The sequence below is a fragment of the Bos grunniens genome, chromosome 28 (assembly GCF_055505025.1).
Source record: "Bos grunniens cultivar Pamir isolate PY7600 chromosome 28, Bosgru_T2T1.0, whole genome shotgun sequence".
Lineage (NCBI taxonomy): Eukaryota > Metazoa > Chordata > Mammalia > Artiodactyla > Bovidae > Bos > Bos grunniens.
In genome coordinates this window covers 10759235-10903413 of record NC_141192.1, presented here as the reverse complement: position 1 = coordinate 10903413, position 144179 = coordinate 10759235, and the positions used below count along the sequence as shown (strand labels likewise).

The following is a 144179-nucleotide window of genomic DNA, read 5'->3' as shown; positions in this document are numbered from 1 at the left end:
ATCCCCCGTCCCTGGGATTCTCCAGGCAAGAACACTGGAGTGGGTTGCCATTTCCTTCTCCAATGCGTGAAAAGTGAAAGTCAAGTCTCTCAGTCGTGTCCGACTCTTAGTGACCCCATGGACTGCAGCCTATCAAGCTCCTCCATCCATGGGATTCTCCAGGCAAGAGTACTGGAGTGGGGTGCCATTGCCTTCTCTGGAGCAGCTTTAGCTGCATGCAACAAATTCTGTTAAAAACCTAATAAATAGGTGGGGGTGGGGTTCAGGATGGGGAACACGTGTACGCCCATGGCGGATTCATGTTGATGTGTGGCAGAACCAATACAATATTGTAAAGTAATTAGCCTCCAATTAAAATAAATAAATTTAAATAAAAAACAATAAAAATACAAATACACAGAAAAAATAATTTTAAAAACTAAAAAAAAAAAAGATTTTCAACTTCATTTTGGAAAGTCTTACTTTATTAAAAATTATTAATCAACAAAGATGCTACTGCAATCAACTTTAAAAGACAAAGACAAAATTGTATTGATGACTTTTTCATGGGCAGCTGATAGACATGTCCAAATAAAAATTTGGTGGAGAATGAAATAAAAAAACCTAATAAATGTAATAATGAAAGAAAAGAGTAACTTAAATAAAAAAGGAGCAAATGACCTGAATAAACATTTCTCCAAAGAAGACAAGAAGTAACCAAGAGTATGTGAAAAGATGTGCAACAGTGCGAATCATCAAGGAAATTCAAATCAAAACCACAATGAGATATTACCTCACAGGTGTTAGGATGGCTAGTATAAAAAACATACAGGAGATAATAAATCTTGATGAGTATGTGGAGAAAAGGGGACCTTTGTATGCAGAAGGTGGGAATGTAGGTTGGTATGGTCATAATAGAAAACAGTATGGAGGTTCTACAGAAAATTAAAAATTTGATCTGAACATTTTTGTGTATCTATCCTAAGGGGAGTGAAATCACTATCTCAGAGAGATATCTGCTCCCCGATTTTCATTACAGCATCAATAATAGCAAAGACATGGTAACAACCTAAGTGTCCATGAGTAAAGAAGATGTGATATTCCCTTTTGTGTATGTGTGTGTGTGTATAATTTATCTTTAAAATTTAAGGAAATCCCTCTATTGCAACAACATGGATGAAGCTGCAAGGCTGTATGCTTAAATCAGATAGAGGAAGGCAAATACGGTGTGATATCATGTATATATGGAACCTAAAAAGAAAAAAAATGTTAAATTTATGGAACTAGAAGAATGATGGTTGCCAGGGGCTCAGAGGATAGGGGAAATGAGATGCTGGTCAAAGGGTACACATTTTCAGTTATACATAAATAATTTCTGCTCTAATATACAACAGAATAACTATAGCTAATAAAACTGCATTGTATTTTTGAAATTTTCTAAGAGAAATCATAAGCGTCCTTACAGTACACACTCACAAAAATAACTGCAGCAATGGATGTGTTAATTATTTTGTGATGATCATTTCACAATATATACCTATGTGAAATTATCACATAAATGTATACAGTTTTGTCAATTATATCTTAATAAACATAAATAAAACAATAGAAAAATTTTCTTTTTAAAGATATTATTGAAGTATAGTTGATTTACAATGCTGTGTTTAATTTCTACCATACAGCAGTGACTCAGTTGTACATATATATTCTTTTTCATTATGGTTTATCACAGGATATTGAATGTGATTCTCTGTGCTATATAGTAGGACCTAGAAGAAAAATTTTCTTCATTTTTAAATTTGAATAATATTCCATTGTATGTTTATGCAACATTTCATTTATCCATTCATCCTTCAGTGGAAATGAGGGTTGCTCTGATCTGTTGGTTATTATGAATATTGCTGCTATAGTCATAGGTGTACAAATATTATTTCAAGTCCCTATTTTTAATCCTTTTGATATACTCAGACTTTCTGGATTGTATTTTAATTCTATATTTATTTTTTGATGAACTGCCACAGCATTTTCCAGAGTGGTTCCAACATGTTCTCTTCCCACCAACCATGCTTAAGTTTCCAATTTCTTCATATGCTCATCAACACTTGTCGTTTTCCCCCATATTCGTTATCTGAATGCATGGCAAGTGATAACTCGTTGTGGTTTTGATTTGCATTTCTGTAATGATGAGTAAGTGATGTTGGTCACTTTTTCATATTCTTTTTGTCACTTGTACATATTTAGAGAAAGTTCTACTAAAGTTCTTTGCCCACTTAAAAATAAGGTTGGTTTTTTTTTGGGTTGAGTTGTAGGTGTTTTTATTTTCCTTATCACACCTTCTCAGCATGCTACCCTCGGAGACAGCAGCCCAGTTTCTTCCTTCTAACCAGAGGGATTAGAGTAGATCACATTTTCAATGATATAAAACATCTGTGGGAAGTCCAGGGGGCTGGTCTAAGTTTCACCTGGTTAATACTCAGAGCCTATCTGAGTTGTAGTTGTTCTTTATATATTCTGGATATTAATACTTTGTCATTTATTTGATTTTGTAGTACTTTCTCCTATTGCCTTTGTACTCTGTTGGTAGTGTCGTTAATGCAAAAAAGTTTTTGATTTTAATGAAATCCAATGTATTGATTTTTTTCTTTTGCTGTTTGTGCTTTTGGCTTCATATCCATAAACCATTGCCAATTCAGTGTCCTGAATCTTTCACCCTATATTTTCATCTAATAACTTATGCTTTTAACTCTAAAATTTAAATCTGTGATCCATTTTGAGTGGATGTTTATACATGGTATACGTTAAGAGACCCAACTTCATTCTTTTGCCCAAATACACTGCTTTTCCAAAACCATTTCATAAGAAGTCTTTTGTTTCGTGCCAGTTGCAGGCTATCAGTCACCAGTGTTGTGTTTAGACCTGACCTTGTGATAGTTATTACAATTGCAAGATGTTTTTTCAGCAATATTCATTAGGAAACTTAGAAAAAAAGAAAAGCCTATTATCAACAGGACCTGGAAATGAACATAATGTCCAAACAGCAAGGTGTAGGTGGGGACAGTGAGGTGCATAGAGAGAGAGAGAATACGCATGCACAAGCCTAGGCCTGAGGTTCTGCTTTTACTGGAGTTCAGGGTGAGGGCCTAGGGTTTTGTAGGCTCATTGTTTCTTGTTGAATTCAAAGGATGGAAAGAAATATTAAAAAACAAACAAACCCAGGGGCTCCAATGGTCACTTATGGAACCCAACCAAGGTCTCTAGAAGAAGCCTGAGGGAAGAGTGCTAGTCTTTAGCTCGTCACAAGGTCAGCAATGTGTTTATTAGAACTCTCTCTGAAGTGTAAAATGGATGCCTCAGCAATCTAAGTGTAGACACCAAAATACTATGAAATTTCCTAACATTTTGAATGTGTTTTTTCTTTGATTGCATATTTGTTTGTTCGCTGGAGATCTTTGTTTTTGAGAGCTTTTATAAAGTTATTGAAGCAAGTTGGTTTTCTTTTCAATGTTGCTATGAGAGAACAGAAACCAAAGATTTCTAGTCTATCATCTTGCTAAATTTATCTCTGAATAAAAGTAAGAAGATTATCAGTTCAGTTCAGTCACTCAGTCATATCCAACTCCTTCTGACCCCATGGACTGCAGCACGCCAGGCTTCCCTGTCCATTACCAACTCCGGAAGCTTACTCAAACTCATGTCCATTGAATCGGTGATGCCATTCAACCATCTCATCCTCTGTCGTCCCCTTCTCCTTCTGCCTTCAATCTTTCCCAGCATCAGGGTCTCTTCTAATGAGTCAGTTCTTTGCATCAGGTGGCCAAAGTATTGGAGTTTCAGCTTCAACATCAATCCTTCCAGTGAATATTCAGGACTGATTTCCTTTAGGATGGAATGGACAGTCCTTGCTGTCCAAAGGACTCTCAAGAGTCTTCTCTAACACCACAGTTCAAAAGCATCAATTCTTTGGCGCTCAGCTTTCTTTATAGCCCAACTCTCACATCCATACATGGCTGCTGGAAAAACCATAGCTTTGACCAGACGGACCTTTGTTGGTAAAGTAATAGCTCTGCTTTTTAATATGCTGTCTAGGTTGGTCATAGCTTTTCTTCCAAGGAGCAAGCATCTTTTAATTTCATGGCTGCAGTCACCATCTGCAGTGATTTTGGAGCCCCCCAAAATAAAGTCTGTCACTGTTTCCATTGTTTCCCCATCTATTTGCCATGAAATGATGGGACCAGATGCCATGATCTTAGTTTTCTGAATGTTCAGTTTTAAGCCACCTTTTTCACTCTCCTCTTTCACTTTCACTAAGAGGCTCTTTAGCTCATCTTCACTTTCTGCTATAAGGGTGGTGTCATCTGCCTATCTGAGGTTATTGGTATTTCTCCTGGCAATCTTGATTCCAGTTTGTGCTTCATCCAGCCCGGCATTTCATATGATGTACTCTGCATATCAGTTAAATAAGCAGAGTGACAGTATACAGCCTTGATGTACTCCTTTCCTGATTTGGAACCAGTCTATTATTCCATGTGCAGTTCTAACTGTTGCTTCTTGACCTGCATACAGATTTCTCAGGAGGCAGGTCAGGTGGTCTGGTATTTCCATTTCTTGAAGACTTTTCCACTGTTTGTTGTGATCCACATAGTCAAAGGTTTTGGCATAGTCAATAAAGCAGAAATAGATGTTTTCCTGGAACTCTCTTGCTTTTTTAATTTACAATTAAAATTCACCACATAGTATTCTTTCTCACCATTAGTATTTATATTTGTGATTTCCTTTCCTTGCCTTGCTTCCACAAATATAAATTTATTCATTTACTTTTTCCTGTAATATATAGTTATTTCAAAATTATAATCTTTTAGAATTGCATTTTTTCTTAGAATAGCTAACAGCTTGTCAATTTTGTTGATCTTTAAACAAAACTTTAGTTTTGATTTTTTTTTTTCATATGTTTATGCTCTGTTTTACTTATTTCTGATGTAATCTTCATTCTTTTCTTCTGCAACTTTTGGCTTTGTATTTTTTCTTTTTTCTAGTTCCTTGAGATGTAATCTTAGGTTGCTTATTTGAGTTATTTTTCCTTTTTAATATGGGTGTTTATTATAAACTTCTCTCTTAACTATGCTGTATCCAATCAATTTTGGAATGTGGTGTTTTCATTTTCTTTGTATAAAGTGTTTTCCATTTCTTGATTTCTTCTTTGATGCATTGTTGTTCAAAATGTCTTGCTTGATTGGTAAACATCAGGAAAATGTAAGTCTAAACCACAATGAGGTATTAGCACCTGTCAGAATGTGCATGCTAAGTTGCTTCAGTTGTGTCTGACTCTGTGTGACCCTATGGACTGTAGTCCTCCAGGCTCCTCTGTCCATGGGATTCTCCAGGCGAGAATACTGGAGTGGGTTGCCATGTCCTTCTCCAGGGGATCTTCCTGACCAAAGGATCAAACCCAGATCTCCCATTTGCAGGTGGGTCCTTTACCACTAGCACCACCTGGAAGCCCACCTGTCAGAATGGCTATTATGAAAAAGTACACAAATGACAAATACTGGTGATAATGTATATGGTTGGTGGGAATGTCAATTGGTGCAGCCACTGTGAAAAACATTATGGAGGTTTCTGAAAAAAAACAAAACAAAACAAAACAAAAACAAAAACAAAACCCAAAAAACAAAAACTAAAAATTGAATTAGCATATGATCCATCAATTTCACTTCTGGAATATGTCCAGAAGAAAAATAAACACTAATTTGAAAAGATAAATGCATCCCAATGTTTGTAGCAGCATTATTTCAAATAGCCAATATATGGAAGCAACCTAAGTGTTTATGAACAGATGAATGAATATAGGAGATGTGGCATATATATGCAATGGAATACTGTTCAGTCATAAAAGAGAATGAAATTTAGTCATTTGCAGCAACATGAATGGATTTGGATGCTATTATGCTTAGTGAAATAAATCAGGCAGAGAAAGTTAAACTCTGCATGATATCACTTATATATGGAATCTAGAAAATACAACAAGCTAGTGAATATAATGAAAAACAGACTCATGGATATATAGAACAAATTAGTTGTTACCAATGGGGAGAGGCAAGGAAGGAGAGGTACAAACCATTATGAATAAAATAAACTACAAGGATATATTGTACAACATGGGATATAGCCAATATTTTATAACTATAAATGGAGCATAACCTTTAAAAATTGTGAATCACTCACTATATTGTATACCTGTAACTTATAGAACATTGTATATCAACTATGTCATTTAGCCTCCCTTTTGTGGATTTTCTACTTTCCTTTTCACTTTTGAATTCAAGTTTCATTCCATTTTGGTCTGAAAGGATATTAATACTTGGTATGATTTCAGTCTTCTTAAATTTGTATTTGTTTTGTAACCTAACATGTAATGTATCCTGGAGAATGTTCACTGTATATTTGAGATGAGGACAATTTTTCTGCTGTTAGGTGATGTTATATTTATTTGGTATATAGTGTTGTTCAAATCTTGTTTCCTTACTAATATTGTTTAATTTCTCTATCCACTGTTGAAAACACTGCACTAAATTCTCTAAGCATTATGTTTTGCTACAAATTTCTCCCTTTGTTGTTGTTTAGTCACTCAGTCATGTCTGACTCTTTGCAATCCCATGGACTGCAGTGTGCCAAGCTTCCCTGTCCTTCACTAACTTCATTAACTTTGCTCCTGGAGTTTGCTCAAACTCATGTCCATTGAGTTGATGATGCCATCCAATCATATCATCCTCTGTCACCCCCTTCTCCTCCTGCTCTCAATCTTTCCCAGCATCAGAGTCTTTTCCAATGAGTTGGCTCTTCACATCAGGTACTTCACGTATTTGGGTGCTTTGATGTTCAGGGCATATATACTTGTAATTGATATATTTTCCTAGTGAATATATCCTTTGTCTTTATATAATATCCTTATATGTTTCTTGTGACAGTTTTTCAGTTTATGTGTATTTTGTCTAACATACATATGGCTACTGTCTTAGGTTACCATCTTAGGCCAGTATTTTGAATACACTATATTACTGGAGCTTTTTTTTTTTTTTATTTAATCTGTTTGGTTACAGTATGTCTTTTGATGAGAAGTTTAATTCACTTACATTTAAAGTAACTATTGATACAGAAGAATTCACAGTTTTCTTGTAGCTTCCCCCCCACCTTTCTGCTGTTTTTCCTTTGTGTTTTGTAATTTTTTTTCTACGGACATGCTTTGACTCAGTTCTCATTTTCTTTTGAGTATCTTTCATAGTCATTTTCTTTATGGTTACTATGGGGTTTATGTGCAACATAATCTATTTTAAGCTGATAAAAACTTCAGTCTCATACAAAAACTTCTGTTTTATCTCTTCCTCCAACACCTCATGTTATTGAAGTCACAAGTTACATCCTTTTAGATTGTATATTCATCAACATATTTTACATTTTTTATGCTTTAGTCTCTTAAATTCTGTACCAGAACTAAAAGTAACTTATATAGTACCACTGAAGTATTTCAGTATTTTAGATTTGCCTATATATTTCCCCTTATCATTGAGCTTTATTGTTTCATGAGTTTCATGTTATATCTAGTAATTATTTCATTTCAATGAAAGAACTCCTTTTAGCATTTCTTATAAAAAGGTGGAGGAGTGTGAACTCCCTCAGCTTTTGTTTATCTGTGAAAATATTTCTCCTTCATTTTTAAAGGACAATGTGGCTGGGTATGGTATTCTTGGTTTGTTTTTTTGTTCGTTTTGTTTTACAGTCACTAAGCTGTGTCTGACTCTTTGACCCTGTGGACTGCAGCACAGCAGGGTCCTCTGTCTTCCATTATCTCCCAGAGTTTGCTCAAATTCATGTTCATTGAGTTGGTGATGCTATCTAAACATCTCATCCTCTGCCAACCCCTTTTCCTTTTGGCTTTAATCTTTTCAGCATCAGGGTCTTTTCCAATGAGTCGTCTCTTTGCATCAGGTGGCCAAAGTATTAGAGCTTCAGCAACAGTCCTTCAATGAATATTCAGGGTTGATTTCCTTTTGGGTTGATTGGCTTGACCTTGCTGTGTAAGGGATTCTCAAGAGTCTTCTCCAGCACATAATTAGAAAGCATCAATTCTTTGGTGCTAAGCCTTCTTTATGGTCCAACTCTTACATATGTACATGACTACTGGAAAAGCCATAGCTTTGACTCTGGGGACCTTTGTCAGCAAAATGATGTCTCTGCTTTTTAATACACTATCTAGGTTTGCCATAGTTTTCCTTCTAGGGAGCAAGTGTCTTTTAATTTCATGGCTGCAGTCACTGTCTGCAATGGTTTTGGAGCCCAAGAAAATAAAATCTGTCACTACTTCTACTTTTCCCCTCTCTATTTGCCATGTAGTGATGGGACCAGATGCTATAATCTTTGTTTTTTTAAATGTTGAGTTTCAAGCCAGCTTTTTCACTCTCCTATTTCATCCTTATCCACAGTCTCGTTAGTTCTTTTTCACTTCCTTCCATTATAGTGGTTATCATCTGCATATCTGATGTTGGTATTTCTCCTGGCAGTCTTGATTTCAGCTTTGTGATTCATCCAGCTCAGCATTTTGCATGATAGACTCTGCATAAAGTTAAATAAGCAGTGTGGCAATATACAGCCTTCTGTACTCCTTTCCCAGTTTGGAAGCAGTCAGTTGTTTCATGTCTGGTTCACTGAGTTATATAAGCCCCTCTGCCACGACAAGGCTGTGATCCATGAAGGGAATAGGCCAGACTCTTTCTAAACCAAGCTGATTTTGAAACTTTAATTATTCAGTGTTCTTGAGGTAGCAAATTTGAGATCTAGGAATTTTACATTCATTTCTTTTGGCACAATTCTACCAATATTTCAAGTCCCACAGATTTCACAAGCTGTTGCTTCTTGTCCTACATACAAGTTTCTCAGGGGGCAGGTTAGGTGGTCTGGTATTCCCATCCCTTTAAGAACTTTCCTCAGTTTGTTGTGATCCACATAGTCAAAGGCTTTAGCATAATCAATGAAGCAGAAGTAGATTTTTTTTTCTTCTGGAATTCTCTTGCTTTCTCTGCTATCTATAGAATGCTGGCAGTTTGATCTCTGGTTCCTCTGCCTCTTCAAAACCCAGCTTGTACATTTGGAAGTTCTTGGTTCAGAACTGAAGCCTAGCTTGTAGATTTTGAGCATTACTTTGCTAGCATGTGAAATGAGCACAATTGTCCATGGGGTTCTCCAAGCAAGACTACTGGAATGAGTTGCCATTTCCTACTCTAGTGCACCACATTTTGCCAGAACTATGACCCATCTTTCTTTCTTTCTTTTTTTGTTATTTATATAATTTAATATGCTACAAATGAGGAAAATAAACAGGGAACGGGGATGCAAACAGGAAAAGTCCTGTAAAGATTCTTCATTTTGATTGTATTGTTTTCTTGCCTTCAGGGGGGAAGATTTCTACTTCAAAATAAACAAAATATTTGAGAAGGCTATTTACATCTGGTGTTCTAGATGGTATTCTTCAGCTATTTTCTCAGCAGTCCACGTTTCTGGATAAAGTTTATGATTACTGAGAAGTGTCAATGCCTCTAACAATTAAAATTTTGCCTTTGGGAATGTTCTTAACTTTCATCATGTCAAACTGATGTTCTTTCAGCAACCTGAACTCCTTAGGCTTCTGATGTGTGCCGGCATCCTAAAGAAGACAAGGGATCTTGGGAATCAACATACACATCTTTTAGTAATGACAGCAGTTTTTCATCTTTTCTGTCAATTTGTCCCTTAATTTCTGGATGGTTGCTCATCTGCTTTCACAGGAGGTTCATGGTGGAGGGGTGCCTGGGAGCAGGGGAGGGCTTCATTCCTCCCTGTTCTGCTCGGTTCACTAGGTTGAAATTCCTGATGGCGTGAGCCACTCAGCCCCCATTTCTTCACAACATGCTGCCCTAAGTTATACCACACGTAGCTGAACACTGGCGCAGGCGAATTCGGGGACATACCGGAGGATGCACAGGTCTGGGGTCGACCCGCGAGGGAGCATGAAAACATGACCCATCTGTTTTGAGCGACCCTGTACTGCTTGGCTTATAGCTTCATTGAGTTACACAAGCTCCTTTGCTATGACAAGGCTGTGATCCATGAAGGTAATAGGCTAGACTCTTTCTAACCAAGTTGACTTTGAATCTTTTAGTTATTCACAGCGTTCTTCATGTAACAAGGTTGAGATCTAGAAATGTCACCTTCATTCCTTTTGGCACAATTCTACCAGTATTTCAAGTTCCACAAATTTCACAAGCATTCCTTATTCATGAAAAGTCACAGAATCCATTATCACAATGCCTGTTATGGCATTACAGTTATTTCCTCATATTGTTTCATTTTCTTACATAAGATTAAATTTTTCTAAAACATTGTAGGTTCCTTGAGAAAAGGGATTTTGTTTTCTACTTCTGTGCCTAGTGTTGACCAAGTCACCAAGGATTATAAACTTCTGTCCAATTGAACTGAATCCTCTTTCCCTTAAATCTGTCACTTATCATTCTGCTGACAAACAGCTTGTTACTAGATGAGACACTCTGCCGTTATTACAAATGGTTGGTAGTTCTTTTTTTACTTTCAGAATTTTGAATATATCAACTGACTTCTTTCTGACTGCAAGGTTTCTGCTTAGAAATCCACTAATAACCTTGTGGAGCCTCTCTTGGAGGTGATGAATCATTTTCTCTTGGTTCTTTCAGAGTTGTCGATGCCATTCAACCATCTCATCCTCTGTCGTCCCCTTCTTCTCATGCCTTCACTCTTTCCCAGCATCAGGGTCTCTTCTAATGAGTCAGTTCTTCACATCAGGTGGCCAAAGTATTGGAGCTTCAGCTTCAGCATCAGTCCTTCCAATGAATATTCAGGATTGATCTCCTTTTGGATTGACTGGTTTCATCTCCAGTCAAGGAGATCTCTTGGGACTCTCAAGAGTGTTCTCCAACACCACAGTTCAAAAGCCTCAATTCTTCAGTGCTCAGCTTTCTTTATAGTCCAGCTCTCACATCCATACGTGATTACTGGAAAAACCATAGCTTTGACCAGATGGACCTTTGTTGGCAAAGTAATGTCTTTGCTTTCTTGTCATAGCTTTTGTTTCAAGGAGCAAGTCTTTTAATTTCATGGCTGCAGTCTCCGTCCACAGTGATTTTGGAGCCCAAGAAAATAAAGTCTGTCACTGCTTCTACTTTCCCCCCTTCTATTTGCCATGAAGTGATGGGACTAAGATGCCACGATCTTAGTTTTTTGAATGTTGAGTTTTAAGCCAGCTATACTTCCATCTAAAAATTCAACTTCATCTTGCTTCATCTGATTGTCTGAAAGTCCTAAATATTTAATAAAGGGCTAAAATAGGAAAGTATTTAAGAATTAAGTGGGCAAGTCCTTTGCTTGCTTTGCTTGTTGCTAAGTCCTTTGCTTCCAGGAATTGCCCATGTGGTCACCAAGATCACTGGAAACCAGGAGCCTTTCTCCATTATGTACTTGACCAGCACTTCAAGCAGTGAATTTCCATCAGCCTTTTTGCTCTGTTTGTTTTTATAATCCAAATAAACATTTTTATTTTCCAGGCTTTGTGAGAGCTTAAGTTATAGCCATGATTGCAGGAATAAATGGCTGTGGGGCTGTTTTCAAGTGATAATTTGGTCAGCCATAAAAGGCTGGATCTTTGGAATGAAAGATGGCGTTCATGAGTCCTATCAATGGCTTCTCTCCTGAGAGGCTTAAAGTTGGCACTTTAGGGTACAGAGAAGAGTAGTTGGGGTATCAAACTGGAGTATCAGACATTTCATGCTTAATTTTGTGAAGATATATGTTTAATCTCAATAGACTGAATTTTACACTTAAGAAACTTGTGTTTCTTTTCATTAATGTCTTTTTTCCTATTGTTATTTTATTGCATGTGATTTTATGGACTATCTATTAGTTGTTGGTATGGCTAACTAGATTGTTAACTTTTATCCCTTCTGATACATATAGGTAGAAATACCTATGTCCAAATAAGCTTGGTATTCAGTATCTATGAAGTAAAAATAGAGAGTTTATTGGGCTTTGAGGCTTTTAACTGGGCAGTAATAAAAGGCATGTGCTTTCACCAAAGATTTTTTTTTTTTGTTCACATCTTTTTTGTCCTTTCTACATCTTTCATCATTTTCTCTAGATTGGGTTTACACCCATAAGAATCATAATGAAGAAAGATTGCTTTGAAGCTGAGTTAACAGGATGCCTCATTTGAACAGAATCCCTAACCTGGCATCACTGTCAGAGAACAAGTGGTCAGAACTCCATATTGAAATATTTTGAATGGAATGATCACTACAGAAGTGAAAAGAACTGTGTTTCTCCAGGTATTAAAGAGATAGCTGGAAAGAGCAGTTATAGCCGGAGAAGTTGTATTCAGATTGCTACAAGTTTCAGATTGCTACTGAAAGCAAGTTTCTAGAGGGAAATCCTGAGACCAGGGTTTTGTACCAAATGGTGTCATATTCAATAAGCATTTGGCTACTTGTTGTTCAGTCACAAAGCCATGTCTGACTTTGTGACCCCATGGACTTCAGCATACCAGGGTCTCCATGTCATTCACTATCTTGTGGAATTTGCTCAGATTCAGTGAGTCAGTAATGCTATCTAATTATCTCATACTTTGCTGCCCCTTTCTCCTGATGCCTTCAATCTTTCCCAGCATCCAGGTCTTTCCAATGAGTCGGCTCCTCATATCAGGTGACCAAAGTATTGGAGCTTTGGCATCAGTCCTTCCAATGAATATTCAGAGTTGGTTTTCTTTAGGATTGACTGGTTTGATCTTCTTGCAGTCCAAGGGACTCTCAACAGTATTCTCCAGCACCCCAATTTGAAAGCATCAATTCTTTCTGCCATTACCTGCATATCTGAGGCTGTTGACATTTCTCCTGGCAATCTTGATTCTAGCTTGTAATTCATCTAGCCCAGCATTTTACAAGGTGTACTCTGCATATAATTAAATAAACAGGGTGACAATATACAGCCTTGCTGTACTCCTTTCCTAATTTGGAACCAGTTGTTTCATGTCTGGTTCTAACTGTTGCTTCTTGACCGTCCTGAAGTTTCTCAGGAGACAGTTAAGGTGATCTGATATTCCCATCTCTTTAAGAGTTTTTCACAGTTTGCTGTGGTCCCCACAGTCAAAAGTTTTAGCATAGTCTATGAAGCAGATGTTTTTCTGGAATTTCTTTGCTTTCTCTATGATCCAGTGAATGTTGGCAATTTGATCTCTGGTTCCTCTATCTTTTCTAAACCCAGAGACCTCATTTTGAAGGCATGCTGGGGAGAAGACATATTTCTTTCTTGTCATGTTCTAATTTCAGGTGATGGAAGCAACATTTACTCAAATCCTAGTGGTGAAAGCGTGTCCTGTGGGAACATTTGGTTATTGGCTGTCTGAGTGGCACTGGGATAATTTGAATTGATGGTGAGGTAGAAATTTCCAACAAACTGTGTAGGATGAGGCTTTCTCCGCCATAGTGTTGGCTGATTTCATCATTATTTCCAAGTTTCTGTGTTTAAATTTTTTTTTTTTCTGATAATATTTGTAGTAACTATTTGAGAGAATGGATGTAACACTTGCACATCTTGAGACTATAAGAGCAGATCAACAGATATTGGTATCTTTTTCATATAAGTTTTATGAATTATCAAATTTTCACACATAACACTCAGAAATAATGAAAAAACACACCCCTCTACTGACTTTAGTAATGAAGAAGCAATCGTAGTGTTTAGTTGTTTATGAAGAATTATGGACAGTCATTTCAAAGTGGGGTATTAGCAACAACTAATGAGTATAACATAAAATAAGGAGGATATTTCACAGATAAAGAGAACTAACTAGTGGTTATCAGTGGGGAGGGGAGAGAGGGCAATATTGAGGTGTGGGAATGGGAGGTAGAAATTATTGGGCATAAGATAGGCTCAAGGATGTGTTGTACAACATGGGGAATATAGCCAGTATTTTGTAGTATCTGTAAGTGAAAAGTAAGCCTTAAATTTGTATAAAAGTGAAAAATTAAACCAAACAAAAGTGAAAGGTATTGGGATGGCCAAAAGTTTTGTTCATTTTAAGTATGTCTTGCCATTCCCTCCTGGCCTGAAGAGACCCACTTCAAAACAGGGGACACATACAGACTGAAAGTGAAGGGCTGGAAAAAGATATTCCATGCAAATAGAGATCAAAAGAAAGCAGGAGTAGCAATATTCATATCAGATAAAATAGACTTTAAAACAAAGGCTGTAAAAAGAGACAAAGAAGGACACTACATAATGATCTAAGGATCAATCCAAGAAGAAGATATAACAATTATAAACATATATGCACCCAACACGGGAGCACTGCAATATGTAAGACAAATGCTAACAAGTATGAAAGGGGAAATTAACAATAATACAACAACAGTGGGAGACTTTAATACCCCCACTCACACCTATGGATAGATCAACTAAACAGAAAATTAACAAAGAAACACAAACTTTAAATGATACAACAGACCAGTTAGACCTAATTGATATCTATAGGACATTTCACCCCAAAACAATGAATTTCACCTTTTTCTCAAGTGCACACAGAACCTTCTCCAGGATAGATCACATCCTGGGCCATAAATCTAGCCTTGGTAAATTCAAAAAAATTGAAGTCATTCCAAACGTCTTTTCTGACCACAATGCAGTAAGATTAGATCTCAATTACAGGAGAAAAACCATTAAAAATTCCAACATATGGAGGCTGAACAACACGCTGCTGAATAACCAACAAATCACAGAAGAAATCAAAGAAGAAATCAAAATATGCATAGAAATGAATGAAAATGAAAACACAAAAACCCAAAACCTATGGGACAGTGTAAAAGCAGTGCTAAGAGGAAAGTTCATAGCAATACAGGCATACCTCAAGAAACAAGAAAAAAGTCAAATAAATAACCTAACTCTACACCTAAGCAACTAGAAAACGAAGAATGAAGAACCCCAGGGTTAGTAGAAGGAAAGAAATCTTAAAAATTAGGGCAGAAATAAATGCAAAAGAAACAAGGGAGACCATAGCAAAAATCAACAAAGCCAAAAACTGGTTCTTTGAAAGGATAAATAATATTGAAAAATCATTAGCCAGACTCATCAAGAAACAAAGGGAGAAGAATCAAATCAACAAAATTAGAAATGAAAATGGAGAGATCACAACAGACAACACAGAAATATGAAGGACCGTAAGAGACTACTATCAGCAATTATATGCCAATAAAATGGACAACGTGGAAGAAATGGACAAATTCTTAGAAAAGTAAAACTTTCCAAAACTGAACCAGGAAGAAATAGAAAATCTTAACAGACCCATCACAAGCATGGAAATTGAAACTGTAATCAGAAATCTTCCAGCAAATAAAAGCCCAGGTCCAGATGGCTTCACAGCTGAATTCTACCAAAAATTTAAAGAAGAGCTGACACCTATCCTACTCAAACTCTTGCAGAAAATTGCAGAGGAAGGTAAACTTCCAAACTCATTCTATGAGGCCACCATCACCCTAATACAAAAACTTGACAAAGATGCCACAAAAAAAGAAAACTACAGGCCAATATCACTGATGCACATAGATGCAAAAATCCTTAATAAAATTCTAGCAATCAGAATCCAACAACACATTAAAAAGATCATATACCATGACCAAGTGGGCTTTATCCCAGGGATGCAAGGATTCTTCAATATCCACAAATCAATCAATGTAATACACCACATTAACAAATTGAAAAATAAAAGCCATATGATTATCTCAATAGATGAAGAGAAAGCCTTTGATAAAATTCAACATCCATTTATGATAAAAACTCCCCAGAAAGCAGGAATAGAAGGAACATACCTCAACATAATAAAAGCTATATATGACAAACCCACAGCAAACATTATCCTCAATGGTGAAAAATTGAAAGCATTTTCCCTAAAGTCAGGAACAAGACCAGGGTGTCCACTCTCATCACTACTATTCAATATAGTTTTGGAAGTTTGGGCCACAGCAATCAGAGCAGAAAAAGAAATAAAAGGAATCCAAATTGGAAAAGAAGTAAAACTCTCACTGTTTGCAGACGACATGATCCTCTACATAGAAAACCCTAAAGACTCCACCAGAAAATTACTAGAGCTAATCAATGAATATAGTAAAGTTGCAGGATATAAAATCAACACACAGAAATCCCTTGCATTCCTACACACATATTTAATAATGAGAAAATAGAAAGAGAAATCAAGGAAACAATTCCATTCACCATTGCAACAAAAAGAATAAAATACTTAGGGGTATATCTACCTAAAGAAACAAAACACCTATATATAGAAAACTATAAAACACTGCTGAAAGAAATAAAAAAGGACACTAATAGATGGGGAAATATACTGTGTTCTTGGATCAGAAGAATCAATATAGTGAAAATGAGTATACTACCCAAGGCAATCTATAGATTCAATGCAATTCCTATCAAGCTACCAACGGTATTCCTCCCAGAGCCAGAACAAATAATTTCACAATTTGTATGGAAATACAAAAAACCTCGAATAGCCAAAGCAATCTTGAGAAATAATGGAACTGGAGGAATCAACCTGCCTGACTTCAAGCTCTACTACAAGCCACAGTCATCAAGACAGTATGGTACTGGCACAAAGACAGAAATATAGATCAATGGAACAAAATAGAAAGCCCAGAGATAAACCCACACACCTATGGACACCTTATCTTTGACAAAGGAGGCAAGAATATACAATGGATTAAAGACAATCTCTTTAACAAGTGGTACTGGGAAAACTGGTCAACCACTTGTAAAAGAATGAAACTAGAACACTTTGTAACACCATACACAAAAATAAACTCAAAATGGATTAAAGATCTAAATGTAAGACCAGAAACTATAAAACTCCTGGAGGAGATCATAGGCAAAACACTCTCCGACATACATCACAGCAGGATCCTCTATGACCCACCTCCCAGAATATTGGAAATAAAAGCAAAAATAAACACATGGGACCTAATTAAAATTAAAAGCTTCTGCACAACAAAGGAAACTATAAGCAAGGTGAAAAGACAGCCTTCAGAATGGGAGAAAATAATAGCAAATGAAGCAACTGACAAAGAACTAATCTCAACCATATACAAGCAACTCCTGCCACTCAATTCCAGAAAAATAAATGACCCAATCAGAAAATTGGCCAAAGAACTAAATAGACATTTCTCCAAAGAAGACATGCAGATGGCTAACAAACACATGAAAGGATGCTCAACATCACTCATTATCAGAGAAATGCAAATCAAAACCACTATGAGGTACCATTTCACGCCAGTCAGAATGGTTGTGATCCAAAAGTCTACAAGCAATAAATGCTGGAGAGGGTGTGGAGAAAAGGGAACCCTCTGACACAGTTGTTGGGAATGCAAACTAGTACAGCCACTGTGGAGAACAGTGTGGAAATTCCTTAAAAAACTGGAAATAGAACTGCCTTATGATCCAGCAATCCCACTGCTGGGCATACACACTGAGGAAACCAGAAGGGAAAGAGACACGTGTACCCCAGTGTTCGTCGCAGCACTGTTTATAATAGGCAGGACATGGAAGCAACCTAGATGTCCATCAGCAGACGAATGGATAAGAAAGCTGTGGTAGATGTACACAATGGAGTATTACTCGGGCATTAAAAAGAATGCATTTGAATCAGTTCTAATGAGGTGGATGAAACTGGAGCCTATTATACAGAGTGAAGTAAGCCAGAAAGAAAAACACCAATACAGTATACTGACGCATATATATGGAATTTAGAAAGATGGTAATGACAACCTTGTATGCGAGACAGCAAAAGAGACACAGATGTATAGAACAGTCTTTTGGACTTTGTGGAGGGGGGGAGGGATGATTTGGGAGAATGGCATTAAAACATGTATAATATAAAAAAAAGTTTTGTTCCGTTTTTTGGGTAAGATGGTTGTAGTACTGCTTAGTTGTCTTTAACTTCATTCAAAACAATTTTAATTGTATTGTGACAGTTGTCATATTAGCATGCATTTAAATAAACTTAGCCAACTGGTGAATTTTTATGCAGTAATTTTAATATTGAAGATGGAAGAAACAAAGTAACATTTTCAACATATTATGCTTTATTATTTCAAAAAAGGTGAAAGATGTAAAAATGCAGCTGAAGCATGAAAGATTTTTGCAGTGTATGGAGAAGATGCTCTGACTGATTGAATGTGTCAAAAGTGTTTCACGAAATTTTGTGCTGGAGATTTCTTACTGGACATTGCTCCATGGTCAGGTACGCCAGTTGAAGTTGCTCAAATTGAGACATTGAAAACAATCAACATTATACCATTCAGGAAATAGCCAACATATTCAAAATATCCAAATCAAGTGCTGAAAATCATTTGCACAAGCTTGGTTATGTTAATCACTTTGATGTTTGGGGTCCATATAAGTTAATTAAAAAAAAAACCCTCTTGATCATATTTCCACATATGATTCTCCCCTGAAATGTAAGGGAAACATTCTGTTTTTAAAACAAATTGTGCCAGGAGAGGAAAAGTGGATACTGAACAATAATGTGGAACAGAAGAGATTGTGGGGCAAGTGAAATGAACCACCACCAACTACAACAAACTCTGGTCTTCATCTGGAGAAGGTGATGAAAAGGTTTCAGTTTCCTGGAAGACTGTAAAAGGCAACTGTTCTTTACTCAAAAAGTTAAAAAGTTTTGGGAAGATGGAATTACGAAGTTGCTTGAAAAATGTTAGAAGGTAGTGGAACAAAATGGTGAATATGTTGTTCAGTAAAGTTCTTGGTGAAAATGAAAAAAATGTGTCTTATATGTACCTAAGAACCAAAGGAACTTTTTGGTCAACCCAATATTTGGTTCCTAAGGTCTTTGGTTAGAGTTGACTCTAACCAAACTGGGATGTACATTCTACATCCCAGTAGAATGTACTGGTAATTGTGTCCTCCTGTTTCAATGAAATCTTATCAGATACCTCTTTGAAACTTCGTGTTTTGTATGCTCTTGCCTATGAAGAGATGACAGGCCAAGTGAAGACAGACACACGTTGATGCAACTGTAGATTATAGGCTGTACAAGGCAGAGGCTAAAGCCTCCAGGACACAAAGTAATAGATTAAAAAGTTGGGACGATGTGGTGGGTTGGATCAGAATGTTGATCAAAGACATTCTCTAACCTTTTCATTTCTGAAAGGCAAAACTTAGCTACATATTATGTGAATACAGATAAATGTTAAAAGTAGACAAGATTCTATTTGAGCATCACAATATTTTCTAATGGGAGCATGAGGTTTTGATGCCTTTGGTGAATAATTCTGTTGACAGTTTGTCATGGTAGTTTAATTTTGGTGGCGGGAGTACTGGGCTTAACAGCTTTGGTGAGGTCACACAGCTTGCAGTGACTAGTGAATGGAAGTAAACTCAGTTCATAGTTTTGGAGTTATTCATGTATGGTGAATAGTATAAACCTATCTTGAAAAGAAACTTTGCTCTTGTAAATTAAGACCTTGAAAAATGCTTTTTGGTCAGCTGAAGATTATTTTAAAATATGCTTATTCAATAATCACATCATCCTTGGATTTTTCTTTTTTTACATAAAAGAGTTTGATGTAACATTGTAACATTTCTGCTACAAATACTCTCTCATGAACTCAGAAAGGAGAAAAAAAGACTGGAAAATTCATGATACTTTTTTTTTTTTTTAAAGCAGTGGTGTTCTGGGGAATTTGCAAAAAATAGCTTTTAAGAACACATTCAAAAATTTTAAAAGCTGGTGGTTGGACCATTTGTGGAATTAAATACATGAAAATTAGCAAACACTATGAAGCAGTAGTTTTTACTTCGATGAGCTGGTTTGCCAGCAATCACTAGATAGAGGAATACGGTGGGTAAATACCCTAGTCCGTAAATGAACAAATCCTGGCATTCGAATTGTGACTTACATGCTGCTGCACTAGCAAAAACGAGGTTTAGAAATGTGTGGTCTTCTGTCATCCAAAACTATTCACCAAAAGCAACTGAAGGAGGCATATTCAAAATGTTTTTCATATGCCTTGTGCAAATTTTCATATAATAATTCTCTTCTACTGAATACAATATCAGTAAAATATTGGTCTTTTAAGTGAATGAATATGCTTCCTTCTATTAGGGATGATGAATTATCTACCCATGGTTTCTGCTTTAGTTTTGAAAGGAAATGTAATGCCAGTCAACTTAGTAGTTTCATGGTTGAAGATCTTTTTTTTTTTTTAAATTTTCTTTTATTTTTAAACTTTACAATATTGTATTGGTTTTGCCAAATATTGAAATGAATCTGCCACAGGTATACACGTGTTCCCCATCCTGAACCCTCCTCCCTCCTCCCTCCCCATACCATCCCTCTGGGTCTTCCCAGTGCACCAGCCCCAAGCATCCAGTATCCTGCATCGAACCTGGACTGGCGACTCGTTTCATACATGATATTACACATGTTTCAACGCTATTCTCCCAAATCTCCCCACCCTCTCCCTCTCCCACAGAGTCCATAAGACTGATCTATACATCAGTGTCTCTTTTGCTGTCTCGTACACAGGGTTATTGTTACCATCTTTCTAAATTCCATATATATGTGTTAGTATACTGTATTGGTGTTTTTCTTTCTGGCTTACTTCATTCTGTGTAATAGGTTCCAGTTTCATCCATCTCATTAGAACTGATTCAAATGTATTCTTTTTAATGCCTGAGTAATACTCCATTGTGTATATGTACCACAGTTTTCTTATCCATTCATCTGCTGATGGGCATCTAGGTTGCTTCCATGTCCTGGCTATTATAAACAGTGCTGTCATGAACATTGGGGTACACATGTCTCTTTCCCTTCTGGTTTCCTCAGTGTGTATGCCCAGCAGTGGGATTGCTGGATCATAAGGCAGTTCTATTTCCAGTTTTTTAAGGAATCTCCACACTGTTCTCCATAGTGGCTGTACTAGTTTGCATTCCCACCAACAGTGTAAGAGAGTTCCCTTTTCTCCACACCCTCTTCAGCATTTATTGCTTGTAGACTTATGGATCGCAGCCATTCTGACTGGCGTGAAATGGTACCTCATAGTGGTTTTGATTTGCATTTCTCTGATAATGAGTGATGTTGAGCATCCTTTCATGTGTTTGTTAGCCATCTGCATGTCTTCTTTGGAGAAATGTCTATTTAGTTCTTTGGCCCATTTTTTGATTGGGTCATTTATTTTTCTGGAGTTGAGCTGTAGGAGTTGCTTGTATATTTTTGAGATTAAAGATACCATTTTATTTCCCATTTGACTTTATTTATTTCCCATTTGGGCTTCCCTTGTGGCTCAGCTGATAAAGAATCCGCCTGCAATGCGGGAGACCTGGGTTTGACCCCTGGGTTGGGAAGATCCCCTGGAGAAGGGAAAGGCTACCCACTCCAGTATTCTGGCCTGGAGAATTCCATGGACTGCATAGTCCATGGGGTCACAAAGAGTCAGACACGACTGAGTGACTTTCACTTCACTTCACTTTCACTGAGTTCCTGCTATGTAACTTAAAGCACTTCTACTCATGTAATTTAGAAAGTAACACTGATCAAATCACAGAGGAAAATAATATTTTCCTTGGTAGAGGCATTTGGCAAGAATATAATTTCTTCCTTTCTATTATTATTTTTTATTTCGGAGAATATCACTTAAAGTTTTTTTTTTTTAAGTTGCTCTGTAGTTGATTTACAATGTTGTGTTAATTTCTGTTGTATAGCAGAGTGATTCAGTTATATATATATTCATATTTTTCATTAGTTTATCACAAGATATTGAATATAGTTCCCTGTGCTATACAGTAGGATCTTGTTATTTATTCATTCTATGTATAAGAGTTTGCATCTGTTAAGCCCAGACTACTCCTCCATTCCTTCCCATGACCCCTAAAGAAAGTTTCAAAGGAACAAATACAAGGATCACCTACTGTCAAAAATATTATACATTTTCCTTGGTCTCTAATAACTTGGATGCCTATTCTCTTAAATAATGGTAATTAACATTTAAATAAGACTTTAGAACCTGTTTTATGATTTGCTTTTAACACTGTCATTTATTTTCATATTTATATTCTTAACTCTTTATTTAAAATATTACACTGTAATATTGGTATGCCGAAACTTACTAGTTAACCTATTGTTTCACCAGAAGAACTTTAAATTCTCAGTACTTATTTCCATTCTTATTTCTTATCCCTGATTTTCTGTTAATGCCATGTTTATTTCTGGAAGTTTTGTCCCTAGAGGATGATTTTGCCTTGGAAGCTAATTGTTGCAATAAATCATTAGGGGAACAATTTGCTGCACCAAACTTGTGCATATGTGCTAAGTTGCTTCAGTCTCATCCGACTCTTCGTGACCCCATGAACTGCAGCCCCACTAGGCTCCTCTGTCCATGGGATTCTCCAAAAGTACAGGAGTGGGTTTCTATGCCCTCCTCCAAAGGATCTTCCCAACCCAGGGATCAAACTTGCATCTCTTATGTATCTGTATTGGTAGGTGGGTTCTTTACCTCTAGAGCCACCTGGCAATCAAATTTAATTTGTCCATTTTTTTTAACACCGCCTCAGAGTTTCACCCTAGCGCCTGTCATGGCCAGTGCAGATAACATAATAACTGCATCTCAAATGGGAAATGAGAACACCATTTGTTCCTTATAAGCATGAGGCTGATGTGCCCCACACTAGCCCCCCATTCACGTCCTACCTACACAGGTAAATCACTTCTGCTTCAGCTCCTGCAGGGAATGACAGAGACAGATTCTTCTGAAATTTTTCTCTTTTCTCCTCTGATACTCATTGTCATGTTTTCCTCATTTTTCCTACTGTTTTTTTTCTATGTATGTCATCAACTTTTTCTGTCAGTTATAATTGATCTGTCTTCTGTTTTTTCTCTTTTTCTCATCACCGTTTTCTTTTTTAATTTTGCCACATTGTATATCCTTTCCTAGTCTCTTTCATGCTCCCCTTTCTAGCCCATATCTTTCCATTATTTTAAAACTTTTCTGATTGTATTCCATTCTCTTTTCTTAAGGTGTCATAGCACAATATTAGAAGAGCTATCTAGAGTCAGGTTTTCTGGGTCAAATCTCAGCTCTCTCACTTACTAGATGTATGACCTTGGGCAAGATATTTGTACTCTCTGTGCTTCAGTGTTCTCATCTGTAAAATAGGAATAAAAACTAACTCTCCCATAAAGTTGTTGTGAAGATTAAATAAACTGTTATAGGTAAATTGTTTAGAAGTGTGCCTGGCCTATAAGGGTCTGTTATTAACATTCTCATTGTTTTATACCCTTTATTTGTAACTCATTTTAATTCTCTTTGGGATTTCTTGTTTTTTTTTTTTTTTTTCCCGCTATCTAGGATAGATTTTCTTTAAAATTTTTTTTATTTATTTCAGTTGAAGGGTAATTACTTTACAATATCGTGACAGTTTTTGCCATACATCAGCATGAATTTGCCACAGGTATACATGTGTCCCCCAAATCTTGAACCCCTCTCCCACCTCCCTCCCCACCCCATCCCTCTAAGTTGTCCTAGAGCACTGGCTTTGGGTGCTGTCCTGCTTTATGCATTGAACTCACACTGGTTATCTGTTTTACATATGGTAATGCACGTGTTTCAATGCTATTCTCTCAAATCATCACACCCTCGCCTTCTCCCACTGAGTCCAAAAGTCCGTTCTTTACATCTGTGTCCCCTTTGCTGCCCTGCTTGTAGGATCATTGGTACTGTCTTTCTAAATTCTCTATATATGCATTAATATATACTATTTGTCTTTCTCTTTGACTTACTTCACTCAGTATGATAGGCTCCAGGTTCATCCACCTCATTAGAGCTCACTCAAATGCATTCCTTTTTATAGTTAAGTAATATTCCACGTTGGCAATTTGATATCTGGTTCCTCTGCCTTTTCTAAAACCAGCTTGAACATCTGGAAATTCACGGTTTGCCTATTGCTGAAGTCTGGCTTGGAGAATTTTGAGCATTATTTTACTAGCGTGTGAGATGAGCGCAATTGTGTGGTAGTTTGAGCATTCTTTGGCATTGCCTTTCTTTGGGATTGGAATGAAAACTGACCTTTTCCAGTCCTGTGGCCACTGCTGAGTTTTCCAAATTTGCTGGCATATTGAGTGCAGCACTTTCACAGTATCATCTTTCAGGATTTGAAATAACTCAGCTGGAATTCCATCACCTCCACTAGCTTTGTTTGTAGTGATGCTTCCTAAGGCCCACTTGACTTTACATTCCAGGATGTCTGGCTCTAGGTGAGTGATCACACCATTGTGATTATCTGGGTCGTGAAGATCTTTTTTGTACAGTTCTTCTGTGTATTCTTGCCACCTCTTCTTAATATCTTCTGCTTCTGTTAGGTCCATACAATTTCTGTCCTTTATCAAGCCCATCTTTGCATGAAATATTCCCTTGGTATCTCTAATGTTTTATTATATATTATAAAATTATAATATTTAATTTTATTCTGCTTTATTGACTATGCCAAAGCCTTTGACTGTGTGGATCACAATAAACTGTGGAAAATTCTGAAAGAGATGGGAATATCAGACCACCTGACCTGCCTCTTGAGAAACTTATATGCAGGTCAGGAAGCAACAGTTAGAACTGGACATGGAACAACAGACTGTTCCAAGTAGGAAAAGGAGTACGTCAAGGCTGTATATTGTCACCCTGCTTATTCAACTTATACGCAGAGTACATCATGAGAAATGCTGGGCTGGAAGAAGCACAAGCTGGAATCAAGATTGCCGGGAGAAATATCAATAACCTTAGATATGCAGATGACACCACCCTTATGGCAGAAAGTGAAGAAGAACTAAAGATCCTCTTGATGAAAGTGAAAGAGGAGAGTGATAAAGTTGGCTTAAAGCTCAACATTCAGAAAACTAAGATCATGGCATCTGGTCCCATCACTTCATGGGAAATAGATGGGGAAATAGTGGAAACAGTGTCAGACTTAATTTTGGGGGGCTCCAAAATCACTGCAGATGGTGATTTGCAGCCATGAAATTAAAAGACGCTTACTCCTTGGAAGGAAAGTTATGACCAACCTAGATAGCATATTCAAAAGCAGAGACATTACTTTGCCAACAAAGGTCCGTCTAGTCAAGGCTATTGTTTTTCCAGTGGTCACATATGGATGTGAGAGCTGGACTGTGAAGAAAGCTGAGCACCGAAGAATTGATGCTTTTGAACTGTGGTGTTGGAGAAGACTCTTGAGAGTCCCTTGGACTGCAAGGAGATCCAACTAGTCCATTCTAAAGGAGATCAGTCCTGGGTGTTCTTTGGAAGGACTTATGCTAAAGCTGAAACTCCAATAATTTGGCCACCTCATGTGAAGAGTTGACTCATTGGAAAAGACCCTGATGCTGGGAGGGATTGGGGCAGAGGAGAAGGAGATGACAGAGGATGAGATGGCTGGATGGCATCACTGAGTCGATGCACATGAGTTTGGGTGAACTCTGAGAGTTGGTGATGGACAGGGAGGCCTGGCGTGCTGTGATTCATGGGGTCGCAACGAGTTGGACACGACTGAGCAACTGAACTGAGCCAATGTGTACCTGAAGTGTGGCTAATTCAAACCAATATGTGCTTTAAATATAAAACACTTGCTGAATTTTGAAAACTTGAAATTGAAAAAGAATCTAAAAATCTCAATATTTTTATATATTGAAATATTTGGATATATTGAGTCAAAATACATAGTTAAATTACTTCATTATCTTTCCATTTACTTTTTCCTATTTTTTTTAAATTGAAGGATAGTTGACTTACAATGTTGTTACTTTCATTTGTGCAGCAGAGTGATTTAGTTATACATGTGTATTAAAATCTAATCTTTTCACATTCTTTTCTATTTTAGGTTATTTGTTGTTTTTCAGTAACTCAATTGTGTCTGACTTTTTGTGATCCCATGGTCTGCAGCACACCAGACTTTCCTGTCCTTCACATTCTCCTGGAGCTTGCTCAAACTCACGTCCATTGAGTTGGTGATGCCATTCAACCATCTTGTCCTCTGTCTTGCCCTTCTCCTTCTGCCTTCAGTCTTTCCCAGCATCAGGGTCTTATTCTAATGAGTCAGCTCTTCACATCAGGTGGCCAAAGTATTGAGTTTTGGCATCAGTCCTTCCCATGAATATTCAGGATTCATTTCCTTTAGGATTGACTGGTTTGATCTCCTTGCGGTCCAAGGGACTCTCAAGAGTCTTCTCCAGCACCACAGTTCAAAATCATCAATTCTTCAGTGCTCAGCCTTCTTTATGGTCCAACTCTAATATCCATACATGACTACTGGAAAAACCATAGCTTTGATTAGACAGAGCTTTGTCAGGAAAATAATGTCTGCTTTTTAATATGCTGTCTAGACTGGTCATAGCTTTTCTTCCAGGGAGCAAGCACCTTTTAATTTCAAGGCTGCAGTCACCATCTGCAGTGGTTTTGGAGCCCTAGATAATAAGGTCTGTCACTGTTTCCATTGTTTCCTCATCTATTTGCCATGAAGTGATGGGACCGGATGCCCTAATCTTCATTTTTTGAATGTTGAATTTTAAGCCAGCTTTTTCACTCTCCTCTTTTACTTTCTTCAAGAGGCTCTTTAGTTCCTCTTTGCTTTCTGCCATAAGGGCGGGGTAATCTGCATATCTGAAGTTATTGATATTTTTCCTGGCAATCTTGATTCCAGCTTGTGCTTCCTTAAGCATGGCTTTTGCATGATGAACTCTGCATGTAAGTTAAATAAGCAGGGTGACAACATACAGCCTTGACGTTATTCCTTTCCCAATTTGGAACCAGTCTGTTGTTCTATGTCCAGTTCTAACTGTTGCTTCTTGACCTGCATACAGGTTTCTCAGGAGACAGGTAAGGTGGTCTGGTATTCCCATCTCTTTAAGAATTTGCCACAGTTTGTTGTGATCCACACAGTCAAAGGCTTTAGCATAGGGAATGAAGCAGGAGTAGATGTTTTTCTGGAACTCTCTTGCTTTTTCGATGATCCAGTGGATGTTGGCAATTTGATCTCTGGTGCTTCTACCTTTCTAAATCCAGCTTGAACATCTGAAAGTTCACATACTGTTGAAGCCTAGCTTGGCGAATATTGAGCATTACTTTGCTGGACTGCAAGGAGATCCAACCATTCCATTCCAAAGGAGATCAGCCCTGGGATTTCTTTGGAAGGAATGATGCTAAAGCTGAAACTCCAGTACTTTGGCCATCTCATGCGAAGAGTTGACTCATTGGAAAAGACTCTGATGCTGGGAGGGATTGGGGGCAGGAGGAGAAGGGGACGACAGAGGGTGAGATGGCTGGATGGCATCACTGACTCGATGGACATGAGTCTGGGTGAACTCCAGGAGTTAGTGATGGACAGGGAGGCCTGGCGTGCTGCGATTTATGGGGTCGCAAAGAGTCGGACATGACTGAGTGACAAATGAACTGAACTTGCTGGCATGTGAAATGAGTGTAATTGTGCGGTAGTTTGAACATTCTTGGCACTGCCTTTCTTTGGGATTGGAATGAAAACTGACCTTTCCCATCCTGTGGCCACTGCTGAGTTTTCCAAATGTGCTGGCATATTCAGTGCAGCACTTTCACAGCATCATTTTTTTAGGATTTGAAATAACTCAGCTGGAATTCCATCACCTCCACCAGCTTTGTTCATTGTGATCCTTCCTAAGGCCCATTGACTTCACACTCAAAGATCTGGCTTTAGATGTGTGATCACATCATTGTGGTTATCTGTGTCGTTAAGATCATTGTTTGTGTAGTTCTTCTCTGTATTGTTGCCACCTCTTCTTAATATCTTCTGCTTCTGTTTGGTCCATACCGTTTCTGTCCTTTATTGTGCCCATCTTTGCATGAAATGTTCCCTTGGTATCTCTGATTTTCTTGAAGTGATCTATAGTCTTTCTCATTCTATTTTGTTCCTCTATTTCTTTGTATTGTTGACTTAGGAAGGCTTTCTTATCTCTTCTTGCTGTTCTTTGGAACTCTGCATTCAGATGGGTTTATCTTTCCTTTTCTCCTTTGCCTTTTGCTTCTCTTCTTTTCTCAGCTACTTGTAAGGCCTCCTTGGACAACCATTTTGCATTTTTTTTCTTGGGTATGGTTTTGATAAGTGCCTCCTATACAATGTTACACAGCTCCATCCATAGTTCTTCAGGCGTTCTGTCTATCAGATCTAATCCCTTGACTCTATTTGTCACTTTCACTGTATATCATAAGGGAGTTGGTTTAGGTCATACCTGAATGGCCTAGTGGTTTTCCTGACTTTCTTCAACTGAAGTCTGAATTTGGCAATAAGAAGTTCATTGTCTTTTAGATGATTACAAGATGTTGAATTATAGTTCCCTGTGCTATATGTTAGGCCCTTGTTATCTATTTTATGTGGTAGTGTGTATGTATTAGTCCCAAACTTCTAATTTATCCCTCCATACCCTGTTGTAAAGAATCTGCCTGCTAATGCTGGAGATGTGGGTTCTATCCCTGGTTCAGGAAGATCCCTTGATGTAGAAAGTGGCAACCCAGTCCAGTATTCCTGCCTGGGAAATCCCATGGACAGAGGAGCCTGGTGGGCTACAGTCCATGGGGTCACAAAGAGTCAGACATGACCTATCATGAGTAACTTAAATATATATTATTGAATAGCGCCGTGCTGGACAGTTGTAGGTAAAGTGATGTATCTGTCTCCTTTGTATTGGGTTCACCATCGTATGTCCCACTTTTAAGGACACTACTTTAATCGGTCCAGAAGTGTGTGCAGACATCTACATATTAATACATAATCAGTTCCCTTAAACTCATTCCTCAAAATTTTCTCTTATATAGTCATTAAGATTTCTATTTAATATGCACAAATTTTTTGTGATATCCCTTGGTATGATTTTGACTGTTTATTCAGTTCTACGGAGAAGGCAATGGCACCCCAGTCCAGTACTCTTGCCTGGAAAATCCCATGGACGGAGGAGCCTGGTAGGCTGCAGCCCATGGGGTCGCTGAGGGTCGGACACGACTGAGCGCCTTCACTTTCACTTTTCTCTTTCATGCATTGGAGAAGGAAATGGCAACCCACTTCAGTGTTCTTGCCTGGAGAATCCCAGGGACGGGGGAGCCTGGTGGGCTGCCATCTATGGGGTCACACAGAGTCAGACACGACTGAAGTGACTCAGCAGCAGCAGCAGCATTCAGTTCTATCTTTTCAGATCTTTATATTTTAATGATTTAAATCTAAATCATTCTTAGTACCTTATGCATATTATTGTTTCATTTGCAGTCATCATATTTATATCCATCTGTATCTGAATTGGTGAGTAGTTGTATCATCTTATAAAGCTATTTATACTGAATATATACTCAGGCATGAAACTGATGTATCAAATGGTACATCATATTAAATTCACTAATATATTACAAGCATATTAAATTCACTAAACACTTCCAAACTGTACTCTAGAATTAGCATACTTGTTTACAGTACTGCTAATGGCATGTGACAGTTCTATTTTCCCACATCCTCACTAGCTTTTAAGATTATGAGACTGATGTTTTTGTCAGCGTGATGAAGTACAATAGTGTCTTGTTCTTCTAATATGCATTTTTGTAATTGCTACTGAAGTATATTTTCAAAGTCTGATCACTGGGTATCCCCTTCTGTGAATTATTTTTCCATAAATTGTCTAATTGTCTTTTGGGTACCCTGTCTTTTTCTTATAGGTTTTAAGGAGAAATTAGCATATGGAGGAGATAAGAATTAAGACATTTTCAGTTAGATGCATTGCAAATGTTGTCTATGTCTCCCGCTTTTTGATTTTCCATTGTACAACTATTGGTCTTGGTAGGGGATGTTATATGAACATACACACACATATGTACATATATATATATACATAAATATTTGTATCATTTATGTGTATATGTATACCTATATTTGTATACTAACATATATACACACTAATAATTCCAGATTAAAATCAAGTTAATTGTTACTAAATATTTGATAGAAATCTTAGAAATAAATCTCAGAAGTTAGCTGGTAACTTTCTTATTTTAAAATCAACAAATGCTGAAGGACAACTAATTTTGTGTACAGTAAATCAGATTCAATAAATTAGAAAAAATATATGAACAAAATTTAATGGCAAAATAAATACACAAAATATAATATTGGTTATACAAATATGCAAATCCTTTCAGATACTTTGAATTGACAAGATGCAAAGCAAATCATCAAGTTTGTTTTTAATAGTTCAAGCTAATACAAAATCAAATTACAACAGCAAAGCCATATTTTTCTCCAACAATGGCAAAGATTATCAAAGATAATTCTATGTCAGTTTGGTTATTAGATACTTTGTTGAAGATGAATTTATTCGGGTATAACTTTCTGGAAATAATTTGGCAATTATTGCCAGTTATACGGAGAAGGCAATGGCACCCCACTCCAGTACTCTTGCCTGGAAAATCCCATGGATGGAGGAGCCTGGTAGGCTGCAGTCCATGGGGTCGCTAAGAGTCGGACATGACTGAGTGACTTCACTTTCACCTTTCACTTTCATGCATTGGAGAAGGAAATGGCAACCCACTCCTGTGTTCTTGCCTGGAGAACCCCAGGGACGGGGGAGCCTGGTGGGCTGTCGTCTATGGGGTCGCATAGAGTCGGACACGACTGAAGCGACTTAGCAGCAGCAGCAGCAGCAGCCAGTTATACATAAAGCTTGGTAACTGAAGAATACAGCAGTATTTCTAGTTGAGGAAATTTGGAAATAAATTTGAAGATGTTTTTAGAAACCGGGAAATATATTTTAAAAAATATATTTAAAATCATGTTTACAAAGCATTCTATTTACATGGAAAATGCTTGTTATCAATTGTAAACATGATATAACATTCTATGTATGTTATCAGTTCTTTAAAAAATTAAAAAAGCTTTAAGTAAGTAAGTAAGTGTTAGTTGCCCAGTCGTGCCCGACTCTTTGCGAACTCATGGACTGCAGCCCACCAGGCTCTTCTGTCCATGAGATTTTCCAGGCAAGGATACTGGAGTGGGTTGCCATTTCCTTCTCCAATAAAATAGCTTTAGTAAAGTATTAAATGTGTTTATGTCTATATGAATAGGATTGTGTATATTTTAAAGTATCACATAATTATTTTCTCAAATTTATGCAATTTTAATAACTTAAGGAGAACATACTTAATACTATTTTTAATCATGCATTGATTACAAATGTTTCATTTTCTCTCTTCTGCTTTATTGAGGGAGCAAATAAAATTGTACAATATTTATAGATCTAGTTATTTCTTATTATCTTATTATCTATTCCTCTATCAATCTCATAAATGCCATAAAGGAATGTTACCTTATGTACCACGCAGTGTTTCAAGATCTAGGGTAGTTTTTTCTTTAACCTGATACAGTTTTCCACTATTTTCTGTATGTCAACTGATTTTGTCAACTTATAACCTGTATTCAATTCTACTTCCAGGTATTTGAGCATTGTTCTTAATCCTAAGAAAGACACCAAAAAATGTTTTCATACAATGTGATCCTTGGAAATTTGTTCCTCTCCCAAACCTTCATTGGAGTTTTAGGGAACTTGTTGCTCATGGCATATGCTTACATTCACTTTGAAATAAGTCAAAAGAAGGTCATAGGTAATACTCTCATCCATTTGACTTTTTGTATTATGGTTATCATAATTTGTACAGGCATTCCAGAAGTGATTTTTTATTTTGGAATTAAACATATTCTAGATGACGTTCAATGTCAAGTGGTAATAGTCATTTACAGAGTTGCACGTGGATTTTCACCATCAGTCCCAGCCTCTGTCTGTATCCTGCCATGGCTCAAACCCAAAGCATCCAGTTTAATTTTATCTTCTTTCCTCTTCTTTTAACCTCTTGCTCAACATCCAGATCATAAGAGGTAGTACACCATCAAAAAATGTTACTTTTATTGGGCATGGATTTCCTCTGAAATACTGTACAACATTTGGGTCTTGTGTTGCATTTATAAGTGTTATTCTTACTAATGACCTTCTCTTTGTGTTCCTTATGGTTTGGGCCAATATTTACATGTTGACTTTTTTACACCAACACCAGAAGGAAGTTCAGGTTTGACACAAAAACAAGAAAATGCAGAAAATCTGCCCAGAGTCACTCTAACAGTCCTTTATTTGGTAACATGTTTTGTCTTATTAATTCATTCCTCATCATGCATATTTCCTTTTCACATCACAAAGATTTTAATCAACAGGACATCAGTGTCTTTTTCTCATCCTCTAACTCAATGCTCTGCCCTTTGGTGCTTGCTGATCAATAGTGACAGTAAGATTTTCAGTGTTCTGCACTCTTTCAATGAGAAGAAAGTGGCTTCAAAAGTAGGCAATTGATGAAAGATATTCAGAATCTTTATGTTGCATTTAAGGAGTCCACGAGGAACAAAATTCTTCTTAATCATGGTAAGGGAAAATTCAGCACACAGAATTTTAATAGACACACCCATTCTCTAATGTCTCTATGTAATTACTGTAGAGATGTTTTCAGGAGGTTTTTCACTCCAACAGAATTGAAGGTAAAGTTTTGGAATGGTATAAGCGATATTATCTGGGTAGACTCTTTGAAGCCAATAAATGAGATAATTAAAGTTGGCATTATTTTATGTCAACGAACAACTACCTTAAACTGCTGAATCAATTGTTGGTTTTTGTGTTCAATTTAAAATGTAAAGTTTTTTAACCTTACCATATAGCATATTATAAGTAATTTAATTAACAGCTTAATTAACTTCTGTTAAATTAATAATTTAACAGAAAATAATGAAATATAGAAAGAGGTACAGGCCATATCAATAAAAATAGGCTGTTTGATAGCTTTCATAAACTTTCAACTATTGTCAATACTGAAAATTTCAATACTGAGTTATATTTATGGCTTACTTAAGTCTTCCTTAATCTCACTAAGTGATGTGAGCTAGTTTTCAGTATAGAGGATATCAGTTCTGGATTTATACCTAAATATTTTAGTTTTGTCATTGTACTTAACATCTTTTTTCAAAATAACTTTAGATTTGTCCACTTTACCTAGTCCCCTGTTAACTTTTTAAAACTTTTTTTTTTTTTAACTGAAGTATAGTTTACAATATTGTGTTAGTTTCAGGTGTACAGCAAAATGATAGTTATGACAAAAACTGTATCACGTCACAACTACATCATAATATCATATTATCAAAATGATACATACATATGTTCTTTTAAAAATTCTTTTCCATTATAGGTTATTACAAGATACTAAATATGGTTCCTGTACTATACAATAAGTCCTTATTTATCTATTTTATACATTAGTTCAGTTCACTCAGTCATAGTGTATATGTGTTAATCCCAAACTGCTAATTTATTCTCTCCTCCCTCTCTATCCCACCTCCTCTACTATCCCTCTTCCCCACTATCACCCTGGTAACCATAAATTTGTTTTCTAAATCAGTAGGTCTATTTTTGTTTTGTAAATAGCTTCATTTGCATCATTTTAAAAAGAGATTCCATATAAGTGATATCATTTGATGTTTGTCTTTGTCTGGCTTAGTATGATAATCTCTAGGTCCATTCATGTTGCTGCAAATGGCATTATTTAATTTTTTTATGGGCGTAGTATTCCATTGTATAAATACACCACCTCCTGTTTACCCATTCATCTGTTGATGTATATTTAGGTTACTTCCATGTCTTGGCTATTGTAAATAGTGCTGCAATGAGCATTGGGGTGCATGTATCTTTTTGAATTATAGTTTTCTCCAGGTAATATGCTCAGGAGTAGGATTGCAGGATCATATGGTAGCTCTACTTTTAGTTTTTTAAGGAACCTTCATACTGTTCTCCATAGTGGCTGTACCAATTTACATTCCCACCATCAGTATAGGAGGGTTCCTTTTTCTTCACATCCTTACCAGCGTTTATAATTTGTGGATTTTTTGATCATGGCCCTTTTGACTGGTGTGAAGCGATATCTCATTGTCATTTTGATTTGCATTTCTCTAATAATAAGCGATGTTGAGCATTTTTTCATGTGCCTCTTGGTTATCTGTATGTCTTCTTTGGAGAAATGTCAGTTTGGGTGTTCTGCCCCCCCACCCCTACCCCCTTTTTTTCCCTGGCTGCACTGGGTCTGTGTTACTGTGCACGGGTTTTCTCTAGTTGCGGTGTACAAGCTTCTCATTGCGGTGGCTTCTTTTCTTGCAGAGCGTGAATGGCTTTAGTAGTTGCAGCTCGCGGGCTGTAGAGTGCTGGATCCGGAGTTGCGGCACAGGGCATTTGGAATCTTCCTGGACCAGGAATCAAACCTATGTCCTCTGCATTGGCAGGCAGATTCTTAACCACCTGACCACCAGGAAAGCCCCTTCTGCCTATTTTTTGATTGGGTTGTTTGGGCTTTGATATGTACGAGCTGTTTTGTATATTTTGGAAATTAATGCCTTATGAGTTGAATCATTTGCAAATATTTTCTCCCTTTCTGTAGATTGTCTTTTTGTTTTGCTTATGGTTTCCTTTGCTGTGCAAAAGCTTTTGAGTTTAATTACGTCCCATTTTTTGGTTTTTATTTCTATTACTGTAGGAGACAGAACTTAAAAAAAAAAAATGTTGCTGCGATTTAAGTCAGAGAATATTCTGCCTATGGTTTCCTCTAGGAGCTTTGTAGCATCTGGTCTTACCTTTGGTCTTAAATCCATGTTGAATTTGTTTTTTTTTTTTTTTTTTGTATATTGTATTAGAGGATGTTCTATTTTCATTCTTTTACATACAGCCATACAGCTGTTTAGTTTTCTCAGCACTACTTATTGAATAGACTGTCTTTCCTCCATTATATGTTCTTGCCTCTCTTTTTGTAGATCAATTGACCATAAGCTTGTGGGTTTATTTCTGGGATTTATCTCCTTTTCCACTGATCTATGTATGTCTTTTTGAATCAGTACCATACTGTCGTTTGTACTCTAACTTTGTACTAGGTCTGAAGTCAGCATGATTCCTCCAGCTTTATTCTTGTTCCTCAAGATTGTTTTGGCTATTCAGGGTCTTTTGTGTTTCCAAACAAATTTTATTTTTTTATTTTTTGTTATTTATTTTTTTATGTCAATGGCTTTTCCTTTGCATCTCCATATACATTTTCTTTTTTTAATATAAATTTATTTATTTTAATTGGAGGCTAATTACTTTACAATATTGTATTGGTTTTGCTATACATTGACATGAATCTGCCACAGTGGTACCTGTGTTTCCCATCCTGAAACCCTCCCACCTCCTTCCCCATCCCATCCATCTGGGTCATCCCAGTGCACCAGCCCTGAGCACCCTGTATCATGCATCAAACCTGGACTGGCGATTCGTTTCACATATAATAATATACATATTTCCATGCCACGCTCCCAAATCATCCCACCCTCGCCCTCTCCCACAGAGTCCAAAATACTGTTCTATACATCTGTGTCTCTTTTGCTGTCTCGCATATAGGGTTATTGTTACCATCTTTCTAAAGTCCATATATATGCGTTAGTATACTGTATTGGTGTTTTTCTTTCTTACTTCACTCTGTACATAGGCTCCAGTTTCATCCACCTCATTAAAACTGATTCAAATGTATTCTTTTTAATGGCTGAGTAATATTCCATTGTGTATATGTACCACTGCTTTCTTACCCATTCATCCGCTGATGGACATCTAGGTTGCTTCCATGTCCTGGCTATTATAAACAGTGCTGTGATGAACACGGGTACATGTTTCTCTTTCAATTCTGGTTTCCTCGGTGTGTATGCCCAGCAATGGGATTGCTGGGTCATATGGCAGTTCTATTTCCAGTTTTTTAAGGAATCTCCACACTGTTCTCCATAGTGGCTGTACTAGTTTGCATTCCCACCAACAGTGTAAGAGGGTTCCCTTTTCTCCACACCCTCTCCAGCATTTATTGCTTGTAGACTTTTGGATCGCAGTCATTCTGACTGGCTTGAAATGATACCTCTTTGTGGTTTTGATTTGCATTTCTCTGATAATGAGTGATGTTGAGCATCTTTTCATGTGTTTGTTAGCCATTTGTATGTCTTCTTTGGAGAAATGTCTGTTTAGTTCTGGGCCCATTTTTTGATTGGGTCGTTTATTTTTCTGGAATTGAACTGCAGGAGTTGCTTGTGTGTTTTTGAGATTAATTCTTTGTCAGTTGCTTCGTTTGCTATTATTTTCTCCCAATCTGAAAGCTGTCTTTTCACCTTGCTTATAGTTTCCTTTGTTGTGCAAAAGCTTTTAATTTTAATTAGGTCCCATTTGTTTATTTTTGCTTTTATTTCCAATGTTCTGGGAGGTGGGTCATAGAGGATCCTGCTGTGCTTTATGTCAGAGAGTGTTTTGCCTATGTTTTCCTCTAGGAGTTTTATGTTTTCTGTTCTTACGTTTAGATCTTTAATCCATTTTGAGTTTATTTTTGTGTATGGTGTTACAAAGTGTTCTAGTTTCATTCTTTTACAAGTGGTTGACCAGTTTTCCCAGCATCAATTGTTAAAAAGCTTGTCTTTTCCCCATTGTATATTCTTACCTTCTTTGTCAAAGATAAGATGTCCTTAGATGTATTTATCTCTGGGCTTTCTGTTTTGTTCCATTGATCTGTATTTCTGTTTTTGTGCCAGTACCACACTGTCTTGATGACTGCGGTTTTGTAGTAGAGCCTGAAGTCAGGCAGGTTGATTCCTCCAGTTCCATTCTTCTTTCTCAAGATTGCTTTGGCTATTCGAGGTTTTTTGTATTTCCATACAAATTGTGAAATTATTTGTTCTAGCTCTGTGAGGAATATCATTGGTAGCTAGATAGGGATTGCATTGAATCTATAGATTGCTTTGGGTAGCATACTCATTTTCACTATATTGATTCTTCTGATCCATGAACATTGTATATTTCTCCATCTATTTGTATCTTCTTTGATTTCTTTCACCAGTGTTTTATAGTTTTCTATATATAGGTCTTTTGTTTCTTTAGGTAGATATATCCCTAAGTATTTTATTCTTTTCGTTGCAATGGTGAATGGAATTGTTTCCTTAATTTCTCTTTCTATTTTCTCATTATTAGTGTATAGGAATGCAAGGGATTTCTGTGTGTTGATTTTATATCCTGCAACTTAACTATATTCATTGATTAGCTCTAGTAATCTTCTGGTGGAGTCTTTAGGGTTTTCTATGTAGAGTATCATGTTATTTGCAATAAGTGAGAGTTTTACTTCTTCTTTTACAATTTGGATTCCCTTTATTTCTTTTTGTGCTCTGATTGCTGTGGCCAAAATTTCCAAAACTCTGTTGAATAGTAGTGGTGAAAGTGGGCACCCTTGTCTTGTTCCTGACTTTAGAGGAAATGCTTTCAATTTTTCACCATTGAGGATAATGTTTGCTGTGGGTTTGTCATATATAGCTTTTATTATGTTGAGGTATGTTCCTTCTATTCCTGCTTTCTGGAGAGTTTTTATCATAAATGGATGTTGAATTTTGTCAAAGACTTTCTCTGCATCTATTGAGATAATCATATGATTTTTATCTTTCAATTTGTTAGTGTGATGTATTACACACACTAGATATTGTAGATATTGAAGAATCCTTGCATCCCTCACATAAAGCCCACTTGGTCATGATGTATGATCTTTTTAATATGTTGTTGGATTCTGTTTGCTAGAATTTTGTTAAGGACTTTTGCATCTATGTTCATTAGTGATATTGGCCTGTAGTTTTCTTTTTTTGTGTGTCATTTTTGTCGGGTTTTGGTATTAGGGTGATGGTGGCCTCATAGAATGAGTTTGGAAGTTTACCTTCCTCTGCAATTTTCTGGAAGAGTTTAAGTAGGATAGGTGTCAGCTCTTCTCTAAATTTTTGGTAGAATTAAGTTGTGAAGTCGTCTGGACCTGGGCTTTTGTTTGCTGGAAGATTTCTGATTACAGTTTCAATTTCCGTGCTTGTGATGGGTCTGTTAAGATTTTCTATTTCTTCCTGGTTCAGTTTTGGAAAGTTGTACTTTTCTAAGAATTTGTCCATTTCTTCCACGTTGTCCATTTTATTGGCATATAATTGCTGTTAGTAGTTTCTTATGATCCTTTGTATTTCTGTGTTGTCTATTGTGATCTCTCCATTTTCATGTCTAATTTTGTTGATTTGATTCTTCTCCCTTTGTTTCTTGATGAGTCTGGCTAATGGTTTGTCAATTTTATTTATCCTTTCAAAGAACCAGTTTTTGGCTTTGTTGAGTTTTGCTATGGTCTCTTTTGTTCCTTTTGCATTTATTTCTGCCCTAATTTTAAAGATTTCTTTCCTTCTATTAACCCTGGGGTTCTTCATTTCTTCCTTTTCTAGTTGCTTTAGGTGTAGAGTTAGGTTATTTGACTTTTTTCTTGTTTCTTGAAGTAAAGCTGTATTGCTATGAACCTTCCCCTTAGCACTGCTTGTACAGTGTCCCATAGGTTTTGGGTTGTTGTGTTTTCATTTTCATTCATTTCTATGCATATTTTGATTTCTTTTTTGATTTCTTCTGTGATTTGTTGGTTATTCAGCACAGTGTTGTTCAGCCTCCATATGTTGGAATTTTTTAATAGTTTTTCTCCTGTAATTGAGATCTAATCTTACTGAATTGTGGTCAGAAAAGATGCTTGGAATGATTTCATTTTTTAAAATTTACCAAGGCTAGAATTATGGTCCAGGATATGATCTATCCTGGAGAAGGTTCCGTGTGCACTTGAGAAAAAGGTGAAATTCATTATTTTGGGGTGAAATGTCCTATAGATATCAATTAGGTCTAACTGGTCTGTTGTATCATTTAAAGTCTGTGTTTCCATGTTAATTTTCTGTTTAGTTGATCTATCCGTAGGTGTGAGTGGGGTATTAAAGTCTCCCACTATTATTGTGTTATTGTTCATTTCCCCTTTCATACTTGTTAACATTTTGCCTTACATATTGTGATGCTCCTGTGTTGGGTGCATATATATATATTTATAATTGTTATATCTTCTTCTTGGATTGATCCTTTAATCATTATGTAGTGTTCTTCTTTGTCTCTTTTCACAGCCTTGTTTTAAAGTCTATTTTATCTAAGTATTGCTACTCCTGCTTTCTTCTGGTCTCTATTTGCATGGAATATCTTTTTCCAGCCCTTCCCTTTCAGTCTGTATGTGTCCCTTATTTTGAGGTGGGTCTCTTGTAGACAACATATATAGGGGTCTTGTTTTTGTATCCATTCAGCCAGTCTTTGTCTTTTAGTTGGGGCATTCAACCCATTTACATTTAAGGTAATTATTGATCAGTATGATCCCATTGCCATTTACTTTATTGTTTTGGGTTTGAGTTTATACACCCTTTTTGTGTTTCCTGTCTAGAGAAGATCCTCTAGCATTTGTTGGAGAGCTCGTTTGGTGGTGCTGAATTTTCTCAGCTTTTGCTTGTCTGTAAAGCTCTTGATTTCTCCTTCAGATTTGAATGAGATCCTTGCTGGGTACAGTAATCTGGCTGTAGGGTATTTTCTTTCATCACTTTAAGTATGTCCTGCTATTCCTTCCTGGCCTGAAGAGTTTCTATTGAAAGATCAGCTGTTATCCTTATGGGAATCCCCTTGTGTGTTATTTGTTGTTTTTCCCTTGCTGCTTTTAATATTTGTTCTTTGTGTTTGATCCTTGTTAATTTGATTAATATGTGTCTGGGGGTATTTCACCTTGGGTTTATCCTGTTTTGTACTCTCTGGGATTCTTGGACTTGGGTGAATATTTCCTTCCCCATTTTAGGGAAGTTTTCAACTATTATCTCCTCAAGTATTTTCTCATGGTCTTTCTTTTTGTCTTCTTCTTCTGGGACTCCTATGATTTTAATGTTGGGGCATTTAACATTGTCCCAGAGGTCTCTGAGGTTGTCCTCATTTCTTTTAATTCTTTTTTCCCCGCCTCTGTTCATTTATTTCTACCATTCTATGTTTTACCTCACTTATCCTATCTTCTACCTCTGTTATTCTACTGTTGGTTCCCTCCAGAGTGTTTTTGATCTCATTTATTGCATTATTCATTATATATTGACTCTTTTTTATTTCTTCTAGGTCCTTGTTAAACCTTTCTTGCATCTTCTCAATCCTTGTCTCCAGGCTATATATCTGTAACTCCATTTTGTTTTCAAGATTTTGGATCATTTTCTCTATCATTATTTGGAATCCTCTATCAGGTAGATTCCTTATCTCTTTCTCTTTTGTTTGGTTTGGTGGGCATTTATCCTGTTCTTTACCTGCTGCATATTCCTCTGTCTCTTCATCTTGTTTATATTGCTGTGTTTGGGATGACCTTTCCGTATTCTGGCAGTTTGTGGTTCCTCTTTATTGTGGAGGTTTTTCACTGTGGGTGGGGTTGGATGGGTGGCTTGTCAAGGTTTCCTGGTTAGGGAAGCTTGTATCAGTGTCTGGTGGATGCAGTTGTATTTCTTCTCTCTGGAATGCAATGAAGTGTCCAGTAGTGAGTTTTGAGATGTCAGTGGGTTTGGTGTGACTTTGGGCAGCCTGTATATTGAAGTTCAGGGCTATGTTCCTGTGTTGCTGGAGAACTTGCGTGGTATGTCTTGCTCTGGAAGTTGTTGGTCCTTTGGTGGTGCTTGGTTTCAGTGTGGGTATGGAGGCTTTTAATGAGCTCCTATCAATTAATGTTCCCTGGAGTCAGGAGTTCTCTGGTGTTCTCAGGATTTGGACTTAATCCTCCTGCCTCTGGTTTTCAGTCTTATTCTTACAGTAGCCTCAAGACTTTTCCATCTATACAGCACCATGATAAAACATCTAAGTTAATGATGAAAAGTTTCTCCACAGTGTGGGACACCTGGAGAGGTACCCAGAGTTACATGGAGAAAAGAAGAGGGGAGAGGGAGATAGAAGTGACCAGGAGGAGAATAGGGGGAATCAAAAGGGGGAGAGACAAAGCTAGCCAGTAATCACTTCCCTATGTGCTCTCCACAGTCTGGATCCTTCAGAGATGTTCACAGAGTTACACAGAGAAGGAAGAGGGAGGAAGGAGACAGAGGTGGCCAGGAGGATAAAAGGGGGATTCAGAAGGAGAGATACAGATCCAGCCAGTAATCAGTTCCCTAAGTGTTCTCCACAGCCCAGAACACAAAGAGATCCACAGAGTTGTGTAGAGAAGGGGGAGGGAGGAGATAGAGGCGACCTGGTGGAGGAAAAGGAGAGTCAAAAGGGGAAGAGAGCAATCAAGTCAGTAATCTCACTCCCAAGTAAAAATGGGTACTGAAGATTGGGTTCTTAAAGGAACAAAATTGATAAAAAATACTAAAAGGCAAAGATAAAAATCTAGAGTAGAGGTTAGCTTTTCAAAAACAATATTAAAAAAGCAAAACAAAGTTACAAAAATTATAAAATAAATATATATGAAATTTGCTTTAAAAATAGGGTCTTTTTTTGGCAAGGTAATAGGTTCTATGAAGACCTAAAAGACCTTTTAGAACTAACACCCAAAAATGATGTCCTTTTCGTTATAGGGGACTGGAATGCAAAAGTAGGAAGTCAAGATGCACCTGGAGTAACAGGCAAATTTGGCCTTGGAATACGGGATGAAGCAGGGCAAGGACTAATAGAGTTTTGCCAAGAAAATGCACTGGTCATAACAAACACCCTCTTCCAACAACACAAGAGAAGACTCTATACATGGACATCACCAGATAGTCAACACCGAAATCAGATTGATTATATTCTTTGCAGCCAAAGATGGAGAAGCTCTATACAGTCAGCAAAAACAAGACCAGGAGCTGACTGTGGCTCAGACCATGAACTCCTTATTGCCAAATTCAGACTTAAATTGAAGAAAGTAGGGAAAACCACTAGACCATTCAGGTATGACCTAAATCAAATCCCTTATGATTATACAGTGGAAGTGAGAATAGATTTAAGGGCCTAGATCTGATAGATAGCGTGCCTGATGAACTATGGAATGAGGTTCGTGACATTGTACAGGAGACAGGGATCAAGACAATTCCCGTAGAAAAGAAATGCAAAAAAGCAAAATGGCTGTCTGGGGAGGCCTTACAAATAGCTGTGAAAAGAAGAGAAGCGAAAAGCAAAGGAGAAAAGGAAAGATATAAACATCTGAATGCAGAGTTCCAAAGAATAGCAAGAAGAGATAAGAAAGCCTTCTTCAGCGATCAATGCAAAGAAATAGAGGAGAACAACAGAATGGGAAAGACTAGGGATCTCTTCAAGAAAATCAGAGATACCAACGGAACATTTCATGCAAAGATGGGCTCGATAAAGGACAGAAATGGTATGGACCTAACAGAAGCAGAAGATATTAAGAAGAGGTGGCAAGAATACACAGAAGAACTGTACAAAAAAGATCTTCACGACCCAGATAATCACAATGGTGTGATCACTGACCTAGAGTCAGACATCCTGGAATGTGAAGTCAAGAGGGCCTTAGAAAGCATCACTATGAACAAAGCTAGTGGAGGTGATGGAATTCCAGCTGAGTTATTTCAAATCCTGAAAGATGATGCTGTGAAAGTGCTGCACTCAATATGCCAGCAAATTTGGAAAACTCAGCAGTGGCCACAGGACTGGAAAAGGTCAGTTTTCATTTCAATCCCGAAGTAAGGCACTGCCAAAGAATGCTCAAACTACAGCACAATTGCATTCATCTTACACACTAGTAAAGTAATGCTCAAAATTCTCCCAGCCAGGCTTCAGCGATATGTGAACCGTGAACTTCCAGATGTTCAAGCTGGTTTTAGAAAAGGCAGAGGAACCAGAGATCAAATTGCCAACATCCACTGGATCATAGAAAAAGCAAGAGAGTTCCAGAAAAACATCTATTAATGCTCTATTGACTATGCCAAAGCCTTTGACTGTCTGGATCACAATAAACTGTGGAAAATTCTGAAAAAGATGGGAATACCAGACCACCTGATCTGCCTCTTGAGAAATTTGTATGCAGGTCAGGAAGCAACAGTTAGAACTGGACATGGAACAACAGACTGGTTCCAAATAGGAAAAGGAGTTCGTCAAGGCTGTATATTGTCACCCTGTTTATTTAACTTATATGCAGAGTACATCATGAGAAACGCTGAACTGGAAGAAACACAAAATGGAATCAAAATTGCCGGGAGAAATCTCAATAACCTCAGATATGCAGATGACACCACCCTTATGCAGAAAGTGAAGAGGAACTAAAAAGTCTCCTGATGAAAGTGAAAGTGGAGAGTGAAAAAGTTGGCTTAAAGTTCAACATTCAGAAAACGAAGATCATGGCATCCAGTCCCACCACTTCATGGGAAATAGTTGGGGAAACAGTGGAAACAGTGTCAGACTTTATTTTTCTGGGCTCCAAAATCACTGCAGATGGTGACTGCAGCCATGAAATTAAAAGACGCTCACTCCTTGGAAGAAAAGTTATGACCAACCTAGATAGCATATTCAAAAGCAGAGACATTACTTTGCCAACAAAGATTTGTCTAGTCAAGGCTATGGTTTTTCCTGTGGTCATGTATGGATGTGAGAGTTGGACTGTGAAGAAGGCTGAGCGCCGATGAATTGATGCTTTTGAACTGTGGTGTTGGAGAAGCCTCTTGAGAGTCCCTTGGACTGCAAGGAGATCCAACCAGTCCATTCTGAAGGAGATCAGCCCTGGGATTTCTTTGGAAGGAATGATGCTAAAGCTGAAACTCCAGTACTTTGACCACCTGATGCGAAGAGTTGACTCATTGGAAAAGACTGTGATGCTGGGAGGGATTGGGGGCAGGAGGAGAAGGGGACGACAGAGGATGAGATGGCTGGATGGCATCACTGACTCGATGGATGTGAGTCTCGGTGAACTCCGGGTGTTGGTGATGGACAGGGAGGGCTGGCATGTGCGATTCATGGGGTCACAAAGAGTCGGACACGACTAAGTGACTGATCTGATCTGATCTGAATAGGTTATAAAAATGAAAATTAAAGGAGTAATAGAGATCTAAATTAAAAAAATGTTTAATTAAAACAAATGATAATATGAAAATATACCTAGGACTTTCTCTGGAGATATTGCAGATAGTGTGGGGTCAGTTCATTTTCAGATAGTTCCTTGATCCGGCTTATACTTCTCAAGATCTATAGGCTCCTTCCTATGTAGTCGGTGCTAGCTACAGGGTTTTAATATATTGCACCTGTCACTTCCAAGGCGGTTCCCTCTGTTTATTTTAGCTTCTTCTCTTTGTTGGTCTCTTCAGTGTCTAGTTTCCACCCTGACACAAGGGGGCGGCGATGGTCCCTTTCTTTAGGCTTACTTGTTCAGTCATGCTGTGGGGAGGGAGGAACACTGCAAACAAATATCACTGGCATGTGTGGCGAGCGCTTGCAGTGTCTCAGCCACACTGGGTTTGCCCCCGCTCATGGGGTGTGTGCTTTCTCAGTCTACACTGCTCAGGCTCTAGGTTGTTCTGTCGGGAACTAAGGCAGGCCCTGGGTTGCGTGCACTTCCCAGGTCTAAGCCACTCAAGTTCAGGTTCTTGGGTACTCCACAAAGGCATAGACTTGGTTGGGCCTTCGTTTTGTGCCCTTCCCAGGTCTGAGCAGCTTAGGTGACCAAGTGCTTGGCGAGCGCAGTCGCCCCCAGTTGGAGGCTGTGTCTTATCGCCTCCCCCGTCCCAGCCACTCAGGTTTTCTGGGTGTATAATGGGCGTGCCTTTTCAGGTTGCTATATGTCTCTTCTGGGGAGCTGATCTCTGGCTGCGACCCTCCTGGCAGATGTTGACCTTACAGAATCCCAAGAAGTCTTGGTTAGCAATGAAGCCTGCTTGCAGTTTGGTAGAGGATGCCTCTCTGGGGCCGCGATTGCCCCCTTTCTGGTTCTGGCTGCCCTGGCTGCCTGTCTCAGGGAGGGGAGAGGGGGATGGGCTGGTCCGCAGCTGCCTAGCTCTGCTCAGTCCTTTGTTCTGTGAGTGGGCCTGGCAGTGTCTTAGGTTAGGGCTTTCCCCCGGATAGTTCTCTATTTTTTTTCCCCTCTCTTTCTGGCTATCCCATAGTCTGGGTTGCTATCCCTTGTTAGTTCCCTCAGATTGCCCTCGGGGAATTCAGGCCCAGTCCTTACCCTAAGCAACGCAGCCGGCGCCTCCTAGTCCAGTCCCGCTTGCTAGAGGCAGATGTGAGCATCTGGGCTGCTTCTCTGCTGGGAGTTGCCCTTAGGCATGTAATCTGTGGGTTTTAATTAATTAATTATTTTTCCTCCTGGTTATGTTGCCCTCTGAGATTCCAAGGCTCACCACAGACCCGCCAGGGAGAGTGTTTCCTGGTGTTTGGAAACTTCTCTCTTTTTTAAGACTCCATTCCCGGGACGGATCTCCGTCCCTACATCTTTTGTCTCTCTTTTTATCTTTAAATTTTGTCCTACCTCCTTTTGAAGACAATGGTATTGTGGAATTTGCTCAGTGTTCAAATGTTCTTTTGATGAATTTGTGGGGGAGAAAGTGGTCTCCCCATCCTATTCCTCCACCATCTTAGGACTGCCCTCCATACAAATTTTAAAGTTTTGTTCCAGTTCTATGAAAAATGCCACTGGTGATTTGATAGGGATAGCACTGAATCTGTAGACTGCCTAGGTGAGTATGGTCATCTAAAATAAACCTTAGGTAGGTTTATTCCTAGGTATTTTATTCTTTTTGATGTGGTGGTAAATGGAATAGTTTCCTTCTCTTTCTGATCTTTCATTGTTTGTGTATAAAAATGCAACAGATTTCTGTGTATTTTGTTTCCATCAACTTACCAATTCATTGATGAGGTCTAGCAGTTTTCTGGTAATGTCTGTAGGATTTTCTAGTATAGGACTATATCTGCAAAAAGTGACAGTTTTACTCCCCAGTTTTAACATTTTAAAACATTCCATCACTATTCTCTCTTAAACTGTGTGTGTATGTTAGCATTTTTACTGATCCTTGATAGCAAGTTGCAGACATAATACCACATAACCCATAAATCCAGAGTGTATTTCTCCAAAAAAGAAATATTCATACATAATCGTAATTCAACCAAAGTCAAAAAATCAACATTTATGTTCTATCATCCAATCTATATGCTCTATTCAAAATTTGTCAGATGTTTCACAGTGTATTTGCTTCATTGTCTAAGTCCCACGACAAGATCATGTATTGCATTTGGTTGTCATGTCTCCTGAGTAACTTTCTAGCTGGAAAACATCCTTTATCATTGATTACCATTACAGCTTTAAAGGTTACAGGCATTCATCCAGTAGGATGTTCATTCCACATATTCATAATGAGGCAGAAATTATGTTTTATTCTTCTTGCTGCATCACATCAGTTAGGTACATGGTGTTGACCAATCCTAACACTGGTGATGTTAATCCAGTCTTGAAAATTGTCCTTCCTAATATAGTAAGATTTTTCAGGTTGACCTCATATTTTCCTTATGCTACCCCTTGGAACTATCTACTTATTCAGGGATTAAGTTTCCATTTAGAAGAGGATGCATTTAGAAAGCAATATCTACTGCTAGATATACACTTATTAGTGCAGTGCTATTTCTTCTAGCCTTCTCATTGGACAAAGCTAGGAAATACATGTATGGACAGACATAAAAGTGCACACACATATATTAATATCAATTAATATCTATTATAATGCTGCTGCTACTGCTAAGTCACTTCAGTCGTGTCCAACTCTGTGCAACCCTATAGACTGCAGCCCACCAGGCTCCCCCATCCCTGGGATTCTCCAGGCAAAAACACTGGAGTGGGTTGCCATTTCCTTTTCCAATGCACGAAAGTGAAAGGTGAAAGTGAAGCTCAGTTGTGTCCAACTCTTCGCGACCCCATGGTCTGCAGCCTACCAGGCTCCTCCGTCCATGGGATTTGCCAGGCAAGAGTACTGGAGTGGGATGCCATTGCCTTCTCTGATCTATCATAATCACTGATAGATTTTTCCAAGCATTTTAATTATTTGGATGCTATTGTAAATAAGATTATTGCTTGGTTTTATTTTCAGAGTATTTATTGCTAGCTTACAGAAATACAGCTGATGTTTATATAGTGATCTTGTATCTTGAGACCTCGCTGAACTAATCTATTCTATTTTTTTATTCCTTAGGATTTTCTGTACATTAGAGAATATCATTTGTAGAGATGACAGTTTTAATTCTTTCCAATCTGAATGCTTTTATTTCTATTTCATGCCTAAATGATCTGGTTAGAAAACCCAGGACAGTGTTGAGTAGAGGAATTAAAATCAGTTGCATCATATTTCTGATATGGGGAAAGCTTTCCATCTTTCATGATTAAGTATGATAGTTGATGTGATTTCTTTTATAAATATTCTTTATCAGAAAGAGGAAGTTTCTTTCAATTTCAAAATAGTTGATTTTTTTTTTTAATCATGGAAGGGTATTGGTTTTTATCAAGCCTTTTCTGTACCTGTTGAGATGATCAAGAACCCTTATGTATTTTGGTGGTAAGATAGTTTTTTGGAAAATGGTCTAGCAGGTTCTTATAAAAGTTATAAAACATGTATATACTATATGATCCATATAGTTTTCACTCCTGGGTTTTCATTTTTCTTAGTGAATACCTATGTCAGAAAAATACTTGTGCACAGTAGCTTTATTCATGGTAGGCAAAACCTGGATTTTGAATATAAACCAGGTATCCATCAATAGAATGGTTGATAAATCAGCTGTGTTCTATCAGAGTAGAATAAATAAAATGACAAAGTGAGAAGGACCAAGTGGAAATTCTGAAGTAATGGTTATGTTGTATATTTTAATATGTGGTTTTACACAGGTGTAGATTTTGATAAGGAGAAGGCAATGGCAAACCACCCCAGTACTCTTGCCTGGAAAATCCCATAGACAGAGGAGCCTGGTAGGCTGCAGTTCATGGGGTCGCTAAGAGTTAGACATGACTGAGCGACTTCACTTTCACTTTCATGCATTGGAGAAGGAAATGGTTACCCACTCCAGTGTTCTTGCTTGGAGAATCACAGGGATGGGGGAGCCTGGTAGGCTGCTGTCTATGCGGTCACACAGAGTCGGACACAACTGAAGTGACTTAGCAGCAGCAGCAGCAGCAGACGTTTGTTAAAAACTCAAGAAGTTTTATAAGATATGCATTTTTATTTATGCAAATTTCATTAAAAACTAAATATAACTTGAGTCTAGCTAATGACATGCACATTGATGTATTTAGGAAAAGTACACTGTCTAAAATTTTTAAATGCAGCAAGAAAATAAAAGTAGTTCTATAATAAAGCATATGTAGTAAATGCCATGTTAGAATTTAGAAATACACATACTCATAAATTCTTACAATTTTGATTTTCTTAACATTTTTATTTTATATTAGAGTTGATTAACACTGTTGTGTTAGTTTCAGGTATAAAAATTAACTCAGTTACACATACACATGTATCTATTCTTTTTTCACATAGGTTATTACAGAATATTAAACAGTTCCCTATGCTATACAGTTGGTGGTGGTGGTTGTTTAGTTGCTAAGTCTTGTCTTACTTTTTGTGACCCTGTGAACTATAGCCCACCAGGCTCTTCCATCCATGGGATTTCCTGGGCAAGAATACTGGAATGGGTTGCCATTTCCTTCTCCAGGGGATCTTCCCGACCCAGGCATTGAACTGGCATCTCCTGCATTGGCAGGTGGTTTCTTTAGCAGTGAGCCACCAGGGATACCTATATGGTTGGTTATCTATTTTAAATATAGCAATGTGCATATGTCATTCCAAACTGCCAGTCTGTTTCTCTTCCTATCCTTCCCCCGAGTAACCATAAGTTCATTCTGTTAGTCTGTTTCTGTTTTATAAATATTTGGCATCATTTATTTTAGATGCTGCATGTAAGCGATATCATATGATATTTGGCTTTGTCTGATACACACCACATCTTCTTTATCCATTCATCTGAATAGACATTTGGGTTGCTTCCATGTCTTGGCTATTGTGAACTGTGCTTGCAATGAACATTGGGCCCATGTATCCTTACAAACCATGTTTTCCTTTGGATATATGCCGGGAGTGAGATTGCTGGATCACACGGTAGCTCTGTATTTTTTTTAAGGGACCTCCATTCTGTTCTCCATAATGATTGTACCAATTTATATTCCCACCAACAGTGTAGGAGGGTTCTCTTTTCTCCACACCCTTTCCACCATTTGTTTGTGGACTTTTTGATGGTCATTCTGGCTGGTTCTCAGTGTAATTTTGATTTGCATTCTAGTGATGTTGAACATTTTTTCAGGTGCCTCTTGGCTATCTGTATGTATTCTTTGGAGAAATGTCTATTTAAGTCTTCTTCTGCCTATTTCTTTGAGTTTTTTAAAAATATTAAGCTGCATGAGCTGTTTATAAATTTTGGAGATTAATTCCTTGTTGGTTGGTCACTTTATTTGCAAATACTTTTTCCATTCTGTGGGTTGTCCTTTTGTTTATAGTTTCATTTGCTATGCAAAAGTCTTTGAGTTTGGTTAGGTTCCATTTGTTTATTTTTGTTTTTATTTCCCTCACTCTAGGATAGCTATATCCAAGCTTTCTGGCACCAGGGGCTGGTTTTGTGGAAAACAATTTTGCCACAGACTATAGTGGAGGGATAGTTTTAGGATGATTCAAGTGCTCTTCATGTATTGTGTACTTTATTTCTATTACCTTAGCTTTACCTCAGATCATCAGGCATTAGATCCCAGAGGTTGGGAAACCCTGCTCTAGGAGGTGGATCAAAAAACATATTGCTAAGATTTATGTCAAAGACCTAAATAGACAATTTTCTGAGGAAGACATACGGATGGCCAGAGGCACTTGAAAAGATGGCTCAACATCACTATTAGAGAAATGCAATGAGATATCACTTCACACTAGTTAGAATGGCCATCATCAAAAAAATCCACAAACAATAAATATTGGAAAGGGTGTGGAGAAAAGGGAACCTTCCTACACTGTCGGTAGGAAGGTAAATTGGTACAACAATTATGAATAACAGTATGGGAGACCCTTAAAAAACTGAGTGTAGAACCACCCTATGATCCAGCAACCCCACCCCAGGGCATGTATATGGAGAAAACCATAATTCAAAAAGGCACATGCACTCTAGTGCTCATTGCAGCATTATTTACAGTAGCCAAGAAATGGAAGCACTTAAATGTCCATTGATAGGGGAGTTTATAAAGAAGTTATCAGTTCAGTCACTCAGTCATGTCCGACTCTTTGTGACCCCATGAACTGCAGCACGCCAGGCCTCCCTGTCCATTACCAACTCCCGGAGTCCACCCAAACCCTTGTCCATCGAGTCAATGATTCCATCCAACCATCTCATCCTCTGTTGTCCCCTTCTCCTCCTGCCCTCAATCTTTCCCAGCATCAGAGTATTTTCCAATGAGTCAGCTCTTTGCATCAGGTGGCCAAAGTACTGGAGTTTCAGCCTCAACATCAGTCCAATGAAGTTATAGTAATAAATACAATGAAATACTAGTTGGCCATAAAAATGAAATGAAATAATGCCATTTGCAGCAACATGGATGGACCTAGATATTATCATTAAGTCAAATAAGTCAGAGAAAGACATATCATGATACCACTTATATGTGGAATAAAAAAAAAGGTACAAAAATTTTAAATGGTATAAATGAACTTATTTCAAAACAGAAATAGAGTCACAGATGTAGAGACTAAACCTATGGTTATCAGGGGAGAAGGTAGAGGGAGTGATAAATTGGGAGATTGGGATTGACATATATACATTACTATGTGTAAAATAGATAACTAGTAAAAACCTACTGTGCACCCCATAGATTTGGCTCAGCGGTAAAGAATCCGTCTGCAAAACAGGAGACATGGAAGGAGCTGCAGGTTTGATCCCTGGGTTGGGAAGACCCCCCTGAAGAAGGAAATGGCGACCCACTCCAGTATGCTTGCCTGAAAAATGTCATGGACAGAGGAGCCTGGCAGGCTATAGTCCATGGGGTGGCAAAGAGTCAGACACAACTTAGCAACTAAACAGCAACAGCAAGGACCTACCGTATAGCACGGGGAACTCTACTCAATGCTCTGTAATGACCTGTATGGGAAAAGAATCTTTAAAAAAGTTGATATATGTATAACTCATTCACTTTGCTGTATACCTAAAACTAACAACATTGTAAATCAACTCTATGCAAATTAAAATAAATCATAACAGCAGTTGCCCTGAGTGGGGAATTAACTAGAAAAGGTTAAGGCAACTTTCTAAGGTGATTAAAAATTTTATATAAATGTATCTGTTTACCAAAACAAACTGTACAGTTATAATCATTTTATATATATTATACCTTAATTTGAGAAGGGCAAAAAGAAAGAAAAAGTGCAAACATGATAGATCTGCAAAAGCTAGAAATCTCTAGTACCCTGTGTTGGTAGACATATGTGGATATAGAAATCCTCATACACTTCTGGAATATAGGTTGATGTAAACTTTCTGAAATGTAAACTAATATTGCTGCTGCTGCTGCTGCTGAGTCGCTTCAGTCATGTCCAACTCTGTGCAACCCTGTGGATGGCAGCCCACCAGGCTCCCCTGTCCCTGGGAATCTCCAGGCAAGAACACTGGAGTGGGTTGCCAATTCCTTCTCCAGTGCATGAAAATGAAAAGTGAAAGTGAAGTCACTCAGTCGTGTCTGACTCTTAGTGACCCCATGGACCACAGCCCACCAGGCTCCTCCATCCATAGGATTTTCCAGGCAAGAGTACTGGAGTGGGGTGCCATTGCCTTCTTAGTCAAATTGAGTCTATATATAAATTATGACCTAATATCTTGAATCCAGGGGAAAATATGCAATAACAGAAATAAAATACTCACTGGAGGAAATGAATGGAAATGATAGGGGAAAGAAGTTAACTTGCAGATGGTTTACTGACAGTTAAAAAAAGACTTGAACAGAGCCTGAGAGACATATGGGAAATTATCACAAGTCTAATATTCATGTCATTGGGGTCACAGAGGAGAGGAACAATACTAATTCAGACAAAATACTCAGAGAAACAGAAGACTGCTGATTTCAACACCACCATGTAAAGAACTTGGATGTAACCACAAGGACAAAAAAGGTGGTCAGACTGAAAATCAGCAACTTTTCTTGTACCCATCAGAGAACTGAGTATGCACAGAAACGGGTATCCCAGGATCTTGAAAGACAAATCCAGAGTTACAGCCAATATAATATATGCTTACCTGGAACCTATCTGTGGGGCATATTTATTACTGGAATTATAAACTTGTTAGGAACCACTTTATAGTTTAATTTACACAGTAATGTTGAGGAAATTCTGGAGCCATGTGTGAACTAAAATGAGAGTAAGAAACTCCTCCATGCCATACGTAGTCTTAGGCAAGACCTCACGTAGCCATGGGCTTTACCTCAAGGAAACATGTCAGGTTTTCAGAGTAAAGACCAGAGAAAGATCCCCTCCTGGCCCTGGAAGAAGAAAAGGAAGAATAATCAAGGTGATATATACCCAGAATCTTCTCCATACATAGGTCTACACTCCAGGGTAAAAGACTTTACCAGAACTTTATCCCATCTCTCACTCCAGACGCTAACATCCCAACCTCACCTAAGGGCTAGAGGACTATAAGGAATAAATGCCTGTGAAGGCCACATACACAAAAGAAAGATTTAATTAGATAATAGGATACCCCCTATTCATCTTACCATCACGTCAACAGAGCTTCAGTATAACAGTAGTGGATTATAGCTGAAAGAGCTGCAAAAAGACTGATACTTTCTAATAAGGAGTACTTAAAGAAGCTCAAAGTCAAGAGGGGAGACAGGAGGGAAAAACTGGGTGAACTTGGAGCTTGCAGAACCTAAAGCTGCAGGATACATTTCACAAAGGCCAACTCTTAGGTTAAGATAATTAACATAAATCAAGTGTGAGAACTTACAGTTTCTGTTAGATAACACTTATTTGTATTTCAACCAAGTGTATACCAAAGGCAAGAAACCAAGCTAAAGAGACAAAGCAAAGCTAAACAACAAGATTCAGTTAAGACAAAAATCTTATAACTATTTATTAATAGTTATATTAAATTCCAAGGCATGGAATTTAAAATAACCAACTAAAGGGAATGATGTCAGCAAGATGTCAGGCTAGGAAGTCTTAGCCCTCATACTGTCATGAAAATAATTCAACTACCTAGGTCAAAAATACCTCTTGGATGTCAAAAATATCTCTTGGAGAGCTCTGGGTTTCAATTTAAAAGCTACAATGGATAAGTGAAGCACAAAAATTGAGAATAGTTGCATAAAATGTGTAGGAAGCATTATACTAGCATCAACACATTGTCCATGTTAGCACTGCTCAGTGCCATGAGGGGTGCCCCAGCTATAACTGCCTCATTTTAAGAAAGAAAAGGAGAGAAGAACCGAAAGAGCCTTTACTACATAGGCCTCCCTCCAGTAACCCATGGCATCACTGTGGACACCCACAGCTTTTGCCACTGAGGGTGCCCACAGGCTTTCATGATACTGACCCAGGCAATGAAATTCCCTGTAGTTCTCAATGGGGCACTCTTCTGAGAACTAGAGCCATTACTGTGCATACCTGGGGTCTGGGTCACCACACCAACCCACTCCAGTCCTACTGCATGCCTGTACCCAGGCCCCATGCTACATCAAATCCCAGCAGGGAGAAGGATAATCTCAGCGTCCTTTGCCCACAAGGACTTAGAAGCCTTAGTCATCACCATGGACACTCAACCTCCCTCACTCAGGACCCGTGAAATCTTTGCCAGTGCTGATGCCAGCTAATGGAGATGCCCAGAGTATTAACTGTTGCACATCCCCAGGAGTGAGAGCCACCAGTGTGCCCCCTCTGGGCTTGGAGCTGCTGCACCCCACCCATCTGACTCCCTTACATCCAATCCTAAGTGAAGGTCTTTCTGCACTGAAACCAGACTATAATGTCAGTATGAGGGAACCCTTCCTTCAGATGCATAGATACAAACACACCACACCCACAGCCAGGGAAATATGACACTACCAAAGAAACACAGTAAGTTTCCACTAAGGAAACTTAGGAAATGGAAATAACCCTAAGGAAATGGAAATCTATAAATTACTTTGCAAAACCTTCAAACTAACTCTTTTAAATGAGCTCAGTAAATTTTAAAACAGACTCTCAGTGGAATCAGGGAAACAATATGTGGACCAAATGAAAATTCAAAGAGAAATTATAACACAAAGAGAAGTTCTGAACAGAAAGAATATAATATATAAAATGAAAAATGCTATAGAAAAATTCAGTAGCAGACTCAATCAAGCAGAATAAAAAAAATCTGTAAACTCAAAAGACAAGTCAACTGAAATTGTCCAAGCAGAGGAGACAATGGAATGAAAAAAAAAAGGAATCTTGCATGATTTCTGGAACTGATGTCCACATTACGGAAGTCCTAGAGAGCTAAAAAAGACATTGATTTGAAGAGAAACTGGCTGAAAAATTTCCAAGTCTTGGGAGGAAAATGGAAAACCAGACTAAAAAGATCAAATGACCCCAGATACAATCAACCCAAAGAAGATGATGCTGAGACATATTATAATCAAAGTATCTGAAGTAAAGGACAGAGAGAATTTTGAAAGTAGCAATAGAAAATTTATTTGTCCTATGTAAGAGAATCACCATGATTCTATCAGGAAATTTCTCAGCAAGACCTTGCAGTCCAGGAGAGAATGGCATGATATCCTCAAAGTACTGAAAGAAGAAAACTTCAATCAAGAGTACTATACCCAGATAAATAATCTTTTCAAAAGGAAAGAGATAACCTTTTCTCAGCAAATGAAAACTGAGGGAATTCAGTAGAGGACAAACATATGGATACCAAGTAGGGACAGGGTGGTGATGGACAGGGATGAATTGGAGGACTGGGATGTATATATGTGAAGGTCTCAAGTGAAGGTCTTTCTGCACTGAAACAAGATTCTAATGTCAGTGTGAGGGAACCCTTCCTTCAGATGCATAGATATAAACACACCACACCCACAGCCAGGGAAATATGACACTACCAAAGAAAAACAGTAAGTTTCCACTAACTGACCCCAAGGAAATGTAAGTCTATAAATCCCTTCCCAACCCAGGGATTGTACCCAGGGATCCCTGTGTGTGTGTGTGTGTGTGTGTATACATATATAATACACACACACATAATTGATACAATGAGTAAAATAGATCACTAATGAGAACCTACTGTATAGCTCAGGGAACTCTACTCAGTGCTCTGTGGTGACCTAAATGGGAAGGAAATCCAAAAAAGAGGGGATATACATATATGTATAGCTATTTCACTTTGCTGTACAGTAGAAACTAACATTGTTAAGAAACTATACTCCAATAAAAATAAAAAATCCTGAGGGAATTCATAACCACTGACCCTACTTTCAAGAAAGGAAAAAAGGAACAACAAAACAGTAAATGAACAAAATGAAGCAGTAAGTCCATATAGATCAATAATTATTTAATGTAAATTGGATTAAATTCAACCTAAACAATGACTGAATGGATTAAAAAAAACACAAGCTTAACTATATGCTTCCCATAATAAACTCACTTTAGCTTAAAGGACATACACAGGGAAAAGTGAAAGAATGCAAAATGTTATCTCAAACAAATGTTAATAAAAAGAGAGCAGGTAGTCGACTATATTGCATAAAATAGAGTGTGAGTCAAAACTTGTGACGAGAGACAGAGATGGTCATTATATTATGATACTGAGGACAATTCATCATAAAAGTGATGCATGCGACTTTCACATTTTTATTTTTTCAGTCATGTCCAACTCTTAGTGGCCCCGTGAACTACACAGTCCATGGAATTCTCCAGGCCAGAAGACTGGAGTGGGTAGCCTTTTCCTTCTTCAGGGGATCTTCCCAACCCAGGGATAAAACCCAGGTTGCCTACATTGCAAGCAGATTCTTTACCAGCTGAGCCACAAGGGAAGTCCAAGAATACTAGAGTGGGTAGCCTTCCCTTTCTCTAGTGGATCTTCCCGACCCAGGAATTGTACTGGGATCTCCTGCATTGCGGACAGATTCTTTACCAACTGAGCTATCAGGGAATCCCCAATTCATCATAAGGGTATAAACTTTTTAAATACCCATGTACCAAATAGCTGAGTACCTAAATATATGAAGTAAACATTAGTAGAGTTGAAGGGAGAAATATGTAGGAATCCAATAATAGTAGGGATCTTTAATTATGTCAGTTTCAACAATGGATAGATCATCCAGACAGGATAATGAGGGGGAAAATGGACTTGAGCAATGCTGTAAACAGAATGGACCTAGCAAACTATATGGAACATCCATGCAGCAATATCAGAATAGACATTCCTAAGCACACACAACAAATCATATAGATGGATCATATGTTAAGATACAAAATAAGTCTTAGTAAACTTCAGAGGATTTATATCATACAGAATAACTTCTCCAACTACAATGATGTGAAACTAGAAATGAATAAGGAAGAATTGAAAAAATTCCTAATTGGTTAAACCTGGACGGCACACTCTTAAAACAGTCACTGGGTTAGAGAAAAATCAAAAGGGAAGATTAAAGTGTTCTGTAATGAATGAGAATGAAAACACAACATACCAAAACTTACAGAATGTAACAAAAGCAATTCTAACAGGAAATGATTGACACATTAAGGAAAAAATACTGTTACTAAAAACCAAAAACTTTACCCCTTAAGAAACTAGAAAAAATATAAACTAGGTCCAAAGTTAGCAAATGATAGAGGAGAAATAAATGAAATAGAGACTAGAAAAATAGAAAAGATTTACAAAATTAAAAATTGGGTTAAAAAAAAGACAAAGATAACATTTAGCTGGACTAACTAAAAAAGGAATACTCAAAATTACAAACAAAAGGAGAAATTACAACTGTTACCACAGAAATACCAAGGGTTATGAGGGACTACACACAAAAATATATTCCAACAGTTAAAATAATTTATTGAAATGGACAGTGACGGAATGGAAAAATTCCTAGAAACATATAACCTACTAAGACTGACTCATGAAAAATAGTCCGAACAGACTAATAAAGAATAAAGAGGTTGAATCGGTAATCAAAAACCTCCCAAAGAAAAAGCCCAGGACCAAATGGCTACAGTGGTGAGTTCCACCAAACATTTAAAAAATTAATACCAGTACCTTTCAAAGTCTTCAAAAATTGAGAAGGAACTCTTCCACAGTCATGTTAAGGGGCCCACATTACCTTGATACAAAAGCCATATAAAGACAAGGAAATCATAGGTCCTAATGAACATAGATGCAAAACTCTTCAACAAAATGCTAGTAAACCAAATTCAGCACATTAGAAGGATCATATACCATGATCAAATGGGATTCATGCCTGGAATTCAAGGATGGACTGACATTTATAAATAAATGTTAACAGAATGAAGATCAATAGATGCATAAAAAGTAGCTGACAAAATTCAGCTCCTCAAAATGACAAAATACAAGATCCTTTCATGATACAATCTATGAAGAAGTTCTGCATATAAGGAGTGTACCCCAACATAATAAAGGTTATATATAACCAGCCTACAACTAATATTATGTTCAACAGTGAAAAGCTGAAAGCTTTTCCTCAAGATCAAGAACAAGATAAGATGCTCAGGATAACTTTTCATTTACTTGTACCCAGCTTAAATGTTACAATTTTCAGTTTCCAGATCTTTCCATTTACTCCTCTGTAGTTTATTCTGTTTATTGTAACTGAGAAACATCTATTTGAGAAACATTTTTAAAATTATTTTTTATAATGTACATTTGATTTCAATTACATTGCAAAGCTATAGTAATTTTCTTATCTAGTTTTTAAAAACTGAAGTATTGATTTACAATGTTGTGTTCGTTTCAGGTATGTAACAAAACTATGGTAATTTTTTCAAAGTGCAGTGCATAGTAACATAGACCATTGCAATAGAAACAAGAGCCTAGAAATGAACCCTCACACATATGGTCAACTAATCTTTCACAAAGTTACTGAGAATACACAATGCCAACAGGACAGTCTCTTCAATAAATGGTGTTGGAAAGATTGGATATCCGAATACAAAAATATGAAAGTGGACACTTACACCATTCGCAAAATCAACTGAAATGGGTTAAATACTTATAAGGCCTGAACCAAAAAGCTCCTGGGAAGAAACAGAAATTTTCTCTGATGTTGGTTTTGATTATGATTTTTTGGTTATACTACTAAACTCTCAAAGAAAGCAAAAAATACAGTGGGACTACATTAAATATTCTGTACACCAAAACAAATAATCAATAAAGAAAAAGGCTATCTATGGAATTAGAGAAAACACTTGAAAACAATGTATCTGACAAGGGGTTAATATCCAAATTATGTAATGAACTCATGCAACTCAACAGCAGAATGGATAAAGAAGTTGTACATATATACAATGGAATATTACTTAGCCATAGGAAGGAATGCATTTGAATCAATTCTAGTGAAGTGGATGAACCTAGAGCCTGTTACACAGAGTGAAGTCAGTCAGAGAAAAACAAATATCATATATTAATGCATATATATGGAATCTAAAAAAAAAAAAAAAAGGTAACTGAACATATCTGCAGGGCAGGAATAGAGATGCAGGCATAGAGAACAGACTTTGGACACAGAAGGTGAAGGAGAGGGTGGGACAAATTGAGAGAGTGGCATTGACATATATACTGCCACGTGTGAAACAGATAGCCAGTGGGAAGCTGCTGTGCAGACACAGGAAGCTCAGCCTGGTGCCCTGTGGAAACCCAGAGTGGGTAGGGTAAGGGGGGAGGTTCAAGAGAGAGGGGGCATATATATGCTTATGGTGGATTCATATTGCATGGCAGAAGCCAACACAATATTGCAAAGCAATTGTCCTCCAATTAAAAATTTAAAAAGACAAAAATTTAACCCAGTTTAAAAATGGGCAGAAGATATCAATAGATATTTCTTAAAGGAGAAATACAAATGAATAGCAGATATGTGAAAAGATCCTCAATGTCACTTATCAACAGGAACATACACACACCAGATCAACTGAGAACTGTTATGGCTATTATCAGAGAAACAAAAGATAATAATGGTAGTAGACAGAGAAACTTGGTATACTGTTTGTGGAAATGTAGTCTTGCCATGAGAACCCCATGAATTGTATTAAAAAGCAAAAATATATGACACTGAAAGATGAGGCACCCAGGTCAGAATGTGTCCAGTGTGCTTCTGGGGAAGAGCAGAGGACAATTACTGATAGCTCCAGAAAGAATAAAGTGGCTGGGCCAAAGCAGAAACAGTGCTCAGTTGTGGATGTGTCTGGTGATGAAAGTATTGCATAGGAACCTCAAATGTGAGGTCCATGAATCAGGGTAAATTGGACATGGTAAGGCAGGAGATGGCCAGACTAAATATTGACATCTTAGGAATTAGTGAACTAAAATGGACGGGAATGTGTGAATTTAATTCAGAGGACCATTATATCTACTACTGTGGGCAAGAATCCCATAGAAGAAATGGAGTAGCCCTTATAGTCAACAAGAGTCTGAAATGCAGTACTTAAGTGCAACCTCAAAAACAACAGAATGATCTCGGTTCATTTCCAAGGCAAACCATTCAATATCACAGTAATCCAGATCCAAGTCTACCCAACCACCAATGCCAAAGAAGCTGAAGTTGATCAGTTCTTCGACTGAGTGACTTCACTTTCATTTTTCACTTTCATGCACTGGAGAAGGAAATGGCAACCCACTCCAGTGTTCTTGCCTGGAGAATCCCAGGGATGGGGGAGCCTGGTGGGCTGCTGTCTCTGGGGTTGCACAGAGTCGGACATGACTGAAGCGACTTAGCAGCAGCAGCATGAAGACCTAGAAGACCTCCTAGAACTAACACCGAAAAAAAATGTCCTATTCATCATAGGGGACTGGAATGCAAACGTAGGAAGTTACTCCAGATACCTGAGTAAAGGCAAGTTTGGCTTCAGAGTACAAAACGAAGCAGCGCAAAGGCTAACAGAATTCTGCCAAGAGAAAGCACTGGTCATAGCAAACACCCTTTTTCAACAACATAAGAGATGACTTTACACATGGACATCACCAAATAGTCAATACTGAAATCAGATTCATTACACTCTTTGTAGCCAAAGATGGAGAAGCTGTATACAGTCAGCAAAAACAAGAGCTGACTGTGGCTCAGATCATCAGCTCCTCATAGCAAATCTCAGACTTAAACTAAAAGAAAATTCAGGCTTAAGCTTGAAAGAAAGCGGGGAAAATACTAGGCCCCTCGGGTACAACTTAAATAAAATCCCCTATGATTATACAGTGGAGGCGAAGAATAGATTCAAGGGATTAGATCTGGTAAACAGAGTGCCTGAAGAACTGTGGACAGAAGTTCATAATATTGTACACAAGGCAGGGAACAAAACCATCGAAAAGAAAAAGAAATGCAAGAAGGCAAAGTGGTTGTCTGAGGAGGCTTTACAAATAGCTGACCAGGTGGTGCTAGTGGTAAAGAACCTGCCTGCCAATGTAGATTAGATGTAAGAGACACTGGTTTGGTCCCTGGGTTGGGAAGATCCCCTGGAGGAGGACACTGGCAACCCACCCCAGTATGCTTGCCTGGAGAATCCCCATGGACAAAGGAAGCCTGGCAGGCTGCAGTCCACAGGGTCGCAAAGAGTTGGGTACGACTCAAGTGACTTTAGCATGCAGCATGAAGAAAGAAAAACAACAGAAAGCAAGGTAGAAAGGGAAAGGTATACCCAACTAAATGTAGAGTTCCAGAGAACAGCAGGAGGGACAAGAAGGCCTTCTTCAATGAGCAGTGCAAAGAAATAGAGGAAAACAACAGAAGGGGAAAGACTAGAGATCTCAAGAACATTGGAGATACCAAAGGAACATTTCCTGCAAAGATGGGCACAATAATGGACAGAAATGGTAAAGACCTAATAGAAGCAGGAGAGATCAAGAAGATATGGTGAGAATACACAGAAGGATTGTACAGAAAAGATCTTAATGACCTGGTTAAGCATGATGATGTGGTCACTCACCCAGAGGCAGACATTCTGGAGTGTGAATTCAAGTGGGCCTTAGGAAGCACTGCTGCCAGTAAAGCTAGTGGAGATGATGGAATTCCAGCAGAGCTGTTTAAAATCCTAAAAGATGATGCTGGTAAAGTGCTGCACTCAATATATCAGCAAATTTGGAAAACACAGCAGTGGCCACAGGACTGGAAAGGGTCAGTTTTCATCCCAATGACAAAGAAGGGCAGTGCCAAAGAATGTTTAGACTATGGGACAATTGCACTCACTTCCCATGCTAGTAAGGTTATATTCAAAAATCCTCTAAGCTAGGCTTCAGCAGTACATGAACCAAGAACTTCCAGATGTCCAAGCTGGGTTTAGAAAAGGCAGAGGAACCAGAGATCAAATTGCCAACATTTGCTGGATCACAGAGAAAGCAAGGAAATTCCAGAAGAAACATCTATTTCTATTTAATTGACTATGTTAAAGCCTCTGACTGTGTGGATCACAACAAACTATGGAAAACCCTTAAAGAGATAGGAATACCAGACCACCTTACCTGTCTCCTGAGAAACCTGTATGCGGGTCAAGAAGCAACAGTTAGAACCTTATATAGAACAACCGACTGGTTCAAAATTGAGAAAGCAATATGAAAGACTGTTTACTGTCACCCTATTTAACTTACAGAGCACAATCATGTGAAATGTCAGGCTGAATGAGTTACAAGCTGGAATCAAGATTGCCAGGAGAAATATCAACAACCTCAGATATGCAAATGATACCAGTCTAATGGCAGAAAGTGAAGAGGAACTAAAGAGCCTCTTGATGAGGGTGAAAAAGGAGAACGAAAAAGCCAGCTTAAAACTCAATATTAAAAAAACTAAGATCATGGCATCCGGTCCCATCACTTCATGGCAAATAGATGGGGAAACAATGGAAAGAGTGAGAGACTTTATTTTGGGGGTGCTCCAAAAAATCACTGCAGATGGTGACTGCAGCCATGAAATTAAAAGATGCTTGCTCCTTGGAAGAAAAGATACGACCAACCTAGACATCATATTAAAAAACAGAGACATTACTTTGCCAACAAAGTAATGGGCAAAACATGAATATGAGTTTGAGCAAGCTCTGGGAGCTGGTGATTGACAGGGAAGCCTGGAATGCTGCACTCCATGGGGTCACAAAGAATCAGACCCGACTGAGTGACTAAACTGAACTGAAGATCATGGCATCCTATCACTTCATGGCAAATAGAAGGGGAAAAGGTAGAAGCAGTGACAGATTTCCTCTTTTTGAGCTCTAAAATCAATGGGGATGGTGACTGCAGCCATGAAATAAGATGACTGCTTCTTGCAGGAAAGCTATAGACAAACCTAGACAGTATGTTAAAAGCAAGGACATCACTTTGCCAACAAAGATCCGTAGGTCCATTAAGGCTATGGTCTTTCCAGTAGTCATGTATGGATGTGAGAGTTGGACCGTAAAGAAGGAAGAGTGCTGAAGAATTGATGCTTTCGAATTGTGGTGCTAGAGAAGACTCTTGGACAGTGAGGAGATCAAACCAGTCAATCCTAAAGGATATAAATCCTGAATACACATTGGAAAGACTGATGCTGAAGCTGAAGCTCCAGTACTTTGGCCACCTGATGCAAACAGCCCACTCATTGCATGTTACATTATGGCCCGTTATTTGTTGCTGTGAATACCTAGTTAATCGATAGCTACCCTTTCTAATATACACACCCTGTATGCAATTCAGCATGACATTAAGTGTATTCATAAAGTAAAAATAGATTCCATTAGAGTTTGAAGGTTTCCACGTGGCATATAGAAGGCATGGGCTCATGGCACCAATTTGAGTACATGTCAAGTGAAGTCTCTTTAATACTTTTACCCTTTTCTCTAAAGTAGGCTCACCCCTGAGATGATCCTGATGAAGAAGCAAGACTGTTCTGAACTTCAATCAAAGTGCACTCTGCAGCTTTATTTCACAGAACCCCTACCCTGGGCTAACCACCAGAGAATGACTGATCAAAGAAATTGGCATTCCAGGGACTAATGTCAGCATTATGTGGCATAAATGATTTCCTCTTTTTCTATCCCTTTTAAACCTCCAAATTAAGCATCCATAATTAGACTGAAGTACCTCTACACATTACAACAAGGGATTCTGGGTCTTTCTACCCTACCTATGCATCCAAAAATAAATAAGAACTTAGAAAGGGCTGTGGATCCAAAGGAGTTGTCAAACCTGCCTTCCCCCTGCTCACCAGGCAGCCAGGTAAAAAAGAATGTAACCTACAAAGGAACCTCCACTAGGCTATCAATGGATTTCTCAGCAGAAATTCTATAGTCCAAAGGAGAGTGGAATGAAATACTCCAGTTGCCTTAGGGGTATACTTCACTCTCTTACAGGCTTCAGAATATTATAAAACATCCTTTACAATTTCAGATGGGGTATATCGCTCAATTTTCTTTAGAGTCACAGGAGTTCACAGACTTCATGTAATCATTGGATCTGTTTCCTTATCATATGTTTCATATGTCAATTAAAGTATTACTTTACATTTAATTACCACTTCAGCTTCAAAGCTGCTATCTGATACTGGCACTTTGCTGATGTAGTATGACTATTTTATGTATCTATTTATTGATGAGTTTCATATTCTTTTATTATTAAATAGTACAGTTGGCTTCCAATCAATTAGTTTTGGTGCAACCTGAAAAAGCATAGTAAATCTAATATTAACATTATTAACAAATATAATATTAACCTCATTGCTCGTATTTATTGCTTTGGTTCCCCCAACTAAATATTTATACAAAAAAACCCAAGTCCTTACGAATGCAGATTTGATCCTATAGAATAAACATGTCTTCCTTTTTCTATAAACTTTTTCTGGTAGCCATTACATTCCTCTTTGACTTAAAACTGCAGTCCTCTTACCCCTCCCTGGAGCATCCCACACAAACGGTCTAAAAACTATGCTTACTGTAGCCTTATTTCTAATCCTTTTATTAGCAATAAGCCTGGCTTATGAATGAATTGCAAAAGGACTGAAAAGTACCGGAATATGGTAATTTAAAGTGAAATAAATTATTTTGATGCATTAGACTATGATTAAATTCATAATTACCAAGTGTTTCTAGTACATATAAACATAATCATAGCATTTACAGTATCTCTTATAGGACTATGAATGTATCAATCCCATATGATATCATCACTATTATGCTTAGAGGGCACAATGTTATCAGTATTCATTATAGCAAGCCTGATAATCTTAAAAACATTTTCAGTTCAGTTGCTCAGTCATGTCTGACTCTTTGCGACCCCATGAACCACAGCACGCCAGGCCTCCTTGTCCATCACCAACTCCTAGAGTTCACTTAGATTCATGTCCATTGAGTCAGTGATGCCATCCAGCCATCTCATCCTCTGTCGTACACTTCTCCTCCTGCCCCCAATCCCTCCCAGCATCAGGGTCTTTTCCAATGAGTCAACTCTTCGCGTGAGGTGGCCAAAGTTTCAGAGTTTCAGCTTTAGCATCAGTCCTTCCAATGAACACCCAGGACTGATCTCCTTCAGAATGGACTGGTTGGATCTCCTTGCAGTCCAAGGGAATCTCAAGAGTCTTCTCCAACACCACAGTTCAAAAGTATCAATTCTTTGGTGCTCAGCTTTCTTCACAGTCCAACTCTCACATCTATACATGACTACTGGGAAAACCATAGCCTTGACTAGACGGACCTTTGTTGGCAAAGTAAAGTCTCTGCTTTTGAAAATGCTATCTAGGTTGGTCATAACTTTCCTTCCAAGGAGTAAGCGTCTTTTAATTTCATGGCTGCAATCACCATCTGCAGTGATTTTGGAGCCCCCCAAAATAAAGAATGACACTGTTTCTACTATTTCTCCACCTATTTGCCATGAAGTGAAGGGACTGGATGCCATGATCTTTGTTTTCTGAATGTTGAGCTTTAAGCCAACTTTTTCACTCTCCTCTTTCACTTTCATCAAGAGGCTCTTTAGTTCTTTTTCACTTTCTGCCATAAGGGTGGTGTAATCTGCATATCTGAGGTTATTGATATTTCTCCCAGCAATCTTGATTCCAGCTTGTGCTTCATCCAGTCCAGCGTTTCTCATGATGTACTCTGCATATAAGTTAAATAAGCAGGGTGACAATATACAGCCTTGACGTACTCCTTTTCCTATTTGGAACCAGTCTGTTGTTCCATGTCCAGTTCTAACTGTTGCTTCCTGACCTGCATCTACGTTTCTCAAGAGGCAGATCAGGTGGTCTGGTATTCCCATCTCTTTCAGAATTTTCCACAGTTTGCTGTGATCCACACAGTCAAAGGCTTTGGCATAGTCAATGAAGCAGAATAGATGTTTTTCTGGAACTCTCTTGCTTTTTCCATGATCCAACAGGTGTTGGCAATTTGATCTCTGGTTCCTCTGCCTTTTCTAAAACCAGCTTGAACATCAGGAAGTTCACGGTTCACCTATTGCTAAAGCCTGGCTTGGAGAATTTTGAACATTACTTTACTAGTGTGTGAGATGAGTGCAATTGTGCGGTAGTTTGAGCATTCTTTGGCATTGCCTTTCTTTGGGATTGGAATGAAAACTGACCTTTTCCAGTTCTGTGGCCACTGCTGAGTTTTCCAAATTTGCTGGCATGTTGAGTGCAGCACTTTTATAGCATCATCTTTCAGGATTTGAAATAGCTCAACTGGAATCCCATCAGCTCCACTAGCTTTGTTCATAGTGATGCTTTCTAAGGCCCTCTTGACTTCACATTCCAGGATGTCTGGCTTTAGGTGAGTGATCACACCATTGTGATCATCTGGGTCATGAAGATCTTTTTTATACAGTTCTTCTGTGTATTCTTGCCACCTCTTCTTAATATCTTCTGCTTCTGTTAGGTCCATACCATTTCTTCCTTTATCGAGCCCATCTTTGCATGAAATGTTCACTTGGTATCTCTAATTTTCTTGAAGAGATCTCTAGTCTTGCCCATTCTGTTGTTTTCCTCTATTTCTTTGCATTGATCACTGAGGAAGGCTTTCTTATCTCTCCTAGATATTCTTTGGAAGTCTGCATTCAGATGCTTATATTTTTCCTTTTCTCCTTTGCTTTTCACTTCTCTTCTTTTCACAGCTATTTTACCTAACCAATATAATTTTAATTGTCCTATTAGTATTTTCAGGCTGTGAGGATACACTCAGATTATCCCTACTAGTAATAGTATTAAATATGTATGGGACTTCCCTGGTGTCTCAGTGGGAAAGAATCTGCCCTCAGTGCAGGAGCCGAAGGAGCCACCAGTTCCTGATCCCTGGGTCAGGAAGATCCCCTGGAAGAGGGCATGGCAACCCATTCCAGTATTCTTGCCTGAAGAATCCCATGGAGAGAGGAGCCTGGCGGGCTACAGTCCTTAGGGTTGCAAAGTTGGACACGACTGAAGCAATGTAGCACATATGCATGTATGGTACTGATTACATATATAATCTTAACTTGCTCCAATGCTAAAAATATTTCCCACAATTATATTAATACCCCTAACTTGATCCAAAAATAGCAATCTGAATCAACACTACCACCTACAGCCCATTAGTGAGCCTCACAAGTCTACTCCTCCTCAGCCAATTGAATGATGACAGCTTTCTCATTAATATTTTTCTCCAATTCCCTACTAACACCATTACTAATTTTAATGGCATGATTCTTGCCCCTAATACTAATAACTAGGCAATGTCACCTACCCAAAGAATCAACCTGATAAAAACTATATGTTACCATGCTAATTCTATTACAAATATTCCTAATCATAACATTTACTGCTATTTTTTGTTGTTCAATTGCTGAGTTGTGTCCAACTCTTTGCAGCCCCATGAACTGCAGCACACCAGGCTTCCCTGTCCTTCACTATCTCCCAGAGTTTGCTCAAACTCAACATCCATTGAGTCAATGATACCTTCCAACCTTCTCATCCTCTGTCTAGAATTAATCTTATTCTATATACTATTTGAAGCAACACTAGTCCTAACACTTCTCATCATCATCACCTGATGAGATAATCAAACAGAACACCTTAACGCAGGTCTTTATTTTTTATTCTATACACTAGTAGGATCTCTCCCACTTTTGGCAGCACTAGTTTATATTCAAAACATTATAGGCTCTCTAAATTTCTTAATACTTCAGTATTGAATTCAAGCAATATCTGATTCCTGATCTAATGTTTTCCTATGACTAGCATGCATAATAGCCTTTATGGTAAGAATGCCACTGGACAGTCTTCACCTTTGATTACCCAGAGCACATGTAGAGGCCCCCACTGCAGGTTCCATAACATCTGCAGCCAGGAAGTTACGGCATATTATGAATTACAATAGTACTAATTTCCCTAATAGATTTTATAGCGTATCCCTTTCTCATATTATCCCTGTGAGGTATAATTATAACCAGTTCAATTTGTATGTGTCAAACAGACCTAAAATTATTTATCACATATTCCTGTATCAGTCATATAGCCACATAGTTATTCAAACACCTTGAGGTTATATAGGAGCCTCCACTCTAATAATTGCTCATAGCCTTACACCATCCACATTATTCTCTTTAGCAAATTCAAATAAAGAGCGAATTCATAGCCAAATAATAATCTTAGCCTAAGGCCTACAGGCCTTCCTCCCACTAATGGCATCTGATAGTTACTAGCAAGTTTGAAGAATTTAGCTCTCCCCGCAACCATCCGTCTGACTATTTGTAGTAATATCATCCTTCTCATGATCAATTATTGCAATTATCCTAATAGGGATTAATATAGTAGTCACTGCCTTGTTGTTGTTGTTTAGTAGCTAAGTCATGCCCGACTCTTTACAGTTGGTGAACTGTAGCCCACCAGGCTTCTCTGACCATGGGACTTCCTAAGCAAAAATACTGGAGTGGGTTGCCATTTCTTTCTCCAGGAGATCTTCCTGACCCAAGGATTGAACCCATGTCCCCAGCAGTGGCAGGCAGATTCTTTCTCGCTGAGTCACCAGAAAAGCCTGATCACGGCCATATATTCTCTGTGCTGGGCTTAGCGCTTAGTCATGTCTGACTCTTTGTGACCCCATGGACTGCAACCCGTCCTTCTCCTCTATCTATGGGGATTCCCCAGGCAAGAATACTGGAGTGGGTTGCCATGCCTTCCTCCAAGGGATCATCCCAACCCAGGGATAGAATACAGGTCTCCCGCATTGCAGGTGGCTTCTTTACTGACTGAGCCACCAGGGAAGCCCTATGTTCTCTACGTTTACTATTCATAACGCAACAAGGCAAACACACACATCGTGTTAATATCTTACCATCTTTTACATGAGAAAATGCCCTCATAACACTTCATGTTTTACCTCTTCTACTTCTGTTACTAAATCCCCAAATCATTGTACTGTAAATATAGTTTAAGAAAAACACTGGACTGTGAGTCTAGTAACAGAAGACTTAGCCTTCTTATTTACTGAAAAAGCATATGAGAACTGCTGACTCATGCCTCCATGCTTAAACAACAGTTTTTTCAAACTTTTAAGGGTAGCAATTATCCATTGGTCATAGGAACCAAAAAGTTGGTGCAACTCCAAATAAAAATAAACTTATTTTCCTCTTTCACACTAGTTCACTATTTATATTAACAATACCAATTATAATAATGGGTACCAACATCATAAGAGTGAAAAGTTCCCAACATATGTAAAAACCACTATCTCACATGCTTTTGTTATCAGTTTAATCACAATAATAATATTTATCCAGGTAGGCCAAAAAATTATCTCACACTGACACTGAATCACCATCCAACCCTCAAATTATGACTCAGCTTCAATATAGACTATTTCTCAGTAATATTTGTACAGTAGCATTATTTGTCACATGATCCATTATAGAGTTCTCAATCTGATACATACACTCAGATCCTAATTGCTTTTTCAAATATTCACTCCTCTTTCTTATCACAGGACTAATTCTTGTTACTACTAATAACCCTTTTCAACTTTTCATTGGGTGAGAGCAAGTCAAAAGATTATATCTTTCCTGCTTATTGAATGATACGGACAAGAAGATGTAAATACAGCTGCTCTACAAGCAATTCTATTTAAAACTGTATTGGAGATATCTGACTTGTTGTAGCAATAGCATGATTTCTGTTTAATTTAATGCATGAGACCTACAAGAAGTCTTGATATTTGACCTAAATCCCTCGAATCTACCCCTAATAGCACTTGTACTAGCTGTCACTGGAAAATCCTCCCAGTCTGGCCTGCACCCATGACCTCCCTCAGCATTAGAAGGCCCTGCCCATGTCTCAGCCCCACTCCACTCAAGCACAGTAGTGGTAGCCAGTATTTTCTTGCTCATCTTCTTTTATCACTTGGCAGAAAAGCATAAACTTATCAAAACACTAACACTGTATTTAGGAGCCATTACTACATTGTTTACAGCAATATACACTCTTACCAAAAATGACATTTAAAGAATGGTTGCTTTTTCCACTTCAATCCAACTTATAACTGTAACAAATGGAATTAACCAACCCTACCTAGCATTTCTTCACACTTGCACCCACACCGTATTTAAAGCCATATTATTTATATACTCTGAGTCTATTGTTCATATCCTAAACTTTAAGCAAGATATTTGAAAAACAGGAGACCTATTTAAAGCAATATCCTTTACTACAACAGACCTTATATTGGCAGCTCAGCACTAACAGGAATGCCTTTCTTTACTGGATTTTACTTTTAAGATCTAATTATTGAACACGCTAACACATCTTATACCAAAGCCTAAGTTCCTCTAGTAACTCTAATTGCCACATCCCTCACAGCTATCTGTAGCATTTATATCATCATCTTTGCACCACTGGAACAACCTCACTTTTCCACCTTAACTTTAATGAAAATAACCCTCTTTTAGTCAGTTCCATAAACATCTGTTAATTGGAAACATCTTTGCTGGATTATTATTTCCAATAGTATTCCCCCACCACCAATCCCCCAAATAACTGTACATTATTATTAATACTTAAAACTAACTGCCCTTGCCGTAACTGTTTTAGGTTTTACTCTGGCATTCAAAATTAATGCTACCACAGAAAATCTGAAGTTTAATTACTCTTCAAATACATTCAAATTTTGCAGTCACTTAGGGTATTTCCCCATTATCATACAGTGTTCGTCACCCTACTGAAATCTATTCGAAAGCCAAATATCATCATCTTCCCTCTTAGACTTAATTTGACTAGAAAATATTCTGTCAAAAACTACTCTCATTCAAATAAAAACCTCTACATTAGTATCAGCCCAAAAAGGTTTAATCAAATTATATTTCCTCTCATTCCTCATCACTCTCTTCCTAAGCATCAGTTCAGTTCAGTTGCTCAGTTGTGTCCAATTCTTTGCGACCCCATGAACCGCAGCACGCCAGGCCTCCTTGTCCATCACCAACTCCTAGAGTTCACTTAGATTCACGTCCATTGAGTCAGTGATGCCATCCAGCCATCTCATCCTCTGTCTTCCCCTTCTCCTCCTGACCCTAATCCCTCCCAGCATCAAGGTCTTTTCCAGTGAGTCAACTCTTCGCATGAGGTGGCCAAAGTATCAGAGTTTCAGCTTTAGCATCAGTCCTTCCAATGAACACCCAGGACTGATCTCCTTCAGAATGGACTGGTTGGATCTCCTTGCAGTCCAAAGGACTCTCAAGAGTCTTCTCCAACACCACAGTTCAAAAGCATCAATTCTTCAGTGCTCAGCTTTCTTCACAGTCCAAGTCTCATATCCGTACATGACCACTGGAAAAACCATAGCCTTGACTCGATGGACCTTTGTTGCCAAAGAAATATCTCTGCTTTTTAATATGCTATCTAGGTTGATCATAACTTTCCTTCCAAGGAGTAAGCATCTTTTAATTTCATGGCTGCAGTCACCATCTGCAGTGATTTTGGAGCCCCCAAAAAACAAAGTCTAACACTGTTTTGCCATCTATTTGCCATGAAGTGATGGGACCAGATGCCATGATCTTAGTTTTCTGAATGTTGAGCTTTAAGCCAACTTTTTCACTCTCCTCTTTCACTTTCATCAAGAGGCTCTTTAGTTCCTCTTCACTTTCTGCCATAAGGGTGGTGTCATCTGCATATCTGAGGTTATTTTGATATTTCTCCCAGCAATCTTGATTCCAGCTTGTGCTTCTTCCAGCCCAGCATTTCTCACGATGTACTCTGCATATAAGTTAAATAAGCAGGGTGACAATATACAGCCTTGATGTACTCCTTTTCCTATTTGGAACCAGTCTGTTGTTCCATGTCCAGTTCTAACTGTTGCTTCCTGACCTGCATACAGGTTTCTCAAGAGGCAGGTCAGGTGGTCTGGTATTCCCATCTCTTTCAGAATTTTCCACAGTTTATTGTGATCCACACAGTCAAAGGCTTTGGCATAGCCCATAAAGCAGAAATAGATGTTTTTCTGGAACTCTCTTCCTTTTTCGATGATCCAGCAGATCTAAGCATAATTCCATTTAATTACCATGAGTAATCTCCATAATAACCACAACACCAATAAGCAATGATCAAACAGTAACAATTACTGTTCAAGTACCGTAAGTACATAGGGCTGCGATCCCCATAGTGTCTTCACTAGAGAAAACAGAATCACTGATACCATAAGTTACCCAATCCCACAAACCATTCAACTTAAACACAATCACCACCTCCTCACCTTTAAAAACATAGAATACCATTGAAAACTCTATTATTAAAACCTGAAAGAAAGGCTCCTAATACAGTCTTATTGGAAATCCAAACTTCAGGAAACTGCTCAGTAGCCAGAGCTATCAGATAACCAATACCACTGATATCTCCCCTAAATAAATAAAAAACACCATTAAACCTAAAAATGATCCACCAAAATTTGACACAATTCCAAAGCCAATACCACCACCTACAATCAACCCAAGTCCACCATAAATAGGTGAAGCTTTTAAAGAAAAACCCACAAAATGAATCATAAATACTCTCCAGGCCAAAATACTGGAGTGGGTAGCCTATCCCTTGTCCAGGGGATCTTCCTGACTCAGGAATTGAACTGAGGTCTCCTTCATTGCAGGTGGATTCTTTACCATCTGAGCCACAAGGGAAGCCCAGTTGGTAAAGCGTCTGCCTACAACCTGTGGGAGACCCAGGTTCCATCCCTGGGTCGGGGAGACCCCCTAGAGAAGGAAATGGCAACCCACTCCAGTACTCTTGCCTGGAAAATCCCATGGACAGAGAATCCTGGTAGGCTACAGTCCATGGGGTCACAAAGAGCTGGACACGACTGAGCGACTTCACTTACTTACTCTTTACCAACTGAGCTATCAGGGAAGCCCAATAAAAATAGTACCTAAATATAATTTATGTTATCATTATTCTTACATGGAATCTAATGGCATGAAAAATCATTGTTATTCAACTACAAGAACACTAATGACCAACATCTGAAAATCACACCTATTAATAAAAATTATTAACAACACATTCATTGATCTCCCAGGCCTCACAAACATTTCAATAGGATGAAATTTTGGCTCCTTACTGGGTATTTGTTTAGTTTTACAAATCTTAACAGGTTTGTTCCTAGCAATGCATTACACATTAGGTACAATAACTGCCTTCTCACCAGTAACACATATCTATAAATTGTGTAAATTATGGATGAATTATTTGATATATGCATGCAAACAGAGCTTCTATATCCTTTGTCTATTTATCTATGTAGGACACAGACTATATTATAGATCCTATGTTTTTTTAGAAACATGAAACACCACAGTTATTCTATTATTCACAGTTACAGCTATAGCATTTATAGGTTATGTATTACCCTGAGGACAAATATCATTTTGAGGAGCAACAGTCATTACCAATCTTCTCTCAGCAATCTCATACATTGGTACAAACCTTGTTGAATGGATCTGAAGTAGTTTTTTGGTAGACAAAGAAACTCTTTCATGATTCTTTGCTTTCCACTTTATTCTTCCATTTATCATCACAACACTAACTGCTGTCCACTTACTATTCCTTCATGAAACAGAATCTAATATTCCCACAAGAATCTCATCTGATATAGACAAAATTCCATTTCAACTACAATTAAAGACATCTTAAGTACCTTATTACCAGTTCTAGCATTAATAATACTAGCCCTATTTTCATCTGATTTATTAGGAGATCCTGACAATTACACCCCAGCAAACCCTCTCAGTACACCACCTCACATTGAACCAGAATGGTACTTCCTATTCACATGTACAATAGTACAATCCCCAATAAAATAGGAGGGGTACTAGCCTTAGTTGTTTCAATCCTAGTCCTAGTACTATTAATAATACCATTGCTTCACACATCCAAACAACGCAGTGACTCACATTCTGACCTCTAGCCAATGTTTATTCTGGGTAGATCTACTTACACAAACATTTGTATTAGTGTTAATTGGAAGACAATCTGTAGAAGACCTCGTCATTTTTATTGAACAACTAGCATCTATTTTATATTTCTTATTAATTCTATACCAGTAACTAGCATTGTTGAAAATAGTCTCCTAAAATGAAGAGTGTTTGTAGTATACTCATTACCCTAGTCTTGTAAACCAGAAAAGGAGAACAATGCATCTCCCTAAGACTCTAGGAAGAAACTCCAGCTCCACCATCAGCACCCAAGGCTGAAATTCTACTTAAACTATTCTCTGAAATTTTAGTTATGGGGCATTTACAAGATTTTTAAGTACTATGTTAGAATTAAAACAACTTGATTTATCATAAATCCCTATGTACTTCATGGATATCTGCAGCTCCGCATTAACGTGTACATATATATCATATCATGCATAATATGTATATTTGTACATTATCTACCCCATGCATATAAGCATGTACATTAAATAATATTACAGAGTACATAAATATTATTGATTGTACATAGTTCATTAAGTCAAATCAATTCTGGTCAACATGCATATGATATCCAAAAGATCACAAACATCATCAGCAGGCTGGATGAAATCGTCAACCCACTTGGCAAATGTACCTCTTCTCATTCCAGGCCCATAGGTTGTGGGGGTTTATATTGGATGGATGAACTTTATCAGACATCTGGTTCTTGCTTCAGGACCTTCTCATCTAAAATCACCCAATATTTCCTCTTAAATAAGACATCTAGATGAACTAATGACTAATCAGCCCATGCTTACACATAACTGATTTCATGCATTTGGTATTTTTTAATTTTTAGGGGATGCTTGGACTCAGCTATGGTGATGGAGGTCTAACACAGTCACATAAATAGTTGTTCAGTCACTAAGTTGTGTCTGACTCTTTGTGACCCCATGGACTGTAGCACGCCAGGCTTCCTCGTCCTTCACTATCTCCTGGAGTTTGCACAGATTCATGTCCATTGAATTGGTGATTCTATCTAACCATCTTATCCTCTGCCACCCTCTTCTCCTTTCCCTTCAATTTAATTCAATTCAAATTTAATTAATTAATCCAATCAATTCAATTAATTCAAATTTAATTAAATTTAATTCAAATAAATTGTAGCTGGACTTTAATTGAATATTGTTTACCAACATTAATCACAAAATGTTATTCAGTCAACAGTTACAGGACACAGAGAAATTCTAAGTACATATACTGAACAAGTAACTAAATTTACTTCTTTTCCCTGCTTCAAGCAGACCTAGAAAATAAATTCTAACTATACCAATAAACACTTAGATATTCTCCATTTATGTAGACAAATATCTCCCCAGATTTACCAACCATTTTATCAAAATTTTAACAATAAATATAAATAATTCAGTCAGTTCAGTTCAGTTGCTCAATCATGTCCTACTCTTTGTGACCCCATGATCCACAGCACGCCAGGCCTCCCTGTCCATCACCAATTCCCGGAGTTTACCCAAACTCATGTCCATTGAGTCAGTGATGCCATCCAACAATCTCATCCTGTTGTCCTCTTCTCCTCCTGCCTTTCAATCTTTCCTAGCATCAGGGTCTTTTCAAATGAGTCAGCTGTTCGCATCAGGTGGCCAAAATATTGGAGTTTCAGCTTCAACATCAGTCTTTCCAATGAACATCCAGGACTGATTTCCTTTAGGATGGACTGGTTGGATCTCCTATATAAATATTATTTCCACATATAAACTTAATGTAGCTTGAAAACCTAAATCAAGCCACTGAAAATGCCTCTGTGAGTATATTAACTCCATAATCTTACAGGTTTGATCCCAGCCTTTCTATCAGTTTTTAATAACATTACACATGCAAGCATCTGTGCACCAGTGAGAATGCTCTCTAAATCACTACAATTAACAGGAGCAGGCATCAAGCACACTAAAAATAGTGGCTCATAATGCCTTGCTTTACCACATCCCTATGGGAAACAGCAGTGATAAAATTAACCCCAAAGAGAGAAGTTTGAGTAAGTTATCTATTAGGGTTGGTAAATTTTGTGCCAGCCACCATGGTAATATGACTAACTCAAATGAATAGAAATATGGTATAAAGCATGCTAAAGAATATAAAATAAAGCTAAATTTCAAGCCGTAAAAAGCCGTAATTAAAAATCAACCATGAAAGTGACTTTAGTATCCCTGATTACACAACAGTTAAGACTCAAACTGGGATTAGCCCTAAACCCAAATAATTACTAGAACAAGATTATTTGCCTGAGTACTACCAGCAGCAGCCTAAAATTCAAAGGATTTGGCAGTGCTTCACACCACTCTAGAGGAGCCTATTTACAATCGATAAACCCTGATAAACCTCACCAGCCCTTGCTAATTCAGTCTTCAGCAAACCCCGAAAAGCAGAAAAGTAAGTATAATTATTATACATAAAAACATTAGGTCAGACTTCTGTGGTGGTACAGTGAATAAGAATGCACCTGCCGATGCAAAGTATAGGAGATAAAAATTTTAAATATCTTTGGTGCTATAGAGAAAGTACCACAAGGTAACAATGAAAAAAAGCATTAAAAGTAACAAGAAACAAAGATTACTCCTTTTACCTTTTACATAATGATTTTACTAGCAAAACTTTAACAAACAGAACTTTAGTTAAATAACCCAAATCCAAATGAGGTATTTATGAACAGTTTTACAACAAACTCATCTATGTAGCAACGTAAGAAGATTTATAAGTGGAGGTGACAAGCCTAATGAGCCTGGTGACAGCAGGTTGTCCAGAAAATGAATTTTAATTCAACTTTAAAAATACCAGAAACCCCTTTATTGTGTGTTCAGTCACTTAGTTGTGTCCAACTCTTTTGCAACCCCGTGGATGGTAGCCTGCCAGGCTCCTCTGTCCATGGGATTTTTGTATTATTAAATGTTAGCCTAGGATGGTACAGGAGAAGGCGATGGCACCCCACTCCAGTACTCTTGCCTGGAAGACCCCATGGACGGAGGAGCCTGGTGGGCTGCAGTCCATGGTGTCGCTAAGAGTCAGCACGACTGAGCAGCTTCAATTTCACTTCTCACTTTCACGCACTGGAGAAGGAAATGGCAACCCACTCCAGTGTTCTTGCCTGGAGAATCCCAGGGACGGGGAGCCTGGTGGGCTGCCGTCTATGGGGTCGCACAGAGTCGGACATGACTGAAGCGACTTAGCAGCAGCAGCAGCAGCAAGATGGTACAGCTTTTTAGAAATGAGCACAACCTTGACTAGAGAGCAACAATAAATAGCACCATGCTTGGCTTAAAAGCAGCCATCAATTAAGAAAGTGTTCAATGTCAACAATAATCCTTCCTTAATACCAATAATTAAATCAACTCCTAGATTACTGGACTAATCTATTAAACAACAAGCAATAATGTTAATATGAGTAACAAGAAATATTTCTCCTTGCATAAGTTTACATCAGTAACTAACTAACTATATATATATATATATATAACTATATATATATATATATATAACTAACAGTATACTGATGAAAATGAAAGTTGTGTCCAACTCTTTGTGACCCATGGACTATAGCCTGCCAGGCTCCTCTGACCATGGGATTTCCCAGGCAAGAATACTGGAGTGGATTGGCATTCTCTTCTCCCAGGGGATCTTCCTGACCCAGGGATTGAACCCAGGTCTCCTGCACTGCAGGCAGATTTCTTTACCATCTGAGCCTCCAGGGAAGCCCAAAATACTGATAATTAACTCAATATCAAATGATTTATTAAGATACTATTAATCTAACACAGGCATGCACCCAGGGAAAGATTTGAAAAAGTAAAAGTATCTCAGCAAACACAAACCCCACTTGTTTACCAAAAACATCACCTCTCGAGTAATTAGTATTAGAGGCACTGCTTGCCCAGTGACAACCATTAAACAGACACAGTATCCTGATCCTGAAAAGGTAGCAGGGTCATTTGTTCTCTAAATAAGGACCTGTATGAAAGACCACAGGAGGGTTTTACTGTCCCTTACTTTTAATCAGTGAAACTGACCTTCTCACAAAGAGGTGGGGATAATTAAATGAGACAAAAAGACCCTATGCAACTTTAACCCAAAAGAATATAATTAAACTAAAGATAAAACAAAATTGTATATGGATTGATAATTTTGGTTGGGATGAACTTACAGAACAAAAATTCCTCTGAGTGATTAAAGCCTACACATGTCAGTCAAAACGTAACATTACTTTTTTATCCCCCAACCAAAAAATGACCAACAGAACAAGTTACCCTAGGGATAACAAGGAGTTCATATCGACAAAAGGTTTATGACCTTGATGTTGGATCAGGACATCCCAATGGTGTAAATGTTATTAAAGTTTCATTTTTTCAATGATTAAAGTCCTATGTGTTCCAACATCAGATCAGAGTAATCCACATTGGTTTCTATTTATATTTCTCCCAGAAAGAATAAGAGAAATAAGGCCAACTTCAAATAAGCATCCTAAAAGTAATTCAGTTCAGTTCAGTTCAGTCGCTCAGTCGTGTCCGACTCTTTGAGACCCCATGAATTCCAGCACGCCAGGCCTCCCTGTCTATCACCATCTCCCGGAGTTCACTCAGACTCACGTCCATCGAGTTGGTGATGCCATCCAGCCATCTCATCCTCTGTCGTCCCCTTTTCCTCCTGCCCCCAATCCCTCGCAGCATCAGGGTCTTTTCCAATGAGTCAACTCTTCGCATGAGGTGGCCAAAGTACTGGAGTTTCAGCTTTAGCATCATTCCTTCCAAAGAACACCCAGGGCTTATCTCCTTTAGAATGGACTGGCTTGCAGTCCAAGGGACTGCAACACCACAGTTCAAAAGCATCAATTCTTCAGCGCTCAGCTTTCTTCACAGTCCAACTCTCTCATCCATACATGACCACTGATATTAATTTGTACTTTAATTAACAAGTACAAAGTTCTACCCAAGACCAGGGTTTAGTTAAGATGGCAGGACCTGGTAACTGTCTAGAAGTTAATCCTTTATAACAAGAGGTTCAAATCCTCTGCCTAACAAAATGTTCATAATTAATGTTCTAATACTTATTATCCCTATTCTTCAAGCCATAGCATTCTTGACAATAGTTGAACAAAGAACTTTAGGTTATATACAGTTCTGAAAAGGGCCAAATGTCATAGGGCCATGTGGTCTATTACAACCCATTGCTGTTGCAGTCAAATTATTCATTAAAAAAAAACAAACTACTACAACTGGCTACATCCTCCATCTGCCTACTTATCATCACACCAATGGTAGCCCTAACCTTACTCCTAACTATATGAATTTCCCTACCCACACCCGACCCCCTTATTAATGTAAATCTAGGAGTTTATTTATATTAGCCATATCAAGTCTGGGCTTCCCTGATGGCTCAGTTGATAAAGAATCCACCTACAATGCAGGAGACCTAGGTTGGGAAGATCCCCTGGAGAAGGCAACATCTACCCACTCCAGTACTCTGGCCTGGAGAATTCCATGTACTATATAAGCCATGTGGTTGCAAAGAGTTGGACATAACTGAGCGACTTTCACTTATTAAATCTACCCATATACTTGATCCTATGATCAAGATGGGCTTTCAATTCAAAATAAGCACTGACTGGAGCTCTACGAGCAGTAGCACACACAATTTCATACGAAGTAACACTAGCAATTATTCTATCAGTTCTCTTAATAAATGGATCTTTTACTCTCTTCATCCTCATTTCAGGAACAATTATGATTACTCTTCCCATCTTGACTCCTAGGCATAATGTGATTTATTTCCACCCTAGCAGAAAACCAATAGAGCCCCTTTTGACTTAACAGAAGGAGAATCCAAACTTTTATCAGGCTTCAATGCAGAATATGGAGTAGTCCCATTTTCCCTATTTTTCATAGCAGAATGTGTCAACATTATTATAATAAATACTTTTACAACAACTTTATTCCTAGGAGCATTCTACAACCCACATACACCAGAGCTATACACAATCAACTTTATTATTAAAACACTATTACTAGTAATCTCCTTCCTATAAATTTGAGCATCCTAGGGCTTCCCTTGGAGAAGGCAATGGCACCCCACTCCAGTACTCTTGCCTGGAAAATCCCATGGACGGAGGAGCCTGGTAGGCTGCAGTCCATGGGGTCGAGAAGAGTCAGACACGACTGAGCAACTTCATTTTCATTTTTCAAATGGCAACCCACTTGAGTGTTCTTGCCTGGAGAATCCCAGGGACAGGGGAGCCTGGTGGGCTGCCGTCTATGGGGTCGCACAGAGTTGGACACGACTGAAGCGACTTAGCAGCAGCAGCAGCAGCAGAGCTTCCCTGGTGGCTCAGGCAGTAAAGAATATACCTGAGACCTGGGTTCAATCCCTGGGTCAGGAAGATCCCCTGGAGATGGAAATGGCTACTCACTCCAATGTTCTTGCCTGGAGAACGGACAGAGGAGCCTGGCAGGCTATGGTTCATGGGGGTCACAAAGAGTTGGACACATCTGAGCAACAAAGCATGCACGCACATGATATAATTGATTAATACATATACTCTGGAAAAGCTTCCTATTGGTAACGCTGCTGCTGCTAAGTCACTTCAGTCATGTCCGACTCTGTGCGACCCCATAGACGGCAGCCCACCAGGCTCCCCGTCCCTGGGATTATCCAGGCAAGAACCCTGGAGTGGGTTGCCATTTCCTTCTCCAATGCAGGAAAGTGAAAAGTGAAGGGGAAGTCGCTCAGTAGTGTCTGACCCTCAGCGACCCCATGGACTGCAGCCTACCAGTCTCCTCCATCCATGGGATTTTCCAGGCAAGAGTACTGGAGTGGGGTGCCATTGCCTTCTCCGATTGGTAACACTAGCTTAATGCATATGATATGTTTCATTACCTATTATAATATCAAATATCCCCCCACAAAAGAAATATGTCTCATAAAAGAGTTACTTTGATAGTGTAAATAGCAGAGGTTTAAATCCTCTTTACATCTAGAATTATAGGAATTGAACCCACGCTTAAGAATCCAAAATTCTTCATGCTATCACAATACACCACATTCTACATAGTAAGGTCAGCTAAATAAGCTATTGCACCCATACCCTGAAAATGTTGGTTTATATCCTTCTTGTTCTAATAAATCCCATCAACTTTATTATTATCCTGTCAACCATCATTTCAGGAACCATAATTGTACTGATCAGCTCTCACTATAAGTCTGAATTGGCTTTGAAATAAATATGCTAGTCATTATGGACTGTGAAGAAAGCTGAGCACCAAAGAATTGATGCTTTTGAACTGTGGTGTTGGAGAAGACTCTTGAGAGTCCCTTGGACTGCAAGGAGATCCAACCAGTCCATTCTGAAGGAGATCAGCCCTGGGATTTCTTTGGAAGGAATGATGCTAAAGCTGAAACTCCAGTACTTTCGCCATCTCATGAGAAGAGTTGACTCATTGGAAAAGACTCTGATGCTGGGAGGGATTGGGGGCAGGAGGAGAAGGGAACGACAGAGGATGAGATGGCTGGATGGCATCACTGACTTGATGGACGTGAGTCTGAGTGAACTCTGGGAGTTGGTGATGGACAGGGAGGCCTGGCATGCTGCAATTCATGGGGTCACCAAGAGTTGGACACGACTGAATGACTGAACTGAACTGGTTCCTATTATAATAAAAAATTTCAATACATGAGCCATAGAAGCATCTACTAAATATTTTCTAACACAAACTACCACATCAATATGACTTATAATAGCTGTTGTTATTATTCTCTGGCCAATGAACTATTACAAAAATATTTAACCCGACAGCATCAAAAATACTAACAATCACCCTAGTCATGAAACTAGGACTATCCCCATTCCATTTCTGAGTACCCAAAGTCACAGTAAAAACAGGCCTAATTTTATTAACATGATAAAAACTCACGCTTACATCCATACTATATCAAACCTCTACTATCACTTAACCTAAATCTAATACTGTGTGTGTGTGTTAGTCGCTCAGTCATGTCTGACTCTTTGCAACCCCATTGGGTGTTGCCCACTAGGCTCCTCTGTCCATGTGATTTTCCAGGCAAGAATACTGGAATGGGTTGCCATTTCCTTCTCCAAAATCTTATACTAACTGTATCCATATTATCCATCTTAATCAGAAGCTGAGGGGGGTTAAACCAAACACAGCTATGAAAAATTATAGCCTATTTATCAGTTGCTTACAGGGAAGGAATAACAGTTATTATATTATATAACCCAATTATAACAATCCTAAAATTCATAATTTATGACTCTCACTATAGTCATAACATCTATTTATAATTCAACCACCACTACACTATCACTTACATGAAACAAAATACTCATTATTACAAACCTCATCCTCATCTCTTTATTAGCAATAGGGTGTCTCTCACCACTAGCAGAGTTCATACCCAAATGAATAATAATTCAAGAAATAACAAAATAATATTATTCTATCCACACTAATAGCTATCATAGCAGTACTTAATCTATATTTCTATATACAACTCACATATTCCACAGCACTAACCATATTTTCCTCCATAAATAACATAAAATGACAATTTGATTCCATAAAACAAATAATTTTTCTACCAAAAATAATTGTAATATCTACAAAACTCTTACCCTTTATACCAGTCCTCTCAGTACTGGAATAGGAATTTAGGTTAGACAGACCAAAAGTTTTCAAAACCCTAAGCAAGTATAATTTACTTAATTCCTGTTCAATGAGGTTTGCAAAACTATATCCTACATCAATTGAATGCAAATCAAACAGTTAATCTAATTAAATCCTCAGTAGATTGGTGAGATACACTTTTCACAAATTTTTAGTTAACAGCTAAATGCCCTAGTCAGCTGGTTTCAATCTGCTTCTCCTGTTACCAGGGGGTGGGAAAGAAAGGCTGGAGAAGTCTTGACAGTATTCAAGATGCTTCTTTGAATTTTCAATATGTAAAATTCACCGCAAGACTTTGTAAAAAGGGTGTCCAGATTCCTGTTTTTACATTTAGAGTCTAATGTTTACTCAGCCATTCTACCTATGTCCATAAATAGCTGATTATTCTCAACTAATCATAAATATATAAAGCACTGATACTTTATATCAGTTGTTCTGAGCTGAAATAGTAGGTACAGCCCTAAGTCTCCTGTTTCATGCTGAATTAGATTGACCTGGAACACTACTTGGAGATAACCAAATCTATAACATTGTTGTAACTGCTCACGCATTTGTGATAATTTCCTTTATAGTCATGCCCATTATAATTGGTGGCTTTGGGAACTGATTAGTTCCTCTGATGATTGGAGCCCCTGACATAGCCTTTCCCCATATAAATAAGCTTCTGATTACTTCCACCCTCTTTCTTATTACATACTAGCATTGTCAACAGTTGAGGCCAGTGACAGTACAGGTTGAACTGTCTCTTCACGTCTAGACAGAAACTTGGCCCATGCATTTGAGTAAGCTCCGGGAGTTGGGGATGGACAGGGATGCCTAGCGTGCTACAGTCCATGGGGTCGCAAAAAGTTGGACATGACTAAGTGACTGAACTGAGCTCAAACTGATGTCTATTGCATCAGTGATGCCATCCAACCATCTAATCCTCTGTTGTCCCCTTCTCCTCCCACCTTCAATCTTTCCCAGCATCAGAGTCTTTTCCAAAGAGTCAGTTCTTCGCATCAGGTGGCCAAAATATTGGAATTTCAGCTTCAGCATCAGTCCTTCCAATGAATATTCAGGACTTATTTCCCTTAGGATTGACTGGTTGAATCTCCTTGCAGTCCAGGGGACTCTCAAGAGTTTTCTCTAACACCCCAGTTCAAAAGCATCAATTCTTTGGCTCTCAGCTTTCTTTATAGTCCAACTCTCACATCCATACATGACTACTGGAAAAACCCTAGCTTTGACTAGATGGACCTTTGTCAGTAAAGTAATGTCTCTGCTTTTTAATATGCTGTCTAGGTTGGTAATAGCTTTTCTTCCAAGGAACAAGCTTATTTAACTTATATGCAGAGTACATCATGCAAAATGCCAGGCTGGATGAAGCACAAGTTGGAATCAAGATTGCTGGGAGAAATATCAATAACCTCAGATACACAGCTCACATCACCCTTCTGGCAGAAAGCGAAGAAGAACTAAAGAGTCTCGATGAAAATGAAAGAGGAGAGTGGAAAAGCTGGCTTAAAACTCAACATTCAGAAAATTAAGATATGGCATCCAGTCCCATCACTTCATGGCAAATAGATGGGGAAACAATGGAAACCACATGTTTACAGTAGACATAGATGTTGAAACATGTGAATACATTAACCACTATAATTATTGCTATTCCAACAGGGGTAAAAGTTTTTAGTTGATTAGCAATACTTCAAGCAGGTAGTATCAAATAATCTCATCCTAATGTGAGCCCTGGTCTTCATCTTCCTTTTTACAAGTAGGAGGATTAACAAGAATTGTCCTGGCTAATTCATCATTAGACACTGTCCTTCATGATACATATTATGTAGTTGCACATTTCCACTACATACTTTCAGTAGGAGCCATGTTTGCCATTTAGGAAGCTTTGTGTACTTATTTCCATTATTCTCAGGCTATCTTCTCAATTCTACAAGAGCAAAAATTCATTTCATAATTATAATTGTAGATATAAGTATAAGTTTCTTTCCATAACACTTCTTGTGTTTATCTGGAACACCATGGTGATATTCTGACAACCCAGATGCATAGGTGATGTGAAATACTATTTAATCAATAGATTAATTCATTTCATTAACAGCAGTTATATTAATAATTTTCATTATTTGAGAAGCACTTGCATCAAAACAAGAAGTCCTAACAGTAGATCTTACTACAAATCTAAAGTGACTAAACAGATGTTCTCCACTATATCACACATTTGAAAAGAGCCCACTTAACGTTAAATTAAGATAGCTAAAAAAGGAAGGAATCCAACCCTCTACTACTGGTTTCAAGCAAACATCATAGCCATTATATATTAATAAATAAGATATTGGTAAAATTTTACATAACTTTGTCAAAATTAAATTATAGGTGAAAATCCTGTAAATCTCCATGGCATATCCCCTCCAACTAGGCTTTCAAGATGTAACATCACCTATTATAGAATTTGTACATCTTCCTGATCATACATTAATAATTGTCTCTTGAATTAGCTCTTTAGTACTCTTATTATCTCACCAATACTAACAACCAAGCTTACACATACAAGTACACAAGATGCACAAGAAGTGGAGACTATCTGAACAATTCTCCCAGCCGTTATTCTAATTGCCCTACCATCATTAAAAATTCTGTACATTATAGACAAAATCAATAATCCTTCTCTTATTGTGAAGACGATGGGACACCAAATATTGAAGTTATGAGTATATTGATTATGAAGAGTTAAATTTTGATTCTTATATAATCCCAACATCACACCTAAAATAAGGAGTATTAAAATTATTAGAAGATAACTGAGTTGTATTACCCATAGAAATAACAATCTAAATATTAATTTCCTTAGAAGATGTATTAGACTTACGAGATGTGCCTTCTTTAGGTATGAAGACAAATGTGATTCCAGGATGCCTAAATCAGACAACTCTTATATCAACAAGACCAGGTTTATACTATGGGCAATGTTCTCTGGTGGCTGAGATGGTAAAGAATCTGCCTGCAATACAGGAGACCCAGGTTCAATCCCTGGGTTAGGAGGAACCCTTGGAGAAGGAAATGGCTACCCATTCCAGTATTCTTTTTTTTTTTTTTTTTTTCTTTTTAAGATTTTACACAATTTCCCTTGTTCTATGAGTTTTTTGCTCTATATGTATTGAGGATATAATTTATATGTGCCTAAAAAAACACATAGCAAATAAATGGGGAAACAGTGGCTGACTTTATTTTTGAGGGCTCCAAAATCACTGCAGATGGTGATTGCAGCCATGAAACTAAAAGACACTCCTTGGAAGGGAAGTTATGACCGACCTAGATAGCACATTAAAAAGCAAAGATATTACTTTGCCAAAAAAGGTCCATCTAGTCAAGGCTATGGTTTTTCCAGTGGTCATGTATAGATGTGAGGGTTGGACTGTGAAGAAAGCTGAGCGCTGAAGAATTGATGCTTTTGAACTGTGGTGTTGGAGAAGACTCTTGAGATTCCCTTGGACTGCAAGGAGATCCAACCAGTCCATTCTAAAGGAGATCAGTCCTGGGTGTTCATTGGAAGGACTGATGTTGAAGCTGAAACTCCAATACTTTGGCCAACTCATGCGAAGAGCTGACTCATTTGAAAAGACCCTGATGCTGGGAGGGATTGGGGGCAGGAGGAGAAGGGGACAAGAAGAGGATGAGATGGCTGGATGGCATCTCTGACTCAATGGATATGAGTTTTAGTAAACTCTGGGAGTTAGTGATGGACAGGGAGGCCTGGTGTGCTGCAATTCATGGGGTCTCAAAGAATTGGACATGACTGAGTGACTGAACTGACTGAACTGAAAAAGCACTGAACCACAAAATGGCAGGTTATACGTTTGTGTTGTCTAGCCTACATAGAAAATTTATGAAAACAGACTACAGACCAGACAACAAAACAGGACATATTTCTAAAAAGGACAATAGTATTATTTTTTTCTTTTTCAAAATATTCCAAGATAATTCTGATATGCATCTGGATTTTAAAAAGTGGTTACAGGTTTTTCTATTAAATGATAGTTTGGGTGGTATAGAATTTTATTATTGTCTGTTGACCAATTATGATAAAATTATATTAACTGAATAATAGTTACATAATCACAATAATGAAAGATGTTTATCCATTTTCATTATAAATAGCCAGACAAAAAATAAAAGATAATTACAATTGCAAGCCATAATGGAAACATCATTAATCTAATAATATAAAATAATTACATACAGTTTTGGGGGTTAAGTGGAAGTCCATTACATGTACATGTTTTCAGCCACTCAGCAAGTCTATGTTTTTTGGTTGGTGCATTTAATCTACTTACATTTAAGTTAATTATCAGTATATATGATCCTATTTCCACTTTCTTAATTATTTTGGGTTTACTTTGTGTGTTTTCAGGTGTCTGAAAACTCTTTGTGACCTAACTCTTTGTGACCCCATGGATTTTAACCTGCCAGGCTCCTGTATCCATGGAATTTTCCAGGCAAGAATACTGGAGTGGGTTGCCATTTCTTTCTCTAGCCCATTCAAGCCTTCTTTCATGGAGAATTCCACGGACAGAAGAGCTTGGCGGGCTACGGTCCATGGGGTCACAAAGAGCCAGACACGACTGAGTGACTAACACAATGTTCAGAGATTTGTGAATCAAATCATAGTTTTATACCTATTGTACTTGAACTAGTGCTGCAAAATATTTTGAAAAATGATCTGCATTGATATTATAAAATAAGAAGATAAATTAGAATTAATGTTTTAAGTTAAAGATTGGGAGTCAAAATTCCCCTTAATGATATGCCACAACTAGATATATCAACATTACCTATTACTATTTTATCAATATTTCTTATCAAAACCATTGGCTTATTTATTCAACTAGTAGCTTTGGGCATAGGACTAACAGCTAATGCTGTAGCAGGGCACTTATTAACTCTTCTAATCACAGGAGCAATCCTGGTGTTAATAAACATCAGCACCACCATGGCCCTCACTACATTTATTATCCATATCTTACTATCCTTGAATTTGCTGTTGTAAATTCAACAGCTTATGTATTTATACTTATGTATTTACCCTATTAGTAAGTCTTTATCTGCAGGATAACATATAATGACCCACCAAACCCATGCATACCATACAGTAAATCCCAGCCCCTGACCCCTCACAGGAGCTATTTCAGCTCTTCTAATAAAACCAATTCCAGTTGAGCTATTTCAAAACCTGAAAGATGATGCTGTGAAAGTGCTGTACTCAATATGCCAGCAAATTTGGAAAACTCAGCAGTGGCCACAGGACTGGAAAAGGTCAGGTTTCATTCCAATCCCAAAGAAGAGCAAGCCAAAGAATGCTCAAACTACCACACAATTGTACTCCTCTCACATGCTAGTAAAGTAATGTTCAAAATTCTCCCAGCCAGGCTTCAGCAATACTTGAACTTCCACATGTTCAAGCTGGTTTTAGAAAAGGCAGAGGAACTAGAGATCAAATTGCCAACATCTGCTGGATCATCGAAAAAGCAAGAGAGTTCCAGAAAAAAATCTATTTCTACTTTATTGACTATGCCAAAGCCTTTGACTGTGTGGATCACAACAAACTGTGGAAAATTCTTCAAGACATGGGAATACCAGATCACCTGACCTGCCTCTTGAGAAACCTGTATGCAGGTCAGGAAGCAACAGTTAGAACTGGACATGGAACAACAGACTGGTTTCAAATAGGAAAAGGAGTACGTCAAGGCCGTATATTGCCACCCTGCTTATTTAACTTATATGCAGAGTACATCATGAGAAACGCTGGGCTGGAAGAAGCACAAGCTGGAATCAAGATTGCCGGGAGAAATATCAATAACCTCAGATATGCAGAGGACACCACCCTTATGGCAGAAAGTGAAGAGGAACTACAAAGCCTCTTGATGAAAGTGAAAGAGGAGAGTGAAAAAGTTGGCTTAAAGCTGAACATTCAGAAAACGAAGATCAGGGCATCTGGTCCCATCACTTCATGTGAAATAGATGGGGAAACAGTGGAAACAGTGGCTGACTTTATTTGGGGGGCTCCAAAATCACTGCAGATGGTGATTGCAGCCATGAAATTAAAAGACGCTTACTCCTTGGAAGGAAAGTTATGACCAACCTAGAGAGCATATTCAAAAGCAGAGACATTACTTTGCCAACAAAGGCCTGTCTAGTCAAGGCTATGGTTTTTCCAGTGGTCATGTATGGATGAGAGAGTTGGACTGTGAAGAAAGCTGAGTGCCGAAGAATTGATGCTTTTGAACTGTGGTGTTGGAGAATACTTGGGAGAGTCACTTGGACTGCAAGGAGATCCAACCAGTCCATCCTAAAGGAGATCAGTCTTGCGTGTTCATTGGAAGAACTGATGCTGAAGCTGAAACTCCAATACTTTGGCAACCTCATGCAAAGAGTTGACTCATTGGAAAAGACTGTGATGCTGGGAGGGATTGGGGGCAGGAGGAGAAGGGGACGACAGAGGATGAGATGGCTGGATGGCATCATTGACTCGATGGACATGAGTTTGAGTGAACTTCGGGAGTTGGTGATGGACAGGGAGGCCTGGCATGCTGCAATTCATGGGGTTGCAAAGAGTCGGACATGACTGAGCAACTGAACTGAATGGAACTGATAGTCACTATAATTTGTTAACAAATACACAACATAAAGAGTGACAAATTTTGACATCAAATATATAAATAAAAAGTAAAAGGATGGCGACTTCATAGGCAATTAATGATAAAAGGCTATCAGCATTAAATGTACTGTTTTATCTAGGAGCTGTTTTATATTTATATAACCCCTTGGGATTACAAAGAGTCACACACAACTGAGTGACTAAAACTTTTACTTTTCCTGGTAACGAAAAGCAAAAATTTAGGATATATTCATGAAACACAAAAAATGGAGAGGCAGAGCATACAACAGTGGGAAACCACCACTATATAAAGGTAGGCAGAAACAGAGGGGAAAATAAGACATATGCAAAACCAGAAGATAGACAATAAGATGGCAGTAGCTAGTACTTACATATAAAAATCACTCTAAATATCAGTCAACTCAGTCACTCACTCATGTCTGACTCTTTGTGACCCCATGGACTGCAGCACATCAGGCTTCCCTATCCATCACCAACTCCTGGAGCTTGCTCAAACTCATGTCCATCGAGTTGGTGATATAAACATAAATGGACTCTAAATATAAATGGACTCAATTCATCAACCAAAAGACACAGATTGACTGGCTGGATAAAAATGGGAGAAACAGAACACAATATAACAAGGGAGGGAATTCCCTGGATGTTCAGTGGTTTGGACTCTGTACGTCCATTGCAGGGAGGATGGGTTTGATCCCTGATCAGGGAACAAAGATCCCACAAGTTGCATACTGTGGCAAGAACAAAAACAACAACAAACCACTATAGTAGGGGACATATGTACTCTACTGTTAGCAATGGATAGATAATCCAGACAGAAAATTAAAAAGAAAATGTTGGAGTTGAAACATACTTTAGACTAAGTGCATGTAACATACATATATATATATATAAAACATTCCATCCAACAATAGCAAAATTCATAGTCTTTTCAATAGTACATGGAACATTCTTTGAGGTAGATCATATGAGAGAACACAAATCTTAGCAAATTTAAGAAGATCTAAAACATACCAGATATCTTTTCTGATCACAATGCTTTGAAACTAGAAATCAACAACAAGAGGAGAGCTGGAAAATCTACAGATATGTGGAAACTAAACACCACCTTTCTAAACAATCACTGGGCCAAAGAAAAATCAAAAAAGTGAAAAATGATCACCAAATGAAAATGGAAATGCACATATTGAATCCTAGGGGATGTTGTGAAATTAGTTCTGAAAGGAAAGTTTGAGAGATAACTGCAAATAATAAATTAGAAAACTCAAACAGAATTATGGACAGAGATTTGTAACACTGTACAGGAGCTGGTAATCAAAACTATCCCCAAGAAAAAGAAATGCAAAAGGCAAAGTGGTTGTCTGAGGAAGCCTTACAAATATCTGAGTAAAGAAGAGAAGCAAAAGGCAAAGGAGAAAAGGAATGATATACCCATCTGAATGCAGAGTTCCAAAGAATAGCAAGGAGATCAGACGAGATCGGGCGCCTGTAGTTTTCTTTTTTTGTGGGATCTTTGTCAGGTTTTGGTATTAGGGTGATGGTGGCCTCATAGAATGAGTTTGGAAGTTTACCTTCCTCTGCAATTTTCTGGAAGAGTTTGAGCAGGATAGGTGTTAGCTCTTCTCTAAATTTTTGGTAGAATTCAGCTGTGAAGCCATCTGGACCTGGGCTTTTGTTTGCTGGAAGATTTTTGATTACAGTTTCAATTTCCGTGCTTGTGATGGGTCTGTTAAGGTTTTCTATTTCTTCCTGGTCGAGTTTTGGAAAGTTGTACTTTTCTAAGAATTTGTCCATTTCTTCCTCGTTGTCCATTTTATTGGCATATAATTGTTGATAATAGTCTCTTATGATCCTTTGTATTTCTATGTTGTCTGTTGTGATCTCTCCATTTTCGTTTCTAATTTTATTGATTTGATTTTTCTCCCTTTGTTTCTTGATGAGTCTGGCTAATGGTTTGTCAATTTTATTTATCCTTTCAAAGAACCAGCTTTTGGCTTTGTTGATTTTTGCTATGGTCTCTTTTGTTTCTTTTGCATTTATTTCTGCTCTAATTTTTAAGATTTCTTTCCTTCTACTAACCCTGGGGTTCTTCATTTCATACACACTGAGGAAACCAGAAGGGAAAGAGACACGTGTACCCCATTGTTCATCGCAGCACTGTTTATAATAGCCAGGACATGGAAGCAACCTAGATGTCCATCAGCAGATGAATGGATAAGAAAGCAGTGGTACATATACACAATGGAGTATTACTCAGCCATTAAAAAGAATACATTTGAATCAGTTCTAATGAGGTGGATGAAACTGGAGCCTATTATACAGAGTGAAGTAAGCCAGAAGGAAAAACACCAATACAGTATACTAACGCATATATATGGGATTTAGAAAGATGGTAACGATAACCCTGTATACGAGACAGCAAAAGAGACACTGATGTATAGAACAGTCTTATGGACTCTGTGGGAGAGGGAGAGGGTGGGAAGATTTGGGAGAATGGCATTGAAACATGTGAAATGTCATGTATGAAACGAGATGCCAGTCCAGGTTCAATGCACGATGCTGGATGCTTGGGGCTGGTGCACTGGGACGACCCAGAGGGATGGTATGGGGAGGGAGGAGGGAGGAGGGTTCAGGATGGGGAACACATGTATACCTGTGGTGGATTCATTTTGATATTTGGCAAAACTAATACAATTATGTAAGGTTTAAAAATAAAATTAAATTAATTAAAAAAAAAAAAAGAATAGCAAGGAGAGATAAGAAAACCTTCTTAAATAAACAATGCAAAGACATAGAGGAAAACTATAGAATGGGAAAATTTAGAGATCTCTTCAAGAAAATTAGAGATACCAAGGGAACATTTCACACAAAGATGGGCATGATAAACGACAGAAATGGTATGGACCTAACAGAAGCAGAAGATATTAAGAAGAGGTGGCAAGAATACACAGAAGAACTGTATAAAAAAGATCTTAATGACCCGGATAACCACAATGATGTGATCACTCATCTAGAGCCAGAGATTCAGAGTGTGAAGACAAATGGGCCTTAGGAAGCATCACAATGAACAAGACTAATGGAGGTGATGGAATTCCAGCTGACCTATTTCAAATCCTAAAAGATGATGCTGTGAAAGTGATGCACTCACTAAGCCAGCAAATTTGGAAAACTCAGTAGTGGCCACAGGACTAGAAAAGGTCAGTTTTCATTTTTTCATTCCAATCTCAAAGAAGGGCAACACCAAAGATTGTTCAGACTACTGCATAATCACACTAATTTCACATGCTAGCAAGGTATAGCTCAAAATCCTTCAAGCTAGGCTTCAACGAGACATGAACCAAAAACTTTCAGATATTCAAGCTAGATTTAGAAAAGGCAGAGGAACCAGAGATCAAATTGCCAACATCTGCTGGATCATTGAAGAAGCAAGAGAGTTCCAGGAAAACATCTACTTCTGCTTTATTGACTATGCCAAAGCCTTTGACTGTGTGGATCACAACAAACTGTGGAAAACTCTTAAAGAGATAGGTATACCAGAACACCTTACCTACCTGCTGAGAAACTTGTATGGAGGTCAAGGAGCAACAGAATTGGATATGGAACAATAGACTGGTTCCAAAGTGGGAAAGGAGTATGTCAAGACTGTGTATTGTCACCCTGCTTATTTAACTTACACACAGAGAACATCATGTGAAATGCCAAGCTGGATGAAGCTCAGCCTAGAATCAAGATTGCTGGGAGAAGTGTCAATAACCTCAGAAATGCAGATAACACCACCCTTATTGGCGAAAGCAAAGAGAAACTAAATATTCTCTTGATGAAAGTGAAAGAGGAGAGTGAAAAAGCTGGCTTAAAACTCAACATTCAAAAAATGAAGATCATGGCATACAGTCCCATTGCTTCATGGCAAGTAAGTGGGGAAACAATGGAAACAGTGAGAGATTGTATTTTCTTTGGCTCCAAAATCACTGTGGAAATTAAAAGACTCTTGCTCCTTGGAAGAAAAGCAATGACAAACCTAGACAGTATATTAAAAATCAGAGACTTAACTTTGCAAGCAAAGGTTCGTATAGTCAAAGCTGTGATTTTTCTAGTAGTCATATTCAGTTGTGAGAGTTGGACCATAAAGAAGGCTGATTGCCGAAGAATTCATGCTTTTGAACTGTGGTACTGGAGAAGACTCTTGAGAGTCCCTTGGACTGCAAGGACATCCAATCAGTCAATCCGAAAGGAAATCAACTCTGAATATTCATTGGAAGGACTGATGGTGAAGCCCCAATACTTTGGCCACCTGATGCTAAGAGCCAACTCATTGGAAATGACCTTGATGCTGGGAAGGATTGAAGGCAGGAAGAGAAGGGGGTGAGATGGTTGGATGGCATCATCAACTCAATGGACATGAGTTTGAGCAAGCTCCAGGACATATTGAAGGATAGGAAAGCCTGGTGTGCAGCAGTCCATAGGTTGCAAAGAGTCAGACATGACTAACAACAAATAAACAACCTAAATTTACACTTCATGAAACTAGAAAAAGGAGAACACATTAAACTCAATGTTAACAGATGGAAGGAAATAGGATCTGAGCAGAAGCAAATGAAATAGCAACCAGAAAAACATTAGAAAGGGTTAATTAGACAAAGAACTCGTTTTTCTAAAACACTTTAAATAATTTACAAGACTTTAGCTAAAGGAGCAAATGACTAAAATTATAAATGAAAGAGAAGGTATTACAATTGATACTATAGAAATACTTAGGATCACAAGAGCATATGAACAATTATATGCCAATGAATTAGATAACCTAGAAGAAATGAGTAAGTCCCTAGAAACACATGACCTACCAAGACTGAATCAGGAATAGAAAATTTAAATAGACCCAAAATAAGCAAAAAACTTGATACAGTAACTTTGGCTCAGCTGGTAAAGAATTCGCCTTTAATGCCAGAGACCTGAGTTTGATCTTTGGGTTGGGAAGGTTCCCTGGAGAAGGGAAAGGCTACCCATGCAAGTATTCTAGCTGGGAGAATTCCATGGACTGTAGTCCATGGGGGTCACAAAGAGTCAGACAACATTAAGTGACTTTTACTTTCAATACAGAAAATTCCTGGCCAGATTGCTTTACTGGCAAATTCTCCCAATGATTTAAAGAATTAATCCCAATTCATCTAAAACCCTGGCAGACAATTGAAGTGAAGGGAGTACTTCCAAATGTATTCTGCAAGGCCAGAATTACCTTTATACCAAAGCCAAATAAGGACAGTATAAGGAAAGAAAACTGTATAGACCAATATCCCTGATGAATATAGATGCAAAGAATATTAGTTAACCAAATTCAAAAACACATTAAAAGCATTTTATAAAATGACCAATTGGGATTTATCCCTGGGATGCAGGGACGGTTCAACATATACAACTTAATAGATATGACACATCACATTAATAGAATGAAAGATAAAAATTATGTGATCACCGCAATAGATGCAGGAAAACTATCTGCCACAATACATCATTTTATGATAAAAATCCTCAACCTATTGTGTATAGAAGAAATGCAGCTCAACACAATAAAGGCCATATATGACAAACTCACAGCTAGCACTCTACACAATGGTGAAAAATTGAAAGATTTTTCTCCAAGATCATTGTCAAGACAAGGAAAGTTAAAGTGAAAGTCTCTCAGTCGTATCCGACTCTTTGTGACCCCATGGACTAATCAGTCCATGGAATTCTCCAGGCCAGAATACTGGATTGGGTAGCCTTTCCCTTCTCCAGGGGATCTTCCCAACCCAGAAATCGAACCCAGGTCTCCTGCACTGCAGGCAGATTCTTTGTTAGCTGAGCCAGAAAGATACCCTCTCTTATCACTCTTATTCAACATAGCACTGGAAGTCCCAGCCAGAATATTTAGGCAACACAAAGAAATGAAATGCATCTAAATAAAAAAGAAGTAAATTGTCATCCCTTGCATATAACTTTACATATAGAAAATCCCGAAAACAAACCAAAACTGTTGGAAACAAAGTCAGTAAAACTGAAAAAAAAAATCAGCATACAGAAATCAGTATTAGTATATAGTGAAAATTGAACTATCTGGAAAAGAAACAAACTAGCCCATTTCAATAGCTTAAAACAATAAAATGCCTAGAAAAATTTTAATCACTTAAGTGAAACATGTGTTCAATGAAAAGTACACAGTTTTGTTGAAAGAAGTCAGAGGCAAAAAACAAATGGAAAGACATTCGATGTTTATTGATTGAAAGAATTAATATTGTGAAAATGTTCATATATTTAAATATAGAAAATAGATTTATAGATATAGGTCAACACTTAGAGTTTCAATTCCATCCCTTTCAAATTCTAATGGAATTCTTTACAGAAATAGAAACAAAGTCCCAAATCTGTATGGATCACAAAAGACCCTGAATAGCCAAAGTAATTCTGAGGAAGAACAAAGTTGGAGATTCACACCACCTGATTTAAAAATACACCACAAATCAAGAGTAATAATATGGTTCTAGAATAAAAATAAACACACAGACCAGTAGAACAAAGAATCCAGAATGAAACCATATAAATATGGTAAAAATATTTGAGACTGGAACCAAGAACACCTAATGGGGAAAGGACAGTCTCTTCAGTCAGTGGTATTGAGAAAACTGGATCAAGCTGCAGAACAATCAAACTGGACCACTATCATAAAAGTCACAAATATTAACTCAAAATCAATCATAGATATAGGACGTGATACCATACTACTCCAGGAAGAAAACAGGGTAGAAGTTCTTCAACATCAGTCTTGGTAATGAGCTTTTAGATATGACACCAAAGGCACACACAACGAAAACAAAACACCAACGTGACTACATCAAATTTAGAAGCCTCTGCACAGCGAAAGGAACAATTAAATGAAACGGCAAGCAACAGGAGAAAATTTTTGCAAACCAAGTACAGTGGTTAATATCCAAAACATGTGAAGAACTCATACAACTCAACAGCAATGTAGTTTTAAAATGGGCAAAGGGATGAAACAAACATTTTCCCAAAGAAAACACGTAAATGGTTAACAGGTACATGAAAAGATGCTCAAAGGAACTAATCAGAGAAATACGCATCAAAACCATGATAAATTATCACCTCACACCTTTAAGAATGGCTATCACCAAGAGGACAAGGGATGGCAAGTTTCGACAAGAAGGAAAAGAAAAGTGAACTTGTTGTGTACACTTTTTGTGGGAATGCAAGTCGGTTCAGCTACAATGGAAAACAATACAGAGATTCCTCAAAAAATTAAACAGATCTACCCAATGATCCAGCAGTTCCAAATCAGGTTGGCTTATCAGTTACCATGGAAACCAGAAGCTAAGGTAGGAGCAAGTGTGTAGCCAGTTTCTAGTTAAGCCCTATAATTAAGAGGATTGGATAGTCATGTGAAGCAGGGACTGGTCGAGCAGGGGATATAGAGAGAACAAGGGAACAGCTATCTTGAATGGGCTGCTAATCCCCTACATAACCTGCCCGACCCCCACAATATCTGATCCCCTCCTTCCTTGATATCGCTGGGATCAGGTATATCAAGGTGCACTGCAAACAGATCCCATACATACAATACACACCACAGCAGCTAGCGAGTGCTAGGAGTCCAAAAGATGGGCTAACTTTGGAACCAGGCACTAATTGGGTCAATTTTTCATGGAATTCCAGAGGAAGACAACAAAGGCATCTCGCTGTGGACCCAACAATCAGACTCATTTAGTAGTGAGGTTACTATTGTTGCCCTGTCTGCAGATTCCCTCTGCTCGGACTAGAGATGAAATATAAGATGTTTAACAGGCTCAATGCAGGGAAAATCATGACCATTAAGAAAATCCAAGCAGCAGCACCATTCTGACATTATGTCACCCCTGTCTACGGTTTTTGTCTGGGCTACAGTATCATTACGCAACCTCAGTCCCCATAGCCAGTATCAAATACTGGAGAGGGTGTGACAGACCACAGTGTTAATATAATGGTGCCTTTCTCCATAAGGAGGCCTGGCGTAATTATCTTAGATGGGGCCAGATGAAATCTGTAAATCCCCTTCTGGTACTAATAGTAACCCCCACGGGGCTACAAACCTAAAACATGGGGGACTTCCCTACCAGTCCCAGGGCCATTAACAATATCTTCCCTGCAGGGTAGATCCTGTGGCAAGGACAAAAGTGAGTTATTCTCTTGACCATTAGCTGGCAATGACCTTGAATGGTTAATCATTGAACTCAGATGGTGCTGACTTGTTCCTTTCGTTAACCTGATGTAGGTCCTGGAGTGATTGCTCCTGGAATATTTAGTTACAAGTTTGTGGGACTGAAGTTAGCCTACTGGTTCACAGGTTGAGACAGTGGGTTTCCTGTATAAGTTGTTTTTTAAGTAGTCCACTCATCCTTCAATTAGCCTGGCAGTGGTAGGGCTGTAGGGCAGGTGGAATCTCCAGCGTATGGCATTTTTATCAGTCCATTTCTGAACTTCATGGCGGCTAAAGTGGGGGTGTTTTGTGTGTGTGTGTAGCCCAAGGCTACTCTTATTATTTCAGCATTTCCACAGGTTCCAAACGAATGGTTCAGGGTGACTGGAACCATCCAATTCCCAATCCTGCCCCTAAGTTTATGTCCCTAAAGCCTGTGTCTGTAATTTTTTAGAGGTGGTGGGTCAGGGGTATGTTTGTACTTTGTAAAAAGCAATAAAGTCAGAAAGACTCTTGTGTTTTGCCTGTATCACAAGCCCTCCCCATGCAGTCAGGTGAACCAAAAGCACAAGGCTGCTACTTTTAAACTGGAAAGAGACTGAGGTTAGCAGGATGTCATCAGTATAATGGAAGAGAGAAATATCTCTTACAGTAGTCAGATTCCACAGGAACCCACATGCTAGTGGACAGCCACCCCAGGACTAACCCCATAATTTTTCCTTCCCCATCTGTATTCATCAACATTTTGGCCCTCATGGGGTTTCAGCAGCCTTCTGGCTGACTCACCAATTGTTGGGCTGCAACACACAAGCCTGCACACTTGTAGATGCCCAGCCTGAGACCAAAGAAAGAGCTGAGAGACAGCAGGAGAGACAGCCACCGCTTATTGGACAAACACCCAAAGAGGAAGGGCCCTGGAGCAACAACATGCCATGTTCAGCAGGCAGCAGGAGGCAAACTGTGGCAATCTCCACTCTTTGAGGGAGGAACCTACCATTTATAGGGGTATTGACATCAGGTTGGCTCATCAGTACCAGGAAAACCAGCAGCTGGGCAGCAAGCATGCAGGCAGTTACTATTAAACCCTGTAATTAAGAGGTTTGGATGGTCATGTGAGTGAACCAAGGACTGGTCTAGCAGGGGGATGAACAGAGAACAAGAGGAAGCCATCTTGAGTGGCCTGACCCTGCATGGGCCCACTGATCTGGGAGCTTCAACAGTAATGTGCACAAGCATCTGGAAAAATACCAGAGGCTACTCAGCTTAGCGCTGAGGCAAGTGCAGCGAATGAAGTCCATCAAGGACTGCGGATGTTGCTGGGACTGCAGTATGGCACCAGTGATTAGCCCCTAGAGAAACTGTGCAGTCATTCAGGATTCTGTCTGGGAAGAGAGGGTGGCCCAGTGATCCTCTGTGTGAAAGCCATTGTGATCACCATTTAAAATCTGATCTTCTCACCTGTGTTGGTGGAATTGAGAAACTCAAAGGGTATCACTGAACCAGGAGTGTCTGGGTTTGATCATAAATAGAACTGGCCTCTCTCGGAATGTGAAGTCACGCAAAGGAAAGACCATATTCTGTGCTATAGTGGGGTCCAAGGGCATGAATGATGTATTTGACAGTCTAGGAGGCAGGAGTTAATAGAAGCGAACTTGCAGAAGAGATGAAGTATGCTGCTGCTGCTAAGTCGCTTCAGTCGTGTCCGACTTTGTGCAACCTCATAGACGGCAGACCACCAGGCCCACCACTGGGGTTCTCCAGGCAAGAACACTGGAGTGGGTTGCCATTTCCTTCTCCAATGCATGAAAATGAAAAGTGAAAGTGAAGTTGCTCGGTTGTGTCCGACTCCTAGCAACCCCAGGGACTGTAGCCTACCAGGCTCCTCCATCCATGGGATTTTCCAGGCAAGAGTATTGGAGTGGGTTGCCATTGCCTTCTCCTGAGATGAAGTATAGGACTCCTGAAATGAAAGTCACCATATATAAGGAGAGTTTGTCTAGTCACCAGGATAAGACTTGACAATTAGGCTTTGTGGGGAGAGGAGAGCAAGGGTTCAGTTCAATTTCCATGCTGATCGATCTCTCAGTGGTGTGTGAACATCCTAGAATAAAGTGGGATGGGTGTTATTTATACAATAGAGAAGAGCTCAAGCTTTAGGGGCCCAGGTCCTGAGCTACAGGATCTTGCTTCAAAAAATTGCAATATAGAAAAGAGAAGACCTTTCCCTACATTTGAGGAAAGCTGACATCATAGATTCCATAACATACAAGGAGCATCAAAGCCCAGGAGCAGGTCAGCACATCCAATGAGATGGCGAAAAGGGAGGCTGGAGACCTGGGGTTGCTGATGTGGAGACCTAAGGGAAGGGTCGATGGAAGAAATAAGTCCCAGGGAACTACAGGCAAGCAGAAATGCCAACAACTAGCCCACAGTCACCGGGAATGAGAGTTGCCCTGTGATGGTTACAACAGTGTATCAGCAGCTTGGGGATATGAACTGGCCACTAAGGCCACATCATGGAGAAACACTGTTTAGTGGAGAGATTAGGGCAATCAGTTAAGGGAGGATGGCTCCAATACTTTGGCCACCTGATGCGAAGAACTAACTCATTTGAAAAGACCTTGATGCTGGAAAATATTGAAGGTAGGAGGAAAATGGGACGACAGAGGATGAGATCATTGAATGCATCACCCATTCGATAGAAATGAGTTGAGTAAGCTCCGGGAATTGGTGATGGACAAGGAAGCCTGGCTCGCTGCAGTCCACGGGGTCCAAGAGTTGGACACAACTTGAGCAACTGAACTGAACTGAGGGAAGCCTGGCATGCTGAAGTCCACGGGGTCACAAAGAGTCAGACACAACTTAACCACTGAACAACAACAATCCTATAAAAGGCAAGTGGGGGGCTGTCCTAGATGCAGCAGAAAGCAAAAGAGTGACCCCTGTTGGGTGGCAGCTCCCCCAGACACTGCCCCCCACAGGCTGTTGCCTCAGCAGCCCCTCTATCTGCCCCAATCCTGCTCAGATCTGCCAGGCAGCTCCCAGCTCTTTCCTAGTGTCTGAACAGTCATGTTGAGATGAGAAGGAAGAGAAATGGGCACAGCGGGTGCTGTTTCTTGGACTCTGTAGAGGCAGGCTGCTTTTGCAAGAGCTCTAGATGATTGTGCAACTTGCTGGTCTTCTCTGGACCTTGGATTCCTGGACATCCATGAAACACAGACACTGACGCTGCCACTAAACTCTCAGGGCTGCAGTGAGGAACCCATGAGGTCCTGGGCTGAAGGTGCTCTTTGAACTCTAATGTGTGTTCAGTGCCATGAACATCAGCAGCAAATGTCCAGAACCCAGGTGGGGGCGAATTGACTGAGTCAACAAGCCAAAATTTGTCAATCTTTTCTCTGGAAACTGGTACTGGAACCTCAGGTTACAGCGCAGGTATAAATACTCAATATTGGCTGAGGAACTTCAATTTGTGTGGAGGTTCTGAAACCCTAGAGGACGCAACTGTGAGTGTCTCTGTCCTAGCCTCTCAACTTGCTTTCCTGTGTCCAGTGAGTATCTTCCTGCCTGAATGGGTGCTTTATCCTACTGGTGCTGAGGAAGGCAGGGTCTGTACAGCAGTTCCAGTCTAGGAGGGTGAGTGTTGGAGGTGGGGCACAAGGTAATAATGGATGCTCTGCACTGTGTTCCTTTCATTTGTGGGAGATGTGTTTCCTGGGCTGGGAGAAGGGGAGAGTTGGATGTGACATCCCACCAGATCTCTGATGCCATTGTCCCCATGGAAAATGCAATTCATCGTCCTCTTGGAAGGAGGCACTTCTCTGTCCAGAAAGCCCCTTCCCTCCCACTACCTCAGCCTGTTTGGCAACGCTCGGTCCTTTGCACAGGTCTCTTGGGCTTTCTTCCAGGTCTCTGCAACTCCCATGATTATTTTCCATGCTCTAAACATTACAGTTTCTCTCTGAGAGAAGAAAGAAGCCCAACACTGGGAGTGACCCACCTCCTGCACCCTGATCTCACTTAGCTCCTGAGTCCCTTTCTGATGGTAACCAGAAGCTCTATTGAACATCGGCTTTCCTCCTTTGAAGCCAGCTTCCCCCTGATGGCACCCGTCTCAACATCCTCTCTACCAAGAGGCCCCTGTCCCAAGTCCTCTTAGGAGATCTGGGCAGGACTCTAGGTGTACCAGGAAGTTTCCTAGTGGAGCCCCAGAATGACAAATCCTGGAAAATAAGCAGTCATGCACCTTTCTGTGCTCAGGACAGACCTTACCAAGCATTATCCCTCTGGCTTTCTTTTCAGATAGCACTGCAGACTCCAGTACTAGCCTGTCCAGAGCAGCAAGTGAGAGGAAACAAGCCAGCATTGTAAGAGGTAAAGCAACCAACTTACTGGTATAAAAAGGGATAAAGAGGCCCAGAGAGGGAAGGGTCCCACTCGAGGGCCCTCAGTGAGTCCCTCCTGGTGTGACAATGGCCTCAGTGAGGCATTCTACATCCTGGCCACAGTGCCCTTGGCAGGGATGACAAGCCCAAAAGGGATGACACAGACCATCTGACAGTAGGGTCATGCTGCTGGCAGACCAGGTCAGAGGCCCAGCTGGTCCACACATGTCCTCCCTGGCCAGGCCTTATCCTAACTTTCCCTAAACTGCTTTTGGAGCTTGGTACTCTTGGCCCCAGAGGATGGGAGAGGAGATGGGGGAAGGGCTTCTCCTGACCTCCAGGAGCTGGGCCAGCCCTACGCCTCATCCTTGGACCAAGAGCACCGCCTCTTTCTGTTCCTCTGCCTAGGACATGCTTCTCCTCCCTCTCTCCATGCTGCTCCTGCTCACACAGCCCTGGAGATCCCTGGGAGAAGAAATGACAATCTTTTCTCAGAAAATACTGGCCAATGCCTGTACCCTGGTTATGTGTAGCCCCCTGGAGGGTGGCTTGCCTGGTCATGATGGACAAGATGGGAGAGAATGTCCCCATGGAGAGAAGGGGGATCCAGGTAGAGCTGGGACCATGGGCTTTCCCTGATGGGAAGGGGTGGGCACTGGAATTGTAACCAACCCCAAAACTCTGAATCTTCTGCTGTGGAAACCTTGAGGATGGTCTTCCCAAGAGGGGAGGGTTCCCCCAGATCTTCAGTCTGTCTAAAGCATGGCTTTACTGGTTGGCAAAGACTTGCTTGCCCAAGTCCCCATTTCCATAACCACCTGTCCTGATTCCTCCTCTAGGATCTTCTGACCCTAACAACCCCAAGAATGTACAAACAATCAGCGAGTGGCTGGTATTTGGAGTCCCCTGCTCCAGAACTCATTGGGCTTACCAAGTGGTGCTAGTGGTAAAAACCTGACTCCCAAAGAAGGAGGTGTAAGAGATGCAGTTTCGATCCCTGGGTCAGAAAGATGCCCTGGAGGAGGGCATAGCAACCCTCTCCTGTATTCTTGCTTGGAGAATCCCGCGGACAGAGGAGCCTGGCGGGCTTTGGGCCACTGGGTTGCACACAACTGAAGTGACTTAGTACACTCATGTGGGAGACATAGGAGATGTGGGTTTTATCCCATGGTTGGGACAACCCCTCAATAGAAAATGGCAACTCACTCTGTTATTGCCTGGAGAATATCATAGACAGAGGAATCTGTCAGGAATCCACAAAGAGTCAGATGTGACTGAGTACACACACTCCAAAACTTAACATTCGTATTATATGTTGCCTCTGCAGAATTTTAAATATTTTTGAACTGATGACAGTGTTGTAAGTTTCACTTTAATCATCTGTAGATGAGAATAATATCAACCACACAGTGACAAAGAATTGAGCCAAGGCTTCATTTTTTTGGTGGGTCTTCAAGATAAAGCTTTATCCTTCTGCTGTCCCAACCAGCTGAATTCTCCTGAGGTTTCCAAATGTATTGATTATTAAAGGAATTTTCTGGAAACACTGTCCCACAGGAGAAGATCTGGTTTTTACTGGCAAGAAGTGAGAATTTGATGAACCAGTGACAAGGAGGGGATCACCAGGGCCCTGGGCCAGGGATGTGGAGGGATTAACTGAGGTCTTTCATCTTTCTGGAGTTTGTGCTTTGACTGGAGAGGAAAGAAATGAACAACACTAAAGCTGAAAAGAATACATAACATCCCCAGGATTTGTAGGGTAAGAGACAAGTATCTTATCTGTCTGTCTTTTAGAGAGAAAGTAGCTCCCAACATGAATGGGCTGGGGCTTGAAAATGCTGCCTAGAAGTAATCTCAGAGGAGGGGTGGTATTCAAAATGCCAGCTCTCTCTAGCTCCCTGAGGGGCCCTGAATTGAAAAGTATCCCTTCCTCTACCTCCCTGCTCTCATGGCTGCCATGGTTTGTGCAAAGGATGGGCAACCTCTAATGCTCCCTTCTAAGGACTGACTTGTTTCCAAGGTACCTGCTGCCCTCCCCAGCCAGGGGGGAGCCCAGGAGAGGCACAGCCAGGGACCAGGTGTCTCTGCCTGAGCACAGGGTGTCTGGGATGTGGGGCCCATCCTCGGGGCTCCCATTGATTACCTAGCGAGAATTGGAGCTAAGAGCAGGACACAATGCCCAGCACAGAGGCTCTCACCACCCGTCAAATACCCCAGTCTCCGTCCACCTGCACATTCTTGGCCCAGGCAAGCCTGGCCCTTCTTACCCTGGGGGAGTGGTTTCCAGATCTGAAATGTCACCTCTCCTCTCCAGGGCTCTGAATCCTCTTCAGCCTTGAAGTCCTGTTCCCTATGAGTACGTGTGTGTGTCCATGGGTTGAGGGTGCTGGGATGGACAAGGGACATCTCAGAAGCTGTTTTCTTCACTCATTACCTGTGCCTCACAGTTTAAACTTCAGTGACAAATTCCTTGCAGACCAGGACCTGGTGCTGACATTTACTTCCTGCTCAGTGCTAGGCAGAAAGCCATGTTCCACAAAGAGATTCTCAGTGAACTGAGAAATGAAATAATGAGGAAATGAACAAATAAGTGAATGAACAAGTTAATAGTAACTGACAGATTTCTTTTGTTGTCTTTTTGCACGTGAATGCTTACTCACAACAGTCAAAAGATGGAAACAACCCAAGTGTCTATCAGCATTTATCCGCAGTGAATGAATAAAGAAAATGTATTGTATTCATACTATAGAACATTTCTCAGCCACAGCCCAGAACGAAGTACTGAGATGTGCTACAAATTGGATGAGATTCAAGAATGTCACTCCTAGTTTAAAGAGGCAGACGCAAAGGGTCATATATTGTATGTATTTATATAACATATCCAGAATAGATAACAGAGACAGGCAGCTGCATAGAGGTAGCCAGGGCTTAGGAGGAGGCAGGGAGGGAGTATGGGTATTAGGTTTTCTTTGGGATTAATGAAATAGTCTTGAACTAAAGAGTAGTGGTAGTTGTACAATTATGTCAATGTTCTAAATGCCACTGATTTGTATACTTTAAATGATTAATTACAGGTAATTCCTGGAGGTCCAGTGGTTAGGATTCAGTGTTCTCACTGCCAGGCTTCAGGTTCAATCCCTGATTGGGGAACTGAGATACTGCAAGTACATCACAGTAAAAAAAAAAAAGTTATTTTTATATTATGTTAATTTCATCTCAGTGAAAAAGGAATAACCAAATTCACATAATTGAGTTTATAATTCTGGAATAAATAGGCATTTCTCTCTTTAGTCTTTGAATACAAATCTCTTCTAATTTCAGACTTAGGCAGCCTTCTTAAGGTAATGTGATGTTTTTAAATGTTTGGTTATTTTTCCAAAGCAAATTAGTATGTGGTCACTAAATACAAAAAGATGAAAATTTAAATTGCCTGATTTGTGCCCCTTAGAAAGAACTGTTAACACTTGTCTATGCTCTTCTTGTGGTTTTTTCAATGTGTGTTTCATGTGCACATGCCTGACACATGCGTGGACATGTTGAAGAAACCAAATCATATTAAATAGTGTTTATAACTTACTTTTATCACTTAATAATGCACAACAATGTCATCTATCTTTCATAAATTTAAAAGCATGTTACATAGTTTTTTTGTCTTCTTTATATTAAATAGAATTGATCTATAATATATTAGAATCAGATGTACATCATAATGAATTCATATTTGCATGTATTGTGAAATGATTGTCACAAAGTCATCAACACACACAGTTACGAGTTGTGTGTGATGAGAGCTTTTAAGATCTGCTTGCTCTGCAATGTTCAAGCATGCAACTCAGGATTACTAACTATACTAATTTCGCTGTACATTGTATTCCTGGGACCCAATTGTTTTTTAACTGGACCCTTGTACTTTTTGAAGATTTCTGTCCATTGTGCCGACTTCTCAACCCCACCTCTAGCAACCACAAATCTGTTCTCTGTATTGTGAGTAAGTTGTTTTTGTTCGTCTGTTTTCTTAGATTTCACATGTAATTGAGATCGTATGGTACCGCCCTTCCCTGTGACTTATTCCACTAAGCATAGTGCCTTCAAGGTTCACCAGTGTTGCTGCAAATAGCAAGATTTCATTCCCTTTTATGGCTGAATAATGTTCCATTGTATATGCACCCTGCATTTTCTACATCCATTCCTCCATCCACAGATACTTGGGCTCTAGGCTACATCCATGTCTGGGCTACCATAAATGATGCTGCAATTAACTTGGGGGTACATATATCTTTTCAGGTTAGTGTTTTCATTTTCTTTAGTTAAATGCTCAGAAGGGGAATTGATGGATTCTACGGTAGCTCTAGTTTAACTTTCTGAGAAACCTCCATACTGTCTCCATAGTGGCTGTTCCATTTGCATCCCTACTGCACAAAGCTTTCCTTTTCTCTACTTCTGCAGCACTTCCTATTTGCTGTCTGATAATAGCCATTCTGAGAGGTGTGAGGTGACAGCTCATTGTGCTTTTGATGTCTATTTCTCTGGTGGTAAGTGTCAGGTGTCACTTCTGCCATAAACTTTGGTTCTGGGGAGGGGGGAGGGCAGGGAGTCCATGGTCCAGGGTAAAAGCTGACAGACTTAACTGCCATAAATACCGTGGCCTTGGGGCAGGGGCAGGTGCATTGTATGCAAAGCCAGGTGAGTCTTGGTTTGGATCTGCCTCCAATTCAGCAAGCCTGTTTCTTCCCTTGTAAAATGGAGATGTAGACACGCATTTCCTACGTCACCACTGGACCAGTCACCTGGAGAGGGAGTGTCTACACCCTACAGAACCCTGAAGGAATGCAAGGGCCCTGACCCTGCAGGCAGGTGGCTCCTCCAGGGCCAGGATCAGCTTTATGTCCCTCTCTTCTATGACACAGGTTCACCAGGACCTGCTGGACCAGCAGGAAGGCCTGGATGGGTTGGCCCTATTGGGCCGAAAGGAGACAATGGCTTTGTTGGAGAACCTGGACCAAAGGGAGACACTGGGCCACGTGGTGAGCAGCTGGGCATGGAATGCAGGTGTCTGCAGATGGCATGCTGCTGCTAGGCCATGGGAATAGGCGTACACAGATTCTACCCCAGGAAGAGGAAGGTCATTCTCAAGGTGGCACAGGGTTATCTCAGGGAAGACTGGAGCTCCTGGGGAGGGTGGAGAGTGAGGGCAACATCTTTAGGAGGAGGCTGCCTGTCTGACTTCTATTATAGCCCCATCTTTTATGCACTCCCACTTCCAAGGAGATTCAGTGTCACTGACTGGGCTGGTCCTTTTTCCCAGGGCCTCCAGGTATGCCTGGACCAGCTGGAAGAGAAGGCCCCTCAGGGAAGCAGGGGAGCATGGGACCTCCAGGCACACCAGGCCCCAAAGGAGAGACTGGGCCCAAAGGTAGGTGGGTGGTATGTGGTGGGTGAGGGAGGGAGAAGGGAGGGGTGACGTTGGCAGGCCGGGTGGGGACCAGGGTACGTGCACAGTGCCTGGAAAGCCTGGAACCTCTGTGCCTGGTAGGCCTGGCTGGGCCTCTCCCCCATATTCTCACACTGAGTGAATTTCCTAGAGGAGACCAAGCAGTCAGGAGCAGTCTCCCAGGTCGCTCTTTTACCCGGAGCTGTGGGTGACAAGCTGCACTGCTGAAAAAATGGTACCTGCTGAGTGTACTCTCAGCCATGTTTCTCCAATGTGTTCCTTCCTCAGGAGGAGTGGGTGCCCCAGGCATGCAGGGCTTCCCAGGCCCCACGGGTCTCAAAGGAGAGAAAGGTGCCCCCGGGGAGACTGGAGCCCCTGGACATGCTGGGGTGACAGGTGAGCAATCGACGTGGGGCTGGGCTCATATTCCCCTGTGCCCACCACCGCCAGCCACCAGGTCAGAGCAGGGAGAGAACCAGTGTTGGGTTTTGGGAATTGTCTGTCTGCATGGAGAGGGTGGTGTGAGCAGCAGGGACTGTCTGTATTCAGGGAAGGCTGGTTGTTAGGTTATGGGACAGTCAGTGTATAGAGAGGATGCAAGAAGAGATTCCAGGCACAGAGGGACGTTTGTATGTGGGAGGGTGTACTCCTGGGGATATGACAGTCCATGTGTGGAGCTTGGGGGGGGGCATGAAAATGCTAAAATAAATGTTCAGCACTCACCCATTTCTCCTTATCTTATCCAGGGCCTTCTGGAGCCATAGGTCCACAGGGCCCTTCAGGTGCCAGGGGCCCCCCAGGACTGAAGGGGGACAGAGGTGATCCTGGAGAAACAGGAGCAAAGGGGGAGAGTGGGCTTGCAGGTAAGGAAGCCTTGGGAGCCCCATTAGGGTGTGGGGCAGGGAGGAGGCCTTATTCAGCTCAGCTCTCCTCTCAGATAACCCATTTACAGGTGGGGGTCAAGCAGGTAAAGCTGACAGGGTGTATGGCGAGGTGGACTCTGGTCTTAGCCTCTGTGACTTGCTGGAGGACAACCTGAGCAGATTTTCTATCTGATCTTTATGACAAGCCAACCTCCCTCTCCAGTTCATCAGATAACCTTGAACATCAAATAACTCAATGCTATGTGTATTCCTCTCCTACAACCTTACCACCCCCTGCAATGCAAAAGAAAGTGCTATCAGATTCCTAGAATTTGGAATTAAAATAACATCTGGTTCACTGTCAGTGAGGCACAGGGACCTGTTCAGGGGATATTGTTCCGAAGAGAACTGCAGGAAATCCCATGGATGCAGAAGCCAGCTAGGTCAGCAGAGGTAGGCTTCCTAGGCCTCTGTTACACCTCCTTACCCCACCCCCAACTGGCATCTCCACCTGGACTCTCTTCCCTTGAGGCCTGGGCTCTGAGTGACTCCAGGCTGTTCTGGATCTGTCTTCACTTGGCCTCTCTCTCCTGCAGAGGTCAATGCTCTCAAGCAGCGGGTGACAATCTTAGATGGACATCTGCGACGCTTCCAAAATGCCTTCAGTCAGTATAAGAAAGGTGAGTTCCTGGACCTGACCCTAGCCAGGCCCTGAGTGAGGGCCTCAGACTTAGTCTAGGCTTGGCTTGTAGTTCTCTTTGCTGGGTCTAAATTGGACTTGCTGGGACCATGACTGGGACTGGACCTAGACCTGGGGCAGGAGTGGGTCTAAGGACAAGTTTGGGACAGAGCTGTTCCCCACGTGCTCCAGAAGCTCAAGTAGATGCATGGGACAAGGAGGAGGATGCGGTCCATGTCACCAGTTCAGCAGACCTTCACCACAGCCTACCCTGGGCAGGTTCCTAGGACAGACAAGGGGTCACCCAAACCAGGATGCATTTCTTCCCTCTGTGGGGCCATGTGTGCAAATGTCCAGAGAAGCAGCTGCACAGTCCATAGCAGCAGAGAATCCAGACATGGTCCTGAGAGTGAGGGTGGGATGATGCCTGTGGGGTTCAAGGCTGCTGGGGACCTGTCCTTGGTGTGTGGCCACCAAGTATCTTACCCTAAAGATGTCCCTGGGTCTGGAAGGAATAGGCTGCCTCCAGTCTCTGGCCAGTGCTAGACTCCCCCTGCACCTCTTGTGGAGTTAAAGCAGAGATTCTTCCCTAAGCCTGGATCCTAAGCAGGCAGAGGCCTCTTGGAGCACACACCTGAGTGCCTGTGCCTTTGGGATGCTCCATCAACTGCCCCTCCTGTGTCTCTGCTCTCCATGATGACAGTTTTGAATGCACATCACTTATCAAACCTCACTGATCTAAAAGAATTAGAGTTCTCTGAAGGAGCAGAGCATAAAGGGGCCTGACTGGGTGAGACACAGGGTTGGGTCCTAAGAACTCAAGCCAACTAAGTACTGAAGTAGTGGGATGAGAATTCTCAGCAGTTTATGTCTTCCTTCTTGCTCAATCATATTTACATGGCTGCCGTCTCTGGGGTTGCACAGAGTTAGACACGACTGAAGCTACTTAGCAGCAGCATCTACTTACTATCTCATCGCCTGGTAGCTCAGCTGGTAAAGAATCCGCCTACATTGCAGGAGACCTGGGTTTGATCTCTGGATCGGGAATAGCCCCTGGAATGGAAATGGCAAACCACTCCGATATCCTAGCCTGGAAAATCTCATGGACAGAGGACCCTGGTGGGCTTCAGTCCATGGGGGTCAAAAAGAGTTGGGCACAACTTAAAAACTAACCCTTCATGCAGACTGATATAAACAAAGGTGAACTTGGGCATATGTGCTGGCCACCTGTGCGTACCTAAACACCATCACTCAGTCCACACCACCTACATACATGAACACACATGCAGACATAGGCATACCCATCCTGATGGACCTTGAGTCAGCCCATGTACCTTCAGATGGACACATGGATGTATTCAAGCATGCACACACATACCCACCCAGATGCATGGGACATAAACCAATCATGGCACACAAGCTTGCACTGACCTTGTCCAGGGCTGTCTTGGCGCTATCCTGACTACGTGGAAAATCTGGTCTCCAATTGCTTGTTAAAGAAATCAGAGGAAAAGGGCAGTGGGTCAGGGTGCAGCCTGGGTTCAGAACCAGTCCAGTGAGCCCTCCTAGGAGCCCAGAAGATTTCCATGCAGACCCTGGAAGTCAGAGCGGTGTGGATGGGATGGAATAAAAAGAGATACTTAACAGGTCACATAGGGGCTGCTGTTTTGCAGTGTACCTTTTCCTTAGAAATATGAGATTAGACTCTGAAAAGAGAAGTGACTTTCCCTTGTCACCTGGGCTGTCATTGCCAGGGTAGGACTGAACACATGACTTTCTGAAGCCCAGACAGGGCTCTCTCCAAAGGTGATCCCATCCTGCCCTCCCGCCCCCGCATAGAGCTCTCAGATGCCATCATCACCTGCTCAGTGGTCCAGGGAGGCTGACTGGCCATAGGTTCACCTGCGAGCATATGGAAGCCAACATTGGACTGCCCCCAGTGCAGAGGCCAGCACTTGGCTGCTCTCAGATGCACCCCTGTCCTCCCCTTTCTCCTCACCCCTTCACACAACACAGAACCACTCAGACAACTCCTCATGCCCAGTCATTATGCAAGGGTGAGAGTGAACCACCTGGTTGGTGTTTTCCACACTCTTAGGAACTGCCCTGGACTGTACAGTGTCATTTCCCTGCCAAAGTCCTTCCTATTTACACAGTAATTAAAATGCTGGATTCTCGTGAACAGCACGGGGAGGAACAGAAAGTGCATGTGGGAGCTTTAGTGTCACCTCCAACAGGGTCTGATCCTCATCTACATTTGAGAGTTGGGCGACTTTGGGCTTCTTGTGTAAGCACCTGAGTTCCAGGGTCCTCACCTCTTGCATGATGGATGCTTGGGAGCTAAGTGCCTTGCTTTTGTTCTATCTGGTGCCCTGGTACCCTCGTGGGAGCTGGGGACTCCAGTTGAAGCACAAGGTCTAGCTGCTGCACATCCCCAGCCTGACTCTCCTCTTCCCCTAGCGGTGCTCTTCCCTGATGGCCAGGCTGTCGGGGAGAAGATCTTCAAGACGGCAGGTGCTGTAAAGTCATATTCGGATGCAGAGCAGCTCTGCAGAGAGGCTAAGGGACAGCTGGCCTCCCCACGCTCTTCAGCCGAGAACGAGGCCGTGACACAGATGGTCAGAGCCCAGGAAAAGAATGCTTACCTGAGCATGAATGACATCTCCACGGAGGGGAGGTTCACTTACCCAACTGGGGAAATACTGATCTATTCCAACTGGGCCAATGGGGAGCCCAACAACAGTGATGAGGGACAACCAGAGAACTGTGTGGAAATCTTTCCTGATGGCAAGTGGAATGATGTACCCTGCAGTAAGCAACTCCTTGTGATCTGCGAGTTTTGAGCTCTCCCACCCACCCCAGGGAAGGGGCAGTGCCCAGAGCTGTGAGCTGCCAACATCCCAATAAAAAGGTGACCCTCTGCTGCTCAGGGCTTCCCCACTGAGCCACGGGATGAGGCCACCAGGCAGGCCTCCTATGGAACTCCTCCCTCAGAATAAAGTTTGAAACTGGCTTCACATCTGGAAGATTTCTCAAAAAAAAAAAAAAGGGGGGGGGGCAGCCTGTGACTCAGGGGCAAGGGCTAAACGGAGGTCTCCAAGATGCCCCTGTGCAAAAGCCAGTGTCTCCTTTTCAACAAGGCAGATGTCTAGCCCTCCACCTCTGCCAAACGTGGACTGCATTTGACCCCACTGGTCACTGCTACCTCCTTCCCTTTCCTCTCCTGCCTTCAATCTTTTCATCCTTCAGCCTCTTTCACTCGTATCTTCTCTCCTGGAGTCCCACAGAGAGGAGCAGGTGCCTCAGCTCTGGCTCCCTTCTCTCCTTGCATTCACTCTAGGCTTGGGCTCATTCTCTCCCATGGTTTCAAATTGTTTCTATTGATGCCTCCCCCAGGTAGAGCCCTGTTCAGACCTCTCCTCATATCCCAGAGTCCTCTCAGCAATGCAAGCTGTAGCCCTGGGGCTTGGAGGTCATCGTGGCTGCCTCTTGCTGGCAGGGAAGCACCAACTTCTCTGGCCAGGTTGAGTGGGCTTATACCCAGTAGACTCCCCTCACCCTTGACCACCAGGATTTCTTTCTTGACATTTCTTTCATGACAATGTGACTGTGGATGCCTCATCAGAGAATGTACCATCTTCACAGTCCTAATCCCTTCTAAAGTTTCAGGCAGAGAGGATGTCCAGCCATGTTCAGGTTCATCCCTCAACATCTTCCTGCCTTGAAGTTCAAGGGATGTTTGTCTCCTCTCTGCCTCAGAGATAATCTAGGCAAACCCTTCTCATTTTACAGACATAGAATCCAAGGCACTGAGAGGAAGGGAACCTGCATAGGTAGTGAGGTAGGAGACGGGGTGCCTCTGGGCTGGACCTCTGGTGTTTGTCAAGTCGAGTAAAATCAAGCTTTGTTCACACGTGGCACTCCAAGGACAAAGCTAGTGGCCAAAGCTGAGCTCTGCTAAAGCAAAGAGATAAGGAGCCCTCTTCTGAGTTCAACAAGGACTTCCCTGTCTACACATGTGCAGAAAGAGTTCTTGGGGGTCGAAAAGGGAGAGGCCCCACCCCATAATAAGTGGACACGCACCCATAGGTCTCTGTGGTGGCATCTATCTTAGAAAACACTTTCACATGCACCTTTTGAGGGTCTATGGACCAGTCAGGTGTGAAGAAATTAACAAGGTAATTGGCCAAAGGTAAACAATGATCTGGAAGGACTGTCCTATATAAGTTAATTTATGTCACATCTTTACTGCTCTCCCTCTCATTCGGGACTCCCGCACTCCACCACAGGTGTGTGTCTCTGCTTAGCTCTGACTTACTGCACTCCTCCTCCTCATTAGAGACGATGCCCATACCCTTACTCTCTGGGGGCATATTTCTGCCTTCTTCTGTCTTAAATAAACAACCTGCTTCTCGGTGTGCTCTGCCATGCATTGTGCTGTGTCTCTAATAATAAACTTTGTACCTAATTATCATTTTTGCCTCCTTTAAACATTATTGCTTTCAAATGGGGGATAGAGCCAGAGTCACTTTGCTTCTAGCCTCTAGTTCCTGATGGTGTGTTGACTAGGATTCCTGGGGTTTCATCCAGTCTACCCAGGTTCCATCCTTGGGCAGAGAACTAGATATCTCTTCAGGAGCGCTCACTGCTCTCCCTCTGAGATCAGGAGCACTGTTGCTACAACTCAGTCATGTAAAAGGCCATCAGATCCCAGAACTTACACTTTTGGCTTTGTAAGTTTTTGACCATAGGCCTCTGTATATTTACTTGATTTTATTGACATATTACTGCAAAGAATTCCAGCAGAGTTATTCAAAACCCTTAAGGATAATGCCATGAGGTGCTGCATTCAACATGTGAGCAAATCCAAAAGACCTAGCAATAGCCACAGAACTGGAAAAAGTCAATCCTCACCCCAATTCCCAAGAAGAGCAGTAGTAAAGAATGTACTAATGTTGGACAATTGCACTCATCTTCCATGCTAGGAAGATCATGGTTAAAATTTTGCATGCCAGTCTTTAGCATTGTGTGAACCAAGAACTTCGAGATGCCCAAGCAGGGTTTAGAAAAGGAAGAAGAACCAGAGATCATATTGCCAACTTTCGCTGGATCATACAGAAAGCAAGGGAATTCCAGGAAGACATCTACCTCTATTTCATCAACTACGCTAAAGCCTTTGACTGTGTGGATCATAACAAACTGTGCAAAGCTCTTAAAGAGATGAGCATACCAGACCATCTTACCTGTCTCCTGAGAAACCTGTACATTGGTCAAGAAGCAACAGTCAGAACCCTGTGTGGAAAAACTGATTGGTTCAAGATTGAGAAAGGAGTACAACAGGGCGAACTGCTGTTCCCTTGTTTGTTTAACCTACACGCTGACCACACCATGAGAAATACTGGGCTGGATGAGTTACTAGCTGGATTCAAGATAGGTGGGAGAAACATCGCTACTTCAGATATGCGGATGATACCACTCTGTTGGCAGAAAGCAAAGAGGAACTAAAGAGCTTCTTGATGAGAGTGAAGGAAGAGAGTGAAAGAGCCAGCTTAAAACTAAATATTAAAAAAACCCAAAAACTAAAAGCATGGCATCCAACTCCATTACTTCATGGCAAATAAGGGGGAAAGGTGGAAGTAGTAACAGATTTCCTTTTCTTGGGCTCTAAGATCACTGCAGATGATGACTGCAGCCATGAAAGCAGAAGACAATTTATTACTAGCAGGAAAGCTATGACAAGCAGAGACAGTGTGCTGAAAAGCAGAGACATTACTCTGCCAACAAGGCCCATATAGTCAAGTCTATGGTTGTCCCAGTGGTCATGAACAGTTGTGAAAGCTGGACCATAAAGAAGCAGAATGCCAAAAAATTGATACCTTCAAACTGTGGTGCTAGAAAAGACTCCTGAAAGTCCCTGGGACAGCAAGGAAATCAAACCAGTCAATCTTAAGGGAAATCAACCCTAAATACTCATTGGAGGGACTGATGATGAAGCTCCAGTACTTTGGTCATCTGATGCAAATGGCCAACTCTAAGGAAAAGTCCCTGATGCTGGGAAAGATTGAAGGCAGAAGGAGACAAGGGCTTCAGAGGATGAGATGGCATCACCGATGCAATGGACTTGAACTTGGACAAATATCGGGAGATGGTGAGGGACAGGGAGACCTGGTGTGCTGCAGGCCATGGGGTTGCAAAGAGTCAGACCCAAGTGGGTGACTGAACACACTGCAAAGAAAAATTTAAACGACATCTGTACTTCAGAAATTGGAATGAGGCCTGAAGGAACCACAGGTTCATGGAAAGGGGTGATGAATACCCCTCTTCCAGACAGGAAAGCAGCCACCCTTTCTTTTGTTCCCAGGAACCAGGAGGACTGACCTCTCTGGTCCTTTCAGAATAGGACCCCCAAGCTCCACCTGTCTTTCCAACACACTTGCAGCCACAGTATGTATATGGCACAGCATGTCTGAAAACAAAGCCACACCTCTCAACAGCATGCATGCAGCTCAGTCTTCGGCTAAGATCTTTCTCCTATTACTGAAAACATCCTCAATTCCTGATGGTATTTGAAATATAAATAGTAATGAGCAAACAGCTCTTCAGTACACAGCTCTTCAGACCAAGGCCATGCCTGGTTATTTTCATCAAGGGAGTTTAGAGCAGACTGTTTTTATCACATATTAACTTATATGCAGAGTATATCACAAGAAAAGCTGGGCTGGAGGAAGCACAAGGTGGAATGAAGATTGCCGTGAGAAATATCAATAACCTCAGAGATGCAGATGACACCACTCTTAAGGCAGAAAGCGAAGAAGAACTTAATAGCCTCTTGATGAAAGTGAAAGATGAAAGTGAAAAGGTTGGCTTAAAGCTCAACATTCAGAAAACTAAGATGATGGCATCTGGTCCCATCACTTCATGGCAAATAGATGGGGAAACAGTGGAAACAGTGTCAGACTTTACTTTTCTGGGCTCCAAAATCACTGCAGATGATGACTGCAGCCATGAAATTAAAAGACGCTTACTCCTTGGAAGGAAAGTTATGACCAACCTAGATAGCATTTCAAAAGCAGAGACATTACTTTGCCAACAAAGGCCCATCTAGTCAAGGCTAAGGTTTTTCCAGTGGTTACGTATGGATGTGAGAGTTGGACTATAAAGAAAGCTGAGCGCCAAAGAATTGATGCTTTTGAGCTGTGGTGTTGGAAAAGACTCTTGAGAGTCCCTTGAACTGCAAGGAGATCCAACCAGTCCATCCAAAAGGAGATCAGTCCTGAGTGTTCATTGGAAGGACTGGTGTTGAAGCTGAAAGTCCAATACTTTGGCCACCTGATGTGAAGAGGTGACACATTTCAAAAGACCCTGATGCTTGGAAAGAATGAGGGCAGGAGGAAAAGGGGACGACAGACGATGAGATGGCTGGATGGTATCACCGACTCGGTGGACATGGGTTTGGGTGAACTCCAGGAGTTGCTGATGGACATGGAGCCCGGGTGCTGCGGTTCATGGGGTTGCAAAGAGTCGGAAATGACTGAGCAACTGAACTGAACTGAACTGAACTGAAGATAAACAACTGGATCTAGTTGAGCCCAAGGTAGGCATTTTTTTTTTTTTTTTTTTCCTGAGCACAGAGAATTCTGAATTGCCTTTAGAAGGACTGGCGGGCAGAGGCAGTCTGGCTTCTGCCTCTCTCTGTCCATCCTCACCTCTTTCCCTTCTTTACACATCAACTTCCTCTGCCTCCAGGTCTCAAGATCAGAGAGATCAGAAACTCTTGCTCTCTTGCTGACATCAATCCCAAACTACGTGGAAATGCATCTTCCTATTTCAGATGCCCACCTCTCATCCAGTCACCTCACTCTGGAACAGCATAGTCCAACATGGCCATGGGATGCATGGGAGGTCATTCTGGTCTGGGAAGGTGCTCTGTGGGTGATCACTACTCATCCCAATATGTAAGCCATGCCTATTTCTTGACAAGGGGAACTTTGTGACTCTATAGGAAGCAAAAATACTCCTGTGTTGCTGAAGTCTGCAAATGCTGAGACCCCAAAGCCTAGGAAGAAGCTTCAGGTCAACCTGTACCATGGGCAACGGGAGTCTGGTTTGCAGCTCTCCAGCACAGAGAATAAGTAAGTAGAGTCTTCAGGCTCTGCAGACACAGTCCGATTAAAGCAGAGGAAAGAGACAAGTATTTCAGAAAATGCAGGATTTTAACCATTCTTCAACACAGAGGTCTCTCCCTCCTACACCATCAGTCATGAGCAAATGTGAACATGGATCTCCAATCACATCAGCCCCACCCCAACCATAGTAGCCAGGACCCTAGTTTAGTAGCCTAGGTGCCAAGTAAAGCCAGAGCTGTGGGCCTCTTATGGTTTCAGTGTGTCTGTCCTCTGATGCCCTCTTGCAACACCTACCGTTTTACTTGGATTTCTCTTACCTTGGGCGTGGGGTATCTCTTCACCGCTGCTCCAGCAAAGCGCAGGGGCTGCTCCTTACCTTGGCCGAGGGGTATCTCCTCACTGCCGCCCCTCCTGACCTTGACGTGGAATAGCTCCTCTAGGCCCTGCTGCGCCCGCACAGCCACTGCTCCTTGGACGTGGGGTAGCTCCTCCCAGGCTCTGGCCCTGGCCTCGGGCGGGAGGTAGCTCTTCTTGGCTGCTCCTGCGCTGTCGCAGCCTGGCGCTCTCAGCTGCTGCCCCTGACCTAGGACACGGGGTAGCTCCTCTTGGCTGCTGCCCCTGACCTCAGATGTGGGGTAGCTCCTCCCGGCTGCCGCCCCTGACCTAGGACACGGGGTAGCTCCTCTCAGCTGCCGCCCCTGACCTCAGATGTGGGGTAGCTCCTCCTGGCCGCCACCCCTGACCTTGGACATGGGGTAGCTTGTGTCGGCCGTTCCTGCGCCGTCGCAGCCTGACACTCTTGGCAGTTGCCCCTGACCTCGGACGTGGGGTAGCTCCTCTCGGCCACGCTCTGTGTGCCATTGCAGCCACCTGCACTCTGAAACCATAATCACAGAAAACTAGTCAATCTAATCACACTAGGACCATAGCCTTGTCTAACTCAATGAAACTAAGCCATGCCCATGGGGCCACCCAAGATGGGCGGGTCATAGTGGAGAGGTCTGACACAATGTGGTCCAGTGGAGAAGGGAATGGCAAAGCACTTCAGTATTCTTGCCTTGAGAACCCCATGAACAGTATGAAAAGGCAAAATGATAGGATACTGAAAGAGGAACTCCCCAGGTCAGTAGGTGCCCAATATGCTACTGGATATCAGTGGAGAAATAACTCCAGAAAGAATGAAGGGATGGAGCCAAAGCAAACACAATATCCAGCTGTGGATGTGACTGGTGATAGAAGCAAGGTCCGATGCTGTAAAGAGCAATATTGCACAGGAACCATAATGTCAGGTCCATGAATCAAGGCAAATTGGAAGTGGTCAAACAGGAGATGGCAAGAGTGAACGTCAACATTCTAGGAATCAGCGAACTGAAATGGACTGGAATGGGTGAATTTAACTCAGATGACCATTATATCTACTACTGCAGGTAGGAATCCCTTAGAAGAAATGAAGTAGCCATCATGGTCAACAGAAGAGTCCAAAATGCAGTACTTGGATGCAATCTCAAAAACGACAGAATGATCTCTGTTCATTTCCAAGGCAAACCATTCAATATCACAGTAATCCAAGTCTATGCCCGAACCAGTAATGCTGAAGAAGCTGAAGTTGAACGGTTCTATGAAGACCTACAAGACCTTTTAGAACTAACACCCCAAAAAGATGTCCTTTTCATTACAGGGGATTGGAATGCAAAAGTAGGAAGTCAAGAAACACCTGGAGTAACAGGCAAATTTGGCCTTGGAATACAGAATAAAGCAGGGAAAGACTAACAGAGTTTTGCCAAGAAATTTCAGTGGTCATAGCAAACACCCTCTTCCAACGACACAAGAGAAGACTCTACACATGGACATCACCAGATGGTCAACACCAAAATCAGAGTGATTATATTCTTTGCAGCCAAAGATGGAGAAGCTCTGTACAGTCAACCAAAACAAGACCAGGAGCTGACTGTGGCTCAGATCATGAACTCCTTATTGCCAAATTCAGACTGAAATTGAATGAAGTATGGTAAACCACTAAACCATTCTGGTATGACTTAAATCGAATCCCTTATGATTATACAGTGGAAGTGAGAAATAGATTTAAAGGACCAGATTTGATAGATAAAGTGCGTGATGAACTATGGTCAAAGGTTCGTGACACTGTACAGGAGACAGGGATCAAGACCATCCCCATGGAAAAGAAATGCAAAAAAGCAAAATGGCTCTCTGGGGAGGCCTTACAAATAGCTGTGAAAAGAAGAGAAGTGAAAAGCAAAGGAGAAAAGGAAAGATAAAAGCATCTGAATGCAGAGTTCCAAAGAATAGCAAGGAGAGATAAGAAAGCCTTCCTCAGCTATCAATGCAAAGAAATAGAGGAAAACAACAGAATGGGAAAGACTAGAGATCTCTTCAAGCAAATTAGAGATACCAAGGGAACATTTCATGTGAAGATGGGCTCAATAAAGGACAGAAATGGTATGGACCTAACAGAAGCAGAAGATATTAAGAAAAGGTGGCAGGAATACACAGAAGAACGATATAAAAAAGATCTTCAAGACCCAGATAATCACGATGGTGGGATCACTCACCTAGAGCCAGACATTCTGGAATGTGAAGTCAAGAGGGCCTTAGAAAGCATTACTATGAACAAAGCTAGTGGAAGTGATGGAATTCCAGTTGAGCTATTTCAAATCCTGAAAGATGATGCTGTGAAAGTGCTGTACTCAATATGCCATCAAATTTGGAAAACTCAGCAGTGGCTGCAGGACTGGAAAAGGTCAGTTTTCATTCCAATCCAAAAGAAAGGCAATGCCAAAGAATGCTCAACTACCACACAATTGCACTCATCTCACATGCTAGTAAAGTAATGCTCAATATTCTCCTAGACAGACTTCAGCAGTATGTGAACCGTGAACTTTCAGATGTTCAAGCTGGTTTTAGAAAAGGCAGAGGAACCAGAGATCAAATTGCCAACATCCACTGGATCACGGAAAAAGCAAGAGAGTTCCAGAAAAACATCTATTTCTGCTCTATTGACTATGCCAAAGCCTTTGACTGTGTGGATCACAACAAACTGTGGAAAATTCTGAAAGAGATGGGAATACCAGACCACCTGACCTGCTTCTTGAGAAACCTATATGCAGGTCAGGAAGCAACAGTTAGAACTGGACATGGAACAACAGACTGGTTCCAAATAGGAAAAGGAGTACATCAAGGCTGTATATTGTCACCATGCTTATTCAACTTATACTCTGAGTACATCATGAGAAACGCTGGGCTGGAAGAAGCACAAGCTGGAATAAAGATTTCGGGGAGAAATATCAATAACCTCAGAGATGCAGATGACACCACCATTATGGCAGAAAGTGAAGAGGAACTAAAAAGCCTCTTGATGAAAGTGAAAGAGGAGAGTGAAAAAGTTAGCTTAAAGCTCAACTTTCAGAAAACGAAGATCAGGGCATCCAGTCCCATCACTTCATGAGAAATAGATGGGGAAACAGTGGAAACAGTGTCAGACTTTATTTTGGGGTGCTCCAAAATCACTGCAGATGGTGACTGCAGCCATGAAATTAAAAGACCCTTACTCCTTGGAAGGAAAGTTATGACCAAACTAGATAGCATATTGAAAAGCAGAGACATTACTTTGCCAACCAAGGTTTGTCTAGTCAAGGCTATGGTTTTTCCAGTTGTCATGTATGGATGAGAGAGTTGGACTGTGAAGAAACCTGAGTGCCAAAGAACTGATGCTTTTGAACTGCGGTGTTGGAGAAGACTCTTGAAAGTCCCTTGGACTGCAGGGAGATCCAACCAGTCCATTCCAAAGGAGATCAGCCCTGGGTGTTCTTTGGAAGGAATGATGCTAAAGTTGAAACTCCAGTACTTTGGCCACCTCATGCGAAGAGTTGACTCACTGGAAAAGACCCTGATGCTGGGAGGGATTGGGGGCAGGAGGAGAAGGGGACGACAGAGGATGAGATGGCTGGATAACATCACTGACTCAATGGACGTGAGTCTGAGTGAACTCCAGGTGTTGGTGATGGACAGGGAGGCCTGGTGTGCTGCGATTCATGGGGTCGCAAAGAGTTGGACACGACTGAGTGACTTAACTGAACTGAACTGAACTGTGGGCCTCTTGTCAAGAGATGTTATGACACTCACAATGCCAGCTGACATCATGGCCCAAGCTGGGATCATTCCATGTCTGAAAGTGTGGTTGTTGTTCAGTTGCTCAGCCATGTCTGCCTGTATGTGATCCCATGGACTGCAGCACACCAGGCTCCCTGTCCTTCACTGTCTCCTGGAGCCTGCTCAAACTCATGTCCATTGAGTCAATGATGCCATCCTCTGTTGTCCCCTTCTCCTCCTGCCCTCAGTCTCTCCCAGAATCAAGGACTTTTCCAATGAGTCAGTTCTTTGCAGCAATTGACCAAAGGTTTGGAGCTTCAGCTTCAGCATCTGTCCTTCCAATATATATTCAGGATTTATTTCCTTTAAAATTGACTGGTTTGATCTCCTTGGAGTCCAAGGGACTCTCAAGAGTGTTCTCCAACACCACAACTCAAAAGCATCAATTCTTTGGCACTCAGCTTTCTTCACAGTCCAACTCTCACATCCATACATGACCACTGGAAAAACAATAGCCTTGACTAGATGGACCTTTGTAGACAAAGTAATGTCTTTGCTTTCAATATGCTATCTAGGTTGGTCATAACTTTCCTTCCAAGGAGTAAGCGTCTTTTAATTTCATGGCTGCAGTCATCATCTGCAGTGATTTTGGAGCCCCCCAAAATAAAGTCTGACACTGTTTCCACTGTTTCCCCATCTATTTCGTATGAAGTGATGGGACCAGATGCCATGATCTTCATTTTCTGAATGTTGAGCTTTAAGCCAACCTTTTCACTGTCGTCTTTCACTTTCATCAAGAGGCTTTTTAGTTCCTCTTCACTTTCTGCCATAAGGGTAGTGTCTTCTGCATCTCTGAGGTTATTGATATTTCTCCCGGCAATCTTTATTCCAGCTTTTGCTTCTTCCAGCCCAGCGTTTCTCATGATGTACTTTGCATATAAGTTGAATAGGCAGGGTGACAATATACAGCGGATGTTGGCAATTTGATCTAACGGACACTTCAGGCTTCTGTTTTATTTTCACTTCATCTAAAAAAAATTCAATGATGTGCAACTTACATTATACATCCCACAGGTAATTGTCTTCCCCTTCCACCATCTTGTTAATCAGCTCAAGCTTTTTCTTAGCACATGTGTTCTTAACTCCTATTTCTAGTATAAGTCAAAAAAGGAGAACTCAGCTACAGATGTCCATTTCCCCTTTTCAAAAAAAAAAAAAAAGGATTATATGGTTCTTGCCTCCTGGGTTTGTCAGGTGACAAAGATGTACCATAGTTTTTATTGGCATGACAGGTTACACCAGACCCAGAATCCATGCAGTTTGGTATCACCCACGGCTAGACACCCAATACAAATCCATCTACAGAAATGTTTTTGTCTTGTCATCATCCTACAATAAATAATCTGATTTATCGATGGAATCAGAGTGTTCCAGGAGATGCCAGAGACACGTGCAACACATGCAAGCAACTTAAGGCTTTTTGTATTTGAAATTATAAATAATATGGCCATCTATAATGATGAATCCAGAGTAAGGAACATAATAGCACAATATTTCTTTATGTGAAAACTGTTCTTGTTCAGTTGTCCAGTTGTTTCCGACTCTTTGTGACCCCACGGACTGCAGCACTCCAGGCCTCTCTGTCCCTCACCATCTCCCAAAGTTTGTCCAAGTTCATGTCCATTGTGCTGGTGATGCCATCCAGCCATCTCATCTTCTGATGCTTTCTTCTCCTTCTGCCCTCAATCTTTCCCAGCATCAGAGAATTTTCCAGTAAGTCAGCACTTTGCATCAGATGATCAAAATACTGGAGTTTCAGCTTCAGTATCAGTCCATCAAATGAGTATTTAGGGTTGATTTCCCTTAAGATTTGGAGAAGGCAATGGCACCCCACTCCAGTACTCTTGCCTGGAAAATCCCATGGGCAGAGGAGCCTGGTAGGCTGCAGTCCATGGGATCACAAAGAGTCGGACACGACTGAGCGACTTCACTTTCACTTTACTCTTATGCATTGGAGAAGGAAATGACAACCCACTCCAGTATTCTTGCCTGGAAAATCCCATGGGCGGAGGAGGCTGGTAGGCTGCAGTCCATGGGGTCTCGAAGAGTCAGACACAACTGAGCGACTTCACTTCACTTCATTTTCACTTTCCCTTAAGATTGACTGGTTTGGACTCCTTGCTATCCAAGGAACTCTCAGAAGTCTTCTGTAGCACCACAGTTCGAAGGCATCAATTCTTCGGCACTCCACCTTCTTTATGGTCCAGCTCTATTGGGAGCCCTGAATCAAAGTCATGCTAGGAAAAGAATTACCACAGTTGCAAAAGTACCTGGTGGCAACCCTACTAATACTTGAAATTCTGCTTCTACCTGTGTCACTTTATTTTTTCCAAGTCTTAAATATAGTCAATAAAGGGTTTAAATGGGAAAGACTCAAGAAATGGGTGAGCCATCTTGGGCCTTGATGAGTCCTTTGCTTCTAGGAGCTGTCCAGTAGGTCAGCAGTCTCTGGAATCCAGGTGACTCTCCCAATATGGATTTGATCAGCATTTCAAGTGGTGATTTCCCATCAAATTCTGTGCCTATTTCTTTCAGAATCCAAATATCATTTCTTTTCCTGGGCTTATGAAGGTGTAATATATATCTGTCATCACCTTTTCCTGGGCCTATGAAAGTTTAAATTATAATTGTGATTGCAAGGACAGATTGTTACAGGGCTGTTTTCAGTGATATGTTTGGTCATAAAATTGAGGGAAGCTTTGGTATTGAACACGTGGATGAAAAATGAAGTTTAGCTTTCTCACTAATGGGAATCATGGATGCCAAGTCTTAAAGTTGGTATTCTAGGTACAGAGAACAGTACGTGATTATCAACATTTTAAAGTGAAAGTGAAAGTCCCTCAGTCATGTCTGACTTCTTGCGACCCATTGACTATACAGTCCTTGGAATTCTCCAGGCCAGAATACTGGAGTAGGTAGCCTTTCCCTTCTCCAGGGGATCTTCCCAACCCAGGGATCAAACCCAGGTCTCTCACACTGCAGGTGGATTCTTTACCAGCTGAGCCACAAGGGACACCCAAGAATGCTGGAGTGGGTTGCCTACCCCTTCTCCAGTGGATCTTCCTGACCCAGGAATTGAACTGGAGTCTCCTGCATTGCAAGAAGGTTCATTACCAACTGAGCTGTCAGGGAAGCCCATCAATATTTTAAAAAGTGTAAAAATATAAGTTCAATTTCAATAAGCCATATATTTTCTTTTTTTAAATATAAATTTATTTATTTTAATTGGAGGCTAATTACTTTACAATATTGTATTGGTTTTCCCATACATTGACATGAACTCACCACAGGTGTCCATGTGTTCCCCATCCTGAAACCCACTCCCACCTCCCTCCCCATCCCATCCCTCTAGGTCGTCCCAGTTCAGCAGCCCCAAGCATCCCGTATCATGCATCGAACCTGGACTGGTGATTTGTTTCACATATGATAATATACATGTTTCAGTGCTATTCTCCCAAATCATCCCACCCTCTCCCTCTCCCACAGAGCCTAAAAGACTGTTTTATACATCTGTGTCTCTTTTGCTGTCTCGCATACAAGTTTATCATTATCATCCTTCTAAAGTCCATGTATATACGTTATTGTACTGTATTGTTTTTCTTTCTGGCTTACGTCACTCTGTATAACAGGCTCCAGTTTCATCCACCTCATTAGAACTGATTCAAATATATTCTTTTTAATGGCTGGGTAATACTCCATTGTCAGAGAAGGCAATGGCACCCCACTCCAGTACTCTTGCCTGGAGAATCCCATGGATGGAGGAGGCTGGTAGGCTACAGTCCATGGGATCGCTAAGAGTTGGACACAACAGAGCGACTTCACTTTCAGTTTTCACTTTCATGCATTGGAGAAGGAAATGGCAACCCATTCCAGTGTTCTTTCCTGGAGAATCCCAGGGACGGAGGAGCCTGGTGGGCTGCCATCTATAGGATCGCACAGAGTCGGACACGACTGACATGACTTAGCAGCAATACTCCATTGTATATATGTACCACTGCTTTTTTATCCCGGAGAAGTCAATGGCACCCCACTCCAGTACTCTTGCCTGGAAAATCCCATGGAGGGAGGAGCCTGGTAGGCTGTAGTCCATGGGGTCGAGAAGAGTCAGACACAACTGAGCGACGTCACTTTCACTTTTCACTTTCATGCATTGGAGAAGGAAATGGCAACCCACTCCAGTGTTCTTGCCTGGAGAATCCCAGGGACGGCGGAGCCTGGTGGGCTGCCGTCTATGGGGTCGCACAGAGTCGGACACGACTGAAGCGGCTTAGCAGCAGCAGCATCTTTTTTATCCATTCATCTGCTGATGGACATCTAGGTTGCTTCCATGTCCTGACTATTGTAAACAGAGCTGAGATGAACATTGGGGTACACGTGTCTCTTTTGATTCTGGTTTCCTCAGTGTGTATGTCCAGAAGTGGGATTGCTGAGTCCCATCTTTGCATTCTAGGGATAAATCCAATTTGTCATTATGTATAATCCTTTTAATGTGTTCTTAAATTTGGCTTACTATTATTCTTTGCATCTGTATTCATCAGGGATATTGGTCCATAGTTTTCTTTCCTTGTACTATCCTTACCTGTCTTTGGTATCAGAGTAATGCTGGCCTTGTAGAATGAGTTTGGAGGTATTCTCTTCTCTTTAATTGTTCAGAAGTGTTTAAAAAGAATTGGCATTAATACTTTAAATGTTTGGTGGAATTCACCAGTGAAGCCATCCACTTTTGGAGTTTTCTGTGTTGGGCTTTTTAAAATTACTGTTTCAATTTCTTTACTTGTTCTTGATCTATCTAAATTTTATATTTCTTCCTGATTGAGGTTTTCAGGTTGTTGTGTTTCTAGGGACTTATTCATTTCTTATAGGTTATCTAACTTTGTGGTATATAATTGTTCACATCCTCTTATGATCATAAGTATTTCTAGAGCATAAAGTTGCAATGTCTTCTCTTTCATTTATAATTTCATTTATTTGTATTTTTCCTATAGCTAAACATTTATCAATTTTTAAAAATACTTTGAAAAACCAGACCTTTTGTATTATTGTTCTTGTCTTTATTTTCTTTACTTCTGCTCTGATATTTATTACTTCATTCCTTCTGCTAACTTTGAGCTTAATTTGTCTTTTTCTCATTCCTTGAGGTGTAAAGTTAGGTTGTTTATTTGAGATCTTTTAATTTCTCAATATTTTCATTTATCGCCAAAACTTCCCTTTCAGAATTGATTTTGCAACAGCCCCTAGGATTCAAATGTCTGTTTCCATTTTCCTTTGTTTGGAATTAATTTAAAAAAAAATAAATTTATTTATCTTAATGGGAGGCTAATTACTTTACAATATTGTATTGGTTTTGCCATACATTGATGTGAATCAGCCACGGGTGTACATATGTTCCCCATCCTGAATCCCCCTCCCACCTCCCTCCCCATACCATCCCTCTGGGTCATCCCAGTGCACCAGTCCCGAGCATCCTGTATCATGCATTGAACCTGGACTAGTGATTCGTTTCACATATGATAATTTACATGTTTCAATGCCATTCTCCCAAATCATCCCACCCTCACCCTCTCCCACAGAGTCCAAAAGACTGTTCTATACATCTGTGTATCTTTTGCTGTCTCGCATACAGGGTTATCATTACCATCTTTCTAAATTCCATATATATACGTTATTATACTGTATTGTTGTCTTTCGGGCTTACGTCACTCTGTATAATAGGCTCCAGTTTCATCCACCTCATTAGAATTGATTCAAATGTATTCTTTTTAATGGCTGAGTAATATTCCATTGTACCACTGCTTTCTTATCCATTTGTCTGCTGATGGATATCTAGGTTGCTTCCATGTCCTGGCTATTATAAACAGTGCTATGATGAACACTGGGGTACATGTTTCTCTTTCAATTCTGGTTTCCTCTGTGTGTAGGCCCAGCAATGGGATTTCTGGGTCATATGGCACTTCTATTTCCGGTTTTTAAAGGAATCTCCACACTGTTCTCCATAGTGGCTGTACTAGTTTGCATTCCCACCAACAGTGTAAGAGGGTTCCCTTTTCTCCACACCCTCTCCAGCATTTATTGCTTGTAGACTTTTGGATGACAGCCATTCTGACTGGCATGAAATGGTACCTTATCGTGGTTTTGATTTGCATTTCCCTGATAATGAGTGGTGTTGAGCATCTTTGAATGTGTTTGTTAGCCATCTGTATGTCTTCTTTGGAGAAATGTATATTTATTTCTGTGGCCCATTTTTTGACTAAGTCTTTTATTTTTATGGAATTGAGGTGCAGGAGTTGATTTTATATTTTTGAGATTAATTCTTTGTCAGTTGCTTCGTTTGCTACTATTTTCTCCCATCCTGAAGGCTATCTTTTCACCTTGCTTATAGTTTCCTTTGTTGTGCAGAAGCTTTTAAGTTTAATTAGGTCCCATTTGTTTATTTTTGCTTTTATTTCCAATATTCTGGGAGGTGGATCATAGAGGATCCCACTGTGATTTATGTCAGAGAGTGGTTTGCCTATGTTCTCCTCTAGGAGTTTTATAGTTTCTTGTCTTACATTTAGATCTTGAATTCATTTTGAGTTTATTTCTGTGTATGGTGTTAGAAAGTGTTCTAGTTTCATTCTTTTACTAGTGGTTGACCAGTTTCCCCAGCACCACTTGTTAAAGAGATTGTCTTTTCTCCAGTGTATTTTCTTGCCTCCTTTGTCAAAGATAAGGTGTCCATACGTGGGTGGATTTATCTCTGGGCTTTCTATTTTATTCCATTGATCTATATTTCTGTCTTTGTGCCAGTACCATACTGTCTGATGACTGCAGCTTTGTAGTAGAGCCTGTAGTCAGGCAGGTTGATTCCTCCAGTTCCATTCTTCTTTCTCAAGATTGCTTTGGCTATTCGAGGTTTTATATATTTCCATACAAATTGTGAAATTATTTGTTTTAGCTCTGTGAAAAATACCGTTGGTAGCTTGATAGGGATTGCATTGAATCTATAGATTGCTTTGGGAAGTATACTCATTTCACTATATTGATTCTTCTGATCCATGAACATGGTATATTTCTCCATCTATCAGTGTCCTCTTTGATTTCTTTCACCACTGTTTTATAGTTTTCTATATATAGGTCTTTTGTTTCTTTAGGTAGATATATTCCTAAGTGTTTTGGAGAAGGCAATGGCAACCCACTCCAGTACTCTTGCCTGACAAATCCCATGGATGGAGGAGCCTGGAAGGCTACAGTCCATGGGGTTGCGACGAGTCGGACACAACTGAGCAACCTCACTTTCACTTTTCACTTTCATGCACTGGAGAAGGAAATGGCAACCCACTCCAGTATGCTTGCCTGGAGAATCCCAGGGAGGGGAGCCTGGTGGGCCGCCGTCAATGTGGTCGCACAGAGTCGGACACGACTGACGTGATTTAGCAGCAGCAGCATTCCTAAGTATTTTATTCTTTTCGTTGCAATGGTGAATGTAATTGTTTCCTTTATTTCTCTTTCTATTTTCTCATTATTAGTGTATAGGAATCAAGGGAGTTCTGTGTGTTGATTCTATATCCTACAACTTTGCTATATTCATTGATTAGCTCTAGTAATTTTCTGGTGGAGTCTTTAGGGTTTTCTATGTAAAGGATCATGATATCTGAAAAGAGTGAGGGTTTTACTTCTTTTCCAATTTGGATTCCTTTTATTTCTTTTTCTGCTCTGATTTCTGTGGCCAAAATTTCCAAAACTATGTTGAATAGTAGTGGTGAGAGTGGGCACCCTTGTCTTGTTCCTGACTTTAGGGGAAATGCTTTCAATTTTTCACCATTGAGGATAATGTTTGCTGTGGGTTTGTCATATATAGCTTTTATTATGTTGAGGTATGTTCCTTCTATTCCTGCTTTCTGGAGAGTTTTTATCATAAATGGATGTTGAATTTTGTCAAAGGCTTTCTCTGTGTCTATTGAGATAATCATATGGGTTTTTATTTTTCAATTTGTTAATGTGGTGTATTACATTGATTTGTGGATATTGAAGAATCCTTGCATCCCTGCGATAAAGCCCACTTGGTAATGATGTATGATCTTTTTAATGTGTTGTTGGATTTTGATTGCTAGAATTTTGTTAAGGATTTTTGCATCTATGTTCATCAGTGATATTGGCCTGTAGTTTTCTCTTTTTGTGGGATCTTTGTCAGGTTTTGGTATTAAGGTGATGGTGGCCTCATAGAATAAGTTTGGAAGTTTACCTTCCTCTGCAATTTTCTGGAAGAGTTTGAGTAGGATAGGTGTTAGCTCTTCTCTAAACTTTTGGTAAAATTCAGCTGTGAAGCCGTCTGAACCCAGGCTTTTGTTTGCTGGAAGATTTCTGATTAGAGTTTCAATTTCCATGCTTGTGATAGGTCTGTTAATATTTTCTATTTCTTTCTGGTTCAGTTTTGGAAAGTGGTACTTTTCTAAGAATTTGTCCATTTCTTCCACGTTGTCCATTTTATTGGCATATAATTGTTGATAGTAGTCTCTTATGATCCTTTGTATTTCTGTGTTGTCTGTTGTGATCTCTCCAGTTTCATTTCTAATTTTATTGATTTGATTTTTTTTCCCTTTGTTTCTTGATGAGTCTGGCTAATGGTTTGTCAATTTTATTTATCCTCTCAAAGAACCAGCTTTTGGCTTTGTTGATTTTTGCTATGGTCTCTTTTGTTTCTTTTGCATTTATTTCTGCCCTAATTTTTAAGATTTCTTTCCTTCTACTAACCCTGGGGTTCTTCATTTCTTCCTTTTCTAGTTGCTTTAGGTGTAGAGTTAGCTTATTTATTTGACTTTTTTCTTGTTTCTTGAGGTATCCCTTTATTGCTATGAATCTTCCGCTTAGCACTGCTTGTACAGTGTCACACAGGTTTTGTGTTGTTGTGTTTTCATTTTCATTCTTTTCTATGCATATTTTGATTTGTTTTTTGATTTCTTCTGTGATTTGTTGGTTATTCAGCAGCGTGTTTTTCAGCCTCCATATGTTGGAATTTTCAATAGTTTTTCTCCTGTAATTGAGATCTAGTCTTACTGCATTGTGGTCAGAAAAGATGCTCGGAATGATTTCAATTTTTTTGAATTTACCAAGGCTAGATTTATGGCTCAGGATTTGGTCTAACCTGGAGAACATTCCCTGTGCGCTTCAGAAAAAGGTAAAATTCATTGTTTTGGGATGAAATGTCCTATAGATATCAATTAGGTCTAACTGGTCTATTGGATCATTTAAAGTTTGTGTTTCCTTGTTAATTTTCTGTTTAGTTGATCTATCCATAGGTGTGAATGGGGTGTTAAAGTCTCCTGCTATTATTCTGTTATTGTTAATTTCCCCTTTCATACTTGTTAGCATTTGTCTTAACATATTCTGGTGCTCCTATGTTGGATGCATATATATTTATAATTGTTATAGCTTCTTCTTGGATTGATCCTTTAATTATTATGGAGTGTTCTTCTTAGTCTCTTTTCACAGCCTTTGTTTTAAAGTCTATTTTATCTGATATGAGTGTTGCTACTCCTGCTTTCTTTTGATCTGTATTTGCATGGAATATCTTTTTCCAGCCCTTCACTTTCAGCCTGTATGTGTCCCTTGCTTGTAGTTGGGTCTCTTGTAGACAACATATACAGGGGTCTTCTTTTTGTATCCATTCAGCCAGTCTTTGTCTTTTGGTTGGGGGCATTCAACCCATTTACATTTAAGGTAATTATTGATCAGTATGATCCCGTTGCCATTTACTTTGTTGTTTTGGGTTTGAGTTTATACACCCTTTCTGTGTTTCCTGTCTAGAAAAGATCCTCTAGCATTTGTTGGAGAACTGGTTTGGTGGTGCTGAATTCTCTCAGCTTTTGCTTGTCTGTAAAGCTTTTGATTTCTCCTTCAAATTTGAATGAGATCCTTGCTGGGTACAGTAATCTGGGCTGTAGGGTATTTTCTTTCATCACTTTAAGTGTGTCCTGCCATTCCCTCCTGGCCTGAAGAGTTTCTATTGAAAGATCAGCTGTTATCCTTATGGGAATCCCCTTGTGTGTTATTTGTTGTTTTTCCATTGCTGCTTTTAATATTTGTTCTTTGTGTTTGATCTTTGTTAATTTGATTAATATGTGTCTTGGGGTTTTTCACCTTGGGTTTATCCTTTTAGGACTCTCTGGGTTTCTTGGACTTGGGTGACTATTTCCTTCCCCATTTTAGGGAAGTTTTTAACTATTATCTCCTCAAGTATTTTCTCATGGTCTTTTTTGTCTTCTTCTTCTGGAACTCCTATGATTCGAACGTTAGGGCATTGAACATTGTCCCAGAGGTCTCTGAGACTGTCATTTCTTTTAATTCGTTTTTCCTTTTTCCTCTCTGTTTCATTTATTTCTACCATTCTATCTTCTACCTCGCTAATCCTATTTGTTGCCTTCATTATTCTACTGTTGGTTCCCTCCTGGGTGTTTTTAATCTCATTTATTGCATTATTCATTATATATTGACTCTTTTTTATTTCTTCTAGGTCCTTGTTAAACTTTTCTTGCATCTTCTCAATCCTTGTCTACAGGGTATTTAACTGTAACTCCATTTTCTTTTCAAGATTTTGGATCATTGTCACTCTCATTAATCGGAATTCTTTATCAGGTAGATTCCCTATCTCTTCCTCTTTTGTTTGGTTTGTTGGGCATTTATCCTGTTCCTTTACCTGCAGAGTATTTCTCTGCCTTTTCATCTTGTTTATATTGCTGTGTTTGGGGTGGCCTTTCCGTTTTCTGGCAGTTGTGGATTTCTCTTTATTGTGGAGTGTCCTTGCTGTGGGTGGGGTTGGACAGGTGGCTTGTCGAGGTTTCCTGGTTAGGGAAGCTTGTGTCTGTGTTCTGGTGGGTGGATCTGGATTTCTTCTCTCTGGAGTGTAATGAAGTGTCCAGTAATGAGTTATGAGATTTCAATGGGTTTGGAGTGACTTTGGCCAGCCTGTATATTGAATCTCAGGGCTATGTTCCTGTGTTGCTGGAGAATTTGCATGGTATGTCTTGCTCTGGAACTTGTTGGCCTTTGGGTGGTGCTTGCTTTTGTACTCAAACTGCATTTTCTCCATCCATTCATCGATCCACAGATTCTTAGACTCTAGGCTGCCTCCATGTCTTGGCTCCTGTAAACAATGCTGTGATGAACTTGGGATTTCAATATCTTTTTGAATTAGTGTTTTTATGTTCTTTGCTTAAATACTCAGACGTGGAATTGCTGGAAAGTATAGTAGACCTGTTTTTAATTTTTGAGAAACTTCATACTGTTCTCCATAGTGGCTGTATCAATTTACATTCCCACTGGGCTCACTCATTCAGTCATATCTGCTTTGTGCTACTGCATGGACTATAGCCCATCAGGCTCCTCTGTTCATGGGATTCTCCAGGCAAGAATGCTAGAGTGGGTAGCCATCCCCTTCTCCAGGGGGTCTTCCAAACCCAGGGACTGAACTTGGGTCTCGTGTATTACAGGCAAATTCTTTACCTTCTGGCCACCAGGGAAGCCTATGTTCCCACTAACAGTGCATAAAGATTTCCTTTTCTCCACATTCTCCAACAATTATTTGCTGTCTTTTTCATCATAGCCATTCTAAAGGTATGCAGTGACAGCTCATTGTGGTTTTGATTTATGTTCCTCTGGTGATTAGTGTCAGGTGTCATTTCTGACATAAACTTTGGTTCTCAGAAGGTGAAGAGCAGGGAGTCCATGAACCTCCGCGCCTGGTAGGCCTGGCCTGGGCCTCTCCCCCATGTTCCCACACTGACTGAAGATCCTAGAGGAGACCAAGTGGTCAGGAGCAGTCTTCCAGGTCACTCTCTCACCTGGAGCTGTGGGTGACAAGCTGCACTGCTGAGGAAATGGTACCTGCTGAGTGCACTCTGAGCTGTGTTTCCCCAATGTGTTCCTTCCTCAGGAGGAGTGGGTGTCCCAGGCATACAGGGCTCCCCAGGCCCCACAGGTCTCAAAGGAGAGAGAGGTATCCCTGGTGAGCCGGGAGCCCTGGAAGCATTGGCACACAAGCTGAGCAATGGTCATGGGGCTGGGCTCACATTCCCTGTGCCCACCACCACCAGGCTAGAGCTGGCATCCAGGGAGAGAGCCAGCTTTGGGCTCTGGGAACTGTCTCTAGGGAGAGGACGGTGTGAGCAGCAGGGACTATCTGTATTCAGGGAAGGATGGTTGTTGAGTTATGGGACAGTCAGTGTACAGAGAGAATGCAAGAAGAGGTTTCAGGCACTTAGGGACATTTGTACAGGGGGAGTGCATACTGCTGGGGATATGACAGTCCATGTACTGGAGGAGGTGAAAATTGCTGGACAATGTGTCCAGAACTCACACAGCAATTCTTTTGTGATCCCAGGGCCTGTTGGAGCCATTGGTCCACAGGACCTTCTGGTGCCATGGGTCCCCCAGGACTGAAGGGAGACAGAGGTGATCCTGGATAAGAAGGAGCAAAGGGAGAGAGTGGACTTGCAGGTAAGAAAGCTCTGGGGGCTCTAGTGGGTGTGGAGAGGGTAGGAGGCCCTCTTTAGTTCAGCACTTTCTCTCATGCATCCCGTGTCCTTACCCCATCCCCAATATGCAGCTCCACTTGTCACCCTTCCTGAGGCCTGGGCTCTGAGTGACCCCAGGCTGTACTTGATCTGTCTTCACTCGGCCTCTCTTTCCTGCAGAGGTCAATGCTCTGAGGCAGGAGGTGGCAGTCTTAGAGGGACAGTTACAGTGCCTCCAGAATGCCTTCTTTCAGTATAAGAAAGGTGAGTTTCTGGACCTGACCCTGAGCCAGGCCCCGAGCCTGGGCCTCAGACTGGGTCTGGGCTTGGCTTGCAGTTCACTGGGCTTGGGTTTAAATTGGACTTACTGGGACAATGATTGGGACTGGACCTAGACCTGGAGCAGGAGGTGGGGCTAAGGACAGGGCTGAGACAGAGTCATGTCACTACATGCTCCAGGAGCTCATCAGACGCACAAGACAAGGAGCAGGATGCGGCTTATACAGTTCAGCAGACATTCATCTGGTTTACCCTTGGTGAGTCCCTATGACAGACAAGGGGACACCCAACCCAGGATGCGTTTCTTCCCTCTGTGGGGCCAGGTGTGCAAATGCCCAGAGAAGAAGCTGCACAGCCCAGGGCAGCAGAGAAGCCAGACATGATCCTGAGAGTGGGGGTTGGATGCTGCTGTGGGGTTCAAGGCTTCTGGGGACCTATCCTTGGTGTGTGGCCAAGTATCTCACCCTAAACATGCCCCTGGGTTTGGCAGGGGCAGGCTGCCCCCAGTATTTGGCCAGTTCTGGGCCCTCCCTACACCTGCCTAGGTATTTAAACCAGAGTTTCTTCCCTAAGCCTGGATCCTAAGCAGACAGAGGCCTCCTGGAGCACACACCTGAGTGTCCTGTGCCTTTGGGACTTTCTACCAACTGTACCTCCTCCTTCTCTGCTCTTCCTGACAACAGCTTGGAATCCACATCATTCATCAAGTGAGGTGAAGTGATTGGGCTTCCCTGGTGGCTCAGCTGGTAAAGAGTCCACTTGCTATACAGAAGACCTGGGATCAGTCCCTGGCTTGGGAAGAACCCCTGGAGAAAGGGAAAGCTACCCGCTCCAGTATTCTGGCCTGGAGAATTCCATGGACTGTATAGTCCATGGGGTCACAAAGAGTCGGACATGACTGAGCAACTTCCACTTTCATTCATCAAACCTCGGTGATTGAAAAAAGAGTTTTCTGAAGGTGTAGATTAGGTGATCTGGTGAGACATGGGGTTGGCTCCTAAGAACTAAAGCCAACTAAGTACTGAAGTAGTGGGATGAGAAATTCCAGCAGTTTATGTCTTCCTTCTTGCACAAGCATATTTGTATACCTGTTTCTTCCCTCATTCCCTGGTAGCTCAGTTGGTAAAGGATCTGCCTGCAGTGCAGGAGACCTGAGTTCAATCAATGGGTTGGGAACATCTCCTGGAGAAGGAAATGGCAAACCACTCCAGTATTCTTGCCTGGAAAATCTCATGGACAGAGGAGCCTGTGGGCTGCAGACCATGCGGTCAAAAAGAGGTGGGCACGACTGAACAACTAAAACATCATGCAACTGATACAAAGGGGAATTTGGGCATATGTGCTTGAACACGTGTGTACCTAAATGCTCTCACTCAGTTGACATCATCTACGTATATGAACACAAATGCACACATATGCACACCCATCCGGATGGACCTTAGTCGGCCATGTACCTTCAGATGGACACACGGATATATTCACACATGTACACGCATACCCACCAGATGCATGGATGTAACATAATCATGGCACATGAGCTTACACTGACCTTGTCCAAGGCTGTCTGGGTGCCATCCTAACTCCATGGAAAATCTGGTCTCCAACTGCTTGTTGAAGCTACTCAGAGAAAAAGGGCATACGTTCAGAACACAGCCTGAGTTCTGAACCAGTCCAGTAAGGCCTCTTAGGAGCCCTGAAGATTTCCATGCATGACCCTGGAAGTCAGAGGGGTGTGGATGGAATGGAATAAAATGAGATACTTAACACAAAACATAGGGGATGCTGTTATATAGTGTTTCTTCCTTAGAAATAAGAGATTAGACTCTGAAAAGGTAAATGACTTTCCTTGTCACTTGAGCTATTATTGCCAGGGTGGAGCTTAACACATGGCCTTCTGAGGCCCAGACAGGGCTCTCTCCAGAGCTGATCCCACTCTGCCCTCCTGCCCCCACATAGAGCTCTCAGATGCCGTCATCCCCTGCCCAGTGGTCCAGGGAGGCTGCCTGGCTGTAGGATCACCTGTGAGCATATGAAAGCCAACACTGGACTGCCCCCAGTGCAGAGGTCAGCACTTGGCTGCTCTCAGATGGACCCCTGTCCTCCCCTTTCTCCTCACCCCTTCACACAGCACAGAACCGCTCAGACATTTCCACATGCCCAGTTATCGTGCAAGAGTGAGAATGAGCTGCCTGTTTGGTGTTTTCCACACTCTCAGGAACTGCCCCGAGCTCTACAGTGTCATTTCCCTGCCAAAGTCCTTCCTATTTACACAGTAATTAAAGTCCCGGATTCTGGTGAATAACACGGGGAGGAACAGAAAGTGTACATGGGAGTTTTAGTGTCACATCCAATAAGGTATGATCTTTACATCTCTACATCTGACAGTTGGGTGACTTTGGCCCTCTCACATAAGGATCTGAGTTCCAGGGTCCTCATCTGTTGCTCTGGAAATAAGTGCCTCACTTTTGACCTCTCTGGTGCCCTGGTACCCTAATGGCAGGCTGACCTCTCTGGTGCCCTGGTACCCTGATGGCAGGCTGACCTCTCTGGTGCCCTGGTACCCTGATGGCAGGCTGACCTCTCTGGTGCCCTGGTACCCTGATGGCAGGCTGACCTCTCTGGTGCTCTGGTACCCTGATGCAGGCTGGGGACTCCAGTTGAATAACAAGATCTAGGTGCTGCACATCCCCAACCTGACTCTCCTCTTCCCCTAGCGGTGCTCTTCCCCAATGGCCAGGCTGTCTGGGGGAAGATCTTCAAGACAGCAGGAGCTATAAAATCATATTTGGATGCCCAGCAGGTCTGCAGAGAGGCTAAGGGACAGCTGGCCTCCCCATGCTCTGCAGCCAAGAAGGTGGCTGTGATACAACTGGATGCTTTCCTGAGCATGAATGACATCTTCATGGAGGGCAGGTTCATCTACCCCACAGGGGAGTCACTGGTCTATTCCAACTGGGTCAGTGGGGAGCCCAACAAAAGCAATGGCGGACAGCCAGAGAACTGTGTGTGATATATCCTGAGGGCAAGTGAGCAACTCCTCATTATCTACAAGTTTTGAGACCCTTCTCCACCCCAGGGAGGAAAGGGGCAGTGCCCAGAGCTATGAGCTGCCAACATCGCCAAAAAATGTGACCCTCTGCTGCTCAGGGCTTCCCCACTGAGCCACAGGATGAGGTCACAAGGCAGGCCTCCTATGGAACTCCTCCCTCCGAATAATGTTTGAAACTGGCTTCACATCTGGAAGACTTGTCAAAAAAAGAGGGGCAGCCTGCTGACTCAGGGGCAAGGCTAAAAGGAGGTCTCCAAGATGTCTCTGTTGCTAAATCCAGTATCTCCTCCTCACCTGGATAGATGTCTAGCCCTCCACCTTCGACAAACACAGGCTGCCTTTGACTCCACTGATCACTGCCTGCTCCTTCACTTTCCTCTTCTGGGTACAATTTTCTTTGGTCTCTTTCACTTGTCTCTCCTCGTCTCCTGGACTTCCACAGATGGGGAGCAGGATCCTCAGCTCTGGCTCCCTTCTCTTCTCTCATTCACTCTAGGCTTGGGCTCATTCTCTCCCATGGTTTCAAATTCTTTCTATTGATGCCTCCCCCAGGTAGAGCCCTGTTCAGACCTCTCCCCAAACCCCAGACTCCTCTCAGCAATGCAAGCTGTAGCCCTGAGGCTTGGAGGTCATCGTGACTGCCTCTTGCTGGGAGGGAGGCACCAGCTTCTCTGGCCAGATTGAATGGTCTTACACCCAGTAGACTGCTCCCCATCCTTAACCTTGACCAACCAGGATCTCTTTCTTCCCATGATAATGTGACTGTGGATGGCTTATCAGAATTTACTGTCTTCACAGCCCTAATCCCTTCTGAAGTTTCAGGCAGAGTGGGTAGCTAGCCATATTCAGATTCAACCCCCAACCTCTTCCCGCGTTGGAATTTGAGGAATGTTCATCTCCACTCTGCCTCAGAGATAACCGATTCGAAGTCTTCCATTTTACATACATGGAACCCAAGACACAGAGAGGAAAGGAACCTGCACAGGTATTAAGGTAGGAGATAGTGTGCCTCATGGACAACTGATGTTTGTCAATTCAAATAAAATTCAAGCTTTGTTCTCGTCCAAACATTCCAAGGACAAAAGTGAAAGTGAAGCCACTCAGTCGTGTCCGACTCTTTGTGACCCCATGGAACCCACTAGGCTCCTCCATGCATGGAATTTTCCAGGCAAGAGTACTGGAGTGGTTGCCATTTCCTTCTCCAGGGGATCTTGCTGATCCAGAGTCAAAGCTAATGGCAAAAGCTGAGCTCTGCTAAAGCAAAGAGATAAGGTGCCCACTCCTGAGCTCAACAAAGACTTCCCCGTCTACACAAGTGCAGGAAGGCTTTTTGGGAGTCAAAAATGGAGGGGGTCCCACCCCATATTAAACATGGACACATACACATAGGCCTCTGCAGTGGGATCTAACTTAGAAAACAGTTTCACATGTACCATTTGAGGGTCCATGGACCAGTCGGGTATGAATAAAATTAACAAGATAATTGGCCAAAGGTAAACAAAGACCCTGAAGGACTGTCCTATATAAGTCATTTATGTCACTTTACTGCTCTCCCCCTCATTCAGAAAGCCTGCACTCCACCACACGTGTGTGTCTCTGCTTAGCTCTGACTACTGCACTCCTCCTCATTAGAGAGGATGCCCATACCCTTTCTCTCTGGGGGCGTATTTCTGCCTTCTTCTGTCTTAAGTAAACAACCTGCTTCTCTGTGTGCTCTGCCATGCATTGTGCTGTGTCTCTCATAATAAACGTTTTATCTATTTACAGTTTTTGCCTCCTTGAAACATTCTTGCTTTCAAATGGGGGAAGGAGCCAGAGTCACTTTGCTTCTAGCCTTTAGTCCCTGGTGGTGTGTTGGCTAGGATTCCTGGGGTTTCATCCAGGGTACCCAGGTTCCATCCCTGGGCAGGGAACTAAGATATCCCTTCAGGAGCGCTCACTGCTCTCCCTCCGAGATCAGGAGCACTGGTGCTGCAACTCACTCATGAAAAAGGTCATCTGACCCCAGAACTTACACTTTTGGTTTGTAAATTTTTAGATCAATGCATCTGTATACTTAGTTGATTACACTGACAATGTACTGCAAAGAAAAATGTAAAACGACATCTGTACTTCAGAAATTGGAATGAGGCCTGATGAACTACAGGCTCATGGAAAGGGGTGATGAATACCCCTCCTCCAGACAGGAAACCAGCCACTTTTTCCTTTGTTCCCAGGGACCAGGAGGACTGACCTCTCTGGCCCTTTCTGAACAGACCCCAAGCCCCACCCCTCTTCCCAACACACTTGCAGCCACCCTGAGTATATGGGACAGCACACCTGAAAACAAAGCCACACCTCTCAACAGCATGCAGCTCAGGCTCCTGATAAGATCTTTCTCCTGTTATTGAAGATATCCTGGTAGTATCTGAAATATCAACAATTACGCTATAGTGAGCAAACAGCTCTCCAGTACAAAGACCTCACCTGGTCATTCTTATCCAGTTTAGACAGCCTGTTTTTATCACAAATAAGACAAACAATTGGATCTAGTTAAGCCCAAGGGAGATATTTTTTTCTGAGAATGGAGAATTCTAAATTGATTTGCGAAGGACTGGGGGGCACAGGCAAACTGTGCCACCTCCCTGGTTTCTGCCTCTCTCTGCCCATCCTCACCTCTCGGTTATCAGTTGGGAAAGGGTGAGGGCGATACAGAGGTGTGAGAGCTGGAGGCAGAGACCACTGGACGTGAGATGGGCTCAAGGTGGTGTTGCACAACGTGCGGAATACAGCCAACATTGGGTAGCACCTGTGAGTGTAAAGTAACCTTTAAAATTGTATAAAAACACAAAATTTAAACAGAAACAAAAGTTAAATATTTGGTTCACAGGAGTTTCTTTGTTTAGATTTGATTCCAAATGCAGCAAGAGGAAACTAGAATGATTATTTGCCCAGTAGAATGTATTGGTAATTGTGCCCTTTTGTTTCAATGAAATTTTATCAGACACCATTTTGAAACCTGTTTTATGTTCTGTATGCTCTTGCCTATGAGGAGACCTGGTAGGTCAAGGAAAGACAGACACTCACTGACACACGGCAATAGGTTATAGGCTAGGGGAGGTAGAGGCTGAAGCATCAGGACACAAAGTAATAGACTAAACAAATTGAGAGAATGTCATGAGATGGGTCATATTTCTGATTGAAGACACCTTCTATCCTTTTCTGTCTGAAAGGCAAAACTTAGATGTGTATTATGTGAATAGAGCTAAAGTAGACATCATTCAATTTTGAGCTCACAATATTTCCTAAAAGGAGTATGAGGTCCTGACCCACTGTGAACAGTTGTATCAATAACCTGTCAAGGTAGTTTAATTTTTGGCAGGAGTACTTGGCTTAATAGCTTTGGTGAGGTCACACAGCTTGCCATGACTACTGAATGAAAGTAGCCAGCACATAATACATTATGTTTCTCAAGTTAGTAAAAGTCAGTTCATATTTTTGGAGTTATCATGCATGTGAATAGCATAAACCTAGCTCGCAAAGAAGCTCTGCTCACATAGATTGAGATCTTGAAGAATGCTTTTTGATCAGCTGAAGATTCTATTAAAATATGCTCAAATATTCAATAATCATGTCATCCTTGGATTTTTTAAAATTTAAAGTGGTTGGTATAACCATACTTTTCTGTGAATTTAGAAAGGAGGAGAAAAACTGGAAAATCCATGATACTTTTTTCTTTCTTTAAAGCAGTAGTGTTCTGGGGAGTTGGCACATTGTAGCTCTTAAGGGCACATTGACAAATTTTGAAAGCTGGTCATTAAACCATTTGTAGATTAAATGCATGAAAATTAGAAAACACTATGAAGAAGCACTTTTTACTTCGATGAGCTACTTTGCCAGCACACCACTAGATAGATGTATATGGTGGACAAATATCCTAGTCCATAAACAAAGATGAACAAATAAGATGAAATAAAGATGAACAAATCCCAGCATTTGCATTGTAACTTACATGCTATCACTGGCAAAAATGAGGCTTAGAAATAGGGTGGTCTGTTATCATCCAAAACTATTCACCAGAAGTCATTAAAGCATATTTAAAATATGTGCAAATTTTGTGCAAATTTTTCTATTTTAATTCTTTTAGAACAGAATATCAGTAAAATGTTGGGCTTTTAAGTGAATTAATATGCTTCCTTCTATTAGAGTTGATAGATTATTTGCCAATGGTTTCTGCTTTAGTTTTGAAAGGAAATGTAATACCAGTCTACTTAGTACTTTCGTGGTTAAAGATATTTTTATTATTTACTTTTTAAATACTATTTTATTTTTTATTTTAACTTTCTATTGATTTCATGGTTTGTAATATGGCATTTCTACTCATGTAATTTAGACAGTACCACTAATGAAATCAGAGGAAAATGATATTTTTCATGACAGAAGCATTTGGCAAATATACTTTTTTTTCCTGTCTATTATTTTTTAATTTAAAAGACCATATCACTTACAGGTTTTTAAAAATTAAAGTGTATTGAATTTACAGTATTGTTTACATTTCTGCTGTATAGCAAAGTGATTCAGCTATATATATATATATATATATACAGCTGAATATACATATACATATGTGTGTATATACATACACACAATATACACATTCTTTTTGTTAATTAATTAATTTATTTTAATTGGAGGCTAATTACTTTAAAATATTGTAGTGGTTTTGCCATACATTGACATGAATCAGCCATGGGTGTACATGTGTTCCCCATCCTCAAGCCCCCTCCCACCTTCCTCCCCATCCCATCCTTCAGGGTCATCCCAGTGCACCAGCCCTGAGCACCCGGTCTCATGCATCAAACTTAGACTGGAGATCTATTTCACATATGGTAATATACATGTTTCAATGCTATTCTCTCAAATCATCCCACTCTTGCCTTCTCCCACAGAGTCCAAAAGTCTGTTCTGTACATCTGTGTCTCTTTTGCTGTCTCGCATATAGGGTCATCATTACCATCTTTCTAAATTCCATATATATGCGTTAGTATACTCTATTGGTGTTTTTCTTTCTGACTTACTTCACTCTGTATAATAGGCGCCAGTTTCATCCACCTCATTAGAACTGGTTCAAATGCATTCTTTTCAATAGCTGAGTAATATACCATTGCACACGCACATTCTTTTTCCCTACTTTCCATCATGGTTTATCACAGGATATTGAATATATCTCCTTATGCAATAAAGTAGGACCTTCTTATTTATCTAGTCTATATATAATAGTTTGCATCTGCTAACCCCAAACTACAGCTCTATCCCTTCCCCATGGCCCATAAAGAATGTTTTAATTGAACAAATTATGGATCATCTACAATCAGAAATATTATATATTCCTCTTTGTCTCTAATAACATGGATGTGTATTCTGAAATAATCACAATCAACATTTAAGCAAGACTTTAGAACCTAATTTAGGTTTTGCTTTTAAAACTAACATGTCATTTATTTTCATATTTATATTGTCTTCTTAAATCATAACTTAAAATATTGCATTGTATTCTATCAGGTTGATATGCTGAAACTTACTAGTTAACTTATTGTTTCACCAGAAGAACTGGATTTCCATTCCTGTTTCTTATCCCTGATTTTCTGTGAATGCCATGTTTATTTCTGGAAAAGTCTGTGTCCCTACAGGGTTATTTCCCTTGGCAGCTGTCACAATAAATCAGTAGTAGAATAATTTGCTGCAACAAATATAATTTGTCTATTGTCTTAATACCATCTCAGAGATTCACCCTAGAGAGCCTAATGGCCCGGGCGGGTAATGTAATAATCACATCCCAGATGGGAAATGTGAACACCACCTATTCCTTGTAAGTATAGGGCTGACGCTTCCTCACCAGCTGCTGATGCTGTTTAGTCCCTAAGTTGTGTCTGACTCTTTGCAGTCTCATGGGCTGTAGCCTGCTAGGCCTCTCCTCTGTCTATAGGATTTTCCAGGAAAGAATCCTGGAGTGGGTTGCCATTTCCTTCTCCAGGGAATCTTCCTGACCCAGGGATTGAACCTCGGGTCTCCTGCATTAGCAGGAGGATCCTTTACCACTGAGCCACCTGGGAAGCACTCCTCACAGCTGTAGCCTCTTATTCACGTCCCACCTGCACTGAGGGAAAGGAATCCCTTTCACATGAGTCCCTTCTGCTTTAGCTCCTACAGGGAATAATATGCAGAATGCATAAAAATAAAATGCAGAAATGAATAAAAGGAGCAATAAATAAAAGGCTAGTTATCTGTAGAGATAACATTTGTTCACATATTCTTTTTTTGTGTTTTACATATCATTTCTGCTTCTCCCATTCCCTTTATGGTTTTACAGTGTTATGTATCTTCTATTGCGTTGTGTATTTATTGATGTATATTTTTGCAATTGTTGTGCCTTTCACATTTTTCTCTTCTTCTTTCTTTATTTATATTGCGATGTTTCTATGTATGAATACATATATACTCTTCATTTCTTTTAATATAAGTTTTCTTCTCACTTATCATTTGCTGTTCATTCCCTAAACTATTTACTCCATCACCCTATCCTGTCTTATTTGAATTCAATAAATTTATTTCTCTAGAGAGCCTTTTCTTTCTTGTCTCACAAAGCTCCTTCATCTTATATTTTTTACCCACAATCCCCCTATGTTTTTCACTTTCTTTATTCTTTTTCTCTACCATAATTTGAATTTTCACATACTCTCAATATTTTCTCTTAAAGAAATCTTGCATGATTTATGGAATAGCATCAAGGAACTGCTGTACACATTATGGCAGTCTCAGAAACAAAAGAGAAAGAAAAAGGAGAAGTATATTTAAGGAGAAAATGGCTGAAAAATTCCCAAATCTTGGGAGTAAAAAAGGACAAAGAAATGAATAAAGCTCAAATGACCCCAAATAGAATTAACCCAAAGCAGATTACTCTGAGACTTATTATAATCAAATTTTCAAAATCAAGGACAAGGGGAATTTTGAAAGTAGCAATAGAAAACCTACTTGTCATATATAAGAGAACTCCCATAAGACTATCTGCAAGTTTTTCAGCAAAACCTCACAGTCCAGGAGAAAGTGTATGATATATTCGAAGTACTGAAAGAAAAAAAAAAATTTCAACCAAGAATACTTTACCCAGAAAAAATAATCTTTTCAAAGAAAGAGATAATGTCTTTCCCAGACAAATAACAACAGAGGGAATTAATCACCACTAGAACTCCTTGCAAGAAAGAGATATGCTAAAAAGCAAAATGGCTGTCTGAGAAGGCCTTACAAATGGCTGTGAAAAGAAAAGAAACAAAAAGCAAAGGAGAAACGGAAAGATATACCCATTTGAATGCAGAGTTTCAAAGAATAGTAAGGAGAGATAAGAAAGTCTTCCTCAGTGACCAGCGCAAAGAAATAGAGGATAAACAGAATGGGAAAGACTAGAGATCTCTTCAAGAAAATTAGAGATACCAAGGGA

The 144179-nt window shown here is 40.3% G+C and overlaps 1 protein-coding gene, 1 long non-coding RNA gene and 2 pseudogenes across 4 annotated transcripts; 2 read left to right on the top strand and 2 right to left on the bottom strand.

Annotated features, from left to right (window-relative positions):
• Positions 1-9391: 9391 nt before the first annotated feature.
• LOC147342836 (NADH dehydrogenase [ubiquinone] 1 alpha subcomplex assembly factor 4 pseudogene) lies at positions 9392-10092 on the bottom strand (annotated as a pseudogene).
• Positions 10093-44728: 34636 nt separating this feature from the next.
• On the bottom strand, positions 44729-98160 carry LOC147342835 (uncharacterized). The gene is made up of 4 exons (XR_015156740.1): positions 98025-98160; positions 45864-45930; positions 45192-45295; positions 44729-44856 (listed from the first exon to the last, which is right to left on the bottom strand). It is a non-coding gene; the product is annotated as an uncharacterized LOC147342835 (long non-coding RNA).
• A 2471-nt stretch (positions 98161-100631) lies between these two features.
• LOC147342834 (conglutinin) lies at positions 100632-111609 on the top strand. 3 transcript variants are annotated; one of them, XM_086381772.1, is made up of 9 exons: positions 100632-100744; positions 101541-101612; positions 102032-102233; positions 106531-106647; positions 106929-107036; positions 107343-107450; positions 107801-107917; positions 108514-108597; positions 111057-111609. In XM_086381772.1, exons 3-9 carry the CDS (start codon positions 102035-102037, stop codon positions 111437-111439), a joined length of 1116 nt encoding a protein of 371 aa, XP_086237898.1. In that variant the 5' UTR covers positions 100632-100744; positions 101541-101612; positions 102032-102034; the 3' UTR covers positions 111440-111609. The 3 variants fall into 3 exon arrangements, with proteins under 3 accessions (XP_086237898.1, XP_086237897.1, XP_086237899.1); XM_086381771.1 differs by having other exon boundaries at positions 100675-100789; XM_086381773.1 differs by having other exon boundaries at positions 100706-100874.
• A 3449-nt stretch (positions 111610-115058) lies between these two features.
• On the top strand, positions 115059-136666 carry LOC147342833 (uncharacterized; annotated as a pseudogene).
• The last annotated feature ends 7513 nt before the right edge of the window (positions 136667-144179 follow it).

Bases quoted from the DNA above. Each gene is read 5' to 3' on its own strand.
- LOC147342834 (XM_086381772.1), top strand. From the start codon at position 102,035: ATGCTTCTCCTCCCTCTCTCCATGCTGCTCCTGCTCACACAGCCCTGG. The intron at 107,037-107,342 runs GTAGGTGGGTGG...TTCCTTCCTCAG, and splicing joins AGGAGAGACTGGGCCCAAAG to GAGGAGTGGGTGCCCCAGGC. The intron at 107,451-107,800 runs GTGAGCAATCGA...TATCTTATCCAG, and splicing joins TGGACATGCTGGGGTGACAG to GGCCTTCTGGAGCCATAGGT.